This window comes from Scomber scombrus, chromosome 5, assembly GCF_963691925.1.
Source record: "Scomber scombrus chromosome 5, fScoSco1.1, whole genome shotgun sequence".
Lineage (NCBI taxonomy): Eukaryota > Metazoa > Chordata > Actinopteri > Scombriformes > Scombridae > Scomber > Scomber scombrus.
In genome coordinates, this window is record NC_084974.1 from 3,640,758 (window position 1) to 3,784,504 (window position 143,747).

A 143,747-nucleotide genomic window follows, 5' to 3' on the forward strand; every position below is an offset into this window, starting at 1 on the left:
TTTGCTCCCAGGTCCCTCAAAAAATCTTATCTCAATACCTGAAATCATATCTTTAGGCACAAAACCAATACTCATTTTAAAGTGATCTATTGTTATTGATTTACACCATGACAAAACAGGTCATGGACAACTTACGATTAAAAAACTCTTTCCTAAGTGCTCCTGTATCAACACCTGACTCTCCAATGAAAACCACCTTCAGAGCACTTGTAGGAGATGCATTTTTTCCCCCTCTGCCACTGGAGAATGCCCCTGTCTGGCAGGTCTTCTCTGGCCACACACAATTTAAATTCTGTTGTCGTGTCAACTTTTTTTTTTTTCCAGGAAGTGCAATACATCTTTAATGCTTAAGGAAGAGGATAGAAAACATATTAGTCCAAAATTCAATTTCTCAAATACAGGCTTTGTCATTAGCTGCAGAATGGTTTAATGAACTTTCTTAGTCCTAAAAGAGCCAGTATAACAGTAAATGTATCACCTGCATTAATATGTGTCTAAATGAATATTGAATGACAGAACAAGCAGCAAGCTCAGATTTATTAAAGCAGTTTTTACCATCAGTTTCCGCACTGGTTTAGCTCAGTGGTTACTTCATTCAACATTTCTTCATGTAAGAATACGGTGATCTCCATCCCGTTCGCGGGATCGAACCACGGGCGCTGTCCAGTGTTTTATATCCCTCTGATCTGACTGGTTGTCTTCCATTATGTGGGATAACAATCAGAAACATTACAGTTTGTACTTATATTGAGATAAACTCTGTCAGTTTGGCCAGTATAGGAGTACAATCTGACTTCCGCGTATCAGAGCTGCATGTTAACTTTAATAGAACACAAAGTTTGAGTTGATGTTGTCATTTAGAAATTGATTTGAATATTTTTACTAATAATAGCCTATGTCATATATCTGCACATTTTACACTGAATGTTACGACAAATTTAGGACATTCAGACGGTGCGATGTCCAGCTGATACCCGCCTCAACAGTGATCCCTCTCGGACAGGATGAGTCCGTTTCACTTCCGTCAAGCTTGCAACATTGCATAGCCTACAGGTTTTCCGGTTAAGTCCAAATCACGTATTTCACCATTTTTTTTAAATAAAAAATGCAGCGTTGCACAACAAATTGAGGATTGAGGATCTAATAGAAGTCACTCGTTTATAATGTAATTGGCAGCATTGATAGACTACAATTGGGCAGCACAAGCTATAGTGCAAAGTGCAGTATTATAGAGAACTCTTCTCCTATTTGATTCTATTAATCCATTTCACAAACACACACAGAGTGAGAGAGAGAGAGAGAGAGAGAGAGAGAGAGAGAGAGAGAGAGAGAGAGAGAGAGAGAGAGAGAGAGAGAGAGAGACAGACACAGACGAATGCATTTTATTTTGGTGAAGTAAAATATGTATTTGGGAGTTTCCCGTTGCGCGTGCGTACAGCCGACAGTGAAGCTGGTCTGTTGACAAATATCGGGGGAGGGACCACTGCGGCGTAAGTAGATCTTTGTTCACATTGGAATATATTCAACATAATGTAGCACCATTTGCATAATGTATCCACCTGAATATGATTGAGATAGTACTGGTCAAATTCTGCCTCCATTCAGACAGCAGACAGGAAAGTGTTTGTGTTTTAACATCTGTAAAAACCGCTGGGGCCGAAAGGTAGGATCCGCGTCGAGCTAGCCACAATGAAACTTGTGGTTTCCGTTCAGAGCTCTTGAATTAAAACACCTGTTCACACAAACATTTACACTTTTCCGATTTACAAAGCAAATGAGTCCAAATCCACACCGGACGTAGCAAAGTATTTGAAGTATATTATAACGTACTTCTGTAACACTGATGTTCAGTGCACATATGCAAGGTCAACGCATGTTTTATTTGGTACTCTGCAGTTCTTTGCTTTAATTTTGAAGGTAAAAACATCCGGTTTCCGGCATCACCAATAGTAACGTTCGATCTGACTCAGCTCCTACACAAAGCTACCACAACCCGCTTCTCTAACGTCATTTTTAAGGGTTGTTTTGTGTTTGGGGCCCGGTGTGGAGAAGTTAGTCAGTGTTGTGTAGTTGTGTGTGTACCTTCCTAACGTCTGTTTGTCAAACTTATGAACTTGTTTCACAGTCGGGCTGCGGGAGAGAGAGTGAAGACGGTCTCCTCGTCCAAGACTGTCGGTAGAAATGAAGAGGTGAGTGGGAGTTAAAACATGCGCCATTGCTTATTTATTAATAACAACAAATACATTTATACACACAAAGCTCGTCTACTGTCTGCTTACGGTGTTAATCAGCTGTCTCTTGTATTTTCTACATGTGCAGCCAACAGAAAAGCCCTGAACCAGATGGGAGTGTTACTGTCAACGAGGAAGGTAACAGGAAAAAACCCCAACCTTACAAATATGAGTCTTATGTTATTAAATATGTATGTTATTATATTCAAATATGAAGTGGAAATGTTGTGTTACGTAAGTGTACCTACGCTTTCATGCACAAACACATGTTCAAGCTCTGCCTTTTTGAAAGTTTCAAACTCATACTACCTTAGAAGGTTGAGTCTTATGAGTGTGTGTCTTTTTTCATGTGGTATTTGCGATACTTTCATCACATGTGGTTCTGTGCTCCATCAGGGTCCGTAGCCACCGCAGAGGACCCGGCGGCTATCGCCACCATTCAGTCTGCTGCCACCTTCGCCGATCAACCCATCAAATATCTCTTCAAGACGGAAGGAGCAGGCGGACAGGTAGGAAGGAGTGTTGAATCATTTGAGTTAACAGTTATCAGTATGATATGAGATGCTTGATTACACATAATCACAATGCAAAATGCATAAAAACTTTGTAAAATGTTTCCATATATACTACACATGGGCAGCAGCCACAGAGCTGCATGACAGTACAGTGAAAAGAGATTAGGGTTAATATTGAAGCTGCTGGAGTGAAATTTAATGCACATTTGTGAAATTTAATTTTTTTTAAATCATATTAAGCATTAAGTGTCCACTCCACAAGGAAAACACTTGAACTGTATATTGGTCGTTGCTCTATGAACATATTCGTAACACAAAAAACGCATTTGTTGTTACTACCTTTCATTCATTATCGTCTGGGTCACATGACTGACGACTGTCACCAACAACCCTCCTCACTCTCCTCTCCTGCTCACTCAGCTTAACAAACAAACCAAAAATAAGAAGCTAAAAGGATTTGCTTTGATTGGCCAAAACGGTTATCACACGGTCCCCCCCTTCAGGCTGTCCTGTTTGATCAGGTCTCTCAGAACATGTCGGCTACAATCCCATGCAGCCTCCGTGGAGCAGGATGATAGCTTTTCTTCACTTACTTCCTCAAAAATCATGTATTGAGTGGCTGGATACATTTGAACATTCACTTACATTGGGCCGGTGGACAAGTAAGTTCATCTTGAAGCCTGCATTTGAGGCAGTGGACTGGCATGGAAGTTGACTTGAGTTTATGCTGAAAAAACATTAACAGAAATATATATTCCTGCTTTTTCTGTAGCTGCAGTCATATCAACAGAGTGTTAGATGTGCTGATCTTGTGAAATGTAACATCACATTTCTTAATAATTGAGCCAGCGTGTCAGTAACATCAGTTCCCCGGTCTCAGTACTCGTGACCCACTTCACTTAATGAAGACCTAAAAGTAGAAGTTAGATTCTCTGTGTGTGTGTGTGTGTGTGTGTCTGTGTGTGTCTGTCTGTCTGTGTGTGTCACATTTAGTAGTAATGAGATATTGACCAATGGATGGAATGTGTGCTTTCCCAGGTGACCTACAGGGTGATCCAGGTGTCGGATGGTCAGCTGGAGGGTCAGACGGACGGAGCGGCGGCGGTCAGCCTGGTCACAGGTTTCCCTGCGACCACTCAGACTGTCACGCAGGTGAGAACAACACTCAGCCACTCTGCCACGTAGCCACAAGGGAGCGCCTTAGTACAGAGGGAGAGATCACTGCAGGTCCACTCTACTCCGCTCTGTCCTGCTGCAGCTACTGTGGCTACGGCATTAGCTAGTTGGTTAGCATGGTCACTGAGCTGAAATGTTAAGTGAGAAAGAGAGCAGTTCATTATTTATTAATGCTCTGCCCTCATGATATTGTCTATTAACACCCCAAAGAGATCAGAACATATTAATGGGTTATTAAAGAGACACAGTGACATTTAGTCTGATATGTAGTTATCTTTGAGGTTCATCTGATACACAGAACTGAGCAGCTGTTATTTAGTGTGATAATGTGGTTTAAGAAGCCTAATCATCAACACAAGACTAGAACACGTTTTCCTAAAATTAAAAATAACATAAAATGCGGAAGTGGTTTCACAGACCTGCAGTAACTGATCTTCTGGTTGCTTAGAGGCAGCACAAACATGTTGCAACTCAATTCAGTAAAAGCAGTTTTTTCTTGATTAATTGTTTGGTTTCATAGAATGTGAAATGAATGATGAAATGTCCACCAGGACGTCTCAAAACATTTATCTAAAACCATAAAATAAAGTTCTATACAAACAAAACAAGAGTTGAAAGACAATAAAAAACTGTGTAGAGCTGAGGAGAGCCACAGAGTCAGGTGATAATCCTCTATGTGTGTGTTACTGTGAGCGCCATGTGATTCATTACTTACATAAAAATACTGATTCTATCCTATTTAAAGATGTTTACTCTCAGCTTTCGGCTTCTTTATAAACTATTTAATCCCTCGTTTATTCTTTTCTTATGCCTGAGACTTGGAACAGAGCGACAAAAGACTTAACAGTGGAGTAACTGTCTCTCTGACTTCAGGCTGTGTTCTCTCAGTCGGAGGGGTTGGAGGGAGACAGCGGCGCTGAGACACAGTACACCTACTATCCCGCCACCATCGCAGACGCCACAACGGGCACCATGGTGACCACGGTGCAGGCGTCTGATACGCTGCTGGGACAGACCACACCCACAGGTGCTGACAGAGCTGTATAACACAGCGTGCATAGGCTTAAACCTGTGATGTAATAGACTGTATGTTATACTATATATGGGCCAATGACATGATGCAACCCAGTGTCAGTTGGTGTAAGCAGTATTTATTCATAAAAATCTGTTTATATACAGGAAAATAAATGTGAACTAAAATGTGGAATAAATATAATCCACTTTTTAGTTTACATCATTTGTCACAAAAAAAGAAAAAAATGGTAGTTTTTAGGATACGTCCTGCTCAATATTGACAAAATGCTTTCACATTTAAATCTAGAAATACTCTTAAATGTTTCTTTTAATTTGATGTTTAAAATGAAGTAATTATTTGTTATTTAAGTTCACTTAAATACACTGTAGGTAGACAAATGTTTAATATTTATCTTTTTTTATGGTTACACCATTTGACATTGACGTTACACCATTTGACACAGGAGCAAAGTCTTACTTTTGGTAAAAAATGGAGCAGATGTCACACACATCTAACACATATAATGTGTGATAGCAGTCTTTCATATTTAAGACTTTTTTTTCTTTTCTTTGTTTGTTACAGGGCAGCTCTATGTGATGATGTCACCCCAGGAAGTTTTGACGGGATCCAATCAAAGGACAATCGCACCTCGCACTCAGCCGTACATAGCGTAAATCCATCATTATCATCATATTTAACAGAATCAACACACTACTACAGATACAAAAAAAAATAGCAAACAAACTTCACCAATCCACTTATTCGTAATGTATTTTTGTAGAAAGCAAGAGGCTCCTCGAGCTTCCAGAGACGACAAACGGCGAGCTCAGCACAACGAAGGTAAAGTGAAGGTTTAACTAAAGCAAATGTTTTGAGTGTATTTGTCTGTTTGAGAGAGGACGTGTTTCAAACGGAAAGATCTTGTCACCGACAGTTGAGCGTCGGCGCAGGGACAAGATCAACAACTGGATTGTGCAGTTGTCCAAGGCCATACCAGATTGTAACGTGGACTACACCAAGACAGGACAGGTGAGGAGATCAGTCCGGCGATAGCAGCTTATCCTTCACGCTCAGAATACTAAGATCACAGAGGCATCATCACATTCATTTTTTCTCCAAACCTTTTACACTTTTAAAACTCTTTTCAGAGTAAAGGAGGCATTTTGTCCAAAGCCTGCGAATACATCAAGGAACTGAGGCAGAGCAACCTGAAACTGGGAGATGATATCAGCACGCTTGATCGTCTCAGGATCGACAACCAGCTACTCAGACAGGAGGTATGTCAGCATCTGTTTAAAGACTCATCAGCTGATGACTTACGGTTAGCGTTCAAGAGCAAAAATATGAATTGACATTCTTTAATTGAGTAGAGAAACAACAACAATATAAAGGTTTCTTATCAATCAGTCTTTATTTATATAGCACAAAATCACCACAAAAGTTATCTCAAGACAAGAAGATATTCTGTACTGGTTCGTGATTGGTCAGTTGTTGTCATGCTGCACAAAATGCACAAATGGAGATATAATGGAGATAAATGAAAGTGAAAGTGATGGCACTGAGCAGAGGCGTGGGATTCATTTCATTGTTTTGTTTTTTTCTTTCATAAACTTTATTTATATTATCAACAAGTAATAAAGTCTATAGCAAATCCTGCACATATTTCTTGGTAAAAATGGGTTTAAAATTCTACACATACATTATAATGTTATTGCAGCAGTCATACATCCACAGTTAATCATGAAAGTCATATGTGATCTGACAGCTGCTGTTATCTGTGGTACTTTTACTCAGGTGGAAGACTGGAAGTCCAAGAATCAGATCTTGAGGAACCTTCTTCGACAGCACGGCATTGTGGGATCATCCAGCGCAGACCCCCAGTGAGAAGCCTGCAGGCGACAACCACATATGGGCCAAAAGAGTACTTGAAAATGCTTTGAGATACTTCATTTGTGATCGAGTGTGCATGAAATAGGAAGAAACGATTGAATATTGTCCTAAATATTCAACTCCAGTGTCTTTGCTAAATGACACGTATTTGCTTTTTGAAGGTTTTTTAAATGAATGCAACCCAATCATCATAATAACAAGACGTATTGAAAGAGAGGAAGTAGTCCAATCAGTTTAGCAAAGCGCTGAAAGAACGTCTTCCTCTGCAAACATTACGATTATTTCATCGATATCCAGTAGAGTAAGCTCTAAAAACACTTCTCATGTCAGTTTCTTTTCCTAACTTGGGCAGTACTCTGCTTCTCTGTATCAAATGCACTCACGTTAATGTCTCCAAACACCGTTGTATTCATGCTTTGACTTGTTTTCATCTCTTTTCAATATCACTTTGACCGGATGATACCAAGTTCGTCATCCGGTTCATAATTCAGCTTATTTTTGATCTGTATTTTTTGTATGTCGTTACATTAAGCCTCACTGGGGACAATAATTACATTGCAACAATGTAACTTACTAAATAAACTGGGTTGGGTAAGCATTGTGTGGTAGGTAGGCTATGTAGTATGTCTTTATAATAAAAAAAATCAAATCATCTACTGTATGTCCTAATTCACTTTATATTATATATATGTATATTTAGACAGTGCTCTCCACCACCATCATCAAAATATACAATACACATACAGTACGTGTATTATACAGTGTGTGTATATTATAATATATACAGTATGTATATTATGTATATTAATTAAATTATATTTATATATATATATAATGTATATATTTTTATATACAATAGTTCATTAATGCAGTGTGTAGGTCTGCAGCTTTAAGATGAACTAAGGCGGTCGTGACTGAGTTTTATTTTGTAGTTTCTTGTCGGAAGTAGTTCTTGTCATTGACGTGTGTTGAATGGAGCTGTGATAGGACTGTTAGGAATGTCTTACTATGTATAGAAACGTCCTGGGCAGCACTCAGTGGAGTTGATACAATGATCTGTATACTGCTGGTAGCGGGTCACGGCACCGTGTTAGAGGCTCAGATTAAGGTAAGTATGATGTCGCTGTGTTGCAGCAGGAGAAGATAAATGGCTGCAGTGCAAAGTTCAGAGAGCTGCCTGTTTACTGTAGCGCTGGCTTGTTTTAATGTTAAACCCACTGTTCAGACATGTACGGAACAGTAAGGATCAGCTGGTGTCCACGGGTTACATTTATTTAATATAAAACAACACGTTTGAACAAACTCCAGCTGTTTTTTTTTACCGCCTGCAACTAGAGACTTTTTTTTCCTAGGATGTCTAAGTCATGACCCGCCCTACTCTGCCTCTGATTGGATTACCGTAATTATTATTATTATTTTTTTTACAATAACTAACCAATCTCACTCCTCACACCTAAACCTAACCAACCCAATCAACCAAGACAATGTGTACTAACCAATCAGAGGCGGAGTAGGGCGGGTCATAACTTCACCATCCTATCAATAAAAAATAGCCACTGGTTGTGTATTTTGACCAACTCTAATCCTCCTGATCTAATCGCATGAATAGGAGTTGGACACGTCATAAAAGTTGAATATTTACTAAAACTGATGCCAGTTGTTGATTTATATACATGACATGTTTATTGAAGATGATATATATATTTTTTAAATTAAATGGCTTTTAAAGCTTAGATATTGTGTTCACCATAAAAGAAAGACAACATAAAATAACGATTCTCTCATTAAATTAATTTATGATGAATTATGAGTTGACAGTTTACAATGCAACACATTGCTGCTAGTAGCCACGTGAATCATGTGTGAAGTGTTAATCAAAATGTGCAATACTTAGAAAGGGTGTTTTCACATATTGTGTATTCTCCATCTCTCCTCTCCTCACCCAGAATGACGACACAGGCTTGTACAGCCACCTCGCCGGGGTACCAAAGGCCTTGCTGCCTGGCATTGGAGGAAAGAAGATCCTTGACTTTTGGTGGGAAACAGTCAAAATGTGAGTAAAAGTGGCATATGGCCCAAACATTAACGTAATTAAGATAATGTCTTAATGTCTCATTGTTAAGGATGTTTTCTATCTCAAGTGACTGCAATGTTTGCAGATCATGCACTGGTGGAGTTCTGCTAATTGCACATCTAATTTCTCCCCAGGCGACAGTTGTTCACTGAAGTGTATCTTGTCACTAATGCAGACAAGTAAGTATGCCAAGAATATTAACTTAATTATGCTACTGACATTGATTATATGGTTGTTATATGGTTGTTTTACTCTTTTTCATGGGTAGGTATAAGCACTATGAGCGCTGGGCGACAGCTAACGACTTCCCGGTGGAAAATGTGATCAACGATGGCAGCACTACATTGGAGGACCGCCTCGGAGCCGTGGCTGATCTGGAGCTGGCAATACGCAGCCGTAAACTGCAGGACGACATCATGGTGGTACGATGGATGTAACTCCTCGGTTACGTTTGACTGTGTTCGTGGAGTGGAATAATGTTGCAGGTGGGTCAGTGTCTGATTTCTTTTCTGTGTAAGCAGATTGCGGGGGACATGCTGTGTTCAGACCAGAACTTCGACATTGCTCAAGTTATCCGCTTCTTCAGGTCAAAGGTGAGACATTGTGTGGACATAAAATGGTACAATCTAAAGTTTAAAGAGAAGCTTCCATCCATCACACATGTCAAGTATTCTCAAGAGCAGTGTTATTAAGTCAAAGACAGACAAAGTGAAAATATCCAGAATGAAGTAGGGTTGTCACAGGGTAAATCATTTTTTTTCTCAAGTGTTGAGAAACATGTGCTATCCCTGTCTTCTGCATGTGTGTGCTGCAGCCTGGAGAGCTGATCATATACTACGAGCTGGAGGAAGGAGAGAAAAGCAGCTCCAGGGGTATCGTGGAGGTCTGCCCTGAAAACCACAGGTAAGAAGAAAGAAGTTGTTGTATCCTCTCAGTCCCACAATGCACAAGAAATATGTTACTGAAGGTTCATCGATGAACATTTTGAAAGATTGATTTAAATGTGTCATTATTGTATGAATAAGGCTCACTTGCTTCCTGGAGAAACCACAGGAGGGGCTGACAGCGTCCCGGCTGGCCAGCGTGGTGTTTTACTGCATCCGGAGAGACACACTGTCCTACCTGTCTGACTTCATCAGTCTGCTGCCTCAAGTCACACACAGGTCCTTCGGAAGATTCTGGGTTCGTAAAGTGACGGAAAACAACATACACACATTGTTAGGAAGGTAATAATTCTACTTTATGTTTATTATTGAGTGATGGTGGTGTATTAGGGTGCATTATATTGAATGGTGTTCCTCCACTCCATTAACATACATGAGTCAATATAATGCACCCCAGTATGCCACCACCTCTTAATACGACCTCAGTAATAAACATAAAGCAGAATTATCCATTTTTAGACAATATCAACAATAACTGAAATATTTCAACTTCAAAAAAGCAGAATTTATAGCAGAACTGTTGTATTGGATTGAATTAGATTGCACAGGTGTGGGAAATAGAATTTAAGCCACGATGGAATTATATTTTTTGTTTATATAGCTTCAATAAGTTAATGTCATTTTATGCTTTGTCTTTGCTTTTCATTATGATGGTAAATCAAAAATGACCATGCAGTTACGTTTATGGCTCCTTCTTCCTTCTTCTTTTTCCAGGAGTGGCTCATCAATGAGAAACAGCTGGATGTGTTCGGGATGAAGCTTCCCACCGGCTTCCAGCTCATTGGACAAGTGGTTTGTACTTAAATTCTCGTATCATTTTTTCCCCCACACGGAACATTAACTGATGAGAACTCTGACAATTTACACAAACAAGAAATACTGTATATTTGGGGCCACATCCTGTAAAGTGAAAGTGTATTGCAGTGTGTGTTAAGCTGCACTAGGCATCTTCGCATTTGGTAAAAAAAAAAAAGATGTCAGCTTAAATATTTGAACATTTAAAAGGCTTCTTTACCCAGAAATCATGTAATGTGACATGAGCTGCACACTGGACACTTTTACATAAATGTCCCCAACTTATCACATTAGACTTAACTCTACACTACTTAAAAATTGGTCATATTGCTGTGAATATGTAGGGGCAAGTTGGGTGACTCTACACTGTCCCCTCACAGGGACTAGATACTGTTTTTCTATAGCAGCTAAAAGTTGAATAGTGTATAAAACAGTGGTTTAGTTTTGACATGTTTTCTCTTGATGTCACAGGGTCTGTCAGACTACACCAAGTGGCTGACCCACTACTCCACCAAGCAACAAGACAATCCTGCTAAACCAATCACATGCAGGTCATACGCCAGGTTAGAAAACACAGACTTAAAGCTTGATCTTCCACGTAATTTGAATTCAGTTTTTCAGAAATGAGCCTGCTTAAATGTTGGAGCACAAGGATTGATTTCCAACTGAACAATGATTCACAGGGTCGGTTTAATGGGGAATCCGTCAGATGGCTTCAACGGGAAGACCATCGCTATGACCATCTCTAACTTCTGGGCTGAGGTCACTCTAGTGGAAAGCCAGACTTTGGTAACGCTAAGACAGACACACACACACCTGTATCCACACACATAAGCCAAAAAACATTTTCATCAAGGATAAACTGTGAAAACGTCATGTGTGCTTCTGTGATATTGCAGGTTTTAGTCCCTCACCCACTCAATGACCCCACAGAATTTGGAAGCTTGCAAGATCTGTTCTGCATCAGCAGGAAGGAAGGGTGTGTACACATGATTTCGTGACCTTAAATACATCATAGTGTTGGTCATTATCTGTTTTTTTTTTTTCATATCTATGTTCATCATCCGCTGCAGGTATCTTGGAGGCCTCCGGCTGCTGCAGGCTACCTGTAAGAAGTTCTACCAGTTCTGCTCCAAGCAAGGGTGAGATACTCTAACTCAGATAATAACTTCTCAGGCTAACACCATCCACACCCAGCTTCCTGTTGATAAGCATGCAAAGACTGTACAGCCATGCTAGCAGCTGTATGAGGCAATACTTGAGCTGAATGCTAACATGGCCATGCTAACTTGTGAGTGTTGATGTGTATCAGGTATAATACTTACCATGTTCACAGTGTTATTATATCATGTTAATCAGAGTTTTTGCAGGTATCTGGACATAAACTAAAATATGATGACGTTTGGATGAAAAGTCAGGAGATAAAAGATGATACAGTCCATCCTCTGGGGACCATGAACATACAATCAATCTGCTTTTTCATTTTATCCCCTCTACATCAGAAGGTTTCTGTAATGTGTTTCCTCATTCCTTATTTTTCTGGAGATAATATCTGATTTGTAGAAATTTAGTATTTGTCCATCAAATAATTGATCATGAGCGGCCCTCTGTCCTTCTTGTGATGGATGGAATGGAGGAAATTCTGGATTTATTTGCTCTGAGCAAATCAGCAGATTTGCTCAGAGCAAATCCCCCCCCCCCAAACGAGGCTGTGTGTGTTGTGGTCACATAAATCTGTTTACACAGTCATGCTGCAGGGACTCGCTGCCCTTATGGGGACAAAAAAGCAAGTTCCTTTAATGTAAATCATTAATTTTAGGGTGAAGGCTTGGTTTAAAGTTAAGCTCATTTAAGGTTATATTAAGTTTAGGGTAAAGGTTAGGTTTAGGATAAGTCCAGGAAATGAATGTGAGTCAATATAATGTCCTCTGAAATGATTGATACATGACTCTGTGTGTCTGTGTGTGTGTGTGTGTATGCCTGCGTCGAAGTTAATAGGTTTTTGGTCCATTTGTAGTGAAGATGACAGGTTTGGCTCAGTCATCACCTACACATTTTCAATTTTTTTTAGCTTATTCTTAATTTTAGACCATACTTTCCATGTTTTCTCAACCCATTCTTTCTTTATTATGAGTTTTTTCCACTCTTTCCAACTCATGAATGGTTCAGAAACTAAAGCCACCTGACAGTTCTGTTCCACTCCCACCCACATTGAATCTACGTACGTCTTTTTTTTATCCATGACACTTTTAAGTTGTGCTGCTCAATAATAATTTTCCAAATAAGGTAGATTTGGATTTGGGGGGGGGGGGGGGGGGGGGGTCACCTGATACCTGACAGTTAACATTGATTCTTCTTATAATGTGCTTCACTTCCACTGCTGATGAACCTTCATCCTCTGTGTATTCTTCACTGCAGCATCGCTTTGACGAAGCAGAACTTCACATTGAAGTACGACACCAACATTCCTCGGCAAGTGGTGAGGATCTACTCGAGTACTCAACATATAGTGTTAAGTGTGAAAACATTCAAAAACCCAACTTATTAACACACTAACCTTTCCATTTTTGTGTCTCTTTTTCTTGAAGGGCCTCGCTGGAAGCAGGTAATTACATCTTAGCCCAACCTAATATGAAAATATCTTTTACACACTTCATTTAATAATCTTCTTGTCTCACGATCTTCTCCTGTGCAGCGCCATCGTCTCAGCCACCCTGAAGTGTCTCATGAAATTCTACAACATCACAGACAATGTGAGGATCTTAGAGATTTGTCATGTTACGCTGTTTCACTGAAGCCTTCGGGTTAAACTCTCGGAAATGTTTCTTTAATGTTAAAGACAAAAACAGAATCAATTAAAAGTGACAAACTGCTGTTTTACGTGAACTCCAGGATCTCCCGAAGCCCATCCGAGCCAACTTCATCCTCAACGTGGAGACTGATGAACTGTTTATTACTGCTGGCCTGCAGGACAGAGTTGTGCAGGTCATTGACAGAATCAGCACTGTATAAATACACTGGACTCCGTCACCGCTGCACAATAACCAATAATCAATCATTTACACACAGCTGAGGGATTCTTTTGTCTTTGCAGGTCTATGAAGGGTTGGTCTACATGGATTTCAGCAAGAAGCTCATGGAGGAGCAGGGCTACGGTATTTACTAGTATTTACTTCACTTTAGATGTGTAACGCTATGCTGATGACATAACACTTTTCTTAAAGTGTGTGTGTGTTTTCCATTCTCAGGGAACTATATTTCTATGGACATGAGTGACCTTCCATCCTTCTGGCTGGCCTACCTGAGTGACCCCAGTGACTCTGGGCGTATCCATAGCAACGTCCGCCAGCGCTGGCTGAGTGGTAAACTGCTGCTCTTCATTTGAATCATTGTGTGATTCCTGGAATTCATGAGCTCAACAATTACTGCTAAAATGTCCCAAAACAAGGAACTACAGGTTAACCAATATGAGGTCATGTGTTTTATGTCGCTCTGTGTTTCCACAGGGGAGCCTCAAGTAGTCGAGGCCATGAACACTTTTGCTGAGCTGACTGATCAAGCAAGGTTGGTTTAAGCTAGTAGACTTCCTCAAGAAGAAAGCGCAGTAATAAACATCATAATCAGAAGTGGAGCTATTGTCATATTAATAAAAATCAATGTTAGACATAATCATTGGATTAATTATGTATTGCCTTTGCATAACAGTTGCATTTTATTTTTTTGAACCACCTGAAAGAAAATTCCAATTGTTTTGTCCTAACATGCTCTTAATATTTGAGGTGAACTTTGACTCATCTTCTCACTGACTGACTGAAAGATTTTCGAATGTTCTCCTATCAGGGTGGCTCTACAGGGCCGAGACTGGAACCGTCTGGCACAACTGATGGACCAGAACTTCGAGCTGAGGAGGTAATTCATTTGAATATTTTGATTTGAGGCATTTTTTTTTTAACCATAATTCCTCAAGGAAATCTGTGCTGAAATTAAAAATGTCTTTTTTAAGAGTGCAGACAAGCAACATAAGTGAGAAAACTCAAAATGTGACACAAAATCAGAATTAGATTAATGAGAAATGCAATCATAAAATCATAATTTAAAAAAAAACAAACACAATCATGTTTAAGATTTTACCCGAGAAAACAACCTAATTGGGTTTTTAAAACAACCCACAGTCAAAAGTTTGGACACACTTTCTCATTGATGTGAATGAGAAAGTGTGTCCCAACTTTTGACTGGTACTGTATATACGTGATGATGTTGATAATTATGTTATTGTACAATAAGTGGATAATGTAATTATGGTGACAGGCCTAATACCAATCACATAATGAAACAAGCACATTGAGATTCTGAAATACCTCAAAGCATCAGCAGCCAGCAGAGAGTAAAAAGCCTCTGCAGCAAAAATTTAAATTTACAAAGGCAGATTTTCCATTTTGGATGTAACAGCAAAATGATTGAGGCTCACATGAAAGCTCTTTCACCCAGTTCACTGTGGACTTTGGGAACAGTTGATAAAAATGAATCCTAGAAAACCAGAGCAAAGCTGAGTCTCATTCTTTATATATCGATTTTGTGTTTGTAACCCAAGAATAGCTTTATCTACAGTATAAATGTGTGCCAGTGCTGCTGTCTAGCAGTGATACTCCAGAGCTGAAAGGATGCGTTCATTAACAGCACATTCCCAAAATCAAACAAAGGCTAGCAAAAAAAAGTTCCATTAAAAATAACAAGACTTCCCTCAGGTCTATCTACTCTGATGACTGCTTGGGTCCTGGCAACCTCATGATGGTTCAGCTGGCGAGGCAGGTAGGTGCTCGAGTTTTCCACCACCTGCTAAGAGCAGTGCACATTTGATTGATCAGTATTCACCCTCACTTTTCTCATTTTCCACCCGTGTGCCCCTGCAGAACATAACATTTGCATAACATTTCTGCTGCTTCTTGCAGTTTGGCTCAGCGGTGAAGTTACCAGGCAGTGGAGGGGCTGTGGTGGGTCTGTGTGTGGACCAGACTAGACTGGTAAGACTGCCCTGCTGTATGCCGAATGGGTTCATCTGCAGCTCTCTGCGTTCATTGTGAGGCAATGGGTTTGGAGCTGCCGCGTGCATATTCATGTTGATCTTTCAATGTCTCGTTAACCTCACTCAATGCATGGACAGTTGCTCAGTTTCTGGTTGTGACCCTATGGAGAGTCTCTAAAAACCACTGCTCTGTAACTGTGGTCATTAAAATCTGCTCAGACTGGCCACAAAGAACAATAAGAGCAGATCAATGAAAGTGATGGGGAGACAAAATCCACACTCCCCCACTAGGGATCCTTTGTAGGCAATATGAACAGGAGGAACAATTACAAAACAGCACATAAGGAAGTTTGTGGATTTTGTCCCCCATAACATACATTGAAACATTAGTTAGGGGCCTTTAAATGGCCAGTTTGAATAGGAATATGAAGATTACAGAACCTGTATCTGTGTACATATGTACACCCGACTGTTGTTTTAAGACACATAGAAAAATGTGAACTTTTCCTTTTCCAGCTGATGACAATTGTAAATGGATCAACATGCAGTGCCTCACAGCTGGGACTAATACAAGTCCATGATTTATGAGAAAATGTGTTGAGATCAAGCTCATGGGGAAACCTTAAAAATGATTGCTGCAACAACAGAAAAATGAAGAAAAAACTGTCCCAATATCCTGCCTTCTGATGCAGTGTGTGTTTAACCCACTAGGTGGAGATGAGGCAAGCTTTCCAGGAGGCAGGCTGTGTCTTCTGTGTCATCGCACCATACAACCCATCTGCCAGCAGTGTGAGCGGCCAACACTAACCTCATAGCTCACCGGGGCTCAGTCAGGCTGCTCAAGGCCAACTCATGTCCATCGGTTGGAGATGGTACAGTGTGGCCCTCGACATGTCTTCCAAGACCTGATGTCATTTCATATGATTTATTATTACATAGCAAAGATCATGCTGATGAAATGATGTGAAAGCCATTTATTTAAAAAAACAAAAAAAACAATCAGGGTTGCAATCAGGAAATTAATATAGCAGAAGGACAAAAAGATAATGTTTAATCATGCATCATGCATTGTGTCACTTTATTTCTAGGAAATTAGTGAATCTGCAGAGTTTAATGAAACAATTGTTATTCTGTGTCACATTCACCATCCACAACAATGTAAAAAATGACGGAAATATTTTTCTACATACATAAATTGTATCGTCTTAAACCATTATCTTTGTATAATAAATGTAATTTTTGTACACAAATTAAAAAACTTGTAGAGACAGATTTGAGTGTTTTGTCATGTATACTGTGTGATAGTCACATTAAAAAAGTGTCATCATTGAACCTTCTCTTATGTTCAACACATATTAAAACACTCATAAAAGAGTATATAAACCCACCAACCACACCACTACTGAAACTCATAGAATGATCATGTTATTCATACTAAAAAAAAAAAAACTTGTTTAAAAGCCATCATGTTGTAGTGTATCCCAGCCTGCAGTGTGTGTAACAGTGCGGTGTGTGTATCCAGTGAGCAGGGCTAATGTGCAGCTTCCTCCGGTGGGCGGAGTAGCAGCGTTGAGTGTGTCCGCACAGCGCTGCTCTCAGCTCCGCTCCGTGTTGTTGCTCTTTACCTCTCCACTCATGCGGACTGAGCTGAAGCAGCTCATGGACTAGCCCGGAGAGGAGGACTGCTTTTGTGGACTGTGTGTCGGGGCTTGTAGTGGACCATGGCAGCTAAAGAGGACCTGTACAGTAAAATCATCCCGCGGAGGCTCCGGCAGAACCGCTCGGGATCCGTCAAATGTGGCTCCAACCTGGACGTACTGTTGTCCATGGGCTTCCCGAGACCAAGGGCGTGAGTAGCCTTTCCTCAACACCGTGTGCGCGTGCGTGTGTGTGTGTGTATATTTGTATGTATATATTTATGTATACATGTATGTGTGTTATGGCAGTTAACAGACAGGTCAAACGCAGCATCACTCCACACTCGCCGTTAACCAGCATCGGTGTGACTGTGCGCAGATAGTGGCTCTGCTTATACACTTACACACAACTGAAGAGTACATGAGTATGATGTATGATGTATATGGATTCAAAACATTAAAACATAAGAATAAAGCTGAGTGTAATTGAATGTAGCTCAAAAAGTAAAGAGCTGAATGGAGAGGAATCAGCAAATATACCAAAAACAACACAATTAATCCCTGAATGTTATTGTTTTTTTCATCTACTTCAGTTTAAACTGGTTTCAGTAAAAAAATGAATATGTTGAAAATACTTCTTTGAAAAACTTCCTTTAGTTATTTTTTTTAGTTAACTTCATACTACCTTAACTGGGAAATTTATGTCATGTTTCAGCCCTGTTCCTGAGGAGCTGTCATATGTAAACTATTCAGAAAACTGGAGTCAGGAGTCATGAAGTCATGACTCTGTGTGTGTGTGTGTGTGTGTGTGTGTGTGTGTGTGTGTGTGTGTGTGTGTGTGTGTGTGTGTGTGTGTGTGGTGGGGGGTCATAAAGATCTGCCTCTGCTGTTGCTGAATGGAGGGACTGTCTTTGACTTGGCCAGATCAGTGAGTTCACATCTGTCCAGTCAGCTACAGGCTCTCACTGTTAACACAACACTACTGTATACTGTACGTGTGTGTGTGTGTGTGTGTGTGTGTGTGTCACTCATAAATACTGGGATATAAGTGGTAGGATTTACTATTTTAATATTATGCCAATTTTGGTTATTATTTTTTAAAAAGAGCATTAGCCGTACTAATAGGCTGAGCTTTATGATGTCAGACCTGCTCCCTTGTGAATCAGTATACACATATGTTGTAATGTATTTCTGGCTCTGATTATAGGTTACTGATTGAATGGACACTGGGATACTGAGTCAGCTGTGTGCAGCATGATTCCAAGGCTGCACATAGTAATAATGTACAGTAGAGAAATTAATAAGTAATTCATGCTCTGGATTTAACGGGATTCCCCTTCATGCCTTTCAGTCATCCTCGCTGCCGATCGGTGGGATATAATAAGGTTTTGTTTTCTGTTTTGTTTCTTGGACTAAAATATGATAAGTGGATATATTTGGAGTCGTGATTTGTGTTATCTCTGAGATTATAATATAACAGGGATTATAATATTAATGACGTTTTGGCCGTAAACTCTCTCATGCTCCTGCGGATGTCATCCAGTACTTAAAAACTCAGCTTCAGGGCTCTGCAGTGCTTCATAATTATAGATAGAGGCACAGTAAGTGCAAAGAACATAGTCTTCTTGTAAGAAAGGAGAAGGTACACCTAATCCTGACTGCTTTGGATTCAGTTTGGATCAGTAACTGACAATAAAGGGAAAATGTTTTCTTCATGCTTTCTTCAAAGAGAGTAGAGCCCGACTGATATGTCAGCCGACATTATTGGTCGATATTGGCCTATCACAGATATATCGTATTGGCAAATATGATGTCGGATATGTGCTGATGTTGTTGTTTTTTAAGGTATATTAATATATTTGTACATGATCATCAGCTGATTTATTTTACTCATAAATATTGGCTACAAAAATCCAGTATCTGTCGGTCTTTAATAGAGAGCACAAATTATTATATGAAGAGCATTTAACAATTTTCCACTCCTGGGCTTTGTACCTGATAAAGTAATTATCACAAACATTTAAACACAGTTGCATATTCAAACATCTGGCAGACATGAGTACTTTCTGACCTACAGCTGAAATCTTGCCGTATATCTTTGTTTTGGTCTCCACTAACTCCTGAGTATATTATCCCGGTCTCTAGCTAAACGCTCGTCTAACTTCACACCTGCTATGACATTGTCTGCTGTTTGGTTCTTGGAACAGGTTGCACACGGTGGATTTCTTAGAGCTGAAAACAGCTGGCTGCTGTGTCTGGGAACAAGGTTGATGAGAGCACAGTTTTTGAGACTGGGAACCAAAATATTATCTAAAGTCGACTGAAAAAGCTGAGAGAGATGCTGCAGAGTCTGGATACAGTTCTCTGAGATGGTAACTATGGGTGACGCCTTTCTCATAGGTATTTGATCCACTGTTAATAAAAAATATTGATTAGTGGTACTTATTGAGTCACATGTAAGAATATTGACACAATATATATCTGAGATGAACCGATATGGGCAGGTTGATATACTATACTTGACTTGTCAGACATCATTTGGTTTTCAAATGGCGTGCTGATTACTGTCACATAGTTTTCCATGAATGATGCTGTGTCTGTCAATGCTGACTGTCTACCCACAACATTTTCTCTTTATTCTTAACAAACCTTAAAAAACATGAAAAACATCATCCTGTCTAACACAGGAAAAGACCATTTTTGACACCAGCTGTTTAGAAGTGCAGATGGAAAAGCTTTTATGTCACGTCTCTGATAGAAATAGTCTTGTGTCATACTAATTAGTGAAAGGAGCCAAATCTATTTTTGTCCGTATTATTTGGAAGTCAATGGGAAATGTTGCGGTACTTTTTTTTTTTCTTCTTCATGTCGGGAGTCTCTCCACCCCTTTCACCCAGACAGATGTCACACGTCAAGAGTGTGTGTGTGTGTGTGTGTGTGTGTGTTTGAGAGTGTGTATGTCAGAGGAAGTGTGCTGTGGTTTGCTGAATGGACACAGCAGACGATGATAGGCCCCCAGGCAGGCCAGCGTCGGCCTAGAACACACTCCCTTAGGGAAGCCACAGCCTCTTTTATATCAGCCCATGACTGCTTGGCCTTGACACAGCCACTTATTAATTCTCTTTCTCTGTCTGTCTGTCTGTCTGTCTGTCTATATCTCTCTCTCTCCCTCTTTTTTTCCATTTGACCCACTAAATTTCATGACCAACTTCAGGTGTCCTGGTTCTGCTATAATAGGATTACTTCTGTGCTGCTGCTAGTCAGGTTATTGTTTATGTCAGGGGCATCCCTGCATTACTACCAATGTTCACACAATAAAGAGTATAGCTACAGGGATATCAGTACAGGAAAGTATGATTGATAATATGACTGTGGCATAAATATTTAACACAGTTTAGCAAATTTATAAAAAATATATTAGTATTATTGAACGTGATTGACCAAAATGTGTGATTGGCATTGATTATGAATGCTTGGTGAGGCTTTCTGACCTGCTTTCAATCAGATGTTTCCACTTGAGACTTTATTTTATTTTGGCAACGCTCTTTATTCAACACTGAAGCATTGAGATGCTGGGATTATTTTATTGAATTAGTGCAGTGCCCATTCAAAATGTGCCTGTTCTGAACGGGCCAATTTCTCAATATGTAGAGAAAACAATGTTGGTTTACACCACAATTTATCTATGTTCCCTAAATGCCTCACATGCATGTTAATGGGAGACTACAATTTTTTACTGAGCTGAAGTTGATTGGATGAGCTGCAGTGCACGTTGTAAATGATCCTGAGATATGCTGCACTATGTTAGTGTGAGAAATGGGAATAGTACAACTTCATTCTGTATAGTAGTTCTTATCACTATGGATGTAATACCCTCTCCAACCACATGGCAGACGGGCGCTCTCCGTATTAGAACTCATTGACTACGCTGGCTCAAGCAAGCAGAGGCAAGATTGTTTATGAAGTATTTTTATATATTTCTCGAGAATCCCTCATCCAAAGAATGCGATACTCATCACTGCCCTTCCTTGGGTCCTCAGCAATACACCCACCAAGTGTTAAGTTGATCAGATGAATGGTTCACGAGATATGCGAAGGACATACATACATACATACATACAAAAAGACAGAAATTCCTTCCTTTAGTAGAGAGATGGTTAAAATAGGAAAGGGTTAAAAAATGAATAAAGTGTCTGCTGCACACCGTAGAACTCTAAACCAAAGTTCTTGATATTCATTAAACAGTTTTTTTGCAAGTGAAAGTATGAGAAACATGTTTTACTAAGAGGAGGCATGTTCATATTTGAGAAGTGTAATTTTTAGTTGATCATTTATAATTTGTCATAATTATTTATGTGATGTTTAAAGATCATTCTGGTTTCGATTTCAGTTATTGTCATAACAATAAACCCACTATACTGTCTGCTTCTTAATACAGCTGTTTCTGTATTTGGTTGTGTGTGGCGTACGTAACGCTTAGCTTGTTGCTACTGCTGGATGCTGAAAAGAATGACGGCTAACGAGGGCATTGACATTGTGGCTGGTTTGCTTTGAAATTCATTTTCAAGGTGAAGTTTTTAGGATAAAAAAGAAATCTGTGAAAGGGGGAAGCCAAGACCTAAGCTGGAAGGGCTTAGTGAGGCACTTTAGGGAGGCTAACAATGACCGCTACGGCTAACGAAGGATGGATTTTGTCTACAAGTGACTAGTGACTCTTGTTATATTACGTAAGATCGTTGTTGGCAATGCTTGAATTTGCTTCTATGAGATATACGGCCTCAATTCTATCTTTAAAATATTTCCACTATTGCTGTAATGTTAATGGCTTATAATTCATGTTATATTCTTGTGTTTGATAGTATGAGGGTGCGCTGTGGCTGTACTCCCATGGGTTCATTTTTATGTGAATTTATTGACGTAGTTTCCATATGGTTTTGATTTTAGTGGAGATTAAGGCGACGAGTTACTGACGATAAGTGCGCTGTATGTGCGTGTGCGAGTGTATGTGTGGCCCATTAAAAAACCTCACGGACCGCTACTGGTTTTACTTATCTTTTATCAGACTTGTTTGTATTAAATGAACAAATCATAGGTATGATATATGGTACTCAAGTCATGTAAGCACAAGCTCCACATACATTATATAGTATCACGTACTGTAGGACACAGGCTAATTGCTTAAAATTGCAATTCAACAGTATGTAATTCAAAAGGCATCATGTTAGGAAAATTGCTGTCTTTTTAAAGTTTATCTGAATTATTTTAGGCAACCCTCACAGTCTACACTTGAGCTATCGTGGAATAAACTTTCCGTTCGTTTAGGGTGCACCCACTGCTTCATGTGAGGCAAGCTAACGGAATTTTACTAAAATCCGCACAGCCTCATATTTATCCACAGTTTCTAAGAAGAGTATATCATATGGTATTAAAAAAAATTACAATGAATATAAAATTATATCCAAAAAATACGTCATTAAAAAGAAGACCTCATAAAAAATAAAGTAAGGTACCACATAGGAAAATGTTGTCCTCAAAGAAAATTAAAGTAGGTGAGGTGGCACACTACAACAGAATTACATTAACATCATTTATTATAAACCTAAAACGTTTCTCACAAATTGATGTAGTGTTGGTATTCGTACTAAAACTCAGGTATCGAACAAAACAATACCAATATATGGATGGACCAATATACCAGACCAATATTGATTAAAATTTAAAAAGAGGGAAAACAAAGTTTTTCTACCCAGACAAGAATAGTATTTCAGGAGAGTGAATAATTCATGTCTCTATCTCAGATTAAACCTTTAGTTGTCTTCCTGTAATGAATTAAAAGTCAGATGTAAACTTCACAAAGAATCTCCACCATGTTATATCAAAGGACCACTGTCAGTTATATAGCACTGATGATGAAAAAGCCTTTTGACATTACTGACATTTCTTTCATTTTGCAGTGAGGAAACGTCCGTGGCTCTGCTGTACATCGACTCCAGTTTAAATCACTCCCAAAACAAAATCGATTGCACACATTATTGTTCTCTCTAGAGAGAAAAAAGCTTCCAGCAAGTCACAGGATGCATTTCTCAGACTTTATAAATGACAGCCTTGTGTGCATGTCAGCTCAGTCTTAATGTAATGATCAATTATACATGAAACAAGCAGAGTCATGCTTGTTTGTGCAATTATGGCCTGAATATTTCTGCATGTTGGCACAGAATGAGAAAAAAAGGGAGTATCATTGAGAGCTAAAGATGAAGACATAAGATATGTCATCATGAGTCCTCAGAACTTGCTCAGACATATTCTCGGTCTGTGTAAGAGTAATCCTGGCTAAAGGATGCTAATATCCATGTCCTTGTACACAGAGACTTTTGGTTTTATGCTAATGTTTGTGAGTCGGTATGATTCATGTTCTCACTCTTAAAGGCCATGAAAACCTACTTTCTCATCAGCTTCATAGCGTGACTGATTCTACATGAACACAAGAATAAAAAGAAACCTTATTTCTACTGTGGACAATGATGGGATCTTTAGCCACTGTGTTAATGTTAGCTTGCCAGCTAAAATGCTTTAGCTACTGTTACCAGAATGTACACAATGATGCTACATCTGTATTCAGTAGCCTATATAGATGATTCATATTACATACACTGGCTGGTTTCATTTTTTAAAGGAACGTTAGCTGCAGCTATGTAGCTAGCTGAAGCTATGTAGCTAGCTGAAGCTATGTAGCTAGCTGAAGTTATGTAGCTAGCTGAGGCTATGTAGCGAGCTGAAAAGGCTGGTCCTCCATGTTTTTAGTTATTCATATTTCCAGCAAAGCCAGGTTACCACACAGCTTTCTCAGTTCCTATACATAACACACACACACACACACACACACACACACAGGACATTTAAGTATTAAAAGATTTAGAAATTTGTACTGAAAATAGGTGACGTTGAGTGCCGATAATAGATGAATGATTAAGTGATAAAACTTTAAAACCAAAAAAAAGGAAAGCTACAAAGTTGAAAAATAAATTGAGCAAGTAAAAGATGAATAGAATAGATACAATATTATCTTATTTTGTCAACCGACAAAACATAAAGGGAAAAAAAAGGAAGATTTGGCTTTTTTATCAACTGATTGGAAATTAAAGGAACATTCTAAAGCGTTAAATTTCATTTTACACTCCATTTTATTATACAATTAATATTAAATGTCGTCAGCTATATTTTTGACATGTCTGATAGCCTTTTACAAAATGTACTGTTTCAGGGCTCTGTAGTTGAATAGCTTTGCTCTCATCAGAAAAAATTAATATAAAGGAGCAAATTAAAAGTTGTGATCCCTCCAAACAGTCTTTTTAGTCTAATCACAAATGTATATCTGTGCAAATTTGAAATGTTAAATGGTTAAACAACACCAGCAGTCTTTTTTTACAGCCTCTTAGTCTTATAGTGTGTCGGCAGATAGCATTATAGGCACTGTAGAAACAGAAAGATAAAGGCCCAAAAGCTTTTCGTTGCTTTCCCCCACAGTATCTCCAGACTGCTTTTATTTTACGCACATCTGTCTCATTAGTGTGAAGGGATTGGTATCTTGAGATATTGTTAAGTCTGAGAATAACAATTAAAGTTAGTTTGATGTGTTTGAAACTGTCAACTTTTTCTTGTACCCCCACTAGACAAAATCCAGAGCGTGTTTCGTAACACTTCACAAGAAGTGCCTTATAGCAATTTTTAAAGTAGCTACAGTGTTTCAAAATGATGTCCCAATTCAGTGTGTAGTCACTAACTGATGCAAACTTTAGATGTTAGGTGGACTTAGAGTTGTTGTCAGTTTATGGGAAAAAAAATAAAGTTCTTATGTTTCATCAGATGGACGCCCACTCACTTCCTGTGTAGATTCTGTGGTTTTCATTTTACAATTACTATACTGGTTATAAAACAGATATACTCTCACACTGAGAGCTTTTCTATCCTCTGGGCTCCAGATGTACCATTTAAAACAGTGTGACCGATCAGCATCCAATAGATTCACATTTACAGTGCACTATACTTTCTCAATGCTGATATAGGCTTTTTCCCCACCAGTTTCACAACAGCTGTCAACATAGGAAATGTATGTTATGTAGCTCACCTCAAAGGTTGCATATGTGCTGATTTGAAGGAGGGAAGGAAAACGTCTACATACGGTACACGGGTTCAAGTGTGCCTCTCCTGCAGCTACATCTATGAGAGCTGCGTATAGTATAAACCAGCTATGGGAAATACTGTGGACTTGGTAAGTCTCATGAATAATTGAGTCATTCCCTTGTTTTTTAAAGCCCAGTATCTTTGAAATGCAGATGGAAAAGAGCATATTGGGAAGGCTTTCTTCTAAGCTGCCTTCACAAATTGCTTTTAGCTCTTTGGGACTACTTGAAGATGATCGCGAAGTCAAAAAGGATGCACCTATGATTTCATTTGATTTGCCATCATTATACGTCTGCCTCGATGGGGGAGCCTCTAACAAGGTCATAGAAATGTCATTAGTCTCCTTCCTGAAATAGGAGAGGTGCATCACTGTCTAGATATAGCTGCCGTTTGTTCACTGGTCCACTTCCACTGCAGCTCGGTGATCATATCATGGTTCATTTGAAGCTCTTGTCCGGAAGCAGGGAAACAGACAGAGCTATCAGATTATGAGGCCATTGTCTCCACTCAAATGTCTCACCACGGTTGTATGAAATCCAAGGTACCGTAACAGCCGGGGTGCAGCCGGGTTTGCATTACAAATTACCCACACACTCAAAAAAGGATTTCGGAGTCTACGCTTATTTTATATAGTGTCTTATTTTGTGTTTGATTCATGTCACATACATTCTTAGAGGTTGGTAGTGACCCACGCTATCACACACGGTCATTTATGATGTTACTCCTGGATCCAGAAGCTGTTTTTTTTTAGAGTATCAGCTTGTGTGTGTGGCTTTGGGCAAAGATGCAGAGACACAAAGATACCAGTGTACCAGTCAGTCAGCAGCAAGCTTTTGAGTGGTACTGTGTGGGTTTTTCAGCTCTCGGAGTATTGTTGCCAGGTTTTTGTATAGATGCCACTACTTTGTGTGAGTATTTAGTATTGTAAAATCTTATATAAACAAGTATTTAATCATTTTCACATCCCCAAAACATTTCGATGATTCTTAGTCGTGTTAAAATCTTCCGAAATAACATTTAGATCATACTGGGATACTTGTTTTTTTTAAGATCTAGCTTCTGAAGGCAGATTTTATTACACATATTTCTGACTGTAAAGGGATATATGTAAAATCCAAGATACAGCCACTAACATCAAAAGTGCCTCTTCTTCAAACAGTGTAGTGGTTTTAGAGTTCAGAGTAACCTCATGTAAAAATGTGCTGGTTAAATTGGTTATTATTGGATATTACCCTCTTTCTTTTTTTTTTTGATCAGCCTGATTTAGCCTTTTGCAAACCCGAAGACAAAGTTCCTCACAATGAGAAGAGGCGTGCATGGGGTGTTTTACTTTAGTGCCACAGTATATCACCCCCCTAATCCAAAATACATGACCACTGCAGCACTGAGATATTTGGTCAATAATACAGTAGCTCCACTAGCTGTGGTTATAATAGCACAGTTGGCTAAGGCTGACTGGCTGCTGTCAGATTTTTAATACATAGCCGATATCAGCCTCATGTATTTGTCTAACCTCAGTAAGCTGCTCTCAGGACAGCTGTCTGCCTACAGTTGCTGAGCCAGCAGCAGGTTTCATTTTAGCCTGGAAGCTGCTAGGATTGACAGCTGTTCTCTGCCTCCCTCTACACACCTCCACTCCAACCAGCCTCACACTGCTTCTTTCTGTTTAGTTTACTACTTTGATGGCATGGTTACCAAAAATGACATCAATCTCAAATTGTAATATTAGCAACACATGACCATTAAAAGTTACTAGAAGGACATTTTGGAAAGTAAAGAGTTAAAAAAAATAAAACAAATTTACTTTATGAATGACTCTAACAAAAAAAGCCAAAAACGTATCCAATTTTTTGCAATCAGCTAATTTTCCTAATAATTTCAGCATCCCGTAAGATCATATGAAATTGCAAATCAGATAATGTGCTAATTTGTTTCTAATCATGAAAACGAACCATATCATATTTCACAAATAGAAACCTCTTTGTTTCTAAGTTCTTGGAATATAATATTTGTGTCAGTAGAAGTAAAGCCTCTGTACGTTAGGATGTACAGAATATAGATCTATCAGACAACAAGAAATAAGACCCTGGGTTTGGTACCCGGTTAGCAGTGGTCATGTGTTCCAAGAAAAACAAATGGCTGTGCTGGTGGGTGGGAAGCCAGTGAGGGATGTCCTCCTTGTCACTGCTGGTTTTCTTCCTGGTTGGGGGGCGTCTGCACAGTTGGTGGCTCCCCTCCCTGTGAAGTGAAGCTCATTGCTGGCAGGTGAGAAGAAGGTCAAGCCAACAGTAGGGTAAGCAGAGATGATATGGGGGAAGACTGTAGTGTTTTGAAAACCTTTGAATAGCCACAACCTTTTGAATAGGCTGGATCTGAGAGAGGGAAAAGCCTCAACTCAAGTAAGTTAGCAGCTGTACCAAAAGCAGCATCTGTAAGTGTAGTTAAATCATATGAAACCGCTATAAAACCAGCATGCATAGAGCTGATATGCAGTTTAAGGGACCATAACCGTAAAGTTTAACTGTCAGTTTATCACAACTGTGAAACCAATATATCCAATAACAGTGTTCTCTACCTTTTTTTGTTAACAAGTTGTAGTAAATATAGCTAAGTGCATTTTTACTGACAGTTTATTTCCTTAACCCTCACATAATGTTCATATTCTGAATCATAATTAGTCTCTACACAATTCACATTCATAAGTTCCACATCAGTCATGAACAAAATTAATCTGATGGAAAAAAGACATTCACATCACTATTTTATGGTCCAGGAGAACATTTGATAGACTATTAAAAAAAAAATACAACATGTTTTAATGCAGAATTTAGATTTGTTGTTTTGTTTAAATAAACACAGGTCAAACTTGTGATAATTTTTTTATTATTCATATATTTGTCATTTACAGGAGGTGAATCAACTCATAATAATCGCCTATAAGCATACAGCAATGGGGGATAATCAGTCCCCCTCCCATACCCCCAGTTTCCCTTCTATCAACCCTCAGTATTTAAGCCAAGTCAAACTTGTACATTTGCATATATAAAAATTAGGGCTGTCAAAGTTAACATTTTTACATAATTACATGAATTTGCGTACAATTAACACAAATTCATTTTAACGATGTCTTTTTTTTAAAAACTCTCGATTAACACCCAAACGTTTGACCCTTGTCCCGGCCTGTAGTTTGGAAATAAGGAAGCTATGCACAAGTAGCGTTTTGGATAACAAGCAGAAATGGATAAAGAAAAGAGTCTGACAGGTGATTTTTGGAGCATGCAGTTTTTTATTGTTTTGGATTGTTTCAATAATAATAAACATTACAAGCATATGTATCCTCTCCCATGTTAATAAGAATATTCAAAACTTGAAAAATATTATTTTCAAGTACATTTAGGAAGAAAAAAATAATAATTTATTCTAAAGTTCCTCAATGTGCCTGCGAGATTATTATCTTGGTGTTATTCATTGAGTCACAGAGGAACTGCAGTTTTTTTTATCTTATTTGTCACTATATATGTGCATACCTTGTATTTTAAACAGTCATAGTTTCTGAAAATTGAAAAAGGGAAGTTGGATAGTCGGGCTGCAGTGTTAAATATTGTGTCGAACACATCATTGTGCATTATAAATAGTATGAAAGGTAACAGGCAGGTAACAACGTCATCCATAGGCCAACAATACTACATTAACATCACTCTCTGCAGTGTCAGGAGCTAAATCATGTTTGACATTTAGTTTATGTTAAGCTGTAGCTGAAATGAATGTGTTTTCTATATGTGCAGACAAACTGCAGTCACCAGAGCTGTGCTGATATCTTTGTGACACTTGTTCTTGATGTTGCGTCACAAGTTATCTGTTCAGATATGGCAATAAGACCTACCTTGTCTTCATTCAAATCAGAGGAGACAAGAGCACACAGCTGCAGTTCGTGAACTATCTTATAATAAGGCGATATCATCACATTTTTTGTTACCACATAATGTGACATATGCCAAATTATTTAGGTTTAAAAAGGAATATTTGTATTTATTATAAGATTGTTTTATATGTATTCAATATTACAAAAACTAACACAAAGAAGTAATATATGTTTCTATAACCAGCAGGAGAATCCTTAGCCAGATGTGATGGTACGCTCATGAAAATATTATTTCAGTGCCATTTTTCAGTGCCTAGTCATATCTGCTGGGGTTTCCCCCAAATCTCAATGCACATTACTCTTCAACAGTGTTTCACTTGAGGACTTGTATGAATGCAGTCTTTGGTTTCTCTCCAGCTGATCAATGACACATAACATCACCTCTGAGTTCCTTTCTCCTTCATAGCCTTTACATTTCAAACCACTCACACAATAATGTCTACTGTGCTCAGTAATAACACACTCTCACTATGTGTCATTAAATAACTTAATGTGTGTAAATGAGTCATTGTTAATATGTCTGGTTTAGCCTGAGGTGTCCTCTCTTTAGGCTCTGGCTGGATCTTTTTTCTCTTGTATAGTTATCTGTAATGAAAACATCTCGGTTGAGTTTAGTTGCCATGTACTGTAATATTAAAAAAAATTGGGGAAAAAGGTATAAAACGTTTAAAAAATGATGTCAGATGTTATAAGAAGTACAGAAATACATAAGCAGCTGTGTTCTATGTAGACTCTCACAAACTCTTAGGTAAAGGTTAAACTGGTCACAGTTCATATCAAACCAGCTCTTATCTGTTGCTATTCTGGCCACAATGCTTCTGTCCACAGCATTGTTACTTATTGGCACTCTTGAGTTATTGTAGAAGCTTCAGTGTGGTGCAGTCTTGTTTCTGTTGTGCTGAGCAGGTCTTAACAGAGATGTTTTTGTATCTGTTCCCTAATGTGATTATTGTTGCTCTTCATCCTTTCAGGGTAAAACTTCCAAACAGGAAGAAGGATCACGTTACCGTCTTATCTCGGTTCTAACATGTATGAAAATTTGACATTTTGATGGCTTGATTTATGATTTTTTTGAACATATTGTAGCAAAAAAGTGGAGCTTCTGCCAACAGATGTAGAGTTCGTGAAACGATAGTGAAATGTGACTTTGTGAACTGCGTAACAGCTGTTTGAGTCAAGCTGAACACACGTTAAGGATGAATAAAAGGAGAATATTACTGCCAGACACATTCAAACTAGAGCCACACTGTTTGAGTTAAACAACAGGCTAAACGAGGTTTCTTTGTGTGGTTAGCCTGGTGTTCTGGCAAACACAGAGGTTACCCGTTAGCGCTTGACATTTACTTTCTTCTGGTAAATAAATAACCAATTCCAAACAGTAGTCACTGCCTCTTTTGTTTTGCATGCTTATCATAGAAACTGGCTACTATCGAGCTCTCCCTTCAGTTTGCCTAAACGTCACCATGCGAAACTGTTGAAGGACTGGTATGTGACCTGGGAATATCCCAGCTAGCACAACTGCTAACGGGCTAATCTGCTAGCATGTATACTGACTGTTGACCACTATTAGCTGTTGTTATAGGAGTTTATATTTAAAAAATGGATATATTTTAGTAGGTAATGATATTTCAAATATTTTTTTACTGTCTCTTTAAAACAATAGCGGTCTTTGCTAGGACACAGAGCCAAACTTTAAAAAATATGACATAAGATTCTGTGATAATTCTACTGAAATACACAAAAATTGATATAGTAGCTTGTGTATTGAAAGGATTTTTTACTGTTATTTACAAAATTGTATCAACTGGAAGTCACGTTAGCATAAATATACATGATATTACATCTTTGGAGGAGGATTAGCTTGCTGCTACAGCGTGACCGATACAGGAATTTTTACTGGTATTTACAAAATTGTATCAACTGGAAGTCACGTTAGCATAAATATACATGATATTACATCTTTGGAGGAGGATTAGCTTGCTGCTATAGCGTGACCGATACAGGAATTTTTACTGGTATTTACAAAATTGTATCAACTGGAAGTCACGTTAGCATAAATATACATGATATTACATCTTTGGAGGAGGATTAGCTAGCTGCTATAGCGTGACCGATACAGGAATTTTGAGGCTGATACAGATACTGATATTTGGGGGGGTTTTTTTAAATCTTAAAATTATATATTGGCCTATATTATTATTTTTGCCTTTTTTGAAAGTACTTGGCATAAAGGCCAACGATTAATCGTTGCAACTCCAGAAATGTGACTTTACTACAATACTCAAGGACTGAAGTTATTTCACATTTGACTTTCACTATAAACAAGACAACAGAATGAATGCTATTGTATGAACACTGTAGTTTTTCTTGTCTTGACTTCGTCTTCAAACTGCTCCGATTCAGTTGTCATATATAGCTTCAAATATATACGTGCAGTAAATAACCTTTTATTTAAAACGGCTCATTTAGTAATTTGGTCATATCCAGGTCTGATCTGATGGATATGATGCAGTTTATCAAATATTACTGTTGAATTTTGTCTGTGGTAATGATGTGTAACACGTCTTTCCACCCTGACATTCATAAAACAGCAGCTCTCTGCAGCTGCAGTCCACTGCACTGGAAAATATCAATATAAACCTTCATCGTTATTCAGACTGTGTCCCCACTTACGAAACAACTCTCCATGCTCTCGTATTTAATAACAATATTTTCTCTTTCTCGGTTCTTTAAAGTCAAACTGTGGAAACTGAACTTCATGAAGCCTGCGGCTGCCTGGTGGGCAGCGAGCAGACTCAGCATCGGAATGAAATCACACTTCAGAGCGCTTTTTTTTTGTCTTTTTCAGCACTGTTGAGTCTGTTCAGCTACATACTGGAAAAAAAGGAATGTGTCCTTGTCCCGAGGTCCTTCTGTCATTGTCAGGGGGCCTCTCTCTCACTCTGTAACACACACACACACACACAGGTACACACACACACGACTAATCTGTGAACACAGTTGCTGTTTTTATTTGGGTTTTTATAAGAGAGGGCACTACAGGGTTGAAAGGATCAGGAAACTTAAGTAGATTTGATGTGGCATTTAATCCCTTGCCCAATTTGATGTGGACTGTGTGTGTGTGTGTGTGCGTGCGTGTGTGTTCATTCACATATTTCAGTCCGTGGGTGGCTGTGTGCACTAATATGCTCAGTACTACACCATTTGCGTGTGTTCATGTGTCATCTTCTGTTGGGGCTTTTACATGTGTGTGTGTGTTTGTGTGTGTGCGCGTGTGTTCAGTGATGACTGAGCCATCTGTGCCTGGACTACCTTTTGCCAATACAGTGACTGGGACCGTCTCCAGCAGCCAGCGTCCTCCATCTCCTGCCGTCTGCCCCTCACATTCACTTCGCCGAGACGCGACAGGAAGCGCCTCCATCTTGGACGGGCTCCGTGCTCTGTTCTCCCTCCCACTGCGCTCCAGTAATCCTGCTGGATGATTGGATTGAAATGACTGGAGAGGAAAAATAGATTTGATGAGACGTTTAATTATACAGGCCTGATTGGATGTGGATGCTGCTGGTGTTAAGGAGCGTTTTGTGTAACCGCCCGAGTATTTCGACCCACGACGATTTATTCCGTCGTTGCGGTGAATCCTTTCCATCTTCCTCCTGCCCCTGCTTTTCTGTAGAAGACATGGCCAGATACAGCAAGTGTGAAGAAAACATAACAAGTATCTGCTGTTTCTTGGTAATGAGGATAACAGCTGATAGGAAGATAAAAAGGCTCCTACTTGACTGCAGTTCAATTCTACCGTTATATGATATCTAATCTATAGCTGCATATAAAGCACAGTGCTATTTCTTGACAGGAAAACCAGCTCAGCCTTTCATGGAGAGCAACTCATGCAATCTCTATCAGACCATGAGGAACAGCATCAATACTGAGAGACTGGAACAGAATAAGTGCTTCACAGTTAAAGAATGAGTGATGCTTCTCCGTTAGGTATCCAATAATATGCAAAAGATATTGATCAGTTTAAATTCTAATTACGTCCTATAGGAAACTATAGTTTAAAATCTAGAACAGGCTTTACCTCTGTTAAGGTGCCTTTGCAGTTACAGACATTCATCTGAATGGTTTCCACATAGAGATACAACTAACAATGTGTTTTCATGATTAATTCATATATCTCTTTTTGTTTTGTTTGAGCAGTTAGTAAATAAAATGAGAAAATAAAGGAAAAAAACAAAAAAGGTCCATCATAAGTTACCAGAACCCAATATGACAACTTCAAATTGCTTTTTGTTTTGGGTCCGTAATCCAAAAAGATTGGATTTACAATGATATTAAAAAACAGACCGAAGCACCAAATCCTTTCAATCAAACAGCTGGAACCAGGGCATGTTTTACTTTTTCATTTTTTAACAGATTTTTTTAGTGCTTTGGAATACTGTGATTCTCATTCACATAAGAATGCATTAATTGGTTTGAAAAAAAACATTCTTAAGAAGAGTAATTGGAAGAAAATGTCAGCTACTTCAATTTGAATTTCAGGACACACCAGCTAGACCTGCAAGTTATCTGTTCATCTTTTTATTTTTTTATTAATCAATTAGCCATTTCATCTATAAATGTCAGAAGATGACGTCCTCAAATGTTTTTGTTTTATTCCACAACCCAAAGATACTCAGTTTATTATCACAGAAGACTAAAACCAACAGGAAATCTTCACATCTGAGAAGCTTGAACCAGAGTTTTGGCAAGTTTAGCTTTAAAAAATCACTCAAAACTGATTAACCGTTTATCAAAATAGTTGGGATTTTTAAAATTTGTATTAATTCTATTCTTAAACCTTCATCAGTATGTGGTATGAAAAGAAACATGCCATTAATGTGACTGGAAGGCAACATGCTGCTTCTTCATAACATAATGCGTGTTGTTATTATTATCCCAGGTATAGTATTTCTTCAATTCTGAATAATGAAAATGTGAAGTATTTATTTATTATATCATATTTATCTATATATTTAGCATTTTATATTCATTCAGAAAGGGCCCATGACCAAGAAACAACAAATCATCTATCATTTATGCACAACAGATTTTCAATGAGAAATACTGTCACAAATAAATAAGTGTAAATGTAAAAGATGAATTTGCATAATATGTGTGACGAACATTTAATCCAAAAACAGTCTGAATCTTAATTTTAGCTTGGGTTTTTCTCCTTAATTGTCAACTGAGTCAACTGAGCTACTGTCAATTTGAAATAATCTGTCAAAGTTTGTACATTTAATAATCTGGTGGGATGCATCTTTTTCAAATGGTTGGATCTCTCATTATTGTACAAACAGCATATTCTGCCGTGACCTTAACATCTTTCACTGAGCTCATGCGGCATGTTATAGTTGGTGCTTGTGCTTGTTGCGTGGAGTGAGACTGATTGTGTTTAGTGCTCCAGTTCATCGGAGCGCCGTTTAATGGCGTAATCTTGTACAGTGAGATGTCAAAGACTTTATAATGGTGTGAAATATTGAACAAGGGAAAAGGGTTGTGTGGCAGATAAATGTACTGTGCAAGAGCAGCAATGAATTACTGTAGTTTACCCCCACAATATTAACATATTGATGGGGCAGGACTTGTCTTTCAGTACATAAGAGTTGAGCTATAATCAGTTTTGGTTATGAGTTATGAGATGAATGTACAGTCCAGTTTTCCTCTGTACGTGACCTCTTCAGTGTTTGAACTAGAGTTGTGAGACCACGATGGAGCTCAGTGACAAAAAACCTGTGAATTAAGTTGTTGCTCATGGTGTGAATCCTTTTCCGTGAAAACGCCTGAGTGTTAAACATATTAGTGGTATTTTAAGATACTAAGAAAACATGTAATGTGAATGAAGTCACCCACAAAGATGAATCATAAGATAATTACCCAATTCTTCAGCTCTGGGACATTAGTCAGCCTACGTTAACACTTAGTTTTAAACAGTTTTAGTTTCATGGCTCTAAAATATACAATATCGTTCAATCTCGACACCTCTACTACCCTGTTTCCTGTGAAGAAAAAAAAGAGCTCAGCCCACTGTTCACCAGCCCAGCACCAGTAGACAAAGCTATCGGCTAGCTGCTCACGAAACTGGAAGCTAACGTTCCAGCTACTTTTCTCAGGAGCTGGTGGAGACCAACGCAGAGCTCGAAAGGAAACACTTCAAATGAATGTTAATGTTCTGTTTCTGCTGGAGGCGTAAACACTGGACTACTCAAAGATTTAGATTTTATATTTGGACACAGATATATGTAGACATGGATCTATTTTTTTTCTTGCGTATGTGAACCAGTTTGTCTGTAGACGATTGTTGTGTGAGTAATCGGAGTTGAATCAGCGAGTGAATAAGTTGTCTGAACACTGAACACTCTCTGTGGGTTTTTTTTTTTTTTGTGGTCAAATGGTGCATCTGTAGTCTTTTTCCCCAGCGAGCACCAATTAGGATTAATGAGGAGCGATGGACAAACAACACAGAAACGAGCTGCTGAGACGGATGCTTATTGTTTCCCCCGAAGAAGCCGACACAAAAGGCTGTAAAAACCTCCCAGTTCATTTGTTTATCGTGAATAACAACTGGCTGAATTTCCTCTTATTACTGAGCAGATTAGAGGTTTAGTTCTACAAACATTTCCTGGAGGCAGAGCTGGCCCACAAGAACGACTCATTTCGTTGCAGAGCCAAAAGCTCAACTCTGTTCAGGCTTGCTCCATCAAGAACAAATTGTGCTTAAAACACTCATACAGTATGATGCATTAACAGACAGGAGCCCCTGCAATAGATACTACCTTTGTGAAGTAAGAATCAGTAAAAAGAGAGATGAAGAATTAAAGATAAACATGCATATAGGACAAACTAACTAGATAGCTTTCTCTATGAATTCACCCTTAGAGTTCACCCTTATATAGTTCTGACTGTGTAAATACTGTGTCTATGTGTGTATCTCTATGTCCACGTCGTTTGACTCCAACAGATGTGAGGATCCTCTTAAGATAACAGTCCTAAGCAAGCATCACAAGAACTTTTGACCTCAGCCTGACCCTCACAATAATAGTTAGGCGTCAGTAAATGTGCTTCTTGCAAATATACCATTTAGAGGACAGTGAACAGTAGCTGGAACACCAAGAAAATGGCAAACAACCAAACATAAGGAAACATTTACTACCTAACGACGTTGGAGTTTGTTTTGACTTGTGTACATGAATCTTTGGTATGTGCTGACAATGCCGGCAATGTAATGTGTGTGTGGGTGGGCTCTAAACTATCAATTATTCTCATTATTCATCGTCGATTCTTTTCTTAGTTTATGCAAAAATGCCAGAAAACTGAAAAAAATGTACCTCTCGGTTTCCTAAAGCCCTCTAAATCTTCTGCCGTCAGATTGATATAACACGATATAATAGCTGCAGCTAAATTAAACCGCCTCGCAGGTTTGCCTTGATGTGAGAGGAAACCGATGACGAAGAGATCAAATGATTTCCAAAAAGGTCAGCGGTGTTACAAAATCTCCAAAAACTTCACAAAATTTAATCCACAAGCAACACAATCTCATGTCTCCCTCTTATGAATGACACAACTTGACGTTTAAGTATTTTCCTATAGAACGACACAGCTGTCACGTGTGGGTGTTTCCCCACCTGTCCGTCCATGAGTGCGGCGGGTGGGGGTAGCCCTGGTACAGTAACCGGGGTGTAAATCTGGGGGGGGGAAATGTGATAAATTTACCGCTGTCCAAGTGACTTGACACATGTTAATGCTTGGAAAATATAACTGTCAACTGCTTTGATGGCCATCAAAGCTGTGACACATCACCAGTGTGTGGACATGTGGTACTGCCTGTTTTTGACGCTGCCTGTGTGTGTTGCGCTCATCTGTGATTTTTTTTTTTGCATTCTTTACATTCTCCATGTGTCGGTATGTTACTCACTGTCATGATTTGAATCAGAGGAACAGACAAAGCTCTGAGGTTACAGAGGTACTCGCTGCTGTGAGTTTTGACAGTTTGATCATTTGTCATTACCACATCTGGACTCATGATTCCTTTTTATAATGTTAGCTATGTTATATAGATGTTGCAATAACAAGAGCGATTAGCAGAAATCAGCACTAACATAAGCTGGCTTTGCTAGTTGGGTAACAAGTGGAAGCTAGTTTGGCTAGATTGCTACAGCTGCTAATTCTGATTGGACTGCAAACTGAACAGCACAAAAATTCTGGATTTTGTTGAGGGACAGAAGACGATAGGAAAAAACTGTCTGAAATGACTGTGTCGGAAATCACTTGCTATTTTCGATACAGTGCATTAAATTGATCCGAATGCTGAGTGTATAAATATCTCCATTATATTTTGCCCTCAAATATTCCACCATGGAATGAAAAAAGTAGTGTTCATGGCAGTACATGTACTGTCCGCTAACAATCCCACAATGCAATGCTGCACATTTTAAAGATGTAAAAACTATTGTCACGTGACTCTACAGCTGATGGTGACGACACAAAATGATGATTATTGTTGAGTGAACTATGTAGTGTTTATTATACGGGGAGGGGTGAATGAGTGAATAAGGATTCAGGTCAGTCAGGTGATTTGGGACACAGCCATTGTGTATTTGCGGAAAATAAAGGGCTATAAATTGACAATGTGTCAACGCCGGCCCTCAGATGTCTCTCAGCTGCTGCCATGGGAACCATCAACAGTTTCTAACATCCATACATTTTTTCATCCTTTTGTGAAAAATGTGTTGCTTCTTTCCTCACGACAAAAAAAAAAGAGAATTAAAATTTCAGTTTGACTTTAAAGAACCAGTGTGTAGAATTTAGTGGCATCTATTGGTAAGTTTGTAGATTGCAACCAATTGATAATCCCCCTTAAGCATGCAGGAAAAACTCATCACGGCATTGAAACTTACGATAAGACTTAGCGAAAGTCCCTCTCTAGTGCCGGTATTTGGTTTGTCCGTTCCAGGCTACTGTAGAAACATGGCAGCCTCTGTGGAAGAGGACCCGCTCCCTATGTAGGTATAAAGGATTCATTCTAAATGAAAGAAAACACAGTTCTTATTTAATTGGGGGTATACACCAATTTTAACTTTTGAATATTACATTTCATTTCTACAGAGGCTGCTACGATAGATTCCACTAAATTCTAAACACTGCACCTTTAAGAATTTGCCAGTAAGGTTCAAGTCTAGTAGACACGGATTCATTTCTCAAAGGGTCAGGAGTCAAACTGCGACTGTTTGTGATTCATGTAACCTGTTTGGTTTATAAGAAAATGTCCCATCATGTAGGATCATTAAACCAGACATTCAATTTAAAGTGTGAACCATTCACCTCCCCTGCACGCTAAATTCAACCATCCGTGCAGAAATGCTCAGACATTTGAACGCATCCATGATTTCATTAGTTCATAATGCTTTCTGGTTTTAGTTCAACTGATGCTACAACCCATCAGCAGAGTGTGTTTTCATGTAGTTTTAATAAAAAGCTGTCTTAGAGGACAAAGAGTACAATATGCATATTTAAAAAGGTCACGGTTCAGAGAAGAGCATATCAGCAGCTTTGAAATCCAAAAATATCTGTATGGTGGATTTTGATCTTAAGTCACCCATTCGAGCTCAAGCGGGGTGTGTTGGTGTGCTTCTGTGTGGCAGGAGACTCCCTGGAACAATGTACAGTAACACAGGAAAAAGATTATCAGTTTCTATTGTTGCAAGGACGGAAGTTTGTATCCCCCATCCGCCTCACACAGCACAATGCTGGCTCAGTATAGAAACAAAGTCTCGAAGAACAAACACACACACTTGTGCCAATACAGCCAGAGCTACGAAAGCAGCTTTAGGACCAAAACCTTTGAAAAAAACCAAGCCGCGCAGACCACTCACAGGCATCTCTTTTTCTGGGCACATTTCAACCTTTTGATTTGGAGCCAAGTAAACCTTTCTGCCTGCTCTCTAGTATAAATTCATGATATAAAACATAAAGAGAGGAGGTTTTTCTCTTCTTTTTAACCCTTTTCTATAAATGTAGCCTATGTTATTCAGAAGATTCGTCACATTATCATGAAGTGAGTGTGTGTTTTGTGTCACACACCTGGTAACACTCTGGCCCAGTTTCCTTTTCATAACATTACCATCATAAATGTGTGTTTGTATGACTATAAAAAATGTCACCAGACCTATTTCTGTTCTTCACTTTTAGCTCTGTTTTTGGGGTTAAGGTTAAATTATATTTAGAGATTTTAGGTCGTAATCAGCTTTTCGGTCAAAGCTACATTCCCTGATGTAAATACTAGCTTCTCTGCTGTTCTTTATTGTCTTCTTTGAGGTGTTACTGACTTTCTTCATGCTTTTGGACTGGTGTGGTCCAAAAAAAATCATTTGAATGTTTAATATTAGTCGTTAGTTGCATCCTTAACATGGTTGGAAACAAGAAAAAAAGCTCATTAACTCCTAGGTTAAACTGCTCATACATGCATACAGGCCAGAGTAGGTTTCGAACCGCTGTATTAGATCATTATGTCCCTTCCTCTGTGTAACAGCATGAAACTCAGTGAGAGGAACAGAATCCTGTGGTTCAACCTCTGTGGATACTGTGGTCACCTGCCTCACGGATCCCTTTCTGGTCTGTCTGTCTGTGTGTGTGTGTGTGTGTGTGTGTGTGTGTGTGTGTGTGTGTGTGTATATACCCTTGTTTATGTGTTCATCTTCCTATGTCTCTGTGTGTGTGTGTGTGTGTGTGTGTGGTCGTTTGCATGTGCGCCCTTTTTTTCGCAAACATGTGTGTTGTCAGATTTGTAAACAGGAAGTGTGAGGATGCACGCAGTCAAGAGGACACAGAGCAATGGGATTTCCCACAGTGACAGAGCCGCTCAGCTGCAGGAGGCTTACCCGCGAGTGCACGATGTGTGTGTATGAGCGCGAGCGTGTATGTGTGTGTCTGTTTTACACAGTTGGGCTCATGTGTGGTCTATGTCAATTCTAAAGCACAGCATGCAAACCAACAGCCAGTGTAATTATTACAGTGAAATGTATTCATGTGTATAATCTGATCAAATGCTGGAGGTTAAAGGCAGATAGTGACATATAATACATTTTGCACTCATTTTTAATAAAAGGCGCGTCCCAGTGTAGCTGCTGGAGCGGTGTTTGTCGGTGTGTGTGTGTGTGTGTCGGTGTGTGTCGGTGCAGTTGTGCTCTTTCTACATGTGTTGCGTCGGTCTGTGGGAGCAGGCGAAACAAATGAAGGATCAGCAGTTGTCAGACAATACAAGGAGGGGCTCAGAGAATCCCAAATTAGCCTCCGGCCTCACTGTCAAGACAACTGGTCCTGGCAACTGCTCCGGTTCAAACTACCGTTGCCGTGCTTCATCGCCGTCCACCCGATAGTTCCACAGCGCTTTTTACATGTGCAGTTATATTCTAGTGAACTGTTATATTCTAACATCTGCTGCTGGCTGAAGCTTCACTGCGGCCCCCCTGAGCACTATTTCATTTCACCCCTCCAACCTGCTGCTGCTGCTGTTGCGTTATACACACACGCACACACACCAGCCTCACATCTCTGCCGCACAGTGCAGTACAGATATGACATTTAACTACATTTAAATTGGGTTTAATTCTTGAATTTGAGGCATTGAGAGCTAAATGAAAGCGGCGTGGGGGAAAAGGCGACTCAGGATGTGGGTGTCAGTAAAGGTAACCCCAGGCTTTTCTTTTGTTGATAGCAGGGTGGAGGTTTATGTTCTCACTGAATAATGAGTCACATTACTCCGTGATGACACAATAGATAGCAGGATGTCTGATTGAATAATCAATGGAAATAACATTCCATATCGCAGCAGATTAATCATCTGAGCTATGAAAATGTCACACACAAGCTCAAAGTGATATATTAACTTTATTTGTTTTATTTTGAATGACAAAAAAAAAAAAAAAAAATCTACAAATGTTATGAAATGAGAAAGAGCTGATTTCTGCATCAGCAAATGTTTAATATTTTACCTAATACATCATTTAAGTGATTATTTTATTATCAATTATTAATTAGCATTACTTGTCAAGTAGTTCCAAGGTGCATAACACGAATGAATGCTGAAATCATGTCATAGACTTTGTGGTCATGTGTGGTGGTTCAGTTTAGCAACAAGAAGGAAATGAAAAGGTCAAAATACTATCTTTTATGGATGCTTAGTATAATCTATTACTTTCACTTTATATAGCTCATGAAACATTTTGACTGCACCCATTGGTCCATATACTGTAGGGAGTCTATCAGTAAGATACTAGGCTCTGTTTGTGGGTAACACAGTCATCCTGTGTCTCAAAAATGTGTTATGTGTAATTATGTATAATTGCAAATGATTGGAAATCATTTAACCACATGTGAGTTTAATACTGAATCATATCACGTACTGTCTAACCTCTGTCTTCACCTCCTTTGGCTTTCACTTCAAAGCTCTCACCATTGTTCATATTAATATTGCGTTTGTTATGATTTGCTATTGTGTTTTTTTAGGCCACGCTGCAATGCACTTAGTTTATGTTATAAAGTTAAAAAAAACTGTGTGTGTGTGTATGTGTGCTGCGTGATGTATAGGTCGCAGCAGTGTTGCGTTGCGTGGGCGTGTTGCTCACTGCCTTGTCTGTTTCTCTTCCTGTCTCTGTGAGTCGAGCAGTTTATCAGAGGACCTCTCTATGGTTGGAAAACTTTTGCTGCTTTCACATCTCCGTGGGCGAGAACAAGCAAATGTGGTTTTCTCACAATAAATGCGTTTAAGGCGATAGGTCGACTCCGCTCACGCGTTGATTAGGTGTCCAAAAAATTGTTGGCTGTGTTAGTATACATAAGTGCACGCTGTTTAACTAATGTAAAGAAGACGTTGATATTTAAGGTGGAAATGATGAAAATTATGTGTGAGGGGGTTTTTTTACGAGCAGTGAACGGATGCAGCAGCTCCAAGAGAAACAACCTAAACCGGTGCTTTTTATTATTTTTAGTTGAGAAAAAGCAGTGCAGCTCTCAACAGTTCTCTCTCTCTCTCTCTCTCTCTCTCTCTCTCTCTCTCTCTCTCTCTCTCTCTCTCGCTCGTGTACTTTGAGCGCCGATGAGGAAAATTCATCATCAAGGGACATTTTCCTACAAAAGAGCTTTTATTCAGTCTCAGCTCTCAGCCCACACCGTTCTGGAAGGCCACAGGTGTGGATTCATGAAGAGTTGTTGGGACCGTCAGGCAGGCAGAGAAGCAGCTGTGGAGCAGTTGTTTTATCATGGGGAAGCAGGGAAGTGGAAACCGTCACAGTTTGACAAATGTCAAAATGCGTGGAGCTTTTTTAAGTGCAAGTCTGATGTTTTAAAGCTGCAACGAACAAACGATGAATCCACCCATTACTTTAATGATTATTCAGTTAGTAGCTGGATTTACAAAGTTTCAGCAAATTATGAAAAAATGCACAATTCCAAGATTATAATTTGAATATGATGACATTTTCAATTTTCATTTTCATTTGTTCAATTAATAACGCAAAAACAAAGATAATCAGTTTACTACTATCATAGAAGACAAAAAAAGAAGAAACTATAGACATTTGAAAAGCTATAACCTCAAAAAATGTTTTACATTTTTGGCTTTAAACTGTTAATTATCAAAATTGGTGCACATTTTTTCTTCCAATTGATTTGATGGTATTTTTATGGCGTATGGTTCATTCTTAAATTAAAAAATTCACATGGTTGGTCTTTAATTAGCAAATTCCAGTTTTCCGGTTTAAATTGGCCTACATATATTTAATACATAATAAATGATATAAACATGAAGTATCCCTGACAGTGGGGAGAAGACTTTAAAGCTTAATTAAACGTTTCTGTTTGAAAATGTTATTAACATAGAATATATATTCAACAACTGACTGAAGGGCCGTGTAAACTCATTGAAAAGGCCCTGATACAAATAAGGTTTTAAAGTGGTTTTAGTTCTTGGAGGAGCTAAGCTAGGCTACCCAGCTTCTGAACAGATAAAGAAGTCACGCTCCTGAGGATATTTCAGTCGACAGCTTGACTTTATGCAATGACAGCAACCCCTCAAAGCCTCTCCACTGACTGCTGCTCAGCAACATTAAACTCACCAGCATATCGGGGTCTGAAAGTGAAAGAAGTTGCACTGTCATCATGAAGACTCGGGGAGTGGTGAGTAGCTGGCCTTTGAGGCTTTAGCGAGGCAGCTCTCTGTTCCCACCAGACCCAACTGTTTGCTCCTCTGCTTTGATCAACAAACCTCAGGCCAGCCTGTGTTACCATCATCTTTCTGAACACATTAGGCTTCATTTCTTTCATGTTTCATACCGAAATTTGCACGCTAACCCAAAAAAAGCTCCTCCTCTGTGTTTACACGGGATCCTCCTCGAGTCCCGACTAGCCTCTAATCGACTTATTTGACTCGGCTCGGGGCTCGCCTGCTGAAACAACATCACCCCGGCTATGAAAAGGCAAGGAGAGGCAGCAGAGGAAGAAGGAAATGTGGACTGTCATGGGGAATCCAAATACATAGGTTTTGTCCTTTATGTTTCTCTCTTGCACAGTACAAAAAAGAAAGAGAGAGAAAAGAAGTCTGTATATAGTCCAATAGGGGTGGGAATCTCTCAGTACCTCAGGATTCGATTCAAATCTGATTCAAAGGGCTACGAATCGATTCTAAAACGATTATTGATGCATCTTGATTCATTACATCCTCATTTTTCTTTCTTACTACACGACTAATTTTCATCAATTGATACAAGAAGTCAGATAAATATGAATTTTTTTATTTAGAAAGTACTGTAAGAATCTGAATGTCAACATTCAACATGCATATTAGTGTTAGCTGAGTGACAGCGTTGCAAGTTAAACTTCACGATCGCCTCACAGAGGTCATTATTTAATTATCCAATTAAAAAAATGCTGCAGTCACTTCTTTTTTTCAGATGAACTACAGATGAACTCTCACGTGTGTTTGTCCCAAGACTGTCCAGCTGCTGCGATGCTCTCACTGTTTGGTTCCGCCTTTGTCGTCCGTCGACATCAAGTTAATAGCTAACGTTTAAATAATCGATTCTTGACTTTCGTTAATCGATGCAGAGTCGTCCACGTCCGCATCACGATGCATCGTATAACTGAGAAATAACCCCACCCCTATAATTCAAAGTGTTAAGCCAGGTTTTAAGCCCCATTCAGATGGGATTGACATTGCTTTGGTAGATGGAGAATGAAATGTTCACTGTGCTCCATGTTGGTCATTTAACTCATTGTTCCAGACTGGATTTTAACCAGTAATCTAACACATAGATGTGGAACAAATATTGATATTCAGTGTAAAGATATTATTATCTCTGGTGTAAAAATTGTGAAAAATGCATGTTGTAATTTCTTAGAGCTTACAATGACATCTTCCAATGTCTTGTTTTTATAGCAAATGCTCAAAATCTGTCATTTACAAGACAGAAAAGCCTCAAACCCATTCAATCTCTTGCTTTTTTTGCTTTAAAAATATAGCTGATGAAAAGATGTAGGACAAGCAGCTATTCATGTGGAAAAACAACTGTAATACAAGGAGAATACAACAGGAAAAATACACACTGTAATTATTACTGGGATGGAGGTTAAAAAAAACGACCCACAAAAGCGCTTCAGACTGGATTAAAATCACTTAAAGCAGCAATGTTGAAATCAAACCAGCTCCACTAGAGAAATCAATACAGTCCTGATAGGGTTTCATCTAATCCCCCCCCCACCCGCTTACCCAACATTGCAGGTAGCAACTAAAATGAAATCCACATCCAACAACTAATCCATTGAAACATGGAGAGAAGAATACAATGAATCATGTCTCTGTATCAGAAACAGCAGAATCATATCTGAGAGTAAAAACTGAACCAAACTGTAGTTTATTTTTAATAATTAGATCATTAGATCAACAGTCTTCTGGAGCGAGATCAGCTTAAAAAAAAAGTATTACAGAAAAACAAAAATCTTAAAATAAATGCAGCCCAGTTCTTGAATGTGTCACATTATAACCATGTTCAGTAGAGTATTTCCTCCTGTGTGTTTTTTTTTGGTATCATTTCTACCTTCAATTGAGCAAACATATCATTAGCAAAAAGGCACAGAGAATGAAGAAACTGCGTGAAAATGTGATGTATTAATTGCATCATTGATCCTTACATGAATTATTAATAGAGGCAAGTTATGCAATCCCTCATGTCCCTGTGTGATAAAGTAATCTTCATTTAGTTATATTCAATAACTGCTTATGCCACATTTAGTCTGAATATTAACAGAGCTCAGTTAGGCCTTTCACAATAATTATGACTTATTGTACGATAACTTAATTATCAACATCATCATGTCTATATATGGACTTATCATATGATACATGGACATCACCTTGATCATTTTTTGACCTCAGTATTGCCACACTTCACATTAGCAGCTAAGAGGCTATTCATGTCACATTGACTAAACAAGTAGTGTCCTCCATTCCTCACTGTGTTCGTCCTGAGTGGAGACTGCAGAAGAATTAAAGGTAAATAACTCTGTCTCCAACCATAATGACAGTCTGTGTTTTTACAGAAGTGTAGCACTCACTCTCCAATCCCACCGCCCCTTACATTATTATTCTATTATATTATCATTATATTAGTGATATAAAATTATCTTCAAATGACAATAATATTGTTTATCGCGATTATTTCTGAGACAATATATCGTCTAACAAAAGTAGTTATTGTGACAGGCCTAGGCTTAGTCTCTCAGTGTTGTGGAGGAATTTGTGCTCATACGTCAATGTAAAAACACTCCAGCTCAGTGACATTGTTGTCTGGATTTTGAAACTTTACACAGCTTCTCCCTCATCAGCTGCGCATACACAGAATTTCTGTCTTGCAACATGAGCCTGTGTTTCAGCTGTAACTCAGAAAAACTCTTAATACGATTCCGCAGAATTCTGTAACACGCACAGCAGACTCTGACATGATAGACAGTCATACCGTTCTTGAAGCAAAAAAGTATATCTGCATACTAAGACACCATTACTGCCACCACCACACGTGAGGGTCTTACTGTGGAATGCGGTGTTTGCTTTCACAGCAGACGTGGCAGGGGCCATGCAGGCCACAAGAATCCAGTTATGACTCATCAATGTATCAAACATCGCCCTAGATCTCACTGAATATCATACAAGTGGATTGTTTTAACCCATATGACCTCATATTTGTCTGACAGAGCAATGCTTTCTGCCTTACTGCTGATTCTTGTCTTTCTGAAAGTGGAATCATAAATTAAGGCTAGAGAGAGAAGTCTTGTTGGTGGAGTTTCTTGTGTCTCCCCAGATGATTGCTCACAATTTTTCTCAGAAACATTTAAATAGAGCCTCTTGTACAAACACGGAGTTCTCCTTTTAGACAACATTTTAACTTCTTGGAGCTTTAGTATTGGTTTTGGAGTTGTTTTCAGACAAATGTGTATCAATATAAGTATTCTTGAGAAATTTCCTTTGATCGTGTTATGATAAGACACAAGAGACCAACTGTTCACACTCTGTATGATTATTCTATTGGTTGTCTAATGTCTGACGCACTGTGTTATTATTTGTGTTAGATGATACGCCGATGACTCTGTCTCATTTGTTTGTTGTTCATCTGATCTAACCAGAAATGGAAACAATTTGACGTCATGTGTGGCAGGCGCTTGTTCTTAAGAACAATTAAGCAGTCTGCGGGTGTTTATGTCATCAAATGTTCCAGATGGCAATAGGTTGACTCACTTATGGTACATAAAAATAAAAAAACAGACTAGATGTAGATGAGTAGAAATGTATTATCGTCAATGATTTACAGGATGCTTTAAATGCTGTTTGCCTCTTAAATGCCTCTTAAAGCCCCTGAAACCTATTTTCTCCATCAGTTTCTTAACGTAGTAGAATTTTCTGCCCGAGTTTGTAGTTTTGGTTGAATCACATGACAGATTTTTGTATTTGTGGTTTCTTTTTGCGGGCAGTGATCAGTTAGAAACAGGTGTACACGGGATATAAGACCTATACTGCAGCCAGCCACCAGGGGGCAATCCATAGTATTTTGGCTTCACTTTTGGGGAGCTGTCATGTTGTCCAACGTAATCCAATAACAAACAATGTATCAGGATGAAGTAAAGGTTTAACTTCATCTCCCAAATTCCCACTCAGTTTATTATATGTAACGGTTCAGACCAATGAGCAGGATATAGTGGGGGGCACATGAACAAAACCTTTTATGTGTTTATTATTTCAAAAGTGGAGTCAATCCCTGGCACGACTGGCTTCAAATGAGGTGTGATACATTGCAGATACATGTTAAACTGAGATTTAAGGTGAGCACAGTGAAACTTTCCTCATCTTTCCTCAGATGAATGAGACACTTTGCACACACTCTGCACGCTCAAACATCACAGTGAAACAACAAGAACAACACATTTTTGAGTGGAGAGGGGACTTGATGCTTTGAAACCAAGCTTTCAGGGCCTTTAAGGTCACTCCTTTCGCAATAACTTTTCCCATCCTGTGCAGCCCATTTCCTGTTGAGCCGAATGTTTGTCATGACAAACAAGGAACCGGGAAAAAATTTGGTCTCCTCTGTTGACTAATGAATTGTGACGCATATTTCAAAAGACACATTTATCAATGCTTTTTTTTTAGTAGGGTCTAATACATATTATTTACATAATGCAGCAATATTTGTTACTGTAGTTTAGGAAAGAAACACATGCAGTCACCCTTAAGCTGTATGGAGGGCAGTCTGTATTTTTCATTTCATTTGGAATCTAAACAGTTTAAAATAGTCGTATTAAATAGAATATCTGACACTCGACTGCTTTACACACTGATGACAAGCAGTGACAAGTGAACTGACATGTGGCTCACACAGCCCACTTCTCCTTTCCAGCACTTCGTCATGGTTGTTAAAGGCCACACATAAAGTACTGTCATTAACATTAAATGTAACCCAGGTGTTAATATGCGGCAAAGCTTTCCTCTATGTTCCTCATATTTGACTTGGTTTACAGCTTGCTGATATTTTTGCTCGTGTAAATGTGTGTGTGTGTATGTGTGTGTTTGTGTGTGTATCTGTGTGTGTGTAGGCGTATGTTAAAGTGGTTTCGGTCCCTTCCTTAAACAGCTTCCTTCAGCCGCTTTGTCTCGGTCTCTCTTCCTTGTTTCGGATTCTCTCACATATGTATACGGCTTTATGTAGGTCTGCACCTGTGGGACACGGCAGCTTCATACAAACCCGAGGCAACAGGCACCCGAGACAGCCGTACACTGACTGATGTCTCTGGCTGCCTCTGCCTCTGTTGTGGTCAGATGAACCGCTGCTACTTACTGAGCTCACTGTGGAGAAGTTGTGTAAAAAGTTAGGGTTTGTATTTTTTTTTACATGACAAGAATATATAAGACAAGAGTCCACAACATACTCAAATAGCTGAAAACAACTGCCTTCTGCTGGGAACTAGATTGTTGAGAGCCGTGAGACTCAATTACAGTAAATGTAGGGTATTGTGAAACCAAAACAATGAGCTAAAAGAGGCTAAACTAGGCTGTAGATCTCCTCATACATTTTAAATGGTCACGTGATTCATTTTAAAATAAAAGATATATATTAGTGGAGTGTTAAAGTATTATTGTCACATAAAATATTACAAATCAAATAAAAGAATATATAAAAACTAGCCAATAGTTAAAGGGGCAGTGTGGACAGTTTAGTGGCATCTAGCATAATGGACTTGGCAGAAATGAATTTAGAAATATTCATAAGTATGTTTTAATCAGTGTGTTATCCCATGAAAATAACAATGTGTTTTTGTTACCTTAGATCACGCCCAAACTATTCCATAAAGAGCCGTGTGCCTGCAGGTTTTTGTTTCAACCAATCAAGAGCACACGATTCAACCAAACAGTCTGAAGACAGAGATCAGTTGATTGAATGAGTCAAGCCTGATGTGCTCCTGCTTGTTTGGAATGAAAAACTGCAACCACATGAACCTTTATGGAATAGTTTGGACATCCCTGCCTTTATAGAATGAATGAGCCCTTTATATCTACATAGGGAGCGGGTCCTCTTCTGTGGAGGCCACCATGTTATACCACCATGTTTCTAAGGTAGCCCAGAATGGACAAACCAAACACTGGATCTAGAGAGGGCCTTTAATGTTTTTTACGAGTTTGCTTGGAGGTCAGGGATGGTGGGAAGTGTACTCAGTTGGTTGCAATGTGCAGCCTCACCACTAGATGCCACTAAGTTCTACACACTGCATCTTTAAAATGATAAATATAGACTATGACCACACAGTATTAGCTGACGTTGCTTCAGTCCAGCATACTGTAGCTTATCAGCAGTTCTATTCAAATGCTAATTCAGTCACCATTCAGTCAATGCGTACGCAAACACCATCACCTCTCCCATCAAACAGGAACAACTCATCTCATGGCTCGCTGAGGGGGCTGCTCGCTCTACCCCCTAGAGATGGAAAACCAAATTAACATGCACACATTCTTATCTTCTGGGCGGCGGCTAATTAGATTCTTTCGCTCTAATATGAATCATCTGATCTGCCGTTGCTTCTCCTTCTTATCAGTCCAGCCTCCAGGTGTTGCTGAGGAAAACGACGGAGGCGTGAATGGATAAATTTCCATCTTCTCTCTCTTGCTTGTTTCTTGCTCGGTGTTTGATCTCCGTGGATGATTCAAACTTGCGTAAAGGCCGTGGTAAATATAAAATTGAGCGGAAACCTTTGTTCGTTCTGTGAAACCAGCAGCTGAATATCTTTCTCCAGTTATTTCAGCTTTCATATCACACTCTTTTTGGTGTATTCTGTAAAATATTCCTGTTAGGGCGTTCTGTAGATGACTGTTCCATCACTTTCTTCAGCGATCCAGCCATAGAAAGCAGATAGTAAACAGATGATGATCAGCAGAACACAGCACATACATTCATACACATGACTCACTGCTTCACAAGTAACTGGAAGTCTGTAGTTATGGTTAGAAGGAGTCACCCCTCTGTGGTTTGTTCACACTTACTCTTATGAAAGGAATTGATGTTAAATGTCTTCCCACACATGCTGCGTATCATCTTCCACGTTGGCTTAGAGGTAACTGGCAGTTGTGACATGGACGTACAATTACTCACTGCTGCGCTGAACTATTGAGATCAAAAAGCAGGGTTAGGGTTAGGGTTAGCAGGTGCGTTTTATTGGAAAACAAAACTGACGCACGCTGTAAAGAAGTATTAAACATTGCGGCAATCCAGCTGTTAGTCGTTGAGATGTTTCAACATGCTCGGTCAAACACAGGTGTATTTTTCTCTCTCTTTTTTTTCTTTTTTGAAAGATTCATAACTACATTAATTTAAATAAGTACATTAGCATTAAGATAGTTGAAATGTATCACTGGTTATATATCATGTATTTAACTGTTGATTTATGTCATTTTCAAAGTGATTAAATAGTGTAATTGTGTCAAAGTTTGGGTTGTTTTTCATCCTGTTTTTTGCTTGTGTATGTGTGCATTTGTTTTCTTGAGTTTGATGGGTTTTTATGGACCATATTTTGATAGAGAAATGAAAACTCAATAAAAATAAAATGAAATATAAAAAAACCCCAAATGTAACATAGTATTAATGATTGCCACGTTCCACTTACATGTGTGTGCTCCAGTTCTTGTATATATATATATATATATATATTTACTGGTTAACTGGGACAGCAAAGTGGAGTGGAGTTATAGTTCATGTTATTAATTACGTCTGTACTTTTCTGCTATGAAAAAAAGGTCTAAAGAAACCAATCTGAGGCTTTTTGGCTCATATGACCCACTCTAGTATTAAGAGTAAACTGATAATAAACTGATACAATAATAACAGACAACTACAGTTTTTTTTAAAAGTTTAATTTAAATAGAAAAACGTCAAAGTCAATATTCTTAAATATTTACCATCATCAATTAATTCTGCTTTAAAATTAATTCTACCTACATTTTACAGTCTTCTCACAAATGTAACGTAAAATGTAATTGTGCATTAAAAAGTGCTTGATATGATGTTTTTACTCGATGCAAAGATTAAAATTGAAATCCAGCAAAGTTTTTAAAAAAGAGAGTCTAAAGCATAACTAATATCAACAAATGATTAGATTCCAAAAGCTTCTTACAGTAGCAATGAGGTCGAATCTAGTTTGTTTCTTGCACCGCTGCCAGATGCAGTGTTCTCTTAGCTCTAACTAGTGAGAGAAGAAGCTCGTTTCCATTTCACATCGTGATGTTTTTCTGTCTGAATCGATGGCTGCTGAATTTCTGTTTAGAGATTCATTTCAGCCAGTCAAACCAGGAAAAATCTGAATAATTCACCAGTCTTCCTTTTTTCCCGGTGTCACCTCCACTGGCAGCTCTGCTCAGTCGACAACTTCCAGCCTTCTTCGTGTTTTCCCCCCCTCTCTTGCTTTAAAGCCATTATTTGCATCTCTTAACTTTTTAGAGTGTCACTTTCCACATATAGGCATGGATCCAGAACACTTCTCCTTTTTATTTCCCATCTGCTGCCAGAAAAACTCCTGAGTATAAAAACTACTGTATAGGAGAACAAGATCAATGTGTTTCCAAGGGCTGCTCAACTCATTTGGCCCGAGAAGAACCAACTTCTCTGGGGTTTCTCATCGCAGTGTTGTGCTCATTGTTCACACACGCTTTCGACTGTGCACATTTCACAGTATGAATGAGCGACTTGATGAACATTCTCTGTGTTGTCGAGGGACTTAATTCGTTTTTTTTCTTCTTTCTCCTGCTCTTTTACAGACTGAAAGCTTTGGTATCAACGGGAGGTCGGAGTGTGCAAGCAGCATGTGACTGGTAAGTTTAAAACAAAAAAATGTGTTTACAGTACACACACACACACACACACACACACACACATCACAAGTCAGGGACATGATAATATGTTATACTGCCCTCTGCTGACGAAAGAAGAGCATCCTATTTAATTGTCCTTTTTGGGATCAGGCTTGTTTTTTAACTCAGATCAAATGCAAATTATTATCCCAAGTGTATATTTTTTTTTAATACTTTAGAACCTGGAGATTAAATGTGTGGATGTTTATTTTTTATGTAAAATTCCTCTCAACGGATTGGAAGCTCAGATTTATAAATGTTTGTGTACAAGAAACCAGTGCTGTTCACTAATTGTACACAATGATTCATAACTACATTAATTTAAATAAGTACATTAGCATTAAGATAGTTGAAATGTATCACTGGTTATATATCATGTATTTAACTGTTGATTTATGTCATTTTCAAAGTGATTAAATAGTGTAATTGTGTTAAAGTTTGGGTTGTTTTTCATCCTGTTTTTTGCTCGTGTATGTGTGCATTTGTTTCTTGAGTTTGATGGGTTTTTATGGACCATATTTAGATAGATGAAAACTCAATAAAAATAAAATGAAATATAAAAAAACCCCAAATGTAACATAGTATTAATGATTGCCACGTTCCACTTACATGTGTGTGCTCCAGTTCTTGTGTATATATATATATATATTTACTGGTTAACTGGGACAGCAAAGTGGAGTGGAGTTATAGTTCATGTTATTAATTACGTCTGTACTTTTCTGCTATGAAAAAAAAGGTCTAAAGAAACCAATCTGAGGCTTTTTGGCTCATATGACCCACTCTAGTATTAAGAGTAAACTGATAATAAACTGATAAAATAATAACAGACAACTACAGTTTTTTTTAAAGTTTAATTTAAATAGAAAAACGTCAAAGTCAATATTCTTTTATTAACCATCATCAATTAATGCTGCTTTAAAATGAATTCTACCTACATTGTACAGTCTTCTCACAAATGTAATGTAAAATGTAATTGTGCATTAAAAAAGTGCTTGATATGATGTTTTTACTCGATGCAAAGATTAAAATTGAAATCCAGCAAAGTTTAAAAGAAAGAGAGTCTAAACATATCAAAATAAAAGCATAACTAATATCAACAAATGTTTAGATTGCAAAAGCTTCTTACAGTAGCAATGAGGTCGAATCTAGTTTGTTTCTTGCACCGCTGCCAGATGCAGTGTTCTCTTAGCTCTAACTAGTGAGAGAAGAAGCTCGTTTCCATTTCACATCGTGATGTTTTTCTGTCTGAATCGATGGCTGCTGAATTTCTGTTTAGAGATTCATTTCAGCCAGTCAAACCAGGAAAAATCTGAATAATTCACCAGTCTTCCTTTTTTCCCGGTGTCACCTCAACTGGCAGCTCTGCTCAGTCGACAACTTCCAGCCTTCTTCGTGTTTTCCCCCCCTCTCTTGCTTTAAAACCATTATTTGCATCTCTTAACTTTTTAGAGTGTCACTTTCCACATATAGGCATGGATCCAGAACACTTCTCCTTTTATTTTCCATCTGCTGCCAGAAAAACTCCTGAGTATAAAAACTACTGTATAGGAGAACAAGATCAATGTGTTTCTAGGGCTGCTCAACTCATTTGGCCCAAGAAGAACCAACTTCTCTGGGTTTCTCATCGCAGTGTTGTGCTCATTGTTCACACACGCTTTTGACTGTGCACATTTCACAGTATGAATGAGCGACTTGATGAACATTCTCTGTGTTGTCGAGGGACTTAATTAGTTTTTTCACTAATTGTACACAATGCAAGGCTTATCACTGGTCATAAATGAAGCCTGATGTAAATGGAGGCTCCTCCAAATGACTTCAGGCCAAATAAGATGTTTTGAATTTAGAGTCAGGAGTTTGTCCATTAAGAATAGCTGCCGTCATCAACGGGAGGCAGAACTGTTATCGGCAAACAAGCAGACAAACCAGAAAGTTTTGTATCCCAGAATCTCAAAAACAGAAAAGTATTAAAATTATAAAGGAGCTGTTATACAACTGAAGTCATTTGCATTCAGGCTTGTGTTCTCACCCAGTTCCTCTTTTAAGGTTTTACTCATACCATAAGTGGATTGACATGAATTTTGTACAATAAGAGTTGAAAACACAAAAGAAGATGAAGCTCAGCAAATGTGTAAACTGTGACTTTTGCTTCATTCCGTTCACGTTGGTCCTCAGGCTGTTCTCCCACGTTGATGACCCGTTCCTGGATGACCCTCTGCCCAGGGAGTTTGTCCTCTACCTGCGACCCAGCGGGCCGCTGCAGAACCAGCTCTCCCACTTCTGGCAACAGAGTCGGGTCACATGCGGCAAAAACAAAGCCCACAACATTTTCCCGCACATCACCCTCTGCCAGTTCTTCATGGTGAGTCGGAGGGCTTGAACCGCACCAACGACTGAGCTTTCATAAAGGCTGACACGATTAAAGTTTAACGAAAGTGTGTAACTCTTTGACCCCTCTTAAATCAGTGTGCGGACCACAAAGCGGAAGCTCTGTGCGAGGCTCTCCAGGCCAGCGTGCAGCAGTGGCGGGGTCGGTTTCCCACACCGCTGCCCCTGGAGCTCTACACATCCTCCAACTTCATCGGTCTTTTCGTAGAGGAGCAGGTGGCCGACGTCCTCAAGCAGTTTGCGACCGACTTCGCCACAGAGGCCGCCAGGAAGGCAGGTAGGATAAAGGAAACACTGTATATGGATCTTGACTGCCTTCTATATGTCTCATGTTTTATAGACAACACATCAACGGCCTCATATTCACCGTGAAATGTGTGGGGACCGACTTTCTTTTCCAGCAGTGGCAGTAAATGATTGGCAGTCACGTCTGGTTATTGAAGCGCTCACTCAACCTGTCACTGTAACTGTTTTTAAACGCAGGCGGAAAATGAGTGTGACTGGCAAACGGTGTGTTGGGCAACTGAGTGTCAAATCAGATTAGAGCCGTGCTGTCAGTGCTAATGCTATGTCGTATGTCTGCTTCACGGTTAAGAGGCCGATTAGTGTGTGCGGTTTGATGTGTGGCTTGTCGTTTTTTAATTTTAGACTTCTATTCGCCCCGTGCAGATTCACCTCAGTCCAACTTGTTGCACATATTTTTAATGCAGTTTTTGAACGATAATGAAAAGTGAACAATCTGTGTTCAATTCCTGTCTCATGTGTCATCCAGAGGTCCACGTTGAGCCTCACAAGAAGCAGCTCCACGTGACTCTGGCCTACAACTTCCCCTCCGATCACCTCCCCTCACTGGAGAAACTGGCCAAGGGCATCGAAGTCAAGCTCGGCTGTGATTGGCTGGCCGTCCTCTTCTCCAGGGACATTCGTTTCGCAAACCATGAGGTAATCTATTATTCATGCTTACACTGCATCTTTCAAGGTCACATATATCTCTTTACCAGCAGCACGAGAACGTACCGACACACTTGCTAGTGAGTGATGATGCTGACAGTTTGTTTTTGAATGCCGACGCCTGTGTATGTGTCCCATTTGCAGACTCTGCGGGTGATGTACCCCTACATGCCTCAGAATGAAGATGAGCTGGAGCTGGTTCCTGGTGATTTTGTCTTCATGTCTCCGATGGATCAGAGCAGTACCAGTGAGGGTTGGGTGAACGGGACCTCGCTCGCCACCGGGCTGTCTGGCCTGCTGCCCGAGAACTACGTCAGCCTGGCTGATGAGTGTGACACCTGGGTCTTCCACGGGTGAGCAGAGCACCCATACTGGCACAAGATGACCCAAACAGATAAAAATGCTAAATATGATGCAAAACACACATAGATAGTGTTTGACACTGAAATACTAAAAAGTACAGATAGATAGATAGATAGATAGATAGATAGATAGATAGATAGATAGATAGATAGATAGATAGATAGATAGATAGATAGATAGATAGATAGATAGACCTTTATTGTCATTGCAAGTATACAATGAAACTCTGTTTGAGCAGTCCAATTGCAGCATAAAAAATATAAAACATATACACATAACACTAGTACACACGAGCACAAGCCCAAACACATCTCACCCATACCCATGACCACAAAACACGTTCATACCCATACCCATAAAAACTTTCAAATATGTGTTGAATACTCTAAAATATAAATAAATGCATAAATAAGAGGCAGTGAGACATGACAGTTATACACAGTTCATTATTTAACAGTTGTCAGTGCGTCCAACACTTTGGTCTGGAGTTGGACAGATGCTGGGCAGATTACTATAAAATTGAGTTTTAGATCATTTTCGTGTCCTTGACCTTTCTTAATGCAACCACTGGGCCAGAATTTGCCTTTATACACAAGAAATATCAGAAGGTCATTGGATTTGTCATGAGGATTTTTGGAGAACAGTAATGCCTTTTAGAGGATGGCAGTCTTGAGTTGAATGTCAATCAACAAACATACATGTCATCCTCATCTCTCATCCTCTGTCTCATCTATGCCAACAGCATATAACAAGCAAAATGTGGCAAAACCCTGACATGGAGAGAAATGACAAAATAAGCACTAAACATATTTTAAATTTAAATGTAAAAATAAAGATGAAAAAAAGGGGAAATACCATGACATGTATATGGAAACATATGTGGAAAGGATTCCAAACATCTTAGATAATCATCAAATGGTTTCCATTCTCGTCTTCTTCTGAGACACTTAGTTTACCTCTCAAAGTGTTTGTATGTATTTCAAGCCTGTGCAATACAGCGTATATTTTTACCTGGACATCATTATTTTTCTAAGTTAAGGGCAATAAGACAAAAACATTTCATACAAAAATGTTTAATTAAAAGTTCTCATTAAATACCTTGAGAAACTTTTGAAACAAACACACATAAAAGGGAAAAAAGTGTCCTTGAGACTCCAGAAATATTTTCATTATATGTATTTAGTTTAACAGAAGTCTTCATCATCTAGTTATAATAAAGCAGCCCTAACTTGTTTCCTTGAATCAGATATAAGCCAGTTACACAATTAATTAATTTTATTCAACATTGCATAATTTGGTGATACTGTCCCTTTAGCACCACCTCCTGGACAAACTAGAATTTGTAGCTTCTGGAAAATGTTTTTTTTTTTTTTTTTACTCAATGAATCAGCTTTTCTCAACTGCCAAGAGAAAGAAATTATGTAACTTGTACTTTATACCTGCTGTCTGTTCTCCTGGACACCACAGCTCCCATTCATTCTTCAGCTGCGGGCCCTCTGACAAGACCGGCAAGGAGAGAGGGATGTTTGACGGCCTGCTGGACAGCCGACGCCCCGATAACACCAGTCCTGGAGACACACCCACCCTCAGTCTCATCTGTCATCCAATGCAGGTAGATTTGTGTATCTTTAAATGAAAATGAAACATGTACACACATTTTTCAAAAAGCACTTTGACTTACTGATGCTTTTTTTAAAAAATCTCCAGCAGGTCCTGCGGATGAGTGGCAGTCACTCTCGGCAGCCCAAGCGAACGCTTTTTGTGTGTCGGCACGGTGAGAGGATGGATGTGGTCTTTGGCAAACACTGGCTGTCCCTCTGCTCAGACAGTAAAGGTGAGCGCTGCGACGAGCTCGTGTCGGCTTCATTTTTAAATCAAAAGGTTATCGAAATGAATTTAATGAATGGAGTATGGTGGGATTAGACTAGAATCTTCTCTTGGAAATGTTATTGCAGGTAGATATGTGCGCTCCAATCTGAACATGCTTCCCAGTTTGCCGCTGTGGGGAGGACAGAGAGATTACGACATGGACGCTCCCATCACTGTGACTGGATGCACACAGGCACGACTAGTGGGTATGTCACCAATGCCTGTAGATCGAAATAATGCATTTGGACTGGTGTCTAATTAAAGAACTGCCCTGTATTATGTTCATGAAATACATGTGTGCTACGTATGTGTTTGTCCAGGTGAGGCCCTGTCAGAGAGCAACACAGTGTTAGATTTTGTGTACTGCTCTCCTTCTCTGCGATGTGTTCAGACAGCACAGAACATACTGAAAGGTAAGAACAGTCTCTCTGAGAAAATATGACCAAACAGTGACACAGAAATATGTATTACACTGTACTTTGACTTTGAAGATGAGCTCTAAACAGCTTTGTGTGTGTGTGTGTGTGTGTGTGTGTGTGTGTGTGTGTGTGTGTGTGTGTGTGTGAGAGCAGGTATGCAGCAGGAAGGCAAGCTGAAGGTGCGAGTGGAACCGGGGCTCTTTGAATGGACCAAATGGGTTTCAGGGAGCTCCCTTCCTGCATGGATACCTCCCACTGACTTGGCTGCAGCCCATTTTAGTGTGGACACAACGTACAGGTGATGCAAACACACATCAATCGATTGTATGTAATTAGTAATGTAAATGTAATTGTCATCTGCAAAATGTCTCATCACCAGTGATCCCTGGATGTTTGAGTACATGAAAAACAAAAACATTTGAAACAATAGCAATAAAGATAGCTGACTAATAGGACGTTTTCACCACAGTAATTCTCCGAGCCGACTAAGAACTTTTTTAGGAACTTAAAGGCACTAAATCTGCATCTGGAGGAACATGTATATTAAATGTAGTTCCTGATGCTAAAAGTCCCTGGTCCAAGGGAGGTTTTACTTTCCAAAGATACAGGAACTTTAGGGGCAGGGTTTGTATGGCTGACTCTCACTGATTGGTTCATTGCATTAACCTTGGTCATTCATTAAACAGTGTGCTAGTATTTATATTAAGACAAGGGCGGATATTTGTAATTGTTTGTTAATGTTAAAAGTAAAGCTTGGCTTTGTTGTTTGCTTAAAAAAACAGAAATGCTGAAAAGGGACTTTGAGTTACTAGCAAATAACTTCCTCTGGTTCAATAAGTCCTGGAACGTTTTGGTTAAAAAGGGGTCTAACCTACTAATCTGACTGTGTGATCAAGGCCCCTGACTGTGGGTTTTTTTTCATTATATTTGCTTTTTGAACTCATTATCTGTTTTGTTTTCTTGTGTTGGAATTTGAACATATGGGTATAAAGTTTACATGTACTACCTGCAGCTGTGGTTGTGTGGTTGTTCTTGTGTTGTGTGCTGCCAAATTTGATCGTATTCACTGATATGAAACAAAAACAATTGCAAAACCCTTCAATGGCACACAAGGGAACTGAACTTTTTTGCTGAGATTTCATGAACAGCTAAAAGTGGTGACAAACTGGCATTAAACAACACTAACTGGCATTTATCTCCATACAGACCTCTGATCCCAGTCAGCAAGCTCACTGTGTCTGAATCCTATGAGAACTACATGAGTCGGAGCTACCAAGTGACCAAAGATATCATGGCAGACTGCAAAAACACTGGTATGAGACACTCCTTAGAGTCTGGTAGAAGTTGTTGAGTTTGCGTAGGTGAAGTTTTTTTACGTGCTCATGTGTTTATCTTCTGCTGATGTTGCATCCTGCCTGGGTTTCCACTCTCTGTAGGAAACAACGTGCTGATTGTAGCCCACGCATCTTCCTTAGAGGCCTGCACACGCCAGCTGCAGGGCCGCAGCCCACAGAGCGCCAAGGACTTCATCCAAGTGGTCCGAAAGGTCTGCTCGCTGCATATGTTTTTGATGTGGTTCATCTGATTAGCTTTTTTGTTGTTTTCATACATCCCACTTCTCTGTGTGTCCATCATTACTTCCATCTGGTCTCCCTCCCTCTCTCCGTGATCATTGTAGTACAAAAAACTTCTGCGTACATGTAAAAACACACTGAAGAACAGAGTGAAGAACCAAGATGTAAAAGTGTTAAAAAAAAGTTGTTGTTTTTTATTAGACACCTGACCAGTAGAGTGATATGCTGAGTTAAGTCTGCTTTTTAGTTCTCACTACAACTGTGTGCTTCAGATCCTGCCTACAGTTTGCCTATGTTCTTGCATTAAAAAGACCAAATTATCTGTCTATTCAAACAAATATAAATAACCTAGACTTAGACAATATTGAAAAGTAGTAAATCATCGTTGTAGTGAAGATTTGTCCTTAACTTAATCATACTGGAAAATTAATAAATAAACTAAAAATCAAATGTCCACTGAGGCCTGATGCACCTATAAGGAATACACCTTACACAGGAAAAACGTCCATTGTCCAGGCAAGCATTAAGTTTCTTTTGGTTTATTTTACCATTTTCTGCAAGCAAACAGATAAAGAACAATGCTGGCTGCTGCCTCTCTAACCCTGGTAAAAAAAAAACATCAACCCTTCCCAGTGCATGCTGGTAAATAAATAAACATTTAATGATTAACCCTTACAACAACAAATAAAAGCTCTAACAATCATCATATTCAAATGTTGAAACAATGTTATTGCTTTTGCCACAAGATGGCTTCAGAGTGCACAATGTAGGATGGGCCACATGCAAGCAAATAACGTTGTGAGCAGGCAACAGTTAAATTCACCTATATAAAACATAATGATGTCATCAGAAAATGAAAGCTGCTCTACAAATTATACTGTCCAATAACTTCAGAGCTTCAACTTGAACTTGAATTTTTCTTATTAATTCCTCTGCTTGGTCCTCAGATCCCGTACCTGGGCTTCTGCTCCTGCGAGGAGCAGGGAGACACGGGGGTGTGGCAGTTAGTGGACCCTCCCATCCTCCCCCTCACACACGGACCAAACCACACCTTTGACTGGAGGGAGACACTTCTGCAAGAATGACATCTGCCTGACCCCCCCCCCCCCCTCCCACTCCCCACCCCTACCCCGACCTGATAATACTGTACTCCCCACAGACTGCAGTAACAAGTTTCAGACCAGTGGCCCCAAATACTGGAACTTTTCCCTTTTCACTGTCTTTACAAAGCCGGTGGTCTCGCAGCGATAGTCAAAGAAGCTCTCTGTCTGAACTTGAGGAGCTGGTGAATGGTTGGTGAACTGATTCCATCCCGCTGATGCTGCTTTCAACAATAATTTAGCCACCTTTTTTTTTTCTTTTTTTTTTGCAAGCGTGAGGGAGATGTTCACTCGTGCAAGGAGAGTTTTCACTGGAATCCAGTAGATGGATCATGTGTATTTATTGTCATCCCAGTCTCAGGTAGTTTTGTGAAATCAGCATGGTTTGCTCTGCTGCTGTGAATGATTAGTAAGAAAAAAGTATTATAAGTATAAGCAGGTCTACAGTAGTAGCGTGACACTGACGTAATGCCATGAAGTTGTAGAGTTGAAATGTCTTTACTTTCAGCTTGGATGACTCAGGTTCGGTTCCTAGCTCGTCAGTGATGGTCTGAGTTCCCCGAATACACAGAAAGCTAGTTTATATTTGTTCTACATATATTTTAAAACTAAACAAAAGTTGTTTTTTCTCGCTTAATTTGAACCATTAGCTGTGTGTGCAAATCACTCATTCACTCATTCATCATGATCAGCAGTAAGTTGAGATTTCCAACACTTATGAATCATCATGAGTTGTGTCATCACTAACAGGTGTTGGAACTGTTAGCAGTAGGTTGTGTACAGTACCAGCCATGGAGCAGGAATTAGCAAAACCAAAAAATATGTTAAGTACTTTTATGATTTCTGTCACAACCTTTGAGTGTTACAAATATCTTTTTATTAAAATCCCTCATGTTTTAAGATACATTAGCGACGTAGCTACTACAGCTAAGTCATTAGATGTTATATACACATGCTAACATGTCTACGTTAGCAGCATTAGCAGGTAACCATGCTAGTGTTTGTGTTTGGTTTAGCTTGTGTGCCAGCATGCGAATATTCAAAACGTGTTAACATGCTACCATTAGCACAAACGTAAATATAGTGGACTAGGCAGTAAATAAAGGGTGATTTAAGCTCGGTGCTATGAGCTATCAGCTTATATAACAAGCTAAAAGGTTAAATGTTAGCATTTAGCATGTAAGTGTGTTAATATGGATAAATCATGTTAACTGTTCCTCTGGTGCCTCTGTCCTAATGGTAAAAATCTAATAACCAAGTTGTCTAAATATTGTTCATCTATACAAGTTGGTTCTTTAGTGTAATAATGCACATTACATGCACTTTTAGTCTTGCTTTTAAACATGTGTGACTAAATGTTTTGCATAGCTAATTCGTGACCACAGTATCTGATTTGCATTTGGGAACTCATGCTCCTTTCACAAAATATTTTGAGACTGTGGAGGATTTATACAGATTGTTACGGACCCAGCAGCATTTCCACTTCATCATACATGTGACAAGGTTTGACTTTGAGCTCATCTTAAGTCACAGGGCTCATAACCAGATAAAAAATGATTGTTTTAAAAGCAATGGCATCACTTGTCCTGCTTCAGTGGCTGAGGGAATCAAGTCTTCACATCAGGGCCTTTTCCCAATACTAAATACATTATGTGGCCCCCATATGTAGCATACTAAGTACTACAGTGTCTTCTACTTTTCATTTATTATATTTAAAAATGAAACAGCCGCATCGATGACAGCACAAACTGCACTATTGACAATCACACAGTAGCTTATTGATTCCGGTCCAGCAGCATTTTTTGTGTGCATTTTTGTTGTATGTAGTTTAAAAGTTCTAAGTAATCATATTTTGAAAAAAAAAGTCTTCCGGTTGCATTTATATTTATTTATAAACCTTTCTGTCAGATGTTAGAAAGAGAGAAAAGAGAATCATCACTTTTAGCAGCATGCAAGATTTTATCCTCTGTATCTCAGGTGTTAACTGCATTTAAAACATATGTATATGCAGATTTGGAAACTGTTCCATTGATGGGGTTACTGTGTTGTTGTGAGTGCCTCTTAGAAAATTAAAGTGATATGTCCTGATAATGATAACTGTAATGACTGCCCACTACGTAACAGCTACAGAAGAAGATGCCATGGTGTGAACTTCATCAGGTGGAAACAACAATGGAAAGTTTGCTTAGTCTGATACTTGACACACATCACACATATTTATTAAGACATCATACTAGTTGCATGTTTTGATCTGTTCCTTGTAAGGCAGTTCTCAGCCAGCAGAGCCGCCTCATTCATGAATCTATCTCAGCTCTAGGTAAAGCACTTCACTCACAGAAGTTACAAATCAAAGCTAAATGGTGAAACACAAGCTGTGTCCCATTTCGTGGCCGACCTCTTAGGAGCTACACATTCTAGGACCAAATATGTCATGAGGTAAGGTTTGACCTGAGATCTCATGATGAAACATGATCAGTTTACACTACCATTAACAAACTTCACATGGCAGATATTCAAAGGTGCAATAAACCACACTCAGCCCCACTAGATGTCAGCAAACAACTATTTCCTATGCTAAGATATAGCGGAGTAATGGCGTCCTGAGCAGTGAATGAAGTCACACTGCATCTGTGTGCGTTGTAATCCAAGTTTCTCCAATCTTTGTTTTGATAGCTGGTCTGGCTGCATGCGCATGTTAGTGCATGTGAGCATGCATGTTAGTGCCTTTGAGTCCTCTGTGTCCTCCCTGCATCCGCTGGGGTCACAAAGTTTATCATATAGCTAAATGGTACACTATATTATTCTGAAAATATTTGAGATGACAAATAGGCAATGCAGCAACAGGATTGAGATCCATATTTAATCAACACTGCCTACTTTGATAGTTAAATCTGAGTTTCATGAGCTGTTGGTTTAGGGGCTGCTTTTTTCCAGAGCTTTATTGAGTAAACAATGTGCACATTTGTTTTGTTGTGTGATTCTGGTTCTAGTGCGACATGTAGTGGGACTGACTGTTCATATTGCACCTTTAAAGAGTAACTTAATACCAGACTGAAAAGGAGCACTTCATTGCCACTCTGAAAGCTTCAACACTGATGTCATGGTGTACGGTGGAGTACATAAGAAAGCTGAGAAGTTAAAACCACCTCAACTTCTCTCAAGATTTTGTTTTAATTCAGACTTTTTTAGACTTTCTTTTGGGTATATCGAGTGAGGTTATCTTCGGGAGAGAATTGGATTCATGATCTCAGTAGTTTTAAAATGCTGGCTAAAGCACCCAGGTTCAGCCCAGGAGCCTTCAGTCCTCTGAAGGATGCAGCTTTCCTTGTAGGTTGCATCCTTTGAAGGAGGTAGCCTGAGGAATGGAACACAGCTCGTCTATCTACCAAATAGCACTGACTGAATGCTTCATCTTGGACACACAGACTATTAGATCCATCACCTTGCAGTGTTTCACATTTGCAAATAAAATGATGAGTAGACTAAAGGAGAAACAAACAGTATGTGAATCCATAATAAATCACATACTGTTCTGTGTTAAAACTTTTATGCATCTGCTACTTGCATCAACCCATAGTGAGCGAGGCAGGTTCATGCTAAGGCTGTGTTTACACATAGCTTTTTTCTTCTTGGAAAAACTGCAAGGGGAATGTTTTATGAGAACATAAAAATCTGAACAACAGGCTGCTCAGTTTTGCTCAACAATAATTCTCCCGAGGATTTTCCCAGCTGTTGTTGCTGTGGGTGGTCAGCTCTGCCAAAAACTCCAATCATTTTAAGGGAATTAATAATTTGACATTTGTGTGTGATAATTTATTTCTACTGAGTTAGCACAGAAAATTGATATCACTGTCATTTGCATGCTAAATTATTGAGCTAGAGCTTGAAGGCGGTTAGCTTAGCTTAGCATAAAGACTAGAAGCAGTGGGAAACAGCTAGCTTGGCTCTGTCCAGAGTTCAAAACTGTGCCTACCAAAAACTACTTTTTTACATTTTACTAATCAACACATCGTATATTGTTTCTTTAATCTGTACACTGATCAGCCAAGATAACAAACAAGGTACAACGCACTGATAAGCGTAATTTAGAGGTGGAGGTAGGCATGTTTTTGAGCGTTGTAGTTTTGGCTAGCTGTTTCCCTATGCTCCCAGTCTTTAGACTGACTGACTCCCAGCTCTAACTTATTACATAACACACAGACGTGACTTTGAAATCAGACTTATAATTTGGGGTTTTTTTTACGTTAAAGGTGCAGAGTGTAGAATTTAGGGACATCCAGCAGAACTGACATGGCAGAAATGGAATATAATAGTCATGAGTATGTTTTAATTAGGGTCTGAAAATAAGAATAGTTGAGTTTGTGTTACTTTAAGGTTAACAATTTATATCTACATAAGTAGCAGGTCCTCTTCCACAGAGGCCACCATGTTGCACTGCCATGTTTCTACAGTAGCCCAGAATGGACAAACAAAACCCTGGCTCTGGAGAGGGCCTTTTACAAGTTTTGTGGCCACCATAGGGTCTTTAACATGCTTGTAGGGAAGGGGTATTCAGTTAGCTGCAATCTGCAACTTTACTGCTAGATGCCATTAAATCCTACACACTGGTCCTTTAAAGAAGGATTGGCTGTTAGGAAATTAAAAACTACACATGAACACAATCTTAATCCGTTAACTATTAAATCTTCACCGGTAAACACTTAATTTTCAAATTCTTTCAGGTGAAAAAAATCTATGTATGCCTCATTAAAACATAATAATTACTTTTGATGTCCAGAGACATCACAAATTTGGTTAAAGTCAATGTAATACATCTTGTGAAAACAGCAATTTTCACAAGAACAACTATTTTTACATCCCACTGTTTCCTTGATCTACAAGCCATCATCATTATATCGTTGAATCTGTGTTGTGAATACTTTGTTGACACATGGAGGCAATGAGGCAGGCATTGGAATGAAATGCAGTGCTACTACAGAAATGTGAAAGGTTATATCTTTTTTTAAATTAAATTAAATTTTCATCACACAATGTACTGGAACAGCAGATGTTAGAGTAAGATAAAAAAAAAGTGTGCTTCTACAAAAAGAGTTAAACACCAGAAGAAGAGAGCCTTGTGTATGAAAAGTGTGTGTAAAGAAACAGGAAGAAGAAGCCATGTTGTTCCTACATCCTTTATTTATTGTCTGAACATATCACCAAACATATATAACAATTAATTTAAAGTTGCCTGTTTTGAAAAATATATTGACTTATAATTTAAGATGGTTTGGAGGCTTCATGTGACATTTATTTTAGTTTTGAATATCTTTTGTTCTTTTGTTTTCGTAGCATTGAGTTATAGAAAGAAGCTGTTGTTTTTAAGCAGTTCTAATATTTTCTATTTTGGAGTACTCTGCAGGCTCGAGAGGGAGAGTAACTTGTGTTATTCAACATGTGGTGACATTTATCATTTGCAATTTGGTTTTGTTCTGATGGAACATTAAAACATAGATGTTCTCCATAGCAATAACATTATATAAGTGCAGGTGTGCACAGTTACTGCTTATCTGTTTGGGTTTGCACATGTGCTGCAAATACTGTAAAAGAATACACATCAAATAAAAGGCTACATCCCTATTCCTGTTTAATTTTGTGAGTGTATTCGCAATAAATGTTTTAACACAGAATTACAGTTACAGTAAAGCGTGTTGAGAAGTTGATCCATCATCCAGGCAAACAGGGATGTTGATTCCAAAATCTCAACATTTTGGAGATATGTTTTCACCAAACAACATTAATAGACTTATTTTAAATCGAAATCCACATTTTTAATAAATATCTGAACAATGAGTACAGTGAATGGGATTAACAATGATTAACATGGTCAACCACTAATCAGAAGATCAGCTGAGCAATCCCTGGCTCCTCCAGTCCACACAGTCCACATGTCGTCTCCTCGGGCAAGATACCGAACCCCAAATTGCTCCTGATGGCTGCACCAGCAGTGTGTGAATGTGTGTGTGAATGATTTGATCTTCCTGATGAGCAGGTTGGCATTTTGCATGGCACCCTCTTCCATCAGCATATTTGTGTGTGAATGGATGAATGTGACTTGTGTAAAAATGCTTTGAGTGGTCAGAACGGGTTCGAGTCACGAGCTGAGCTCCCATAAAAAAGGGACTGAGCTCCCATGAAAGCAGTAAAATCACACATCTGTGGTGGTCACTAAAACATTATCATCAAACATTATTTTAAGCACAAATAATAGGGTTTTCAGTACAATGACTGTTATTTACATAAACGAGACAAATAGGTAAAAAAAAAAAAGAAAACATTTATCCAGCAGAACTACGCATCATAACCATACAGTCTATGATCATAACATGAATGACAGTGACAATGACTGCACTTCCTCACCAAGCCACTGTGAGGCGCTGTAGAATGTCTAAACATTGTTCATATGGAAGCGTATCTGCACCTTTATTCAAATGGAAATGCATTTTGCAAAATGGCAATTCATTTTGGAAATTGGCAATTCAATCTTCAATACAGTTTTAATTATGTCAATGAAAATCAATGAATTTAAATTAAATTACGTGAATTCCATATTAACGTGGTATTCTTGCACCTTTATTCAAATGGAAATTCATTTTGCGAAATGGCAATTCAATCTTCAATTGTGTAATGCAATTTGAAAAGGCATTTGGCAATTGGCAATTCAATTTGCAAAGTGGCAATGCAATCCTCACATCACTTTGTATTTTCTATTGTAAACAACACAATGAAATACAACAGCGCCCCCGTTTACTCGATTGTATTTCCATATGTGTTATCTGCACCAAAATTCAAATTGAGAACGCAATCTATCAATTCTCTCATCAAGGCGGGTCTTCCTTAACAATATCACGTGACTTCTCGACTGTGTCCAGGTATTGGGTAATACCATGGGTAATACAGGTAGACGGATAGCCATGTAACCAATCAGAGACAGGGAACGTTCATGCTTGTGCACGGGTCAAATGGAGGAGGCCAGAGCGAGAAACGGTGACTGTGGTACGGACAATTTAAGTGGAGAAGGAGAAAGTGACCGAGAAACATCCAGGGAGGAGAAAGTTAGAAGGACAAAAAATGAAATATAAGAACTTTGACCAGACAAGGACCTGCAGGACACATCGGTGGTTTTCTAACCGGCGGAGGGACCGACGGACCGGAGAGTGAAAGCGGACAGGTAAGTAACATTAGCTCTGCTGTGCTTCACATAAACACTTGGGTAAAGTTAGAAAGAGATTGGCAGATTCGAACTTCAGCGATCAATAGCTCACAAACGAAACATTGTTAAAACATAAAAAATGCCTCTTTCCTGTCGTGGTAAGGTAGACTATTGACTACAAACTCATTTTCGCCAAAACGAGTCGTCCTCCAGGCTGCAGGAAATATATTACTCTATGCGCTGCGGGCGGAGAGGCGAGCGCTTAGGGACCGTCTACAAAGTGCAGTACCAAAGCGAAAAATATTCAATATCTCCACTTTCATTCACTGTAGTCTCACCAAATTCAATCCACACAACAACGGTCACCTGATAATCACACTACAATAGTTATTGTTACAAAATGTGCTTGTGTATAATACTTCAATATCATCACTTTCATGTGCTGTCGTTCCATTGATTTCCCTTCAATAGCATCAATATTATACACAGTAGTCTTCACTATATTCACTCCACACAAAGAAGGTCACCTGATAATCATACTACAACAGTTATTTCAGAAAAAACATCTTTTTGCATATTTTTGGGGAATTTTATTGTGAAAAATCGTCAATAGCGTTAATATTATACACTGTATACTCACCAAAATCATGCTATACAACAAGGGTCACCTGATAATCATACTACAACAGTTATTTCAGGAGAAAAAAAATTGCATATTTTTGGGGAATTTTATTGTGAAAAATCGTCAATAGCGTTAATATTATACAGTGTAGGATGACCAAAATCATGCTACACAACAAGGGTCACCTGATAATCGTACTACAACAGTTATTTCAGAAAAATGTGTTTTTGCATATTTTTGGGGAATTTTATTGTGAAAAATCGTCAATAGCGTTAATATTATACAGTGTAGGATGACCAAAATCATGATACACAACAAGGGTCACCTGATAATCATACTACAACAGTCATTTCAGAAAAAAAATCTTTTTGCATATTTTTGGGGAATTTTATTGTGAAAAACCGTCAATAGCGTTAATATTATACACTGTATACTCACCAAAATCATGCTACACAACAAGGGTCACCTGATAATCATACTACAAAATTTATTTCAGGAGAAAAAAAAATTACATATTTTTGGGGAATTTTATTGTGAAAAATCATCAATAGCGTTAATATTATACACTGTATACTCACCAAAATCATGCTACACAACAAAAGTCACCTGATAATCATACTACAACAGTTATTTAAGAAAAATGTGTTTTTGCATATTATTGTGGAATTTTATTGTGAAAAATCGTCAATAGCGTTAATATTATACACTGTATACTCACCAAAATCATGCTACACAACAAGGGTCACCTGATAATCATACTACAACAGTTATTTCAGAAAAATATGTTTGCATATTTTTGGGGAATTTTATTGTGAAAAATCGTCAATAGCGTTAATATTATACACTGTATACTCACCAAAATCATGCTACACAACAAGGGTCACCTGATAATCATACTACAACAGTTATTTCAGAAAATATGTTTGCATATTTTTGGGGAATTTTATTGTGAAAAATCGTCAATAGCATTAATATTATACACTGTATACTCACCAAAATCATGCTATACAACAAGGGTCACCTGATCATCATACTACAACAGTTATTTCAGGAAAAAAAAAATTGCATATTTTTGGGGAATTTTATTGTGAAAAATCGTCAATAGCGTTAATATTATACACTGTATACTCACCAAAATCATGCTACACAACAAAAGTCACCTGATAATCATACTACAACAGTTATTTCCGAAGAATGTGTTTTTGTTTATTTTTGGGGAATTTTATTGTGAAAAATCGTCAATAGCGTTAATATTATACACTGTATACTCACCAAAATCATGCTATACAACAAGGGTCACCTGATAATCATACTACAACAGTTATTTCAGGAGAAAAAAAAATTGCATATTATTGGGGAATTTTATTGTGAAAAATCGTCAATAGCGTTAATATTATACAGTGTAGGATGACCAAAATCATGCTACACAACAAGGTTCACCTGATAATCGTACTACAACAGTTATTTCAGAAAAATGTGTTTTTGCATATTTTTGGGGAATTTTATTGTGAAAAATCGTCAATAGCATTAATATTATACACTGTATACTCACCAAAATCATGCTATACAACAAGGGTCACCTGATAATCATACTACAACAGTTATTTCAGGAGAAAAAAAATGTCCATATTTTTGGGGAATTTTATTGTGAAGAATCGTCAATAGCGTTAATATTATACAGTGTAGGATGACCAAAATCATGCTACACAACAAGGGTCACCTGATAATCGTACTACAACAGTTATTTCAGAAAAATGTGTTTTTGCATATTTTTGGGGAATTTTATTGTGAAAAATCATCAATAGCGTTAATATTACACAGTGTAGGATGACCAAAATCATTATATACAACAAGGGTCACCTGATAATCATACTACAACAGTCATTTCAGAAAAAAAATCTTTTTGCATATTTTTGGGGAATTTTATTGTGAAAAATCGTCAATAGCGTTAATATTATACACTGTATACTCACCAAAATCATGCTACACAACAAGGGTCACCTGATAATCATACTACAACAGTCATTTCAGAAAAAAAATCTTTTTGCATATTTTTGGGGAATTTTATTGTGAAAAATCGTCAATAGCGTTAATATTATACACTGTATACTCACCAAAATCATGCTACACAACAAAGGTCACCTGATAATCATACTACAAAACTTATTTCAGGAGAAAAAAAAATTACATATTTTTGTGGAATTTTATTGTGAAAAATCATCAATAGCGTTAATATTATACACTGTAAACTCACCAAAATCATACTACACAACAAAAGTCACCTGATAATCATACTTCAACAGTTATTTAAGAAAAATGTGTTTTTGCATATTTTTGGGGAATTTTATTGTGAAAAATCGTCAATAGCGTTAATATTATACAATGTATACTCACCAAAATCATGCTACACAACAAAGGTCACCTGATAATCATACTACAAAACTTATTTCAGGAGAAAAAAAATTACATATATTTGGGGAATTTTATTGTGAAAAATCATCAATAGCGTTAATATTATACACTGTATACTCACCAAAATCATGCTACACAACAAAAGTCACCTGATAATCATACTACAAAACTTATTTCAGGAGAAAAAAAAATTACATATTTTTGGGGAATTTTATTGTGAAAAATCGTCAATAGCGTTAATATTATACAGTGCAGGACGACCAAAATCATGCTACACAACAAGGGTCACCTGATAATCATACTACAACAGTTATTTCAGAAAAATGTGTTTTTGCATATTTTTGGGGAATTTTATTGTGAAAAATCATCAATAGCGTTAATATTACACAGTGTAGGATGACCAAAATCATGATATACAACAAGGGTCACCTGATCATCATACTACAACAGTCATTTCAGAAAAAAATCTTTTTGCATATTTTTGGGGAATTTTATTGTGAAAAATCGTCAATAGCGTTAATATTATACAGTGTAGGATGACCAAAATCATGCTACACAACAAGGGTCACCTGATAATCATACTACAACAGTTATTTCAGAAAAATATGTTTGCATATTTTTGGGGAATTTTATTGTGAAAAATCGTCAATAGCATTAATATTATACACTGTATACTCACCAAAATCATGCTATACAACAAGGGTCACCTGATAATCATACTACAACAGTTATTTCAGGAGAAGAAAAAATTGCATATTATTGGGGAATTTTATTGTGAAAAATCGTCAATAGCGTTAATATTATACAGTGTAGGATGACCAAAATCATGCTACACAACAAGGTTCACCTGATAATCGTACTACAACAGTTATTTCAGAAAAATGTGTTTTTGCATATTTTTGGGGAATTTTATTGTGAAAAATCGTCAATAGCATTAATATTATACACTGTATACTCACCAAAATCATGCTATACAACAAGGGTCACCTGATAATCATACTACAACAGTTATTTCAGGAGAAAAAAAATGTCCATATTTTTGGGGAATTTTATTGTGAAGAATCGTCAATAGTGTTAATTTTATACAGTGTAGGATGACCAAAATCATGCTACACAACAAGGGTCACCTGATAATCGTACTACAACAGTTATTTCAGAAAAATGTGTTTTTGCATATTTTTGGGGAATTTTATTGTGAAAAATCATCAATAGCGTTAATATTATACACTGTATACTCACCAAAATCATGCTACACAACAAAAGTCACCTGATAATCATACTACAAAACTTATTTCAGGAGAAAAAAAAATTACATATTTTTGGGGAATTTCATTGTGAAAAATCGTCAATAGCGTTAATATTATACAGTGCAGGACGACCAAAATCATGCTACACAACAAGGGTCACCTGATAATCATACTACAACAGTTATTTCAGAAAAATGTGTTTTTGCATATTTTTGGGGAATTTTATTGTGAAAAATCATCAATAGCGTTAATATTACACAGTGTAGGATGACCAAAATCATGATATACAACAAGGGTCACCTGATCATCATACTACAACAGTTATTTCAGAAAAAAATCTTTTTGCATATTTTTGGGGAATTTTATTGTGAAAAATCGTCAATAGCGTTAATATTATACAGTGTAGGATGACCAAAATCATGCTACACAACAAGGGTCACCTGATAATCATACTACAACAGTTATTTCAGGAGAAAGAAAATGTCCATATTTTTGGGGAATTTTATTGTGAAGAATCGTCAATAGCATTAATATTATACACTGTATACTCACCAAAATCATGCTATACAACAAGGGTCACCTGATAATCATACTACAACAGTTATTTCAGGAAAAAAAAATTTACATATTTTTGGGGAATTTTATTGTGAAAAATCGTCAATAGCATTAATATTATACACTGTATACACACCAAAATCATGCTATACAACAAGGGTCACCTGATAATCATACTACAACAGTTATTTCAGGAAAAAAAAATTTGCATATTTTTGGGGAATTTTATTGTGAAAAATCGTCAATAGCGTTAATATTATACAGTGCAGGACGACCAAAATCATGCTACACAACAAGGGTCACCTGATAATCGTACTACAACAGTCATTTCAGAAAAATGTGTTTTTGCATATTTTTGGGGAATTTTATTGTGAAAAATCGTCAATAGCGTTAATATTATACAGTGTAGGATGACCAAAATCATGCTACACAACAAAAGTCACCTGATAATCATACTACAACATTTATTTCAGAAAAATGTGTTTGTGCATATTTTTGGGGAATTTTATTGTGAAAAATCGTCAATAGCGTTAATATTATACACTGTATACTCACCAAAATCATGCTATACAACAAGGGTCACCTGATAATCATACTACAACAGTTATTTCAGGAGAAAGAAAATGTCCATATTTTTGGGGAATTTTATTGTGAAGAATCGTCAATAGCGTTAATATTATACAGTGTAGGATGACCAAAATCATGCTACACAACAAGGGTCACCTGTTAATCATACTACAACAGTTATTTCAGAAAAATGTGTTTTTGCATATTTTTGGGGACTTTTATTGTGAAAAATCATCAATAGCGTTAATATTACACAGTGTAGGATGACCAAAATCATGATATACAACAAGGGTCACCTGATAATCATACTACAACAGTCATTTCAGAAAAAAAATCTTTTTGCATATTTTTGGGGAATTTTATTGTGAAAAATCGTCAATAGCGTTAATATTATACAGTGTAGGATGACCAAAATCATGCTACACAACAAGGGTCACCTGATAATCATACTACAACAGTTATTTCAGAAAAATATGTTTGCATATTTTTGGGGAATTTTATTGTGAAAAATCGTCAATAGCATTAATATTATACACTGTATACTCACCAAAATCATGCTATACAACAAGGGTCACCTGATAATCATACTACAACAGTTATTTCAGGAGAAAAAAAATTTGCATATTTTTCGGGAATTTTATTGTGAAAAATCGTCAATAGCGTTAATATTATACAGTGTAGGATGACCAAAATCATGCTACACAACAAGGGTCACCTGATAATCGTACTACAACAGTTATTTCAGAAAAATGTGTTTTTGCATATTTTTGGGGAATTTTATTGTGAAAAATCGTCAATAGCGTTAATATTATACAGTGTAGGATGACCAAAATCATGCTACACAACAAAAGTCACCTGATAATCATACTACAACATTTATTTCAGAAAAATGGGTTTGTGCATATTTTTGGGGAATTTTATTGTGAAAAATCGTCAATAGCGTTAATATTATACGCTGTATACTCACCAAAATCATGCTACACAACAAGGGTCACCTGGTAATCATACTACAACAGTTATTTCAGGAGAAAAAAAATTTGCATATTTTTGGGGAATTTTATTGTGAAAAATCGTCAATAGCATTAATATTATACATTGTATACTCACCAAAATCATGCTATACAACAAGGGTCACCTGATAATCATACTACAACAGTTATTTCAGGAGGAAAAAAATTTGCATATTTTTGGGGAATTTTATTGTGAAAAATCGTCAATAGCGTTAATATTATACATTGTAGGATGACCAAAATCATGCTACACAACAAGGTTCACCTGATAATCGTACTACAACAGTTATTTCAGAAAAATGTGTTTTTGCATATTTTTGGGTAATTTTATTGTGAAAAATCGTCAATAGCGTTAATATTATACAGTGTAGGATGACCAAAATCATGCTACACAACAAAAGTCACCTGATAATCATACTACAACATTTATTTCAGAAAAATGTGTTTGTGCATATTTTTGGGGAATTTTATTGTGAAAAATCGTCAATAGCGTTAATATTATACACTGTATACTCACCAAAATCATGCTATACAACAAGGGTCACCTGATAATCATACTACAACAGTTATTTCAGGAGAAAGAAAATGTCCATATTTTTGGGGAATTTTATTGTGAAGAATCGTCAATAGCGTTAATATTATACAGTGTAGGATGACCAAAATCATGCTACACAACAAGGGTCACCTGTTAATCATACTACAACAGTTATTTCAGAAAAATGTGTTTTTGCATATTTTTGGGGACTTTTATTGTGAAAAATCATCAATAGCGTTAATATTACACAGTGTAGGATGACCAAAATCATGATATACAACAAGGGTCACCTGATAATCATACTACAACAGTCATTTCAGAAAAAAAATCTTTTTGCATATTTTTGGGGAATTTTATTGTGAAAAATCGTCAATACTGTTAATATTATACAGTGTAGGATGACCAAAATCATGCTACACAACAAGGGTCACCTGATAATCATACTACAACAGTTATTTCAGAAAAATATGTTTGCATATTTTTGGGGAATTTTATTGTGAAAAATCGTCAATAGCATTAATATTATACACTGTATACTCACCAAAATCATGCTATACAACAAGGGTCACCTGATAATCATACTACAACAGTTATTTCAGGAGAAAAAAAATTTGCATATTTTTCGGGAATTTTATTGTGAAAAATCGTCAATAGCGTTAATATTATACAGTGTAGGATGACCAAAATCATGCTACACAACAAGGGTCACCTGATAATCGTACCACAACAGTTATTTCAGAAAAATGTGTTTTTGCATATTTTTGGGGAATTTTATTGTGAAAAATCGTCAATAGCGTTAATATTATACAGTGTAGGATGACCAAAATCATGCTACACAACAAAAGTCACCTGATAATCATACTACAACATTTATTTCAGAAAAATGGGTTTGTGCATATTTTTGGGGAATTTTATTGTGAAAAATCGTCAATAGCGTTAATATTATACACTGTATACTCACCAAAATCATGCTACACAACAAGGGTCACCTGGTAATCATACTACAACAGTTATTTCAGGAGAAAAAAAATTTGCATATTTTTGGGGAATTTTATTGTGAAAAATCGTCAATAGCATTAATATTATACATTGTATACTCACCAAAATCATGCTATACAACAAGGGTCACCTGATAATCATACTACAACAGTTATTTCAGGAGGAAAAAAATTTGCATATTTTTGGGGAATTTTATTGTGAAAAATCGTCAATAGCGTTAATATTATACATTGTAGGATGACCAAAATCATGCTACACAACAAGGTTCACCTGATAATCGTACTACAACAGTTATTTCAGAAAAATGTGTTTTTGCATATTTTTGGGTAATTTTATTGTGAAAAATCGTCAATAGCGTTAATATTATACACTGTATACTCACCAAAATCATGCTATACAACAAGGGTCACCTGATAATCATACTACAACAGTTATTTCAGGAGAAAAAAAATTTGCATATTTTTGGGGAATTTTATTGTGAAAAATCGTCAATAGCGTTAATATTATACAGTGTAGGATGACCAAAACCATGCTACACAACAAGGGTCACCTGATAATCGTACTACAACAGTTATTTCAGAAAAATGTGTTTTTGCATATTTTTGAGGAATTTTATTGTGAAAAATCTTCAATAGCGTTAATATTGTACATTGTAGGATGACCAAAATCATGATACACAACAAGGGTCACCTGATAATCATACTACAACAGTCATTTCTGAAAAAAAATCTTTTTGCATATTTTTGGGGAATTTTATTGTGAAAAATCGTCAATAGCGTTAATATTATACAGTGTAGGATTACCAAAATCATGCTACACAACAAGGGTCACCTGATAATCATACTACAACAGTTATTTCAGGAGAAATTTTTTTTGCATATTTTTGGGGAATTTTATTGTGAAAAATTGTCAATAGCGTTAATATTATACAGTGTAGGATGACCAAAATCCTGCTACACAACAAAAGTCACCTGATAATCATACTACAACAGTTATTTCAGAAAAATGTGTTTTTGCATATTTTTGGGGAATTTTATTGTTAAAAATCGTCAATAGCGTTAATATTATACACTGTATACTCACCAAAATCATGCTACACAACAAGGGTCACCTGGTAATCATACTACAACAGTTATTTCAGGAGAAAATTTTTTTGCATATTTTTGGGGAATTTTATTGTGAAAAATCGTCAATAGCGTTAATATTGTACAGTGTAGGATGACCAAAATCATGCTACACAACAAGGTTCACCTGATAATCGTACTACAACAGTTATTTCAGAAAAATGTGTTTTTGCATATTTTTGGGTAATTTTATTGTCAGAAATCGTCAATAGCGTTAATATTATACACTGTATACTCACCAAAATCATGCTATACAACAAGGGTCACCTGATAATCATACTACAACAGTTATTTCAGGAGAAAAAAAATGTCCATATTTTTGGGGAATTTTATTGTGAAGAATCGTCAATAGCGTTAATATTATACAGTGTAGGATGACCAAAATCATGCTACACAACAAGGGTCACCTGTTAATCATACTACAACAGTTATTTCAGAAAAATGTGTTTTTGCATATTTTTGGGGAATTTTATTGTGAAAAATCATCAATAGCGTTAATATTACACAGTGTAGGATGACCAAAATCATGCTACACAACAAAAGTCACCTGATAATCATACTACAACATTTATTACAGAAAAATGTGTTTGTGCATATTTTTGGGGAATTTTATTGTGAAAAATCGTCAATAGCGTTAATATTATACACTGTATACTCACCAAAATCATGCTACACAACAAGGGTCACCTGGAAATCATACTACAACAGTTATTTCAGGAGAAAAAAAATTTGCATATTTTTGGGGAATTTTATTATGAAAAATCGTCAATAGCGTTAATATTATACAGTGTAGGATGACCAAAATCATGCTACACAACAAGGGTCACCTGATAATCGTACTACAACAGTTATTTCAGAAAAATGTGTTTTTGCATATTTTTGAGGAATTTTATTGTGAAAAATCTTCAATAGCGTTAATATTGTACAGTGTAGGATGACCAAAATCATGATACACAACAAGGGTCACCTGATAATCATACTACAACAGTCATTTCAGAAAAAAAATCTTTTTGCATATTTTTGGGGAATTTTATTGTGAAAAATCGTCAATAGCATTAATATTATACATTGTATACTCACCAAAATCATGCCATACAACAAGGGTCACCTGATAATCATACTACAACAGTTATTTCAGGAGAAAAAAAATTTGCATATTTTTGGGGAATTTTATTGTGAAAAATCATCAATAGCGTTAATATTATACAGTGTAGGATGACCAAAATCATGCTACACAACAAGGGTCACCTGATAATCGTACTACAACAGTCATTTCAGAAAAATGTGTTTTTGCATATTTTTGGGGAATTTTATTGTGAAAAATCGTCAATAGCGTTAATATTATACAGTGTAGGATGACCAAAATCATGCTACACAACAAAAGTCACCTGATAATCATACTACAACATTTATTTCAGAAAAATGTGTTTGTGCATATTTTTGGGGAATTTTATTGTGAAAAATCGTCAATAGCATTAATATTATACACTGTATACTCACCAAAATCATGCTACACAACAAGGGTCACCTGGAAATCATACTACAACAGTTATTTCAGGAGAAAAAAATTTGCATATTTTTGGGGAATTTTATTATGAAAAATCGTCAATAGCGTTAATATTATACAGTGTAGGATGACCAAAATCATGCTACACAACAAGGGTCACCTGATAATCGTACTACAACAGTTATTTCAGAAAAATGTGTTTTTGCATATTTTTGGGGAATTTTATTGTGAAAAATCGTCAATAGCGTTAATATTATACAGTGTAGGATTACCAAAATCATGCTACACAACAAGGGTCACCTGATAATCATACTACAACAGTTATTTCAGGAGAAATTTTTTTTGCATATTTTTGGGGAATTTTATTGTGAAAAATTGTCAATAGCGTTAATATTATACAGTGTAGGATGACCAAAATCATGCTACACAACAAGGGTCACCTGATAATCATACTACAACAGTTATTTCAGAAAAATATGTTTGCATATTTTTGGGGAATTTTATTGTGAAAAATCGTCAATAGCATTAATATTATACACTGTATACTCACCAAAATCATGCTACACAACAAGGGTCACCTGATAATCATACTACAACAGTTATTTCAGAAAAATGTGTTTTTGCATATTTTTGGGGAATTTTATTGTGAAACATCGTCAATAGCGTTAATATTATACAGTGTAGGATGACCAAAATCATGCTACACAACAAAAGTCACCTGATAATCATACTACAACATTTATTTCAGAAAAATGTGTTTGTGCATATTTTTGGGGAATTTATTGTGAAAAATCGTCAATAGCGTTAATATTATACACTGTATACTCACCAAAATCATGCTACACAACAAGGGTCACCTGGTAATCATACTACAACAGTTATTTCAGGAGAAAAAAAATTTGCATATTTTTGGGGAATTTTATTATGAAAAATCGTCAATAGCGTTAATATTATACAGTGTAGGATGACCAAAATCATGCTACACAACAAGGGTCACCTGATAATCGTACTACAACAGTTATTTCAGAAAAATGTGTTTTTGCATATTTTTGAGGAATTTTATTGTGAAAAATCTTCAATAGCGTTAATATTGTACAGTGTAGGATGACCAAAATCATGATACACAACAAGGGTCACCTGATAATCATACTACAACAGTCATTTCTGAAAAAAAATGTGTTTTTGCATATTTTTGAGAAATTTTATTGTGAAAAATCTTCAATAGCGTTAATATTGTACAGTGTAGGATGACCAAAATCATGATACACAACAAGGGTCACCTGATAATCATACTACAACAGTCATTTCAGAAAAAAAATCTTTTTGCATATTTTTGGGGAATTTTATTGTGAAAAATCGTCAATAGCATTAATATTATACATTGTATACTCACCAAAATCATGCTATACAACAAGGGTCACCTGATAATCATACTACAACAGTTATTTCAGAAAAATATGTTTGCATATTTTTGGGGAATTTTATTGTGAAAAATCGTCAATAGCATTAATATTATACACTGTATACTCACCAAAATCATGCTATAGAACAAGGGTCACCTGATAATCATACTACAACAGTTATTTCAGAAAAATGTGTTTTTGCATATTTTTGGGGAATTTTATTGTGAAAAATCGTCAATAGCGTTAATATTATACAGTGTAGGATGACCAAAATCATGCTACACAACAAAAGTCACCTGATAATCATACTACAACATTTATTTCAGAAAAATGTGTTTGTGCATATTTTTGGGGAATTTTATTGTGAAAAATCATCAATAGCGTTAATATTATACAGTGTAGGATGACCAAAATCATGCTACACAACAAGGGTCACCTGATAATCGTACTACAACAGTCATTTCAGAAAAATGTGTTTTTGCATATTTTTGGGGAATTTTATTGTGAAAAATCGTCAATAGCGTTAATATTATACAGTGTAGGATGACCAAAATCATGCTACACAACAAAAGTCACCTGATAATCATACTACAACATTTATTTCAGAAAAATGTGTTTGTGCATATTTTTGGGGAATTTTATTGTGAAAAATCGTCAATAGCGTTAATATTATACACTGTATACTCACCAAAATCATGCTACACAACAAGGGTCACCTGGAAATCATACTACAACAGTTATTTTAGGAGAAAAAAATTTGCATATTTTTGGGGAATTTTATTATGAAAAATCGTCAATAGCGTTAATATTATACAGTGTAGGATGACCAAAATCATGCTACACAACAAGGGTCACCTGGTAATCATACTACAACAGTTATTTCAGGAGAAAAAAAATTTGCATATTTTTGGGGAATTTTATTATGAAAAATCGTCAATAGCGTTAATATTGTACAGTGTAGGATGACCAAAATCATGATACACAACAAGGGTCACCTGATAATCATACTACAACAGTCATTTCTGAAAAAAAATCTTTTTGCATATTTTTGGGGAATTTTATTGTGAAAAATCGTCAATAGCGTTAATATTATACAGTGTAGGATTACCAAAATCATGCTACACAACAAGGGTCACCTGATAATCATACTACAACAGTTATTTCAGGAGAAATTTTTTTTGCATATTTTTGGGGAATTTTATTGTGAAAAATTGTCAATAGCGTTAATATTATACAGTGTAGGATGACCAAAATCATGCTACACAACAAGGGTCACCTGATAATCGTACTACAACAGTCATTTCAGAAAAATGTGTTTTTGCATATTTTTGGGGAATTTTATTGTGAAACATCGTCAATAGCGTTAATATTATACAGTGTAGGATGACCAAAATCATGCTACACAACAAAAGTCACCTGATAATCATACTACAACATTTATTTCAGAAAAATGTGTTTGTGCATATTTTTGGGGAATTTATTGTGAAAAATCGTCAATAGCGTTAATATTATACACTGTATACTCACCAAAATCATGCTACACAACAAGGGTCACCTGGTAATCATACTACAACAGTTATTTCAGTAGAAATTTTTTTTGCATATTTTTCGGGAATTTTATTGTGAAAAATCGTCAATAGCGTTAATATTGTACAGTGTAGGATGACCAAAATCATGCTACACAACAAGGTTCACCTGATAATCGTACTACAACAGTTATTTCAGAAAAATGTGTTTTTGCATATTTTTGGGTAATTTTATTGTGAGAAATCGTCAATAGCGTTAATATTATACACTGTATACTCACCAAAATCATGCTATACAACAAGGGTCACCTGATAATCATACTACAACAGTTATTTCAGGAGAAAAAAAAAGTCCATATTTTTGGGGAATTTTATTGTGAAGAATCGTCAATAGCGTTAATATTATACAGTGTAGGATGACCAAAATCATGCTACACAACAAGGGTCACCTGTTAATCATACTACAACAGTTATTTCAGAAAAATGTGTTTTTGCATATTTTTGGGGAATTTTATTGTGAAAAATCATCAATAGCGTTAATATTACACAGTGTAGGATGACCAAAATCATGATATACAACAAGGGTCACCTGATAATCATACTACAACAGTCATTTCAGAAAAAAAATCTTTTTGCATATTTTTGGGGAATTTTATTGTGAAAAATCGTCAATAGCGTTAATATTATACAGTGTAGGATGACCAAAATCATGCTACACAACAAGGGTCACCTGATAATCATACTACAACAGTTATTTCAGAAAAATATGTTTGCATATTTTTGGGGAATTTTATTGTGAAAAATCGTCAATAGCATTAATATTATACACTGTATACTCACGAAAATCATGCTATACAACAAGGGTCACCTGATAATCATACTACAACAGTTATTTCAGGAGAAAAAAAATTTGCATATTTTTGGGGAATTTTATTGTGAAAAATCGTCAATAGCGTTAATATTATACAGTGTAGGATGACCAAAATCATGCTACACAACAAGGGTCACCTGATAATCGTACTACAACAGTCATTTCAGAAAAATGTGTTTTTGCATATTTTTGGGGAATTTTATTGTGAAAAATCATCAATAGCGTTAATATTATACAGTGTAGGATGACCAAAATCATGCTACACAACAAAAGTCACCTGATAATCATACTACAACATTTATTTCAGAAAAATGTGTTTGTGCATATTTTTCGGGAATTTTATTGTGAAAAATCGTCAATAGCGTTAATATTATACACTGTATACCCACCAAAATCATGCTACACAACAAGGGTCACCTGATAATCTTACTACAACAGTCATTTCAGAAAAATGTGTTTTTGCATATTTTTGGGGAATTTTATTGTGAAAAATCGTCAATAGCGTTAATATTATACAGTGTATGATGACCAAAATCATGCTACACAACAAGGGTCACCTGATAATCATACTACAACAGTCATTTCTGAAAAAAAATCTTTTTGCATATTTTTGGGGAATTTTATTGTGAAAAATCGTCAATAGCGTTAATATTATACAGTGTAGGATGACCAAAATCATGCTACACAACAAGGGTCACCTGATAATCATACTACAACAGTTATTTCAGGAGAAAAAAAATTTGCATATTTTTGGGGAATTTTATTGTGAAAAATCGTCAATAGCGTTAATATTATACAGTGTAGGATGACCAAAATCATGCTACACAACAAGGGTCACCTGATAATCGTACTACAACAGTCATTTCAGAAAAATGTGTTTTTGCATATTTTTGGGGAATTTTATTGTGAAAAATCGTCAATAGCGTTAATATTATACAGTGTAGGATGACCAAAATCATGCTACACAACAAAAGTCACCTGATAATCATACTACAACATTTATTTCAGAAAAATGTGTTTGTGCATATTTTTGGGGAATTTTATTGTGAAAAATCGTCAATAGCGTTAATATTATACACTGTATACTCACCAAAATCATGCTACACATCAAGGGTCACCTGATAATCGTACTACAACAGTCATTTCAGAAAAATGTGTTTTTGCATATTTTTGGGGAACTTTATTGTGAAAAATCATCAATAGCGTTAATATTATACAGTGTAGGATGACCAAAATCATGCTACACAACAAAAGTCACCTGATAATCATACTACAACATTTATTTCAGAAAAATGTGTTTGTGCATATTTTTGGGGAATTTTATTGTGAAAAATCGTCAATAGCGTTAATATTATACACTGTATACTCACCAAAATCATGCTACACATCAAGGGTCACCTGATAATCGTACTACAACATTTATTTCCGAAAAATGTGTTTGTGCATATTTTTGGGGAATTTTATTGTGAAAAATCGTCAATAGCGTTAATATTATACACTGTATACTCACCAAAATCATGCTACACAACAAGGGTCACCTGGTAATCATACTACAACAGTTATTTCAGGAGAAAAAAAATTTGCATATTTTTGGGGAATTTTATTGTGAAAAATCGTCAATAGCGTTAATATTATACAGTGTAGGATGACCAAAATCATGCTACACAACAAGGGTCACCTGATAATCGTACTACAACAGTTATTTCAGAAAAATGTGTTTTTGCATATTTTTGAGGAATTTTATTGTGAAAAATCTTCAATAGCGTTAATATTGTACAGTGTAGGATGACCAAAATCATGATATACAACAAGGGTCACCTGATAATCATACTACAACAGTTATTTCAGGAGAAAAAAAATTTGCATATTTTTGGGGAATTTTATTGTGAAAAATCGTCAATAGCGTTAATATTATACAGTGTAGGATGACCAAAATCATGCTACACAACAAGGGTCACCTGATAATCATACTACAACAGTTATTTCAGAAAAATATGTTTGCATATTTTTGGGGAATTTTATTGTGAAAAATCGTCAATAGCATTAATATTATACACTGTATACTCACCAAAATCATGCTATACAACAAGGGTCACCTGATAATCATACTACAACAGTTATTTCAGTAGAAATTTTTTTTGCATATTATTGGGGAATTTTATTGTGAAAAATCGTCAATAGCGTTAATATTATACAGTGTAGGATGACCAAAATCATGCTACACAACAAGGGTCACCTGATAATCGTACTACAACAGTCATTTCAGAAAAATGTGTTTTTGCATATTTTTGGGGAATTTTATTGTGAAAAATCGTCAATAGCGTTAATATTATACAGTGTAGGATTACCAAAATCATGCTACACAACAAGGGTCACCTGATAATCATACTACAACAGTTATTTCAGGAGAAATTTTTTTTGCATATTGTTGGGGAATTTTATTGTGAAAAATTGTCAATAGCGTTAATATTATACAGTGTAGGATGACCAAAATCATGCTACACAACAAAAGTCACCTGATAATCATACTACAACAGTTATTTCAGAAAAATGTGTTTTTGCATATTTTTGGGGAATTTTATTGTTAAAAATCGTCAATAGCGTTAATATTATACACTGTATACTCACCAAAATCATGCTACACAACAAGGGTCACCTGGTAATCATACTACAACAGTTATTTCAGGAGACATTTTTTTTTCATATTTTTCGGTAATTTTATTGTGAAAAATCGTCAATAGCGTTAATATTGTACAGTGTAGGATGACCAAAATCATGCTATACAACAAGGTTCACTTGATAATCGTACTACAACAGTTATTTCAGAAAAATGTGTTTTTGCATATTTTTGGGGAATTTTATTGTGAAAAATCGTCAATAGCGTTAATATTATACACTGTATACTCACCAAAATCATGCTATACAACAAGGGTCACCTGATAATCATACTACAACAGTTATTTCAGGAGAAAAAAAATGTCCATATTTTTGGGGAATTTTATTGTGAAGAATCGTCAATAGCGTTAATATTATACAGTTTAGGATTACCAAAATCATGCTACACAACAAGGGTCACCTGATAATCATACTACAACAGTTATTTCAGAAAAATGTGTTTTTGCATATTTTTGGGGAATTTTATTGTGAAAAATCATCAATAGCGTTAATATTACACAGTGTAGGATGACCAAAATCATGATATACAACAAGGGTCACCTGATAATCATGCTACAACAGTCATTTCAGAAAAAAAATCTTTTTGCATATTTTTGGGGAATTTTATTGTGAAAAATCGTCAATAGCATTAATATTATACATTGTATACTCACCAAAATCATGCTATACAACAAGGGTCACCTGATAATCATACTACAACAGTTATTTCAGGAGAAATTTTTTGGGGAATTTTATTGTGAAAAATCGTCAATAGCGTTAATATTATACACTGTATACTCACCAAAATCATGCTACACAACAAGGGTCACCTGGTAATCATACTACAACAGTTATTTCAGGAGAAAAAAAATTTGCATATTTTTGGGGAATTTTATTGTGAAAAATCGTCAATAGCGTTAATATTATACAGTGTAGGATGACCAAAATCATGCTACACAACAAGGGTCACCTGATAATCGTACTACAACAGTTATTTCAGAAAAATGTGTTTTTGCATATTTTTGAGGAATTTTATTGTGAAAAATCTTCAATAGCGTTAATATTGTACAGTGTAGGATGACCAAAATCATGATATACAACAAAAGTCACCTGATAATCATACTACAACAGTCATTTCAGAAAAAAAATCTTTTTGCATATTTTTGGGGAATTTTATTGTGAAAAATCGTCAATAGCGTTAATATTATACAGTGTAGGATGACCAAAATCATGCTACACAACAAGGGTCACCTGATAATCATACTACAACAGTTATTTCAGAAAAATATGTTTGCATATTTTTGGGGAATTTTATTGTGAAAAATCGTCAATATCATTAATATTATACACTGTATACTCACCAAAATCATGCTATACAACAAGGGTCACCTGATAATCATACTACAACAGTTATTTCAGTAGAAATTTTTTTTGCATATTTTTGGGGAATTTTATTGTGAAAAATCGTCAATAGCGTTAATATTATACAGTGTAGGATGACCAAAATCATGCTACACAACAAGGGTCACCTGATAATCGTACTACAACAGTCATTTCAGAAAAATGTGTTTTTGCATATTTTTGGGGAATTTTATTGTGAAAAATCGTCAATAGCGTTAATATTATACAGTGTAGGATTACCAAAATCATGCTACACAACAAGGGTCACCTGATAATCATACTACAACAGTTATTTCAGGAGAAATTTTTTTTGCATATTGTTGGGGAATTTTATTGTGAAAAATTGTCAATAGCGTTAATATTATACAGTGTAGGATGACCAAAATCATGCTACACAACAAAAGTCACCTGATAATCATACTACAACAGTTATTTCAGAAAAATGTGTTTTTGCATATTTTTGGGGAATTTTATTGTTAAAAATCGTCAATAGCGTTAATATTATACACTGTATACTCACCAAAATCATGCTACACAACAAGGGTCACCTGGTAATCATACTACAACAGTTATTTCAGGAGACATTTTTTTTTCATATTTTTCGGTAATTTTATTGTGAAAAATCGTCAATAGCGTTAATATTGTACAGTGTAGGATGACCAAAATCATGCTATACAACAAGGTTCACCTGATAATCGTACTACAACAGTTATTTCAGAAAAATGTGTTTTTGCATATTTTTGGGGAATTTTATTGTGAAAAATCGTCAATAGCGTTAATATTATACACTGTATACTCACCAAAATCATGCTATACAACAAGGGTCACCTGATAATCATACTACAACAGTTATTTCAGGAGAAAAAAAATGTCCATATTTTTGGGGAATTTTATTGTGAAGAATCGTCAATAGCGTTAATATTATACAGTTTAGGATTACCAAAATCATGCTACACAACAAGGGTCACCTGATAATCATACTACAACAGTTATTTCAGAAAAATGTGTTTTTGCATATTTTTGGGGAATTTTATTGTGAAAAATCATCAATAGCGTTAATATTACACAGTGTAGGATGACCAAAATCATGATATACAACAAGGGTCACCTGATAATCATGCTACAACAGTCATTTCAGAAAAAAAATCTTTTTGCATATTTTTGGGGAATTTTATTGTGAAAAATCGTCAATAGCATTAATATTATACATTGTATACTCACCAAAATCATGCTATACAACAAGGGTCACCTGATAATCATACTACAACAGTTATTTCAGGAGAAATTTTTTGGGGAATTTTATTGTGAAAAATCGTCAATAGCGTTAATATTATACATTGTAGGATGACCAAAATCATGCTACACAACAAGGGTCACCTGATAATCGTACTACAACAGTTATTTCAGAAAAATGTGTTTGTGCATATTTTTTGGGGAATTTTATTGTGAAAAATCGTCAATAGCGTTAATATTATACACTGTATACTCACCAAAATCATGCTACACAACAAGGGTCACCTGGTAATCACACTACAACAGTTATTTCAGGAGAAAAAAAATTTGCATATTTTTGGGGAATTTTATTGTGAAAAATCGTCAATAGCGTTAATATTATACAGTGTAGGATAACCAAAATCATGCTACACAACAAGGGTCACCTGATAATCATACTACAACAGTTATTTCAGGAGAAATTTTTTTTGCATATTTTTGGGGAATTTTATTGTGAAAAATTGTCAATAATTTTAATATTATACAGTGTAGGATGACCAAAATCATGCTACACAACAAAAGTCACCTGATAATCATACTACAACAGTTATTTCAGAAAAATGTGTTTTTGCATATTTTTGGGGAATTTTATTGTTAAAAATCGTCAATAGCGTTAATATTATACACTGTATACTCACCAAAATCATGCTACACAACAAGGGTCACCTGATAATCATACTACAACAGTCATTTCAGAAAAAAAATCTTTTTGCATATTTTTGGGGAATTTTATTGTGAAAAATCGTCAATAGCGTTAATATTATACAGTGTAGGATGACCAAAATCATGCTACACAACAAGGGTCACCTGATAATCATACTACAACAGTTATTTCAGGAGAAAATATTTTTGCATATTTTTGGGGAATTTTATTGTGAAAAATTGTCAATAGCGTTAATATTATACAGTGTAGGATGACCAAAATCATGCTACACAACAAAAGTCACCTGATAATCATACTACAACAGTTATTTCAGAAAAATGTGTTATTGCATATTTTTGGGGAATTTTATTGTGAAAAATCGTCAATAGCGTTAATATTATACAGTGTAGGATGACCAAAATCATGATACACAACAAGGGTCACCTGATAATCATACTACAACAGTCATTTCTGAAAAAAAATCTTTTTGCATATTTTTGGGGAATTTTATTGTGAAAAATCATCAATAGCGTTAATATTATACAGTGTAGGATGACCAAAATCATGCTACACAACAAAAGTCACCTGATAATCATACTACAACAGTTATTTCAGGAGAAAAAAAAATTGCATATTTTTGGGGAATTTTATTGTGAAAAATATTTTTGCATATTTTTGGGGAATTTTATTGTGAAAAATTGTCAATAGCGTTAATATTATACAGTGTAGGATGACCAAAATCATGCTACACAACAAGGGTCACCTGATAATCGTACTACAACAGTTATTTCAGAAAAATGTGTTTTTGCATATTTTTGAGGAATTTTATTGTGAAAAATCTTCAATAGCGTTAATATTGTACAGTGTAGGATGACCAAAATCATGATACACAACAAGGGTCACCTGATAATCATACTACAACAGTCATTTCTTAAAAAAAATCTTTTTGCATATTTTTGGGGAATTTTATTGTGAAAAATCGTCAATAGCGTTAATATTATACAGTGTAGGATTACCAAAATCATGCTATACAACAAGGGTCACCTGATAATCATACTACAACAGTTATTTCAGGAGAAATTTTTTTTGCATATTTTTGGGGAATTTTATTGTGAAAAATTGTCAATAGCGTTAATATTATACAGTGTAGGATGACCAAAATCATGCTACACAACAAAAGTCACCTGATAATCATACTACAACAGTTATTTCAGAAAAATGTGTTTTTGCATATTTTTGGGGAATTTTATTGTTAAAAATCGTCAATAGCGTTAATATTATACACTGTATACTCACCAAAATCATGCTACACAACAAGGGTCACCTGGTAATCATACTACAACAGTTATTTCAGGAGAAATTTTTTTTGCATATTTTTCGGGAAATTTTATTGTGAAAAATCGTCAATAGCGTTAATATTGTACAGTGTAGGATGACCAAAATCATGCTATACAACAAGGTTCACCTGATAATCGTACTACAACAGTTATTTCAGAAAAATGTGTTTTTGCATATTTTTGGGTAATTTTATTGTGAAAAATCGTCAATAGCGTTAATATTATACACTGTATACTCACCAAAATCATGCTATACAACAAGGGTCACCTGATAATCATACTACAACAGTTATTTCAGGAGAAAAAAAATGTCCATATTTTTGGGGAATTTTATTGTGAAGAATCGTCAATAGCGTTAATATTATACAGTGTAGGATTACCAAAATCATGCTACACAACAAAAGTCACCTGATAATCATACTACAACAGTTATTTCAGAAAAATGTGTTTTTGCATATTTTTGGGGAATTTTATTGTTAAAAATCGTCAATAGCGTTAATATTATACACTGTATACTCACCAAAATCATGCTACACAACAAGGGTCACCTGGTAATCATACTACAACAGTTATTTCAGGAGAAATTTTTTCTGCATATTTTTCGGGAATTTTATTGTGAAAAATCGTCAATAGCGTTAATATTGTACAGTGTAGGATGACCAAAATCATGCTATACAACAAGGTTCACCTGATAATCGTACTACAACAGTTATTTCAGAAAAATGTGTTTTTGCATATTTTTGGGTAATTTTATTGTGAAAAATCGTCAATAGCGTTAATATTATACACTGTATACTCACCAAAATCATGCTATACAACAAGGGTCACCTGATAATCATACTACAACAGTTATTTCAGGAGAAAAAAAATGTCCATATTTTTGGGGAATTTTATTGTGAAGAATCGTCAATAGCGTTAATATTATACAGTGTAGGATTACCAAAATCATGCTACACAACAAGGGTCACCTGATAATCATACTACAACAGTTATTTCAGGAGACATTTTTTTTGCATATTTTTGGGGAATTTTATTGTGAAAAATTGTCAATAGCGTTAATATTATACAGTGTAGGATGACCAAAATCATGCTACACAACAAAAGTCACCTGATAATCATACTACAACATTTATTTCAGAAAAATGTGTTTGTGCATATTTTTTGGGGAATTTTATTGTGAAAAATCGTCAATAGCGTTAATATTATACACTGTATACTCACCAAAATCATGCTACACAACAAGGGTCACCTGATAATCATACTACAACAGTTATTTCAGGAGAAAAAAAATTTGCATATTTTTGGGGAATTTTATTGTGAAAAATCGTCAATAGCGTTAATATTATACAGTGTAGGATGACCAAAATCATGCTACACAACAAGGGTCACCTGATAATCATACTACAACAGTTATTTCAGGAGAAATTTTTTTTGCATATTTTTGGGGAATTTTATTGTGAAAAATTGTCAATAATTTTAATATTATACAGTGTAGGATGACCAAAATCATGCTACACAACAAAAGTCACCTGATAATCATACTACAACAGTTATTTCAGAAAAATGTGTTTTTGCATATTTTTGGGGAATTTTATTGTTAAAAATCGTCAATAGCGTTAATATTATACACTGTATACTCACCAAAATCATGCTACACAACAAGGGTCACCTGATAATCATACTACAACAGTCATTTCAGAAAAAAAATCTTTTTGCATATTTTTGGGGAATTTTATTGTGAAAAATCGTCAATAGCGTTAATATTATACAGTGTAGGATGACCAAAATCATGCTACACAACAAGGGTCACCTGATAATCATACTACAACAGTTATTTCAGGAGAAAATATTTTTGCATATTTTTGGGGAATTTTATTGTGAAAAATTGTCAATAGCGTTAATATTATACAGTGTAGGATGACCAAAATCATGCTACACAACAAAAGTCACCTGATAATCATACTACAACAGTTATTTCAGAAAAATGTGTTATTGCATATTTTTGGGGAATTTTATTGTGAAAAATTGTCAATAGCGTTAATATTATACAGTGTAGGATGACCAAAATCATGATACACAACAAGGGTCACCTGATAATCATACTACAACAGTTATTTCTGAAAAAAAATCTCTTTGCATATTTTTGGGGAATTTTATTGTGAAAAATCATCAATAGCGTTAATATTATACAGTGTAGGATGACCAAAATCATGATACACAACAAGGGTCACCTGATAATCATACTACAACAGTCATTTCTGAAAAAAAATCTCTTTGCATATTTTTGGGGAATTTTATTGTGAAAAATCATCAATAGCGTTAATATTATACAGTGTATACTCACCAAAATCATGCTATAAAACAAGGGTCACCTGATAATCATACTACAACAGTTATTTCAGAAAAATGTGTTTTTGCATATTTTTGGGGAATTTTATTGTTAAAAATCGTCAATAGCGTTAATATTATACATTGTAGGATGACCAAAATCATGCTAAACAACAAGGGTCACCTGTTAATCATACTACAACAGTTATTTCAGAAAAATGTGTTTTTGCATATTTTTGGGGAATTTTATTGTGAAAAATCATCAATAGCGTTAATATTACACAGTGTAGGATGACCAAAATCATGATATACAACAAGGGTCACCTGATAATCATGCTACAACAGTCATTTCAGAAAAAAAATCTTTTTGCATATTTTTGGGGAATTTTATTGTGAAAAATCGTCAATAGCATTAATATTATACATTGTATACTCACCAAAATCATGCTATACAACAAGGGTCACCTGATAATCATACTACAACAGTAATTTCAGGAGAAATTTTTTTTTCATATTTTTCGGTAATTTTATTGTGAAAAATCGTCAATAGCGTTAATATTGTACAGTGTAGGATGACCAAAATCATGCTATACAACAAGGTTCACCTGATAATCGTACTACAACAGTTATTTCAGAAAAATGTGTTTTTGCATATTTTTGGGTAATTTTATTGTGAAAAATCGTCAATAGCGTTAATATTATACACTGTATACTCACCAAAATCATGCTATACAACAAGGGTCACCTGATAATCATACTACAACAGTTATTTCAGGAGAAAAAAAATGTCCATATTTTTGGGGAATTTTATTGTGAAGAATCGTCAATAGCGTTAATATTATACAGTTTAGGATTACCAAAATCATGCTACACAACAAGGGTCACCTGATAATCATACTACAACAGTTATTTCAGGAGAAATTTTTTTTGCATATTTTTGGGGAATTTTATTGTGAAAAATTGTCAATAGCGTTAATATTATACAGTGTAGGATGACCAAAATCATGCTACACAACAAAAGTCACCTGATAATCATACTACAACATTTATTTCAGAAAAATGTGTTTGTGCATATTTTTTGGGGAATTTTATTGTGAAAAATCGTCAATAGCGTTAATATTATACACTGTATACTCACCAAAATCATGCTACACAACAAGGGTCACCTGGTAATCACACTACAACAGTTATTTCAGGAGAAAAAAAATTTGCATATTTTTGGGGAATTTTATTGTGAAAAATCGTCAATAGCGTTAATATTATACAGTGTAGGATAACCAAAATCATGCTACACAACAAGGGTCACCTGATAATCATACTACAACAGTTATTTCAGGAGAAATTTTTTTTGCATATTTTTGGGGAATTTTATTGTGAAAAATTGTCAATAATTTTAATATTATACAGTGTAGGATGACCAAAATCATGCTACACAACAAAAGTCACCTGATAATCATACTACAACAGTTATTTCAGAAAAATGTGTTTTTGCATATTTTTGGGGAATTTTATTGTTAAAAATCGTCAATAGCGTTAATATTATACACTGTATACTCACCAAAATCATGCTACACAACAAGGGTCACCTGATAATCATACTACAACAGTCATTTCAGAAAAATGTGTTTTTGCATATTTTTGGGGAATTTTATTGTGAAAAATCGTCAATAGCGTTAATATTATACAGTGTAGGATGACCAAAATCATGCTACACAACAAAAGTCACCTGATAATCATACTACAACATTTATTTCAGAAAAATGTGTTTGTGCATATTTTTGGGGAATTTTATTGTGAAAAATTGTCAATAGCGTTAATATTATACAGTGTAGGATGACCAAAATCATGCTACACAACAAAAGTCACCTGATAATCATACTACAACAGTTATTTCAGAAAAATGTGTTATTGCATATTTTTGGGGAATTTTATTGTGAAAAATCGTCAATAGCGTTAATATTATACAGTGTAGGATGACCAAAATCATGATACACAACAAGGGTCACCTGATAATCATACTACAACAGTTATTTCTGAAAAAAAATCTCTTTGCATATTTTTGGGGAATTTTATTGTGAAAAATCGTCAATAGCGTTAATATTATACAGTGTAGGATGACCAAAATCATGATACACAACAAGGGTCACCTGATAATCATACTACAACAGTCATTTCTGAAAAAAAATCTCTTTGCATATTTTTGGGGAATTTTATTGTGAAAAATCATCAATAGCGTTAATATTATACAGTGTAGGATGACCAAAATCATGCTACACAACAAAAGTCACCTGATAATCATACTACAACAGTTATTTCAGGAGAAAAAAAAATTGCATATTTTTGGGGAATTTTATTGTGAAAAATATTTTTGCATATTTTTGGGGAATTTTATTGTGAAAAATTGTCAATAGCGTTAATATTATACAGTGTAGGATGACCAAAATCATGCTACACAACAAGGGTCACCTGATAATCGTACTACAACAGTTATTTCATAAAAATGTGTCTTTGCATATTTTTGGGGAATTTTATTTTGAAAAATCGTCAATAGCATTAATATTATACACTGTATACTCACCAAAATCATGCTATACAACAAGGGTCACCTGATAATCATACTACAACAGTTATTTCAGGAGAAAAAAAATGTGCATATTTTTGGGGAATTTTATTGTGAAAAATCGTCAATAGCATTAATATTATACACTGTATACTCACCAAAATCATCCTATACAACAAGGGTCACCTGATAATCATACTACAACATTTATTTCAGAAAAATGTGTTTTTGCATTATTGGGGAATTTTATTGTTAAAAATCGTCAATAGCGTTAATATTATACACTGTATACTCACCAAAATCATGCTACACAACAAGGGTCACCTGATAATCATACTACAACAGTCATTTCAGAAAAAAAATCTTTTTGCATATTTTTGGGGAATTTTATTGTGAAAAATCGTCAATAGCGTTAATATTATACAGTGTAGGATGACCAAAATCATGATACACAACAAAGGTCACCTGATAATCATACTACAAAACTTATTTCAGGAGAAAAAAAAATTACATATTTTTGGGGAATTTTATTGTGAAAAATCGTCAATAGTGTTAATATTATACACTGTATACTCACCAAAATCATGATACACAACAAGGGTCACCTGGTAATCATACTACAACAGTTACTTCAGGAGAAAAAAAATTAGCATATTTTTGGGGAATTTTATTGTGAAAAATCGTCATGTGCTCTGTGTATCTGGTGTTTGTTCACTGTTTTCAAGTGTTTACATCATCCTATTTTGGTGTAAGAAAAGACAAGAGCACATAGACTACAATAGTAACGTCACATAGTCGACATATTATTTAGAGGGAAATAATGTGATATATATATATATATATATATATATATATATATATATATGTGTCCTGTAGTAAGTAAAATATGTTGTACCAAGTTTGCAACGTAAGGTGTCTGATGTTATTCATATGCATGTAGCTTAAAAGGATCCCTGGCTATTAAGACCTGTAAGCCTGATTAGATTAAGGCCTACAAGATCATAGCTCGAACCCTGGGTCAGATGATTATTAAGACTCTATATAAGTGCATATAAAACAGACAATTTCAACTGTTAACACTGAAACAGTGAATAAACTAGTGGGAGGACTTGTTGAGATAATCATTAGTCAGTGTTGTGTTCCACTGCCACTGAGTGAACAAAAAAACAACAGCTTTAAATAATCAATTAATATGAATATGAAAGTGCAATTGCAAAATGTATTTGGTGATCTAGTAAATGTACGTACTTTTACTTTAGTGACAAAAACTTTATAAAATAGACCAGTCAGTCAATTGGGATCACCGTCAAGATTGTTTTTAGTAACCCTTTGGTAACATGTTTAATCTGCTGAATAGGTACAGACATGTTACTAGCAGCTGTTTAAATGGACGTGGACTGAGCTCAAGCTAACAGCATTAGAATTAATACATTAGGTCTGGTCCTGGTTTGATTTCAGCCTTTGCTACATTAAAAATAAATTGGCCACTATCACAATGCTCATCAATACATAACAAACACTGTACATTTTCTTGTGTTTGCAATATCTAGTTTTTCAGGTTTTCAAAATTTTAAGTATGCACATCAATAATATCCAACAGCTACTTTTCACACTTTAAATCAGCAACAATCCTGAAGGAGTAACCATGATGTGCCGTCTGCTATTCTGCTTCTCCATCCAGTTAAAGATGTACAGGATGTGCAGTGACCCTGTTGCTGCTCAGAGGAAGTTAGATACTCACTGTGACCAAAGATAGTATATTGCTTGAGATCTCACTCACTAGTGTGGAACGACTCCTATTATCCTGACTCTTCCTTATAAACCTGTTGGACCCTGGAGGTTTCTTTGTGGTCTATGGAAAGAGCTGTTGGTGCAAGACACAAGTCCTTCTCTTTGTCCAGCCAAGTGGATCATTCAAGTCCACAAAGGCAAAAGCCAGCACCATGACCACTGTAACAGGATGCTCCCACTTTTTTAGGTGGCACAAAGTTCTTTATATAGTAAACCACTCAAATAAGCAAACAGAAATCCTTACCTGAATAAACTGAGATAATGCATACAATCCAAATCTGTGAAAAGAGATCCTTAATTATTTCATTTTATTTGTAATTTTATTTTTGTATATATACTAGTATACAAGGCCTTTTTACTATCTTTGGGAATCTTAATGTGAGTTCCATTTTCTTAATTGGTTGTTAACATTTAAATATAAATGTTTAAATTCAAAAAAGATGCATGACAGCAGAGCAGAGGGGGGCCTCTCCTGAGCAGCAGGGCTCACAGCAGGTCCCTGCAGGAAGTACTCACTTATAGGAGTGGAGGCCAAAAGCACACAAGAAGCTCATCCTGGTGAGTTTTTGAAATAATAAAATCATATGGAGTTTGTGTTGCAGGTGGTGATTTTTGATCACTGCATTCAAATCTAACACCTAACTGTTTATGTTGCTGGTAGGAGAGTCTGGAGCCTGCACTGTGTGAGAGGGCAGAATGTCACACAGATGCTGATGTGAACACTGAGCCTCTGAGATGGCCCATCGCTCCAGACGGCTACATCCCCAACTCTGTGATCCGGAGCTGGAGTAAGGGAGGGAAGGGACTCACCAAAGCAAACTGTTGGGATGACGTCGTCTTTCATAATCCCCATCAAAAGGACGAGACCACCACAGAAGATCAGGAGGAGGCTGTCCAAAGAATTTTGTGGCTTTTCCAAGATGAGGAAGAGGAGGAGAATGAAAAGACAGACAATTCGATAGGAAAAAATAAAGATGAGGAAAAGAAAAAAGAGGAGGATAAAACAGACGTCAAGGGGGAAAAGGAGGGTGCGAAATATGAGAAAGGATTGGGGTTACGGAGTTATGTAAAGAAAGACACAGAAGAAGAGAAGGTGAGAAGGCCTGTCCTCTTCAAGCAGTCCAGTAACATCCAGCCTGAGCAGCTGAAACCATTACCTGATGAACAAATGAATGAGGAGCCTCAGAGGGAGGAAGTCTTTTCAAAATACAGTTCAAGAAACGCTGGCTTCCGGTAAGTGTTCAAACTAAATGATACATAACAGCTATTCACAATTCCATAATCAAAATGAATGTAAATTCCTTCTTTTTTTTTCTAGACGTGCCCCCCGTCTCCTGCCTCCTGAAGAACCCAAAACAGAGCCGAAGGACGACCTGGAGGTTCCTGTGTCCAATACACAGAGAGGAGTCCCATTCAGTGCTGTCCCTAAAGGTACACTAGCACAGCGGAAGTTGTATTCAGATCCTCAACTTTAATAAAAGCATGTAGAAATACTCCATTTATACTAGACACAAATACTCCATTACAAGTACAAGACACGCTTGAAAGAAGTATTATGAGCTTGATGTAGTTAAAGTATTACAATGAAACCATGTGAGCAGTTTAGAGGTAAAAATCACTATAGCTAGGTTGTGTCAAATCTTCATCTGAAAAGTAACTGAAGATGTCAAATAAATGTAATAATTAAGCTAAAATCCAGGTCACTTATTTGAGAGAGTTATTATGGCGTTCATGTGAAAATGTATTTTTCGTTGTCTTACACTTTTTTCTCTATCTCTGTAGAGTTGAAGGAGCCTCCAGTGGTTTCTGCTGATACTTTCATCTCAAAGCAAGGTTAATGTCACTCTACGTATTCATTAAGCACATGTACACACTGGGCTGCAAGAACAAGTAGTTCAGACCTTTTGTACATGTGTTGCTATAGTAACACTTTCTAGGTTTTTTTGGGTACCCTAATATGACTACTGACACTGCTAGATTTATTATGTTTTTGTCTGCTGAGTTCAATGTTTTTCTTTTTACTTTTGGGTCATTTTTTGTGTATTAAACTAAAAAAGCTTTATAGATAAATTTGGACACCCGTGCATAAGCAGGTGGCATTTCATTCATCAGGTTGTAGTGAGCAATTTACAACAAGTTTGTGGATTTGCTGAATTTTGCTTGGAATGATTACAGCAAGATAAAACGGTTTCGATGTTTATTTGGGCAGCTTACTGTTGTTGTAAGGACTTGAAAGATTGTGAACCAGTCCTTTAATATTTAACTGTACTTTTCCATACTTGCAGAACCCACGATTACTTCACCCCTACCACCTACACAGCCTCAAATCATTACTCCTCATCCCCTGAGGCCACCCCCTCCTACACCACAGGATCCACAGCCCCGACCAGTCTACCGTCCTCCTGGAGGCCCGCCAGTCAAAGATCTCCTGTCTTCGGCCAAACATAACACTGCTGGACAGCAAACACAGGTGCCCCTTGATAGAAAAGTCTTGGAGCTCTATAAGAAGTTAAAAGGCAGTAACAAGAACTCGTCACACCGCGGAAAACTCTTCACCAGTGAGAACCATCCTCTTGCATTCAAGCCTACACAGTCCACTATTGAAACTCAGCTACCCAGGTTTACCCATCCTGAATGTCCCAGCTCCCCACTCAGTCCTGATTACGCCACACAATTTGAACAAACTCTCCATTCTATCAACGACCAAAGAGGCCACAAACCCGTGCCAGAGTGGAGAAAGAGCCTGTACAAACTTATTTCTCTCCAAGGTTTCCGCTCTCCACGGGCAGCAAGGTTGGCCACAGCAGAGCATCCGCTCAAGTCTTCCAATGCCACACAAACTCTGGCAGCCGTCCCAACGCTGCAGCCCAGCCTGGCAGCCGTGCATCAGAGGGTGTTGCAGAAGATCGAAATGACAGACGCCCAAGAACCGGAGTCCGATGGCTTCCAACACGTGATCCCAATGGCCTCCCAACACAACTTCTTCACCTTGAAACCCTGTGGAAAGGCTCAGTACGGAAAGCTGCAGTTTGATTGGATGAGGGGAGACGAGGAGGAAAAGCTGCTCATAGTGTCCTCGGTTACCAAGGATACCGCTCACAAAGGCGTAGATGAGTTGAGTCATTCAGTCGGACAATAAAATAATCTTCCACGCATTATTTTAGTCTGTATTATGGTCATGTTATATAGTAATGTAATGATTTAGCTTTAGTGCCACCTACAGGACATGATTATCCACTTTTTTGATTTGTTTATCTGGCCTCACAATCAGGTTTAAATATCTGGACCACTGATTATGTTTCATACTGACATTCTTCCTAGATGAGGAATTCTACTGATTTATGTGATCTCCTGACTTTTCCTCCAACTGACCACGATAAGGTTCACATTCAAGGCTTTAAGTGAAATGTCTTACAACTATTGGATGGATTGCAATGAGATTTAATACACACCTTCATTCCCATCCCTTGCCCCTAAGGATAGGTGTAAATCTACAAGAAGTGTCTGAGCTGTTCTCTCATATACAGAATATGATTAATACAAACACACAAGTACACAGGTATAATACACACTCAGCTTTATTGGCATTTATTTCTCAACATAAGTGGTTTGATGACGTGACGTTCACAGCAGTCGCAAAAACAAAGACACTCGAGGCTTGTAACGTTTTGCTATGAACAAATCGATGCTTTGATAAAGAATCTAAATACAGAAACATTCTACATGAATTAATACACAAATTAAAGCTGGAAAAAAACCAAATATGGCTAATGCTACCTCACAGTGTCTCAGGAGGTTTAACTTAATATAATTCAATATAGAGCTATAAAATATAGAAATACAATATGGTATCACACTAACTGTACAGTGGGTACAATGATGCTGAATGTGTGATTTATAAATGAAAACACAAGACATATGCAAGGCAGATATGTAACTTGCTGAGGCAGAAATGATGCGTTTACTGAGATGGCACTTTGATAGAAACTCTACAAATGATAACAATGGCTGTCATTGAGGAAGTTAAGCAAGTTGGAAAATGTATTGCTTCAGTTTTGATGTGGAGTACAGCATCTTACAGGATAACATGACAGTGAATAGAAATGTTCTTCTGTTATAACCTGCTAAAATGTTTAATAACTATGGATGAACTATGCAGATGTGCATTGCATTCACCAAAATATATATTCTCATAGTTATGGTTTAGCATCTCATAATTAAATATCTCCAAAACCACTTCTTTATTATGACACCTGAATCTCGTGAGATACAGATCCCATAATTATATGAAAAGGTTGAATATTTATGAGATTCTGCTCTCTCTTCATTAGAAGAAAACTGCACTATGAGTACAAGAGCCCTTGTAATTACAAGATAAAGCACTTGTAATCATGTAATTATGAGACCGTGTTATAATCATGAAATACAGAAGTCATAAATAGGAGATCCTAGGAGATGAAATATAAACAAGTTATCTGTTGCTATACAAAGGCCCAGTGCATATTTTAAAATCAGAGCAGAAAACTGAAAACATGTAACAAAACAATGTAGGGATTACTGTGGGCTCAGAGCTCCAGTCATGTAGTGAAACCAGTAGCTAACACAATGCTTCCTCAAGCTTATCAATATGTGTATTAACAGAGGTAGCGAGCACTCTTAAAAAGCAGTAAACCTCAGCTGGAAATGTTGTGCTACGGTTATACAGAAATCAGTTCAATAAAGAATGTGTATGAATGCAGGACTTAATGAGCATTTTCTCAACTTTTGCACCTAAATGAGCTCCACATAACTGCAGTGTAGGCTGAATATATATATAAATATATATATAAATAAATGTGCTGACATACAGAACTTGGAAACTCATCTTTGGTGCAATCAAAAGTCTCTTTTTTCCTGCTTGTGTGAAACAATAATGGATACAGATTTTAATTGTATTTCATTTATTATACTAATACACTTTAAAAAAACAATGAGGGGTTTAATCATTCGCTATTGTAGGTGATGATGACAATGTTTGAAGGCCATTTTGTGTTTCTTTCTAACAACCAGTGAGGCGTTTTTCTACATGGTTTAGGAGCTGGTTCCTTGAGGTACGTAAAAACAAGCTGGAACCGGAACCAAGACCAAGAGTGCTGCAGCGAGCGGAGTTGCACCACAATGTCCACAACTTTGTTCCAAAAAGTATTGCTCAGTGTTTAAAAAAAAAAAAGGAAAGGAATTCAAGTTTTACTCGACACAAGGCCATGACTGACTGCACTCAAGAAGCTGTTCACCTCCCGAGCCCTGCCCTCCCAGGCCGGGCAGGATTATCTGGCGTCGTTGAGCTGCCTGGCCACCGTCAGGATCTCCTTGGCTCCTTTACTCAGCAGTAAGTTGGCCAGGTCGATGCCCAGCCTCTCAGCATTGTCCTGGGCTCCACCGCTGACCTTGCAGGCGGTGACTCCCACTCGCTGGACCCGCTCATCCACCTCTTCCAGGGTCTATCACACACACAAATGATCACTTTTTGTGGGCGAACACATACGAAAAACACAACTTCACTCTAACTTCATGTTCTATCGAGTCTCCTAATCTTTGTAAAGTCAAACAAATATCATAATCTTAAGTGTAGCTGACGTGATGAGTGGTTTGAACCCGACTGTTACCTTTCCAGCATCAGCGATGCTCGTCTGCATGGTTTCTTTCAGACTGTCGGATCCATCCAGGCTGTACACCGCCCCCGTCAGGTAAAGCTGTGAAAACACAACATCAAACACATCCTTCATTTTTTATACTTTTATAGAGAAAATAAATATGTATCTCATCTTTCCTGTCTGCTTCATATTAGCCATGTTCCAATGTTTTTTAGGCTGCAAGGGATTTAAAAGAAAGAAAAAAAAAAGTTATTTGTTGCAATACCATAAGTGGCCACAAGTGGCACTAATTGGCAGCAGGGCTGAGTGGTGGCACCATACCCATATACATCAATACCACTAAAGCTGTTTTCTTCGATTTTATAAACAGTCTTCAACCTCATCTTCCTGCACAGCTTTATAGATACCTAGCTGTCTCAGAAAATTGCAAAAAAACTAATAAGTACAGGTTGTTATTTCTGTAAGTCAGCTTACAGAAATTACAACCCTTGAACTCTATTCTCTCTATCTAATTTCTTCATTCATTGTGAAAAAAAGAAAAGTTAAGTTTGGTTAAGCCAAAACTAAACTAAGTAAGCTCTCCTCCTAAACAGAATTTGGCCAACATGAAATTTTAGGCTGAATGAAAGAAGTAAAACTAAATGATAATCAGGCTTGCTAAATTAACAATTTCTAATGATAATAATAATAATAATAATAATAACAGCCATATGCAGCGGTCATGATGAGGCACAGACTGAAGCCATGTTTACATTGAGGATAACATTTTAGTGGGAGATGGTGGGAGTGCGATCTGTATATGTAAACCACTATACCACTATGTCACATTCTATATGTTTACACTCAAGAAACCAGCTTACTAATGTCATACAAGTAACTATAGTAACCAGGTAATTGTACATCCACATATACATGCAGCACGTCAGTCAGCAGATCTCTCCCTGATCCTATAATGGAATTTGATTTAACTTTGTTAGTGGTGCAACACACAACTTCCTGTTCGTGTGTGTGCACAGCTTTTCCTTCCAGCACACGTGTCTGAATTTTACACTTCCATACAGATTAAAGAAACTGTTTCTTGCATAAATGTTTAATAATTAGGTTCCTGCAGAAAGCCAACTGTGACCTTGTTAGTAAAGTGCCTGTACATGCACTGTGGTTGTGGTTTGTAGTGTTGTTTAAAATATTTCTTCATAACATGACATTTTAGCTTCCTGTTGCCCCACTCAGTGTCATTTTGCAAAAAGTTAGAATGCAGTTATTTTTGGCATTATTCATGATAAAGGGATGAAGTGCAACCCATAGTTAATGCTAGATTCAAACATTAGTGTGAAACTGATCATGTGCCTGCCTCTACCTACCATTCTTACCTGGGCCTCTTTCACTTCAGTGTTTACAGCCACTGGAACGCTGCATCCACCCTCCTACAAAATAAAAGCTCAATTTAACATGAGAGGATTTCAATGCTCATACAATGTAGAAATGAATTGAAGGATATATGTATGTATGTGTGTGTGTGTGTGTACCAGTTGTCTGAGGAAGGCTCTCTCAGCTATGCAGCGCAGCACAGTGTCAGGATCATGAAGTACAGACACCATCTCCAGGATGTCTGTATCTCTGGCCCGAACCTCTACTGCCAGAGCTCCCTGATGACACACACGTCCATTTATTATTACAGGAACTTTACACACAAGCAGAGAGTTCACATGAAATGATTTTAGTATAATTTCCCCACCTGTCCAACAGCATACATGCAGTCTTCAGGGCCCAGAATCTACAAATAGAGATAGAGAGATTAACTGTAAGATGAGAGAAATGACTTTTCAGGACATCACAATGTTAATGTGATCATATACAGTACATGGCTGATGCGGTTATCCCAGCCCATCCTCCTGAGGCCTGCAGCAGCCAGGATGATGGCGGCGAAGTCGTCCTTCTCATCCAGCTTCTTCAGCCGTGTGTTCAGGTTCCCGCGCTGAAGACGACAGCTCAGGAAAAAAAAAAAACCTCCGACACAAACATCCGATCTCAGAAATGATCATCGAACCTTAAAAACTCACAGATCATCTTCTAAAAAGGATACAATATCTTTGAAGTCCAGGTGGGGGAATCTCTTCTTCAGCTGAGCGGCGCGGCGCAGCGAGCTGGTGCCGATCACGCTGTACAAACACACGGCGTTAAGTCAAATCATCTACAGCTGTGATACGAGAGAGAAGCAAACACAACTAGTGGAATTATGGACCGTACCTGTTTTCTGGCAGAGTGTCGAGAGTCTTCCCCATGTGTTTTGGATGTAGGACCACTGCATCATGGGGGTTTTCTCTCCTGGAAGCAGCAGGAAGCAAAGGAAAGGGAAGTGGTTACAATGGGTTAGATGGTTCCCGCCAAAAGATGACATGGTAAGTACTAGATATCTGCACAAGGGACGGGAAGTTACATTTGAGTTCTACTGAATCCTTATACTGGGTGTGCTAGTAGAGGGCCAAATACCAACAACATAGGGAACTGCTTGTTACAAGGCAACAGTAGTGTTAAAAAAAAAAAGACTCTTTAAAAAAGGCAGTTCTAAATCGATGGATATATAGACATGATGATGTCGATAATTATGTTATTGTACAATAAGTCGATAACGTAATTATTGTGACAGGCCTAATGGTGGATATTCAACAATAAAGACAGCAGCTCTCATTATCACACACTACTTCATAATGTCATTAAACTCCATCTTTTATATTATATTTTGATTTATCGACCCCTAGTGGCAGAAAATGACATTTTGTGCATATAAGCCTTACTTAACAGAACAAAGTCTAATTAAACTGTGATTTCAGGTTGTTTGTGATGCTCAGAATAATGTATTCATCATTTTACAGACACTCCTTCTATAATGATTTTGGGGCCAGCATCTTTCACATGATCTTGCAATAAAGAGTGCTGCCACTACACCAAAATTTAGGATTAACTTTCTCCCACTTCGAATTCCCAGTCCTATTTTCCCTTTTTAATATCTCTGATGGATTTAAAAAAGACCAAGAATCTGGAAGTTCATTGATTTAAACTGCAGATTATAGCGGTGCTTTTAGCGGTGCGCATAACAGAATTTTAAGCATTGATTTCTCATCTTGTGTACGTCGTCTTGTACTTTTTGACTTTAACATCAAAGGAGCGGCTGTTTTCTCAAGATGTTTAACTGTTTAAACCCTCAACATGTTCACTTCATATAGCCTCCCTACTCACTTCAGCACAGCTCCGATGGTGAACCCCGGAGGCAGCGTGGTGGGAAGGTCTTTCAGTGAATGGACAACCAGATCAACCCTGTAAGTCACAGAGAAACACAGTCACATATACACGCTGTATTCATGTCTCCTGTTATATAATACAGCCATTCAGTAGTGTGCATGTTTCACAGCTTTAAAAGGTGGCGACAGAACACAGACACCTGCTACATCTGAGACTGTGGGGGGGGGGGGAATCAAAGGGTTTGAGTAACGCCTCGAAATACATGTCACCGACAGCTACAGCACAGAAGTAGCAGTGTTCTCCTGTCAGTGAAACCCTTTAAGTGAACGGTTGGTGAAACAAAGCTGTGAAGCCGGCGTGGTGTCAGCCGCAGACGACACCGGTAACACTCACTCGTTCCTCTCCAGAGCATTCTCCAACTCTTTGGTGAACAAACTCTTCTCTCCAATCTGCATTCAAGAAAAGAGTGTAGATAATTTACAGACTGCAAGTGCTTCACATGCATGTTTGGTTGGATTATTTAACTTATGATTTGTCTACTGTCTATTATTTGCATGTTAGTAGAAGTCAGCATGTCTGCAATTTGTCACAATCATGACAAACCTCACCTTTGATAAAGCTGTGTCAAGGATTTTGTCTCCAGTTGTTGACATGCCGACTGGAAGAGAACAAGTAAAGATCATTTTATTGATATGATTAGTCAATAATAAGTAGCAAGAAAACCAATAACATGACATTTAAGACACAGATCAGCAGTGAGACCTGTTACATTAACCTTATCTGACTCGACAAAACCAACGGTTCTGAAGTCAGATAAGTGTAAGTAGTATGCTGCATTTCAACATGAACACAGGCTTTGTGCCAAATCAGACTACTGGCTGTCAAGCTTTTAAAAACTCTTTTTACAATGAGCATTCACATCAGATAGTAGGTCGTTTCTGACATGTTTAAAGAGCTAAAGGTGAAGTCAACCATATTTTACAGTTCTGGAGTCTCTGACCATAGTGTCCACTTGGTTAATCAATGAATCAAAGTGAAAGACTTCCATGTAGGAGCCAGCTAATTGGATATTTATGATGATGAAATGAAAGCTGGGATGATTCTCACTTATTTCCACGTCGATTTCGGGGTACAGTTGTTTCAACTTGTCCGCCACGCTGTCGGTCTGAATGCGAGCCAGCTGGGACAAAATAAAACAAGAAAGACTTTAGTTAAATTGTATTTGATAGTTAAAAAACCATCAAATCAGTATGGCAGACTGAAGGAAGAAGCAGTTATTGTTCGAGGACGTCGTTGAGACAGGATTAAGTTATCTCTACAAGAAGAGCTCCAGACGTCTCGCTCTGCTGTATCAGATAAGATTCATTCAACTGACTCGCTAGCACACACACTCTGTCACATTTCAATATAGCTTCAACCTAATAAAATACAGACATTTGAATGGGTATCAATGCAAAAGCCTCAGTCTCTGAAAATGCTAAAAAAGTTAATTTATGTTAAACTCATAATCCGGTAGATGTAGTACTGTACCTGGCTCTTGCGGGTTCCAATCCGGATGACCCGACTGACTTTGCCATTCCCATCCTGCAATGATAAAAGAGAAGTCAGCCAAAGAGTTTACACTGACTCTCTGCAAAACCTCTTCAATATATTCTTACTGTCCTTCTGTCTATCCAGCTCATTTCTAACCTCATTTGTACCACTGTCTCTGCTTGCCTCACCCTGATGTACTTGTAAGGTCCTTCCTCCATAATCCTGTGTGTCCGCACTCTGTAGAGGCTATTGTGTCCGCTGTGTGTCTGAGACTGGCTGCTGTGTCTTGGTAAGGAGCTGTGCTGAGGTCATATAGCTTCAAGATACTGAACAGTGGTCTTTTTTACCGGACACCCCCCTCCTCCTCCTCCTTTTCAGGACCTCCACCCCAAGATATCTCTGGTTCCAAAAGATAAGTGTGCCAATTCATTGAGTCCGTTATAAAAAGGCAGGGCGGGACACTAAGGAGGGTCTTTGGTATGAGGTGTGGTCACAGGGTTTTTGAAACATTTCTCATCTGAAACTCTTTGTTTCTGAATCATCAGCTACCAAGATTAAGACAGAAGAACACGTGTCAAATGGACCTTTACACTAAAGCATATTTCTCATTCTTTCTCTTTCTTTAATGCAAACCACACTGAAATATCAAAGAACATATCTAACTGTGAGCAAACTGAGCTAACAGATACAAATGCATAATCTTCAAAAACTGAGACCTTGTGTATTATCCCCATGTTGCAAGCTATATTGTTGAAATAAGATACTCTATCAAAAATGTCAATGGACACTATTTAATCTGGCCAAGTTAGAGGTTAGAGGTGTATTGTGATGAGTTTAAAGGTGCAGTGTGTAGAATTGAGTGGCATCTAGCAGAACGGCCTCAGCAGAAATGGAATACAATATTCAGACGTATGTTTTAATTAGTGTATAATCACCTGAAAATAGGAATCATAGTGTTTTTGTTACTTTAAAGTTTAGACTGAGCCCTTTTATCTTAATATGGAGGGAGCCTGCCATGTTTCTACAGTAGCCCAGAAAGGACAAACCGAGCACTTGGTGTAGAGAGGGTCTTTCAAATGGGCCTAGTGGGTTGTGGGGGAGTTGGAGCCAATCTCAGCTGACAGAGCCAGAGAGCCAGAGGCGGGTACACTCTGGCCAGGTCGCCAGTCAATCACAGGACTAACATATAATAGAGATTCTAGAGACAGGCAACCATTCATATTTATAATCATACCAATGTACAATTTAGGTTCATTGGTGACTGTAAATTGTACACACTGGTCCTTTAAATCTGAAGCTTAAAGGCAGGAGCTGGTGACAACTATACTGTCATGAAAAGTGACACTGACATGACAAAAAAGTGTCACTGAAAAACATACCAAAGAGCTCTGATGAAACAGAAAAGAACTCTAACTAAACCATGTTACATGAAAATACTAAGTTTAAGTAAATACCAACATCTGCCATTGAAGCTGAATTTGTACTAGTTCTCTGGTGTCCACATAGACTCAAATATGTACCAATGTATTCGCTAAATATGGTCATTACTACATTATAAAAACACTAGTAGTAAGCAGACATCCTTCAGCATCAATGAAGGACAAACGTGACGTTTTAAAATCATCTGTGTTGATATGTTGTGGTGTGACGTTAACCAAGATTTTAGCTTGTAAACGACGCTGTTTTGACTTGATATTATGTTCAGGGTTAATGTTATCAGCTTAGATTAAGTTGGCTACTGTATATTATCCCAGTTTTAACCAACCACGTCATTCACCAAGGTGAAAACGGTATAAACTGTACAAATCAACCGGCTCCATTGCTTTTTTCTTGCTGCTATGTGTCAACGCCCCCTCTGCTCTCGACATCCAATGGAGAGCAGAATACAAAGACAGACGTAAAACGTTAGCCAATCACTGCGCTCCGAAGGGGCAGAAATGGCGCTCGCCCCTCCACGGCGTGTATTGAATATCATGCGTGGTTCAGACCCCGCCGGTGAGAATCAATTCATTCAAAACCTACCGAAGAAGTTGCTTCCTCAGACATGTCGGTGATACGGTTCACTCTGCCGATGTTTCACGAATCAACAGCGCATTTTTGGTTTACGTAGAGTCCTCAGAAACACATGAAATCCTAGTAAGTAGTCCGGACGCTCATATCACACACACCTTCCCTCTGACAGTAGTGCGCCGGCTAGAGGTCGTTTCCTTGTTCCGTCTCTCCTACGGGAAGCCTGCTGCCGTCCGCCAACTGCCAACCGCTTTCAACTGTGTGTATATGTAGCTATATCTTACATCCATGAGAAAATGTTGCCAAAATGAAAGGTTCATATAATCTTAATAGAGGAGGTGTGAGTATGGAACATGTACTACAGCTACTACCCTACATACTCCTTTTTGTTGTTGTTGATATATTAGGAAAATGAACAGGAAACTTCTAAACAATCCAAGTGTTATTCAGTGAGAATGAAAATGATAACTATGTCTTATGAAGGGCAACACACAATAGAAAGGACAAAGACAATAAAAAAAAGAATATAAAAAAATACAATATAGGCTATGCAACCATACTCTTGGTTTTAAGGAAATTTAAGAGCATTTATTGAAGGAATAGAGAAAATAAGATAAGATATAAAATATAGCTTTTAGAAAACCATTTGTAAATAAAAGTAAATTCCCAGTATATTTATGATATTTACAATAAAAATCTGTCTTTGGTCTTTCCATTCAAAATATATTATGTATTACATCTTTAACAGAAAGTGTAAAATGATGTGTATAACGTTGGAAATGACTCAAATCCCACCAAAAACGGGTCAACATCAACAGAATGTTAACATCAGCAAAACGGGTACATCATTTATACAGTAATACCCAAGTTTTATTGCAATCAATATCCCCAGTTAAGCAATTCCAAAAGAACTTTCCTCTTGGATATTTCTTTGTTTCTAAAATGAATTTAAAATATGTTGATTATTGTATTCAGAATCTGATAAATGGTTGTTTTTTAATCTCTTTATACACAATGTGATTTTTCATAAATGGTTTGTAGTTATTCAAATGTCCATCATAATTAAACAAAGTTGGTACCATTGTGTTGACTGTACTGTTATGTTTTTAATGTGGATCCCAGGAAGAGTTGTGCTTTAGGTCACAACTAATGGGGATCCTAGCAAATAAGCCCTGAAGTTAACTATTTCTATCAGTTTCTATAGATTATAGTTTGGTTTTTGGACAATGTGTTAAAAGCTCCACAAGTGTCAGTGTGGTACCAACCTAATGGTGACACCCAGTGGCCAAAATAAGTTATTGCAACACTGAATTCTCATGGTTATGGTGATATACTGTACATTTTAGTTGAATGTCCCCAAATTTATTGGTCATTTAATTGAACACATTATTTTAAGAAGGTGCAACATATGAGTGCAACACTGAAATAACAAAGCTCTTATAATTAGATTTTGACTCAGAGACCCAAGACAGGGCCTCATATCAGGCAGTTAAGCAGCCTATAGACCTTCATTATGTCAGTTGATGTTGTGCTTTATAAAAAGCTCATATTGCCAAATGAGCTTTCAGTGAAGTTAGCACAAACTAGTTCTAACACAGCACAGTTTGAGTTCTTGTAGTAATCCAGCCTTGATAAGAAGGGTGACACAAGGTCACATAAAAGCACATCAGGAGACTATTAAGGACAAATGTTCAGTTTCTTGATTTTTACCATTTGGATCAATGAAATATACAGTCGTTCCCAGAAACTGAGTAAATCTGAGCAACGGTTTTTGTCTTAACTGGTGTTTATTTCTAAGTAACAGTGTATGTATAGCAGTGCAAGCAGTCTGAAATTATTACATCATGACAAAAATAAACTATAATAAGAGAAAATAGAGTTATAATTGATGCTCACTTTCACCTCATGTGTATCATATTTAAATCCTGCTGTTTCCATGCTCATCAAGAACATGTTCTTTTATTTTTTCTTGTCTGATTTTCTGTCTCATTCTACAATGAGTAAAATAATTTCTTTAAAAAAAATTAATTTTAGCTTAGCCTTAGCTTGAAAAGGTTTGGGTTTTAAACAAAGCAAAGAAAGTTTTTCAAGTCTGTCAACATTTTATAGTTTTTGAAGACAGGTCAGTAATTAAATGATTATAGATTGTAGTTGCATATCAATCTCAGGAATATTATCATTCAGCACCAATATAACTCTTGAAAATTTTACTATACTTGATTTTTTTATTGTCTTTTTATTGATTGTGTACTGTTCTTTATTATCTCTATTAATGTTCTCTCTATTTTTTACTATCCACTAGCTGCTGCTTTTTGTTTTGTATTTTTATATTTGTATAATTTAAACTTCTTGTCAAACTCTATAATCCAATCCAATCCACATAGCACGATTTTAACAAACACAAAGTTTTCCAAAGTGCTGCACAACAAGATAAAACACAATAAATAGATAACACAATAGAAGCACAATAAAAAGATAAAGAACATAACAGAAAGATAAAAGCAATAAAATAAAATTAAATACACTGCCCGCACAAGATAAAAAATATCCACGTATAAATATACAATCAACAACCTACATGGTGTCAAAAGCCAAAGAAAAGAGAAGGATATTTATTATTATTAATATCCAATAAAGCGAATGAAGCGGAAGTTCTCTCTAAAATAAATGTAATTTGTGTTGACAAGCGTTATTTATAACAGAACAGACAGACACACTAATGGTAGATGTTGCATACTGTATGAGGTATTTACAGCCACATCATCACCTGAGACAGACATCGCTTATTCAGCGCATGAAAGTCAAATGAAAGACAGACAACGGGAGCTCAGCTGAGGATTGTGAATAAGAGTAACGTAAATAGAAACGATAGAAAACACCAGTGAAAGTGTGGATGAATTATAAGTCAAGTACGATCAGTTCGTGTACCGACTATAACTTATGCAAGAAAACAGCCAACATTTCGGGTCCCACGTCACTGGTTTGACGGTGGGCTGATCCGGCGCTGCTCTTCCGGTGGAGACGTGGCTCTGTACCGCTGCCATATTAACTCTCTAACCAGCTAACAATCACACAACCTGTAGTCAGCTGGACGCTCATATCTTGCTATTTCCCAGTGACTACAATTCACCAAAGCAACAAACGCGAGGGACTGAAGATCGTCGTTGCATAGAGAGAGACCAAAAATGGTGAGTGACTGTCAAAAAAATCCAGATATATTCCTGCTTTTGATCGGGCCTAGCAATGATCATAACACTGGCTAACATGGCAGAGGAAAAGCAAACATTTATTTCCACGAGGGTTGACAGCAATAACGTTGTATTTAGTGGCGGAAATGAATTAAGAAATAAATGGAGGTTTCATTATATAGAGTGACATTTCATGTGAATAAGCGACGCAGGGGAGTGCAAGACGGTTAGCTAGCTTTGCATGCTAGCGTTAGCTTTAGCTCCTGTCACTAGCCGGATCCTTGCTAACGTTACCTGCTGTCACACCGTCCGCACACAAAGCTGCTCCATTAATAAAACGTAACCATACAGAGCCTTTACATTACTGTTATTAACCATCTCTGACAACTTACAGTCTGAAGTGTCAATGTGTATGGTGTCTGTATCAAGTTCATAGCCGTTGCAGTCTTTCATTGCTCACTTCAGCCATTGTCAACGTGGAATTAATGTTATTCACGTTTCCATACACTAAACACTAATAAGCTACGTCATAATAGAATTGAGAGTTGTATGCTAGTTATGCTTCACGGTAATGTAAACCTACGAGGGATCCGTCCAACCAAACTCCATTCAAAATGTTCGTCATTCAGAGTTGGTTTCGCTTATTACCACAAACACACAGCTCATAAACATGACTTAAACACATATTCTCTATTTTTTTTCACCGTAGTCAAATTCGGCATATATGTTACCTTTTTAAAATGTATCAGTTTTTTCAGTCATATCACTTTTATAGCTGTTTAGCCTCATACTCCTACAGTCCCCTTCATCTAAAGTTAGCATAGTATGTGACCTGGTGCAGTGTGAACTGATAATACAAGTTAACAATACTAGCTTAGCTGGTTATGTGTTTTCTAGCTACACATGAACACTGTTAGGATTTAGTAAAGGCCTCAAGTTCATTTCCACAAGATGTTGCCTTAAAACAATATTAAACTGGATGATGTTTAACTTGGCACCACATGCTGTCACCAGAATGACTCCAACGTTAAAACATGAAGGGGAACTGCCAACGTTATTTGTAAATTGTTAACTTCATATAGCCCATTCAAATACTTCAAATTGTCTTTTAATAACTTTTCCACTAGAAGAAATAATGAATGTATGTTTTGTCAATACCAAAGCTCAATAATAAACTAAATTTTCCTTCAGGTGCTGTTGGCAGCGGCGGTGTGCACCAAGGCCGGCAAGGCCATCGTATCGCGGCAGTTTGTGGAAATGACCCGGACGCGTATCGAGGGTCTCTTGGCCGCGTTCCCTAAACTGATGAACACGGGCAAGCAGCACACCTTTGTGGAAACGGACAGTGTACGCTATGTGTACCAGCCTCTGGAGAAACTCTACATGGTCCTCATCACCACCAAGAACAGCAATATCCTGGAGGACCTGGAGACACTCAGACTCTTCTCTCGAGTGGTAAGACATAACAGAGGCTGTTTCTTCTCCTGCTTGTGTAAATAATGGCGAGTGGGCATTGTTACATTGCACTGTGGTCACTTCCTCCTTGTTAAGCCATCCATACTAATCTCTTACATATCAGTGTACAGGAAGATCAATGTGTCTCCCACTTGCTATTATAACCTGCCAACAGCTTTTTACCAGACTCTTAATGTCTCCCTTGAGTTACTGTAAGATGCATCACGCTGTGTATTAATGTAATGATCATTTATTAATGCAATGATCATGTAAGGTTGGATTGATGAGCATGTTAAGCATACAATGGATAGACAGATGTTGCTGCTGAAATAGACACACCCTTTTATGAGTAACGTTTCTTCTCTGACATCTATTGAGCGTGACGTCGTCCCACAGTGTACACAGTGATACCTGCCCTGACAAAGTAATCCTCCATCTCAACTGTCAACATGGAGGAAAAAAGAACAATTAAAACAAACTATGATCATGTGTGGAGAGAAAGCCATGCTCATCATTTAAATGTTTATATCTGGAAACCAAAAATGACAGTATGTTGAATTGGAAGCTTTTGCATTGATTTATGAGTAAAATGAACTCATAGTTAAGCATCAGGTAAAGCAGTGTGGCTACATTTAGTTAAGTATTTAACTTTCTGAAATTGGCAGACGCTCCCTTTCTTTTCTGACATCATTCCACTACAAGTAATTTGACACCCCTTTGACTTTTTAGAAGACTTTCACTTCTCTTTTTTTTCCATTTAGACAGAGACAGTTTGATAACCTAAAACGCATTTGGTCAGCTACTTCAACCAACTACTAACTTTTTGGAAGAAATACCAGCATTGAAATGGGCTCTGGTTACATCTACCATCCAAAAATTGTAATTAGAAAAATGACTTTGATGTTAATTCTGTCATTTTTTTTGACACTTATAAGTCGATATTTGTTATAAATGGGTGAAAGGTACATTTAAAAAGATCAGAAAACCAACAGTGTTGATAAAGCTCAGCAAAATGAACCACTTTCTAAATAATCCCATGTTCAGTAGTATTTTTATCCAGGGTCAGATGCTTTTAATCTTTGACTGTCATGTGGAAGTCGTTTTTCTATTTATTTTCACTTCTTTTATTGAAATGTTTGCTCTGATTCATTTTGGTGTCTCCTCCTCCCCGCCTGTCCAGATCCCAGAATACTGTCGCGTGCTGGAGGAGAGTGAAATATCGGAGCACTGTTTCGACCTGATCTTCGCCTTCGACGAGATCGTGGCGCTGGGCTACAGAGAGAACGTCAACCTGGCTCAGATCCGCACCTTCACAGAGATGGACTCTCACGAGGAGAAGGTGTTCCGTGCCGTCAGAGAGGTGAGAGCATGCACACACACTCACACACACACAGACACACACACACACACACACACACACACACACACACACACAGAGCAGCAGTGTAATTATAATGTTATTGATCTTTGTTGGGAAATAATGTGATAATAAAAACTACTAAAAGTGTGAATTTACTAATGATCAATAGTGGAAGCAGTACTCAGATCCTCAACTTGAGTAAAAGTACTATTACAATATACAACTACTAATTTATAAGTAAGTAAATCCTGCATTCAAAATTCTACACAAGTTGAAGTAAAAAAGTATCAATTCTGCAGTAATATGTCTACTGCAGACTGATGCATTATTATATATGACATCATTAGATTGTTAGTACTGAATCATCAGTGTGTAAGCAGGTGGAGCTGGTTTAATTGCTTCATATTAAGCCTGTCAACAAATACTCCAAATTTGACTATATGATGGAACTGTAGAACAAACAGATTTGATTGTAAAAATAAAATAATATATTTTTCCTTTCCTTCCATATTTTTTTTTTTGGGTCATTTAAATTTGTATTGAATTTTTAATGATAACAGGAACTTCCATGGATGCAGGATTTGTGATACAGGTGCTAGTTTTGGCATAGACATTGTGAGACATGGTGTATGGAAAAGAGGAATATTCAATAATCCGAAATAAAAATACAAATAAATCTATGGAAGTGAGAAATGCAGTCAATAATAGAGAGGATGTGTACTGTATTCAGTCACTGGTACTCTGAAGCAAGTTTGCATCAGTCTTTGTAAAGGTCCAAAAGGGCTCCCAAAGAATTGTCCCATTGTCTATGTTCCCTTTCAGTCAATAATGCTACCATGTATGGGTGGGCAATATGTCAAAAATATCATAGCATGTTTCGTTCACAGTCTTATTATATCTTATAATTGTGTCACATGATAGATAACGCTACTGTACTCTATATACTGTATCTACATAAGAAATCCAGATGTGTAGAAATAGACTTGTTTTAGTTTGCAGCTATTCATTAACTTCAGTGAATATGATGTCATTCTCTCAGTGTGTTATCACAACGTGTTTTAAATCACGTGTTTCGTTGTTGATGTGCAGACCCAGGAAAGGGAGGCTAAGGCAGAGATGAGGAGGAAGGCCAAGGAGCTGCAGCAGGCCAGACGGGACGCAGAGCGCTCCGGAAAGAAGGTGCCGGCTTTCGGAGGCTTCGGCAGCGGCGGCATGACCAGCGTCTCCTCAGGGTCCATCATCACAGACACCATCGTCGAGCCCGAGAAGCCCAAGATCACACCAGCCTCAGTCAGGTACAGCGACAAGAAGTACACGAATGAACATGGCTTGGTACTGTTATTTTTTTTTACTGGTATTGGGTATTGAATGGCACGGTTCATGGTGTTTGTTTTTTTTCTTTTCCAGACCAAGTGGACCCAGTAAGGCTCTGAAACTGGGCGCTAAAGGGAAAGAGGTGGACAACTTTGTGGACAAGCTCAAGTCTGAGGGTGAAACCATCATGCCTACCACAGGAAAGAGAGGCTCAGAAGTATCTAAAGCTTTGCCACCACCAGTCAATGTGGAGAGGTAGAGACACATCATCAACATCTGCTTTCATTCTAAGTTTCTTTATCCTTTGGGATCATTAGGTTTAGGAATGGGGATAGGATAGTTTTAGTTGGTCTGTTTTAAAGCTTGATTCATGATTATAATGTTTCCCCCTCCCCCCCAACAAAATGCAGGATTGAAGCATCACAGTTGAGTAAGAATGACAAAACCATCATTATACATAAAATACAGTTTATCCCACACAGCTGTTTACTGTCATTACCAGTGATTTCAGCTAAGTGGAGCCTCCAGTTTAATCATCAGTTGGAGCACAGATAAAGCAGTTCTACACAAACAGCAGCAGTTCAATCATTGATCCGCTGCTGTTTGTGTTGCTTGACAAAACATCAGTGTGATATAATACAGCCGGCAGGTAGAGACCAACTTGGAAACTGTTGCCACTCCATGGCTTATGTAGCAGCTATCATCTACACTGATTTATGTGCATGTTGTAATCATTCATTTTTCACTCAATTTAGATATGTTACACTTCTCGCAAGATGAATTTAGTATGTCACTTAGTCCTAGACATTAAGTGAAGTCTCCCTCATTCTGTATTAAGCTGCTCGTTTCCAGTAAAGAAACTGAAACTGAGTCTCTTCCATTTAAAGTGTAACTGCTCCCCCAGGTCTGAGCCTAACTCCACCCACAGCATCATTATGATAAATGTTAAAAAGTGGAGGAGAAGAGAGGAGACAGGGCAGATGTAATAACCACAGGAAGATATTTAAACAGGCCAGAAGTCATTGAGCGTTTCCTCTCTCCGGCCGTCTGTTCCTGCAGCTATCGGCTGGTAAAATCTCTTGTTAAAACTTTTTTAAATGATGGTGTAACAGGAGCTGTTACTGAACCTGTCCGACCACAGCTCCGCTCCGCTGCACACAACTTCATACGGAGCAGCAGCAATCTAAACAGACAGTTTCGACAGAGCTCTGGATGACTTGCACTGCGATCTTATGTTTAAAAAAAAAAAAAAAAAAAAAAGATTTAATCAGCTGATAACTGCAGGAACAGAAAGCCGGAGAGTTCAACAGCTGCAGGGCGAGATGTGAGGAGGATTTCTGGTGTTTTAAGTGTCTGCCAGCAGCTCTTCCTCCTGCACACAGTCCCAGATGTAGAGATCACCTCCAGCAGCCCAGCACCACTGTAGCTGCTGTTAGCACCTGAAGCTAAAACTGTCTCTAAGTCAGCACCAGTGCAGGGCTGGGGGAGGTGGGCGTTAGTCTATGATTTATGTAAATGTCATGATGTAGAGAAGTCCCAGATGGCCTCACCTTTCCACGACTGTTTTTTGAACAGCAGATGACAAATCGAGCCATTTTCAACCCATAAGATGCTGATTTTTAAAAAATGTTTCATCGTATTACATTCATATAATATAGTTCACAGCTCAAAAAACAGGTTTGAGTGTGCAGTAGCTCTTTATAGATTTATGTGTAGCATGTAATGGTCAATGGTTTATTTACCATCTCAGTGATCTAACCCCCAACATGTACCACACACTGATATCCCTGAAGTATTTTCAGTTTTTTTCTGTGCGATCAGCTGATTTATTGTGGTCGTTTCCTCTGCAGCGTACATCTGCGCGTGGAGGAGAAGATCTCGCTGACTTGCGGCCGTGACGGCGGCCTACAGAACATGGAGGTGCTGGGCATGGTGACGCTGCGAGTCTCGGACGACAAGAACGGACGCATCCGCCTCATCATCAACAACAACGACAACAAAGGACTGCAGCTGCAAGTAAGTCTGAGACACGTCCTCAGCATTATGTCATAGAACAGTATATCATGGTGTATATCACTGGGTATCGCTTTAAAAGTCATGATACCAGTACCAATCCAAGTTCCCTTTAAGTGATACTGATAGAAACTGAGTACTTTATTTGATACCCATCATGTGAATAGAAGCATTGAATTGTATAAAATGTCACCTCTCCTTCACGTCTAAATGATTAAGATTTTTACACAAATGCACGCAAAGTCTTCAAATGATTGATATTTAATGCTTGTGTTGATTGGTTGTGAGCAAGTCCATACAAATAGTCCTATTTTCTAACTCTGGGTGCAAAAAGGATGGATTGCAGGTATCGTTTGATTGAAGACGTTTCCATAATACTTGGTATCCATTTAGTTTGATACCCAGCACTAGTGAAGAGAGCAGCTGAACTTCTAATTCAAGAACATTTAATAGGTAAAAATGCTCACACTGAGTTATAATCCCACTTACAGATATGTGAGTATTCTTGCCCATTGAATGCACCATCACATAGTGTCACAGTTTAACATTGCTGATTGTGTGTCATGTTATGTGTGGCACTTTGTGGTTTATACAACATCCTTTGACAGTTTCACTAGCTTTTTTTAGACACAGTGCAGACAGAGAGAGGCTCAGCAACTGTCCACATTTCTAACCTCTTTCATTTCCTACTGATTGTGACTCAGCTGGATGTGTGGCAGGCACAGCAAACATACGAAGTCATTGTTTATTTTGTGAGGGCATTTTTTAGGGGCTTTTTTGTCCTGAGCCCCTTTTTTAATTTCCAACCCTGCTTGCCCTTCCGTTTGCATGCATTAGGGATTTCCTCTGACTGTCACTAATAAATAATGTCGACCTTCTCTCCTCAGACACATCCCAACGTGGACAAGAAGTTGTTCACAGCTGACTCAGTGATTGGCCTGAAGAACCCAGAGAAGTCTTTCCCTCTCAACAATGATGTGGGCGTGCTGAAGTGGAGACTACAGACCACAGACGAGGCCCTAATACCTATAACCAGTAAGTCCTGATACACAGTGTGCTATTCATCTGGGGGTTTTTGAAGTGAAGCTGCTCTGTCATTTCATTAGATAAGGAGAACCTCGTGGAAAGATAGGAACGAGAGGATGTACCACTCTGTTTGAAAAGACTTCTTTTGGCTTTACAACGGCAGCTGGCAACAAGTGTATTAGCTGGATTACTAGAACCCTCTGCTTCAAAGCGTGGATCACAGATTAAATCCTACACATTAATCCTGACTGTCTGACACACTCAAAGATAACTTTACTGCTTCATCCACCTGGCAGGTTCATTCATGTTTTAATGCTGAGTCCTCTTTAATTCTTCCTAACTCAAAGGGGACCTACTGTGCTCATTTCCAGCTCTATATTTTTATTCTAGGACTCCACTTAAGAAGCTTCACCTCATTTACAACTCAACTTTCAGACACATCAGAGTCATGTTGATTAAATAATGGAAGTCTTTTGTTGTGAAGAATTCATAGTAAATCAGCAGGTTAGCGGCCCTAAAAACAGGTTGACACATTTATTGGAGCTCTTTGTTGAGCTAAAAATAATGCAGGGAGGAAACAGCCACAGAAATGCCCTGATGTTATCAGAGTGGAGCGATGAAGTCCAGCATGAACTAATTAGAGCAGCTGACCAACACACACTGCAGCACTTGTAGGCGGCGAGTGTGTGGTGTGGCAGATAACCATAAATCTATCATGAGTTGACGTCATTTTGTGCCAAAAGTAGAAAAAACTGTTGGAAACCGAGTGTTTAGATCAGTCTGAAGCCAGTTCATTTTGTTCATGTTGAACTTCTACATACGTTTACATTATTATTGGAGGTACTTTGGCCACATTTAATAACAATCCTAACATTATATATATATATAAATGAATGACAGAATATTAGGAAAAGAGTAATTCCCCTTTAACAACAGAACAATGTCCATTGTTTGTTCTAAACACAATCCAGTGTAGTGGTTTTCATGCTGCAGTCATTACAAAAGAAGAGTCTCAGTTCCCTGTATCCTCTGTGTGTCTGTGTGTGTGTGTCCTGCAGTAAACTGCTGGCCCTCTGAGAGTGGAACTGGCTGTGATGTCAACATTGAATACGAGCTGCAGGAGGACAGCCTCGAGCTCAACGACGTGGTCATCAGCATCCCTGTACCGTAAGTACAGTCTGTGTACAGGGCTGTTTGTGCATTGATAGTGACACCTTGTAATAGTTTATATACTCAGTGTCCTCTGGTCTAACATCTGCTCATCTTTTACAACAAAAACAAAAAATATCCAAAATATTTTCACAACGCTGTAATGTAAATCAGTCAGCTTTGAAGGTATTTAACCTCTTAAAACAGATGTTATGATCACAGTTCCCTGGATAATTAAGGGTCATAAAAAGCGAAACTTGTCTCGTGCAGTTAAATATGAGCGTGTGTCTTAAGTTACTGACTATGTTTGTGTCGTCCTGCTCCAGGTCTGGCGTCGGCGCCCCTGTGATCGGCGACCTGGACGGAGAGTACAAACACGACAGCAGGCGAAACCTCCTGGAGTGGTGCCTACCCGTCATCGATGCCAACAACAAGACCGGCAGCCTGGAGTTCAGCATCGCCGGCCAGCCCAATGACTTCTTCCCCATCAATGTGTCCTTTGTGTCCAAACGCAACTACTGCGACATCCAGGTAGGTTCATGAGCACCAGTGTCACCTGTCAGGCTTTTTTTATCAGAGTGGAGTTTTTTTACTGTAGCCTCAGTAGAAGGTTATTAAGCAGCTGTCATTTCTGAAGATGATGAGAGTAAATCATCAATAAACCTCAGTGTATAAAATGACGTCAGTACACTGAAACCGCAAACTTTGGGAACTTTCGTACATATATATTAAACTTGAGTTAAGAGAAATGATTAAATATACATATTATACAATTGCTTCGATTTTGACAAACAATGTCTGACAAATTGTTAAATCTCATTTAACTTGTTTATCTGCTTGAACTGACTCATCACTGGTAGTAGACTGAGTTGTGTTACTGACAGGTAAATGAAGAGAAATATCATAACTGAAGTCACTCCAGATGATGCTCAGTAATGTTCTACATGATGGTAATCATCTCTCTTTTTCTTCTTTCCTCCAGGTTACCAAAGCGACTTACGTAGACGGAGACGGCCCCGTTAGATTCTCTTCAGAAACCTCCTTTGTCGTCGACAAATACGAAATCCTGTAAATGAAAAAAAAAAAAAAAAAAAAATTCAAAGAAAACAACAAAATCAACAAAAAAAAATCACCTACAAAAAAAACAAAAAAAAAGTCCAAATCTATGCTTCAGAGTTGAAGAAATTGAAGATTTCTTGCCTGCCCACCCTGTATACTATTTCAGAGACTGTGTACATCGACAGGACTACGTCAGCCCCTCTGGCAAAGCCTCTTTCCTGTGGTGGAGCAGAGCAGCGGTGGTGTATTTATATGTTTGTATGAGAGAGGATCATCTATATATAGAGTTAATGGAACAGGAAAAAAAACCAACAAACACACACATATACACACACACACACACACACACAAAAAAGAAGTTTAAAACTACACTGATGCTGTCGTGTTGGCCCAGCAGAACTGTAAGGAGGACTTACAGAGTAAATAGAAGATGACTGTGGGGAGGGGTGCAGGAGAGAGAGAGAGAGAGGAGGGGAGAGAAGAGAAGAGAGACCTGAGGCCACTGATTCAATCTCCACTAGTGAGCGCTGGTAGTTTTAGCTTCCTCACACAAAGGTTCGATTAAGCCGCTTTCGATCGGAGGGTTCTCGCTTTCTTTTCACATTTTTCTCATCCGTGATAACTGCAGAGTCGTAGCTTGTCTCAATCATTTATAAGCCTGTCACTCTAATCGTTAAACTATTGTGATTTTGCTCTGTTGATATCTCACTTTCAGATGATTGGTTTTTCTTTTTCTTTCTTTCTTGTAAGGACACTTGTTTGAGTTTTTTTTTTTTTTTTTTTTTTCTGTAGAGAGGTAACTGAAAAAAAAAGCCGAATCCAGCTCTGTGCTCAATATATCGTCTTTACTGTCTACGGTTTATCATCAGCACTTGTGTCCTTTTTATTTTTAATATTTTTTACTGTTTGCTGTATCATTTCTGTCATTGTTTACCACTAATCTGGATAATGGAATTTTGACAGTGAAGAGCAGGACTTTGTAAGGGATTCTCAGCTGCAGAGCAAAACCTAATCTACTAGTAAACACATTTGACTATTGCATCTTTTTGTTTTTTTTTGTTGTAACACCATTGCAACCACTCCTCACTATTTTGAGAGTATAAAAAAAAAAAAAAGAGACGCCACGTTTCACTCTGGTCCGTTTATGTCCCGTGATAAGATAACGGCAAAGGAAAAAAAATGTACTTTGATCGCGGCCCAGAAACAACATCCGAGCCTCTAATGTGACATCCCATAAGAGCTTTTCTAGATCTCAGATGGGAGTGGGTGGATGTTGGCATGATAGTGGAAATACACAACCACACACACACACACAAACACACACACACACACACACACACAGAGAGCAGGGATCAGAGACTACCAGCTTGATATTCGATCCACCCCTCCACATCCTGGAAGCAGGAAGGTAAGCAGAGCGACTACCGGAGCCCCTCGCACTTCAAACTCTACTCAGTCATCCTTTAACTTACATTCTCATACTACATCCAACATTATTCAGATATATAACATTTTGTCTTTCATGTTTTATTTTGTTTTATTTTATTTTTTTTCATTTGTACTCCCCAAAATTTCTATTTAGTAATGGTTGTGTGGATGTGGGGGTTGAAAATGACTAGATTGAGCGTTTTTAACTAAATTACTGAAAGGGGGAATCTTAACATTCCAGTGTACAATTAGAAAAGAGAAAAAAAAGAATCTTTAATGGAATAAAATGTATTATTGAAAATGTAAGTCTGACTTGGGTTTTTGTGTTGATTACGCTCTTAATTAGCTTGTGTGAATTATTGACACAGAGGCGGGTTCTAATCCTGTTGTGAGTTAGGATTAATGTTTGATTTATCATTATATTGAACAGGTGTCATCATCAACTACTTGTAGGGGTCTACTAGTAAGTTTAGGAGTCTGTTATCATCACTCATATAGCCCTGAAGACCTGTTATCAGGCACATGCTGTAAAGATTCTTTCTGCACATGAATTTTACTCTCAGTGGAAATGTTTACTTTCATAATCTTCATTAAGTGCAATTTATATGATTAGTTTTATAGTCACTACCAAGATTTTTGCAGGCTTGCTATGGACGTTCAACTCAGTCTCACAGCAGCTTGTGACGTAATCACCAAATGTAATCTAGCTTCATGTACATGGAGTACAACTTTTCAATTGTTATAAACATTTTTTCTTATTTTATTTTTTATCAGTACTATCTGAGGATATTTAATATAAAATCATTCTCTTCTATTTTTCTTAAAAAGAGACCGATCCGTTTATATCGAGCAGCGTCATCTAATGAAGCACTCCAACATATTGTGTGTGTGTGTGTGTGTGTGTTGTACTATTTCGTATAGTCCTAAATGGATGAAACCAGGGTTATCATACTGGACTCAACATTTCACATCCCTCCTTTAATCCCTGCACGTGTCACTTGCATTCATGGTGCATTGCATTCAACATCTGCTGTTTCATAATGTATTCATTTATGCACAAGTCACATTTAATTGTTGCTCTTGTCACTTTCATATACACTTCATTTAGTCCACAGCACAGTTTTATATCCCACTTCAAAACTATGACTACTATAGATTTAAAACACTTCACTTGAATTGTGATATTACTTTCATTATTATTAATATTACCTCACTTTTGTCTTTTTTTCTTCTTCTGTGGTGCATTTTTTGGGAGCAAACACGAGGATACATTCTTTATATGCTTGCATTAGGTAGGAAAACAGATTCTGATTGAATTGAGTTGAATGGGCTACAGAAAATCCCAAAGCCAAACATCTGACATACAAAATAAATCAATAAAACATCCCAAGCATTGTGTAAAAAGTTGCCTATGCATGAATGAGAAGGTGTTTATTTGATATATTTGATCATCAAAGTATTCTCTGAAACTCTGTCCATTCAATGAGAACATTCATACTGTGGTAGAGCTCAACCAAATCCATTAAAATATGTCAACCTGGAGGGCAACATGTCAGTATGAAGACTCACATGGCTCCTGCTTTGAAATACTGACCTTTTGAACCTTGACCTCAGTGCATGGGACCAACTGTTCTAGAGAGCTCTTGACCTCAGCTATCATGTAAGTAAAGTCAATTCAAATCTGATTCTATAAATGTGTTTTCCATCCCCTTAAACTCCATAGAACACCATCAATTCAGTATTTCCAATTTATATTTTTGATAAAAACTACAATTCCCAGAGCCGCGTCATGCAGCTTGATACGAGCGCCACAGTTGTAGTTCTTACAGTTTAAGGTTGTAAATAGATATGTAAAAAGATATATCAGCTGAATTTGTCAAATATTTAGTTCAGCTATACCAGTTATTACACTGTTTGTAGATATGTGTTAATAAAAGCTAAAAATGTTGGTTTATTTCACATATTTTAGCCAAAACCGAAGTGAAATGCCACAATATCCACAGCAGGGGCGGCTGGTCAATGCGGGGCGCTGGGGCGCAGCCCCATCCAATAATCTAGAGAAAGTCTACTTAAACATATTAAATATAAATTAATTAGATAATGCTAAATCATTATGAAATAAAAAGTATTTGCTTGTAAAATGCGCCTGTTAGTCTCTCAGCACCTGTCAGCATTCATTATAAATCGATTGTATTTTATTAATTTCTATATGTACTTCCTGTATGCGGGGCGCCGGACTAATGGGAGTTAATGCAAGCCCTCAAACTTTTGACAAGCACATGACCTGAGGCTGCTCTCTCATTGGCCTGCGTCACGTTTCCCACGGGGCGCAGCTCAGCGCGCCCCGGACACGCCCACTTTTATTGGCAGCGAATTGTTGTTGTTTCATGTTTTTTAATCTACTGTGATTGGACAGTTCTGGCTGTCATTCACGCCCTCCCGTCAGCTGCTGTCACCCAAACTCCTGCTGACCTGACGGTAGATTCAGGAGATGACGTTAAAGTGGAGCCGCGGAAATTAAAGAAGATTATTTTGTAATTTCTCTACAAAAACATAATTTCAAGACATTCACTAGAAGAGAGAAAGAGGATAAAGCAGCAGCAGATGATGGAGGAGCTGAGAGTTTCTCCTGCTGCTGTTATGATAAACGGAGCTGGCTAGCTGGATGCGGTGTGAGTTATTCCTTTTATTGCTTTATCTGTTTGCTGTTTCAAAGTGTCAGCACCGAAGCATTGTGGACAACGACAGGGGAACGAGACCTAAAACATCTCTCTGAAAAAAATCAAACAGAAAGCTGCAGCCATCGAGACAATAGCATGGAGCTAAGTTGTTTTTTAGCAGACTTAGCATTGCTGAGCTCTTTCTGCAGCTGTTTCACCACATCTGGCCACATGTAGACCTCTGCTATGCCAAGCTCCAGAAGAGGAACATAGATTCAGTCAGTGGCTGCATCCAGCAGCTCCAACAGGACATATAAAAGATCAGGTAGTAGCTGCATTGCTGTTATTAATATTGTAAAGTGTTAAAAAAAAAAAATACTTTATAAAATACATAACTATGAAGTGTAAAAAACTAAAATGCATAAATGTAGGATAAGAAATGATGGAAGTAATTTTGACTATTACAGTTGATTTGGGGTACATTTCATTATTAAAATAAGTTAAATAAATTATGCTTAATCACAGCAGTGTATAGTGCTTAATGCGCCATCTATTGTCATGTTTAGGTATTGCAACAACTAAAAGATTACAGTGAAATCAGGACTGAAGACACAATAACTAAAATATAGGTGGTGTCTCTTTTTAAGCATATTACCTTATTGGTAACTCTGCTTTAACTGCTGGTATCTTTAAGTGATGTGAGTGAAATGGGCATTTTATCATGTCTGGTTATCATTTTTTTTATTCTTCTCTCTGTGGGTCAGAGATACCATACTGGGACAAGCAGGGGGCCATTATAGTGTGTTGTGTTGTTTTTAGATTGGTTTTTATTTTTTTGCTGCGGTATGAAGTGGTGCTACGGCTTATTTGACACTAACCCTAGGACCACCAACCATCAAACTACGCCCCCCCAAACATTTTTGTCACCAGCCGCCACTGATCCACAGCACAGTAGACCCACACGTATGATGACACTGTTAGCTTAGCCTGTTAGCACCTGCTACCACTAAAGTTACAGAGGAAAGCCATGATTTACTCAACACAAATCATCATCATAGAAACTCTGATTTGAATGGTGCTGCTTTGGTAGATAAACTCACATTTAGTTGGCCTGTCAGTCACAGTGACAGCTCCATCGTGTTTTATATGAGATGCCTGCTTTCAGAAAAAGACAGTAATATTAAATCTCAATATTTTTTTATTCATGTCTGGTACAAAATTGTGATGATAATGACTATTCAATAGGCTGATGATAGTCACATCAGGTGTTTTACAGGAACACCATGAGGAAACTAGGAAAGGACTGACTGACTGAACAGCTTGAAAACAGTGAATCCAGTGACTTCCACAAGAGATTGATACTTTATTCAGACAAGAAAAACAGGATGTTTAAAGAACAGATAGACTAATATCAGTCTAAGGAAGAAAAAAAAAGAAATTGATCCATCAGTCGGATAAAGGAGGAGAGTAAACTTTTAAATCAGAAATTCCAAAGAACATAAAAAAAAGCTCTTGAATTGCAAAGAAAATGAGAAAGATCAGTTGAAACATAGGTTAAGCTCCATTGAACTGAAATGGAAATGAAAAAAGCAGCATGAGACAAAGCTCTGCAGAACAGGAGAGAACTTAGTGCTTAATTGACTGCAGCACAGGAGGCTAACCAAAGCCAAATAGAAACGATTAGAAAGAGATTGAACATTTAAAGGACCGAAGAGAAATACACACAAGTGTTCTAATGAAAAACACATTGACGCACTTCTCATTAGATGACTTGAAATACCTCCATGTGTCACACACTGTGGTAAGATAAAAGTTAAAGTAAGTCAATCTGACTTCAAAATGACATTTTAACATTAAACATTTCAACATTAAAGCCCTTTTTTTTAACTATACAAAATCTATATGTTCTGATTTGACTCCTGTGAATGAGAGAGGTTTCAGTTTGTTTTGTCTCATCATGTGTGACTAACACAGTCACTTTAAAGCTCTTCTCACAATGACTCATCCTGTCCGCTCATGCTAGACCTCACTCATTAGCATGAACAGAGAGGGCCACAGAAGCCAGACTAAACACAGAGCCCGCCAGCTACAGGTTGTACTTCCACATGCGTGACTCATGACTGTGTTTTTATTGTACCTATAAAGTCCTTTTGAACTGTGGCTCCCCTTATTGGTCTAAGACCCTCTTAAAAATCTGCTTCCTCTTAATTGTCACCGGTTCTTATATCAAAGAGTTGTGAGCAGTTTAACCTTAAAAGTGTTTGTTTCTTTCTCTTAGTTTTATTTGAATAAAACTTTGAATACCGTAGATGAACTGATGGGTTTTTGTTCATGGAGGCGTGGGGGTCAAAGGTCAAACAAACACTTCTTTCAGTGTCTGAACAGTCCCTCTCTTGTTTCTTTAGTCGCATCAGTTCACATTGACTGTCATGTCATGTTCACTACACTTAGTTTAACTCCAGATTGTCATCATTTCACCTTTTTTTTGTGTCTTTTACAGGATTATAAAAACATTCTCAAGTGGAAAACATCATCAGAAGAGAGACTTGTGACTTTTATTTTGAAACCCGTGCGTCCGTCTGGAGGCAGGGGTTCATATTGTCGACGTGCAGATGGTCCGAATGACACGAGGAAGATGAAGATGAAGAGCCGAGACGCCGAGGCCAGTCAGATGTTCGGCTGAGACGCTGTGACCCGACAGATGGGTAAATGCTGGGAGATGCGGAGCGGTGTGAGGGGGGCTGGAGGAGGGGTGGGACGGGGGGGTGACAAGGCTTTAAAAAGGTCAAAGGGGTGAGTTCAACAGAGCTTACCAGCTCCCATATTTGGACTGTGGGGTGTTGTTAGAGGAGGAGGAGGGAGGAGGAGGGGTATGTGTTAATAGCAGCCTTCCAGTCATAAAAAGAGGGTGTGTCTGTTTTTACGAATGAATGAGCAGACTGATAAGCTTTAGGGGAAGGGTCTCGCAGGAGGGAGAGGGAGAGGGGAGAGCAGGGGGCCGCTGTTGTCTTTGGCATCAGACTCTTCAGACTCTCGGAGCGGCGACTGGAGGGGTGAATCACACTGGATGTTTTGACTGAGCGGAGGATCAGCCGCGGAGCTGTCGCACTGGAGTTTGACTGAAGGAGGGTTTCACCTGAATGGAGACAGTTGGAGTTGGAGAAGTTTTATAAAAGTCCCATCTGTGTCACTCTACGCTCACACACACTGGATTCAAAGATGATGCTGAAGAAGGTGCGATTCAAGGTAGGAGAGCTCATGTTTTTTGTGGTTATAATCTGGTTTTATTGGGATTAAGGCAGGAAGGGTTATGTAGAGGTGTCAGATTTACAGAATAGATATTGACATCCATCATGTTGCTCTTATTCTTAAAATAAGAGATATTTGACCGGTATCTGCTTCATCAAAGCTTTTCCAGTTAGTTGGGATGAAAGTTGACACCACATCACATCTTAGATAAAGAAGAAGAGTCACCAGTCTAACCATCTCTGTAATCCACAAACTGTTGCGTCTTCAGCCTGTGAATGCGGCTGAAACAAAGCTGTGTCGGGGGGGGGCCCTCTGTTGGCTCTTCATTATTTGGCCCCTGCCTGCCTGCCCGCAGTTCAAAGTGAGAAGCTGCTGCCTGCTGCTCAGCGTGCGTGGTGACACTGAGGCGATAATTACAGCTCAGGGGACAGGAACAGGAAGAGGAACAGGAGTAGCTGTGGCCGAACCAAACTTTAAAGATTTACAGTAAAAGACAGGTGAAGACAGTAAATGCATCACGGCCCGGTACATGAGCTTATCACACAGTGATTATTATACACATCATGTATTTAAGATCTTTAAGATGTTTCCCTTCTTTTCTCCATATTCTGTTTATGTTCTTATATTTGTATTTTATCCTTATTTTGCACCTTTACGCCTTTTTCCTGCAGTTTTTTCATGCTGTCCATCTTTCAAATTACAGTTACTGATGAAAATGAGAGATAAATGTTGCTTTATAAGAAATGATCTCTTTTATAAATAATGTCAGTATCCACGAAAAACAGCTGGACTTAGATTTTGGTGCTTAATGGGAACACACACGAAAAGTAGAAAAGTCATCAAATGTAATAAGTTATTTCGATTAAGTAATTGAAATAGTTACATGATTTATTACATTTTAAAAAGAGTAACTAGTCATCTGTAATCTATTACATTTCCAAAGTAACCTTCACAACCCTGGTTACAAAGCACCTTATACACATTAAAAGTATGTTGGTCAATGTTAGGAAATGATCATTTAGCCTGCACATGTAGCAGGATTGACAATAAAGTTGACTTTGAACTTTGAAATATACTTTTTTTAAAATCTTTTTTTCCCGTAACATTTATTAAATATACAGTAATTAAAATGAAATTTACAAACAACACAGAACAAGAAGGCACATATGGGTACAACAATAGAGTCAGCATTCTAAAGCCATGAACTCATGTGTCAGTGTGAGAGTGACTGTAAGTGATGTATTACTGTTAAAGCAGCAGCCATCATGATCTAGCGATGATGTCATTATCATCACAACTAAAAAAGGACAAAAGATGTAGTGTTGAAGTTTTAGAGTGGACGTTAACAACAGATGCAGTGTACGTTTTAGAGTGTGCTATGAGCTCATGTTCTCAGGAGACGGTGGACACACGGAACATGTTAGTTTATGTCATTCACACTCTCACCTGTTACTACCAGCTGTTCCTGTCATCCGCTGAGAGGTGACACTTTTCCCGGCAGCGTGAGGAAGAGGGGGCAGGTACCCTGTGAGTGAGAGTGGAAGAGGCCAAGTAAACAGAAGGAAGTGAAGGCTTCTTTAATGGCTCGTTAAAAGCAGTATAATGTCTCAAATGAGTGGCTGAATAATATATAGAGAAATAGTGTGATGGTACAGATGAGATTACCTGTTGTACATGTGCACTTCACACAGGAAGTTACAATTTTTTCATGGAAACAGCTTTTATTTGATTCTGATTGGACGATGCTGCTGTCAGGTGGACACCTTTTAATTCCACATTTCATTTTGGACATACTAGGTTTCTGACAGTGACCATAACTATCAATATTAAAAATATGGGTCAAGCTTTTTGTCCTATTTCTGTGGAGCCTGAAAAAAAAAAGGTGCACTTCAAAAAACACTGAGGGGCCCCTTTCTGCTCAAGGGCCCCTTGTCACTTGACACTTTCCCAGATTGCTCCATATAGTATATCCAGCCATGTCACTGACCTATTCATTCATCAGCATTCAAATGTTGAATCTTGTATGTGTCATACATGTTAGTAAACTGTATATCTACATTGGATACAATAAGACATGTGATGATGATGTAAGGGCTGGGTGATATGGGCAGAAACAAATATCATGACATGTTTGACCAAATGCCTTGATGTCAATATTTTAACAATATTGTAGGGATGACTATTGATAAATAATCATCAGTAATTTACATACAAACATTATTTGTATAAGAGAAAAAGAATGCCAGAGAAATAGACATGCTGGATACACAGACAGTATATATATCAGATGAATTTTGTGTGTGTATGTGGAATTTCCTCTGTGTGAGTGTTCAAACAGCAGCAGGTCAGCTGAGCATCACACTGTTCTCAGCAGCTTTGTGTTTGGCTCTGTCCTCCTCACATAACGCTGCTACATTCTGTCTGCCACCCATCTCCTGAACATCTGCACCTCTCTGACATCCACATCTGCACCTCTCACCTCACTTCATAACAGGTGATCATGTTGAAGGGGATTGATTGCTGTCAGCTTGTTGACACTATTCTGTGCAGTCTTTGTCTTTCAGTAAACATAACCCAAAAAACAGCAACCATCTCAAAACACATCTGTAATTTTAATGCAATTTGTAATTTTTAAGGACTTTTTTTTAAATGAGTCATCAGGAAGGAAATTCTATGTTTGCTGCTTTTGTACATAGGCTGCTTAAATCTGCACCTCAGGGGTAACAACTAATACTATTCTTTTCTATCAGTCAATCAAACTTTATTTACAGTATAAAGCACCTTTCATACAGACTAGTGTATTTCAGAGTGCTTTACAGTTAGTTGATTGACAATCTGATAATAAGACAGAACAAGTGACAACATAAAGAAAATGAATAAAAAACTAAGAACAAATTAAAAGAGAAAAATTAAGACCAATGCACGCAAGAGAAAATAAGAATGATTAAAAAAAATGTTCAGAAAATTTAAATAAAATAAGTAAAAAATAAATAAATGAATACAATATTTAAATAAATGAGTCAAATAAGAGAGAAAAGAGAAAGGGTTTATTAAAAGTTAGAGTCAAAACCAGGTCAAAATAGATTAAAAAGACAAAAAAGTAAGAGATGAAATTTAATAAATGCTGGACTAAAACTAGGTTAAAAAAGAAAGGAAGGAAGGAAGGAAATATTATTCACTGTCTTGTTGGGAGTTAGATGAGAAGATTGATACCAATCTTGATGACAAAGTGAATAAGTGTACTTCCTAAAATGTTATACTATTCCCTTAAAGGGTGACTTGGACTACAGCCCAGTCAATACTGGATCTTTGAGAACACTACAGATATTGATATTTTTTAGTTTATTAAAAACCCAGAAGAAGAAAGAGAAGAAAGAGAGGAAAAACTAGTTCAGCACATACACACCTTCATCATATCCATCATTAATAATAACAGCTGTAAATGTCTTCCCTTATGTCTTGTCAGCAATACTGCAGTTCCTATCAGCACCACCTGATGGCAGTAGTGCTCTGCTGCTGTTCCCCTGCTTCTCTGTCAGTAATCCTTCAGAACAGCAGCTCTCCCAGCTGTTTGTCTAAATGAAAGCACTGCCGGCCATTGTCAAAAAAAAAACGGGAACAACATTTCACATTTGAGAGACGGAGCATGACATGAAGATTGACATGGAAATCATTGTAGCAATACTAAGTCAGTGAGCGATAGTGTTCAATAAAACATTTCTCTGGTGGTACATTGTAGGCCCATAAACACATCTCCCCGCTTCCTGCAGTTATGGCCCCCGGCTGCAGGGGCAACATGTGGGAGTCTGATCCACCACTACCCATCAACTGCAAACACATCCTGGCAAAAAAATGATGACCCATTTCCTTCCAAATCTTTACATTCCTCCCCCTCTGCCCGGGCCCTTCAATCACTTGATAATTGAATTTCCATCCCGGTCGACGGTATCAGAGGCGCGCAGAGATGTCCAAAGCTTTTTGTTCGCTGAGTGAGATACTCCAATCATCTCAAAGGATCAAGTCAGCGCCCATCTAGGCCTTTGATGTTCATAATGAGCGCTTCCCTCGGCTCAGCCCCGCAAGCACTGCACTGTATGTTTCTATAAAAGCGTTAGGATTTGAATGGGTGCGTGGGTGCTGGTGTGGTGCGGTGACTAGGGGGAGGGAGGGGAGCAGAACCAAATATGCTTTTCATTAAAGATGAAAGGAGAGGGAGCTTTTTTTACTGTCTCAGCCGTCTGTTTATGCTAAGTGTGTGTGTGTCTGTGTGTGTGTGTGTGTATATGTGTGTGTGTGTGAAAAAGAATTAAAAAGAGAAATTTACCTTTGACCCCTGCAGTGATTTGTGGTTACCTGGAGGCTCATCCGCACGTCGGATGCTTTTTTTTTTTCTTTTTTTTTTTACTGCATTGAGAGTGTGAGGCTCTGTGCCACGTCATGTTGGCATCTATTCATCCAGACAGACGCTAAAAGGGAAATATAAAAAAGACAAATTACAGTCTTACAAATCACCTGTCGCTTCTCTTTGTTTAGTCACTGCTTTCATTTTAAAGCTGCTCAAGGCAGGCAGAGAAAGAGAAATGCATTTTGGTTTCAATCTGAGCTTCAGTCTTTACAAAATCCCATAATGTGATGTCCGTACGCTGTAGCTTCCATGCTTGTGTTCACCAGCTCCACTACTCAATATTCCCTACATAAAAGTGAGAATATTTCAGTTTTTCTGTACAGTATTCACTGTTGTCTCAATTTAATATTATTTAATAATGGTATTATTAAATATGGTGCACTGAGGAGTCATTTAGGTTGTTCTACCGCCGGTGTCGGGGTTGTTACTCAAAAAATTTAATGTTTTTACTAATTACTCGTTATTTTAATAAAAGTAATGCGTTACTTTACTTAATTACTTGTAATCAATTACTCATTACATTACTTTTGCGTTACTCCTTAGCAAGGCCTGCTAAGGCCTTATATTTGATAATATATCGTCAAATAAAATGAGTCTTGACCATCATAACACCATGCTGTACAAATAATAACTGCCTCAATATAACCTGTTTCTCCTCGGAGTCAGCAGAAGACTGACCAGGGTAAAGAGCCTCTACATGGGCTCATTAGATGGCGTTTCCATTGGCATTACACCGGTCCAGATAGCTCACCAACGTTTTCCTGTCTGATGACGGCCATGCCTTCACTATTATTTATTATATATTTTATCATATAGTCCATTCACTATTATCGCAGCTTTGCTGAGTTTGTTTCTGAAAGATGGAGATTTCACTGTACAAATGAGCAACGGACAAGCTTTGGCTGCTTGGTTGGGGTCTGGCAGTGTCTCTTTACTAGCTTTGTGTTAGCATGAGAGGACAGGCAGTTGTTGCGCAAGCGTGCACGAAAAGCACCTTTGATTCTTTTTTTCATCTGCCCAATTTATGCATAATAATTGAAGAATTTATGTAACTCAAGTAATTACATATTTGTTTGTTTAGTAACTGTAATGTGATTACTGAATGTAGACTCTGTAACGCGTTACACCCTACACTGTATACCGCCAATCTAAACTTTGCTATCATTAGCTAACATTAGCCAACATAAGCTACCTCATGATATCAGACTCGAATCTTGTACTTCTGTACTTCCACTTTTTTTTTTTTTTAAGATTTTGTTGCCATAGACGCCTTTATTTAGCAGTAGACCGACAGGAAACATGGGAGAGAGAGGGGGGTGTGACATGCAGCAAAGGACCTCCGATCAGGACTCGAACCGGGGTCGGCTGCGTATATGGCATGCGCTCTAACCACTCGACCACCTGGGCGTTCTGTACTTAAACTTAATATTTTGAGAGCATGAGTGCGTTCACACTGAGAAGTATGGAAAAATGCAGTGTACTGTAAGTACCTGGAAGGTGCACTTAAAACAGTCAAAAAGTTGAGTGTGTAATATCGACACTTTGCGCCCTCAACGGTCGCCAGCTTGGCTACATAGCAGAAGGGGAGGGACCACAGGAATGGTTGCCGAGGGCATTGTAACTATACAAAAGCGTTATACATGTGTTTTTTGCACTAAGCACCCACTATATTGTTGTCACATATAAGCCATCAGTAGGTTTATTGGGTTAATTTAAATGCTAACACTAGCTCGCTAACTAGCTAATCATAATTTCCTGTACATGTGCAACGGCTGTGTTTGATTTGAGGAAACACTAACCTGACTAACCGCACTACACAAGTAGGTACACAGGGTCTGATTTACTAAAGGTTTGCGTGTGTAAAAACGTGTGCAAACTTGACATCACCCGCAAAAAATGTGCAAGCTGATCTACTAACGCAGCGCACTGAGGTTTGCGTCTTTCAACTGTGCAGGATAGTACGCACTGTCCATTTAGTACGTTTGTCATAATGAATATGTAATATGAGGCGTTTCAACCCCAGTGTGCAAAATACAGGGAGGAGAAAATGCAAATATGTTATTTAGCACACGCATTGTGATTTACCAAACCTGAAGGTATTATTTCTGACGCTAACTGCGTCTATAAATAATACCTTTGAAGGACAGATATTAACCTGCTGTTACTATGGAGACGAGGAGACGGAGGCACAATGACAGAATACGCACAGGACGGAGTTTTTCCACCTATGTTAATAATTTTGGAGTGGAATATTTTTGGTTTTACTAAGAGCATTGACTTAGTCACAAATACTCTCCCATATGTGGGTTTTTCTGGTAATATTTCTTTTTGTTATAACTCAATATATTAGTTAACCTCTTCCACTAGAACCTGATCACATTTTATTTTGCACTTGCAGCTTTCTGCTCGTCCAAACTCTCCATAAAGACACAAAACCCTCATTCAAATACGGCTGTCTCCATCCTGTTGCACCTGTTTTCATTTACGCAGTTATTCTGAGAAGATCACCCGCTAAACGCACGCAAACGAGACGCGCAATCTATTGCACTGTGCAGGCAATTTAGCACCCACTATTTGGGATCTTAGTAAATCAGGCCCACAGTGTACTAACAGTACAGTATGTGATTTGACACAACATAAAACCGTAGTCCAGCAAAACTATTCAGTGTATTGAATTGAACAAGGAAGACAACAGTATCTTTCAAAAGTTAGACCGTCTCACTTTGACTACAATTTAAATGAATATAGGTCTATCGTATGTAATATGCCACAGAAGATTATTTCCTACTATGTTCTGCCAGCTTTCTAACACCCTTTGTGCTCATTGTTTTGGTTCAGTGGCTGCAAATTTACTGTAGTTATGGTTCAGTGTCACTTCTATTATATCAACCTTGTTTCCAGTAGGAATACAGAACTACAGTAAAACGAGAGACAACATAAGAACATGACTCGAAGGGAACGTTAATGTTACTTAATGTGTAAAAATAAAAAAAGTTAATTATTTGCACATTAGCTGTAACACAACCCATAATATGGTAGTGTTTGATGTTCAAGTTTAGTCAACTTTTATCACTGTTTCAACGTCCTCAAGTTTTTTCTCCCAACAAGCAGGCCACAACCCAAAGATATTCAGTTTACTGTCATAGAATACTTAAGAAACCACAAGATTCTGAGGAATTTGGACATTATTTTCTTAAAAAAAATCAAATTAAAAAAGTAGACTGCAAACGAGTTATTGATTGGTTAGTAATTGAATAGTTGTCAACTAATTGACTTAGCAACTAATTGCAGCTCTAGTGAACCTTTACTGATCCCCAGAGGCCAAACAACACATGTGACCTCTATGAGTGAAAAAGATGACACTTCATAAGCACTACCACAGTTTAACCCTCCTGTTGTCCTCGAGTCAAGGAAGGAAGGAAGGAAAGATGGAAGGAAGGAAGGAAAGGAGGAAGGAAATATGGAAGGAAGGAAGGATGGAAGGAAGGAAGGAAGGAAAGATGGAAGGAAGGAAAGATGGATGGAAGGAAGGAAAGATGGATGGAAGGAAGGAAGGAAGGAAGGAAGGAAGCAAGGAAGGAAGGAAGGAAAGGTGGAAGGATGGAAGGAAGGAAAGATGGAAGGAAGGAAGGAAGGAAAGAAGGAAGGAAGGAAAGAAAGATGGGAGGATGGAAGGGAGAAAGGAATGATGGAAGGGAGGAAGAAGGATGGAAAGGAGGAAGGGAGAAAGAAAGAAGGAAGGAGGGAGGAAGGAAGAAGGAAAGGAGGGAGAAACAGACAGGGTCAATTTGACCCGGGAGGACGACACAAAGGTTAAAGAGACCTGTAAAAAACAAAAAATCATATTTCCCAACAGAGAAGTTTGAACTAGCTAATAACAACCAATATAAAATTCTACAGGAGGAAGAACAGCAATAAAATTTGAGAATAGGCCGTCATGGGATGTTTGAAAATGTGAGTAGGTGGTCGCGGTGGGAGGCCAAACATCTTCGTAGTGATTAATAATCCTATCGACCTACGTTGATCTATTACAGCAGTCATATAAATGTCTGCAGAGAAGATTTCCCACTAGCTTCCATAACCGCTGTCAGAGTTCCAGTTAGACAAACACGTTGAATATGTTGCATCTCAGTTATTTTGGTTGGGATGTTTTTCTCTTTAACAATCCAGCTGTGTGATTTAAGCAGACAGATGAATGTACTACATATAAATCATGATAAATCCTACTCAGTTTTAAAGGAATGTTAGGCATGTGCGGTTTGTCGTATCAGGATGGCCGTGAATGTGCAGAACGGTACGCACATAAACGCGTGCGGTGGTTCCAGCTGGGCTTGGGTTATATCACTGTGGAGAGGCTAGAGAGGTCCAAATAACCGGTTTGGTCAGAGAGGACGCACCAGCTACACCAGGTTGATGACAGCCTGCAAGCGGCTCTGCTCTCCACAGATACGCATACATTACTGCACTTAGAAAAACAGAACACAACATTATGTTTACTCTCATTTAAGCTACATGGATTAGTCTGGACACATGAATCCGGTTTTTGTCGATTCTATGTAGCATTGAGCTAATGTTGTTGTCATGAAAGGCAGCCAGGACCCAATAGAACAACATCTAAAAGCTACACAGCTAGTGTCATGGCAGTTTTATCAGTCACATGATATGTGGAAACAAGAACCAGAACTCAGTGTTGCTCAGTAAGATGTCTGGTAGCGCTCCACTGTGGCTGTAATTCCACAGACTGGGAGGAGAAGCATTGAGGTGGTGGTTTGTGGTGGAGCAACTCCTTACTTAGACACTTTTTTTTTCTTTTTACATGCCACTTATCTATATGTGTGAATGATGTAAAGACCAATCTTACCTGCATGACTGAACCTGGAAATGTTGGAGCTTCTGTAGGGCCTGTAGATAAATGCATGCCTAAGGAGTCACTGTGAGGTTTCCATTGAATATTAAACAATAAATATAGTTTACTGCTCTTTACTTACTCCTACTATAAACCAGGAGGTGCATCTTAGTGCCGAGGGGTTAAAGACACTGATCATATTTCTGCAATGTTCTCTTCTTTAAAGGTCAAATGAAATTAAATAGCCTTTTCTTGTCTACTATAGCATACATATCTCGATGGAAATCAGATATCCATCAATTTTCTGTTTCTATGAGGAAAAAATCAGAAACTAAAAGGATGAAATTTATATTTTATATAACATATTTTTGGAAATGATGGTCAATACGCTTAATTCAAATGAAAGTATACCTTATTGTTGAGTTAACCCCTGTTGTCCTCCCAGGTCAAAATTGACCCTGAGGACAGCAAGAAGATTAAACCTGATTTCATGATGACGTCCCCCAAGATTTACATTATTTCGAATAAATACTGTTGCTTTGTCCGCTTACATAGATCAATTTATAATCAAATGTTGCATAAAGCAATAACATGATGTTCTATCATATGCAGAGCAGAAAGTCACACTGAGCCTGACAGCATCCTGATACACAAGAGCCACAGACTCTGAACAACAACCCACATTAACGTTCCTGCTAAAATCTCCCATTTATCTAACTTACAAACATGAACACATGCCTTGTCCTGCACCTTAGCGAGCCCGTTAGGTACAAGTCGTTGCCCTTCAAAATCCCTGTTTGCAACACACTCTGTCCATGACTTGTAGCTACAGATGTTTGTTTACCTTGTCTCCATGCCCTGCCAGCTAATGTCAGTCAAATACAGACACAGACATGCCACTGCAGCCCTGATATTTCTCCAAAGACTTCTTTCTTCATCATAATAATACTACACTATTCAAATTATATTTAATAAGTATGTTGACATTTTTTTGACTGGAAAGAGGCATGACTCAATGTGATTTCAGTTGGACTTTAATTCAGCCCGGGACGTTCGTTGCATGCTATCCCTCATCTCTCTTTCTTCATTTCCTGTCAGCGCTGCAATATCTTCAGAACAATATTATTGCATTATCATTTCCAAATGTGCGTGGGGAGTTGTGAATGTGTAAACACTTTTTTTTTTTTTAAACGATCTAAAACTCAAAAAACAATGTGAATGGTCATATCAGTAAATAATTAGCATTGAGAGCTTGAAATGAATTCTTCTACTGCTTAGATGTCAAGATGAAAATCAGTACCAGCTTCTGCCTGGTGGTACTTTTCACAGTTACTTGGGACAATTGGAAACAAAGTGGCCCATACAGGCTGTAGGATTGGAGAGTAACTGTAATCTTTGCAGTGTGCTTATTTGGAGCACACATGAGCTTAAATGGGGTTACAGTACCAATTAAGCTCATGTCTGACTTTTGACTTTTTTCATCAAATATCTTTATTTTATATTCCAAAATCTACATGAACTAATGAATACATTTTTAAATGAGAGATAAATGTTGCTTTATAAGAAATGATCTCCCTTATAAATCATGTCAGTATCCATGAAAAACACCTGAACTTAGATTTTGGTGCTTAATGGGAACATTTACCCTAAAAGCTGAAAACATTGGTTAGAAAAGTAGAAATCATCCGAATCAAATGTAATAAGTTACTTTGATTAAGTAATTGAAATAGTTACATTACTTATTACATTTTAAATAGAGTAACTAGTCATCTGTAACCTATTACATTTCCAAAGTAACCTTCACAACCCTGAATACAGGCAGTATGAGCCTGTGAGACTGAGCTCAGGGCAAAGAAGAGCATTCATCACAGTACTATTGAGATGCATAGAAAACCTATAAGGTCAAGCTTGAGAATTCTTTGCTTTTCCAAAACTTGAAGTTAACCCACTTTTTTGCCCATTGATAAAAAGTTAATTTGTGTTTGTTTTGTGATGTATATGAATATATTTTCTGCCTCTGTTACACATGTAACCATTCATTCTAATGCTACAGAGAGACTTGCCTTTCAATGATACACAACCATGAACTGAAACATGATTTTTTATAATAGAGCAGACTAGAATAGATTTGGAAGAAATGTTAATATGTGGGAAAAGGTAGCTCACGGTAACAGTAGTTCCACTGTGAGGGGAATAAATAGCTTTTCTCCAGTGAAAAGTCGCCCCTCACTGTTTTCCACTCGTGTTCGGCACCTTGTTTACCCACGAGTCCGGTTTAAGGTGAACATTTCTGCTGCTTTTCATGAACAACACGGCATTTCTTCATCCAGAAGAATGAGTGCCTTGTGTCCCCGTGTTGGGGCGAGGCTGAGCGGGCAGGAAAGCTGGGAGAGTGAGGGTACATGTGTTCAAGGAGAGTGTGTGTGTGTGTGTGTGTGTGTGTGTGTGTGTGTGTGTGTGTGTGTGTGTGTGTGTGTGTGTGTGTGTGTGTGTGTGTGTGTGTGTATGAGTGTGTGTTTATGAGTGTGTGTGTGAGAGTAATGCCAAAAGAGAGCGAGAGAGGAAGAGAGTAAAAGAGGGGAGCATGTGAGTCAAGAGAGAGTGAGAGGGAGGGGACCAGCAAGCAGCAAGCAGCAGCAAGCCAGACAGACAGTGTGTGTCAGCAGAGTGTCGGCCACATGGCTTTAGCCCAGTGTGTGTTATGACAGCGACAGACAGAGTGTGTGTGTGTGTGTGTGTCGAGGAGAGACAGTGAGAGAGACCCTGACGACAGGACAGACACACAGAGGAGAGGAGAGAGAGGGAGGACACACAGAGAGGAAGAAGAAGCCTCCTCTTTGGATCTTAGTCAGAGTTTTTTTTTAATTTTGTGTGACACCAGCAGCAGTTTTTCCGTCCCGTCTTAATGAGCAGCCTCGGTGTGTTTGTTTAGCCCCTGCTGGTGTTACTCCACCGTCCCACCGTCACACACCCCCCGCCTCCATCAGGTAATGTAGAAGCCTCACATGTTTGAGATTAAAGTGTGATCGCTGTTTAGTAGCAGGCTGGACACTTGTGTTGTGCCAAAATGCCAGACAAAGAGAGTAAGAGTGTGTGTGTGTGTGTGTGTGTGTGTGTGTGCGTATGTGTAAGTGGGTGTGTGTGGATAGTCCAGGTGTGAGACAATTGGCAGGTTTGTTCAAGCAGCTACAGCGCTGTAACTTCTTCTTCTCTGTACTTTTTGTGGTTTACACTTGTTATTATGACTAGAGGTGCAAAAAAGATTTAAAAGCAGTATTTCACTAACATTCATTGTATTAATTTCCATAGTATTAAAGCTGCAGATAATTTAAGAGTCATGATCAATGTGATAATTGATCAAAATTATTCATATTAGCAGAATAAATGCATTAAAAATGTGTTTCTGTGATACATTTCTAGATGGTAATTATGTTTAAGGTTTTAAACTTAATTTTAAGTAGGGATGTAGTGGAGAGTAAATGGTAATAATGGGTCATTATGTGTATTTTTCTTGTGTGTTTCTGTCTCTGGAGGTTTGAGTGTGTCCTTGGTTTATCAGCAGCACAGACACAACAGTCTAGACTGAGCATGTGAGGTGGAGTCTCTCTGGGAAGCCTGATAGGATCAGGTAGGAGTGGTCAGGCCAGCATGTTGGATCATACCTGGAACTGAATAAATCATTTTTAAAAGCTGCATTAATCAATATCAATGACTATGCGTGCAATGTGAAAGGTGTAGCCCATGGGATGAACCCACAGAGAATTACAGAGAAGTGTGCTGTAACAGATTGCTTTAACATCTTTCAACTCATTTTGCTGCTCTGGCGCTTTTACTCTCACCGCTCTCATCGGTGTAGTTTCCAGGAACTGCAACAAGCAACTGTTTCCAAGGAAAAAGCTTTAATAAATCCGCTGTACGCTACCTGGCCAGCTTCAAGCTGCAAACAGACAAAGATAGCAACCAGTTTTAATGATTAAATTAAAGATTAAGAGGATTTTGTCTCAGTAGTACTAGTTTTTTTTTTTTGCATTACTTTGCCTTTAATGTGAGTTCTTTGGATTGTTAGGTGTGTAAAATGATATAACATGCTGCTAGAGCCTGGAAATCTTGATTGATCTAGTAATCTTGATTTTTTTTTCATAAGTGTGCCACAATTAGGATTACAGTTTTGATTTAGCATAATCAGTTCCTCCCTCCCTAAGCATAGACAGCGCTGCTGTACCTGGAGGAGATGGAGAGTGAAACCTGGGCCTGTGGAAGGCAGCGCTCCTGTACTGCCACGTTAGTCTCTGGGTATTCCCACCCTCCTGAAACACTGGCTGCTTTATAGGGCCAAGCAGAGAGACCCATATACAGGGTTTGTTGTTGTTTGAACCCCCCGACCAAAACCAGAGCTGGGCCATATTTTTTGGGCGCCTGGCAGAGAGAACGGCTGCGCAGAGTTCCCAGACCGCAGCAACACTCCAACTAATGATAATAAATCCTTTGTTATGTGAGCTCATTCTGTTGAGAGCATAATCAAGCCAGTACAGAGGCCGTCTATCCACCCCCCCCCCCCCCTCCTGAAATCCATCCATCCAGTCCCATTCCTTTTACTGGCTCCCCCGTGTTGGGGTCTTAATGCCTCCTCTGGGTGCTCCGGGTGCCCCACTTCTGCTGCTAGCGATACTGCTGACCTTGAATGTGATCATTTTTCCTGCTTGGAGAGGCAGCCTGGTTGGATATTCACCACCAGAGGACTGTAACAGGCTTATAATTTCAGTGCATCATGGATGCTTAGTGTAAGAGCCATGGGGAATGAGTGGATGTAGGAAGGAAAATTAGCAAATGCTGGCAGATTGTCGGTTGTAAATCTCCAGTAGGAGTCAGAGCATCATTACATGCAGGCAATTAGCATCAGAACCACTTGATAACAGCTTCAGGTCTGAATGATGATTATTTATCAGCGGTGTGAAGCGGTTTTAGTGGTAATTGACCTTCACGTGTAAGCTGGAGTGGGTGTGTACAACTGATTGGAATTGCGTTCATCCATTTTCACGACACTAATTGTCTGCGTTTGACAGAAACTGAAGGCGTAATGAAAGGTGTGTCTTCGCCATGAGCTACAGAACGAGAAATAATTGGCCTGATGGGGGTGCTGGAATTAAAATAAAAAACTTGAAATATCTCAAATAACAGAATAACTAATATGGTGGAAACCTTGGAGCATAATCCACTTAATGATAGATGGAGGCACTATAGTTACAGAAACAATTGAAAGTCATTTGATATGCTTTCAAATTTAATTTCGAATGACAAATTAATAACCGTAAGGCATATTTAATAGAAAATAAAGGCCCCTTTTAGTATTATGAACATTTTAGTTTCCTAATTCAGCTTTTGTATGTCGCACATATCTTTACAACTTGTACTGATTAGCCTCACTGATAATGTAATTCATTCAAGGCCAGAATTTCAATTCAATGTTAACAATTCTAAGAGTCTACAGCCATGCTAGCAGTGCTGTGAGGCTGAAGTTAAGCATAAGTGTTGCTTTGAGTGACAGTGACAGTGTTAGCATCAACGTGTACAATCTTTGGTTAGCATGTG

The 143,747-nt window shown here is 37.6% G+C and overlaps 5 protein-coding genes across 9 annotated transcripts; 4 read left to right on the forward strand and 1 right to left on the reverse strand.

The window, feature by feature from the left end:
• The first annotated feature begins 1,440 nt into the window (after positions 1–1,440).
• usf1 (upstream transcription factor 1) lies at positions 1,441–7,475 on the forward strand. Of its 4 annotated transcripts, none has more exons than XM_062418922.1 (11): positions 1,441–1,490; positions 2,126–2,189; positions 2,320–2,369; positions 2,628–2,740; positions 3,785–3,898; positions 4,796–4,949; positions 5,520–5,607; positions 5,719–5,777; positions 5,872–5,966; positions 6,086–6,214; positions 6,732–7,475. In XM_062418922.1, exons 2-11 carry the CDS (start codon positions 2,182–2,184, stop codon positions 6,819–6,821), a joined length of 900 nt encoding a protein of 299 aa, XP_062274906.1. In that variant the 5' UTR covers positions 1,441–1,490; positions 2,126–2,181; the 3' UTR covers positions 6,822–7,475. The 4 variants fall into 4 exon arrangements, with proteins under 4 accessions (XP_062274906.1, XP_062274907.1, XP_062274904.1 ...); XM_062418923.1 differs by having other exon boundaries at positions 1,444–1,504; positions 2,142–2,189; XM_062418920.1 differs by lacking the exon at positions 1,441–1,490 and having other exon boundaries at positions 1,943–2,189.
• Positions 7,476–7,751: 276 nt separating this feature from the next.
• gkup (glucuronokinase with putative uridyl pyrophosphorylase) lies at positions 7,752–16,935 on the forward strand. Its single transcript, XM_062419500.1, has 23 exons — positions 7,752–7,935; positions 8,774–8,880; positions 9,036–9,080; positions 9,170–9,323; positions 9,423–9,494; positions 9,716–9,804; positions 9,927–10,083; positions 10,560–10,637; positions 11,112–11,203; positions 11,324–11,429; positions 11,540–11,619; positions 11,714–11,782; positions 13,059–13,119; positions 13,229–13,245; positions 13,336–13,393; positions 13,533–13,625; positions 13,735–13,795; positions 13,889–14,002; positions 14,147–14,204; positions 14,481–14,549; positions 15,386–15,449; positions 15,590–15,661; positions 16,375–16,935. Exons 1-23 carry the CDS (start codon positions 7,879–7,881, stop codon positions 16,468–16,470), a joined length of 1,869 nt encoding a protein of 622 aa, XP_062275484.1. The 5' UTR covers positions 7,752–7,878; the 3' UTR covers positions 16,471–16,935.
• A 371-nt stretch (positions 16,936–17,306) lies between these two features.
• Positions 17,307–66,644, forward strand: ubash3bb (ubiquitin associated and SH3 domain containing Bb). The gene is made up of 14 exons (XM_062419828.1): positions 17,307–17,512; positions 52,280–52,333; positions 54,545–54,731; positions 54,836–55,034; positions 55,530–55,699; positions 55,853–56,061; positions 57,539–57,683; positions 57,779–57,905; positions 58,027–58,146; positions 58,261–58,353; positions 58,513–58,657; positions 59,566–59,672; positions 59,796–59,905; positions 60,881–66,644. Exons 1-14 carry the CDS (start codon positions 17,385–17,387, stop codon positions 61,016–61,018), a joined length of 1,932 nt encoding a protein of 643 aa, XP_062275812.1. The 5' UTR covers positions 17,307–17,384; the 3' UTR covers positions 61,019–66,644.
• A 34,283-nt stretch (positions 66,645–100,927) lies between these two features.
• Positions 100,928–109,177, reverse strand: LOC133980948 (porphobilinogen deaminase-like). Of its 2 annotated transcripts, none has more exons than XM_062419831.1 (14): positions 109,019–109,177; positions 106,994–107,047; positions 106,571–106,643; positions 106,072–106,121; positions 105,857–105,912; positions 105,461–105,538; positions 104,471–104,548; positions 104,307–104,382; positions 104,085–104,198; positions 103,959–103,997; positions 103,750–103,869; positions 103,594–103,647; positions 102,236–102,322; positions 100,928–102,070 (listed from the first exon to the last, which is right to left on the reverse strand). In XM_062419831.1, exons 1-14 carry the CDS (start codon positions 109,040–109,042, stop codon positions 101,897–101,899), a joined length of 1,077 nt encoding a protein of 358 aa, XP_062275815.1. In that variant the 5' UTR covers positions 109,043–109,177; the 3' UTR covers positions 100,928–101,896. The 2 variants fall into 2 exon arrangements, with proteins under 2 accessions (XP_062275815.1, XP_062275814.1); XM_062419830.1 differs by having other exon boundaries at positions 103,585–103,647.
• A 2,846-nt stretch (positions 109,178–112,023) lies between these two features.
• Positions 112,024–123,293, forward strand: arcn1b (archain 1b). Its single transcript, XM_062419829.1, has 10 exons — positions 112,024–112,194; positions 113,386–113,649; positions 114,830–115,009; positions 116,099–116,304; positions 116,417–116,578; positions 118,174–118,339; positions 119,224–119,371; positions 120,421–120,529; positions 120,838–121,042; positions 121,494–123,293. The coding sequence occupies exons 1-10, from the start codon at positions 112,192–112,194 to the stop codon at positions 121,581–121,583; spliced, it is 1,533 nt and encodes a 510-aa protein (XP_062275813.1). The 5' UTR covers positions 112,024–112,191; the 3' UTR covers positions 121,584–123,293.
• The last annotated feature ends 20,454 nt before the right edge of the window (positions 123,294–143,747 follow it).

Coding starts and splice junctions, on each gene's coding strand:
- gkup (XM_062419500.1), top strand. CDS start 7,879: ATGATCTGTATACTGCTGGTAGCGGGTCACGGCACCGTGTTAGAGGCT. Junction 8,881..9,035: donor TGGTGGGAAACAGTCAAAAT/GTGAGTAAAAGT, acceptor ATTTCTCCCCAG/GCGACAGTTGTTCACTGAAG. Junction 14,205..14,480: donor GAGCTGACTGATCAAGCAAG/GTTGGTTTAAGC, acceptor TTCTCCTATCAG/GGTGGCTCTACAGGGCCGAG.
- usf1 (XM_062418922.1), top strand. Junction 4,950..5,519: donor GGGACAGACCACACCCACAG/GTGCTGACAGAG, acceptor TGTTTGTTACAG/GGCAGCTCTATGTGATGATG. Junction 6,215..6,731: donor ACCAGCTACTCAGACAGGAG/GTATGTCAGCAT, acceptor ACTTTTACTCAG/GTGGAAGACTGGAAGTCCAA.
- arcn1b (XM_062419829.1), top strand. Junction 113,650..114,829: donor TCAGACTCTTCTCTCGAGTG/GTAAGACATAAC, acceptor CCGCCTGTCCAG/ATCCCAGAATACTGTCGCGT. Junction 118,340..119,223: donor ACAAAGGACTGCAGCTGCAA/GTAAGTCTGAGA, acceptor TTCTCTCCTCAG/ACACATCCCAACGTGGACAA.
- LOC133980948 (XM_062419830.1), bottom strand. CDS start 109,042: ATGTCTGAGGAAGCAACTTCTTCG. Junction 106,122..106,570: donor CGAAATCGACGTGGAAATAA/GTGAGAATCATC, acceptor GTTCTCTTCCAG/TCGGCATGTCAACAACTGGA. Junction 103,998..104,084: donor GGGATAACCGCATCAGCCAT/GTACTGTATATG, acceptor CTCTATTTGTAG/ATTCTGGGCCCTGAAGACTG.
- ubash3bb (XM_062419828.1), top strand. CDS start 17,385: ATGGCAGCTAAAGAGGACCTGTACAGTAAAATCATCCCGCGGAGGCTC. Junction 57,684..57,778: donor TCATCTGTCATCCAATGCAG/GTAGATTTGTGT, acceptor AAAAATCTCCAG/CAGGTCCTGCGGATGAGTGG. Junction 59,906..60,880: donor TCATCCAAGTGGTCCGAAAG/GTCTGCTCGCTG, acceptor CTTGGTCCTCAG/ATCCCGTACCTGGGCTTCTG.